Source organism: Castor canadensis, chromosome 12, assembly GCF_047511655.1.
Source record: "Castor canadensis chromosome 12, mCasCan1.hap1v2, whole genome shotgun sequence".
Lineage (NCBI taxonomy): Eukaryota > Metazoa > Chordata > Mammalia > Rodentia > Castoridae > Castor > Castor canadensis.
In genome coordinates, this window is record NC_133397.1 from 16788533 (window position 1) to 16932711 (window position 144179).

A 144179-nucleotide genomic window follows, 5' to 3' on the forward strand; every position below is an offset into this window, starting at 1 on the left:
ATGCTCGAGGGATTATTGATTAGGTGTGCTTTCAGGTCATTCCTATTAAGTGGTATCAGAACACTGTCAGCCCCACAAAATCTCCACTCTCAGGTGGCTGCCTCTGGCAGAAGGGGGAGCCAAACAGGAGGGGGAAGAACAAGGATGCCAGTTGCTGAAACCAGACCCAACACTTACTCTATAAGATCTTTTATTTAAATGTTATTTTTACACCTTTAACCCTATTTCTCAAAAATATATCTAATACCTTCGTCAAAATATTAATTTTATTAAATGTTTAAGACTTTTTTAATTGAAAAATTTTTAATCTTATAATTTAAATAAATATTTATAAAAACACATTTGTTAGTTGACTCAAATTAAGAGTAGGATCTGAATTATAATTTTAATAGAATGGAGCACATTAAGATGACTGTGTGCATATATTTAAGTAGTTTTATATAGCTCCCTTTAAACTTTAATTCTAAATACTTAAAAGTTACCTCTTGAATCCCTGTATTTGTTAACTTTGGATATCACATTAATCTTATAACAGCAATTAAGAACTATTTTGAAGATGTTTACATACATATACATACATACATGCACTCATGGACAAGTTTTACTAATTAGGTTTGTCAAAGAAACTGTCATTTTAAGCACACATAGATGAACTGGAATTTCAGAGGCAAATTAAGTTGTGCCCAAGGCTGTTTTCCATTTATTTTGTTAGAAGCTTAGCTTGGTGGCTGAAGCAAAAGAAAGTCTCTAACGAGACTGTGTTGCAGCCTTTAGAGTCTTTGTCTTCATTAAATCAATCCTTTAGCGGGACTTGGGCAGAAATGTGGTCCCAAGCCCTATGGGCACACAGCCAAACTTGTTGAAATATAACAGGATTGCACAAAATCTGTTGGTTGACATTTATGTAAGTTTTTAAACCCTGTAACCTGGTGGCATTGAGAGGTACTCCAGCCTGTTCATTTTCTTGAGCTTGTTCAAGACAAAGGTCATCAAATTCAGCTCTCCACATGAGATATTGTGGGGCCTCAAGACAAGTGTAAGCAGATGCTGCCGATGCCACGGGGGTCATGTGGTAATTTTTAGATAAGGAGTTGATCGTTTCTTTTGTGAATGGGCCATTAGCCCCACTTTTTGTGCACTCTTTTTACTTTCCTTAAAGATGTTGTAATCAAGAGGCTCATGATGTCCCTGTGCATTTTGCATCACAGGGAAGCCGTCTACTTCCCTCTGAGGGCTGCCAGTCTTGGGCATTTTCCAAGCCTTGAAGCGTGGGGCTTTTCTTCACTCCAATCAAAAACTGAGGGTGAAGGTGGAAGGGTGCCCAGAGGCAGCATGTCCTCTTCCACTGGCGCAGAGGGTTGAAATGACGCCTCCAAAGGTGCAGCGGGTGGGGGCTCCCCTGTATATCGGGGAGCTAAGCAGCCTACTAGAGCCCAAGTGGTTAGAGAAGACAGAGGACCTTTTCCCCCTGAGCTTGTTTCTTTTTTATATTACTATCTGCTCTTTCTCAATCATCCAAATCGATGGTTCCCTATTCTGGGAACCAAGGATTGCATAGAAATACTGCTAATAACATATTACTAATTTGGTCTTCACTTACAGTAGCCCCATTTGGCTTTAAGTAGCTGTTGAAGAGTTCTTACACAGCATTTTCGTTCGACAGACAGTTGCTGCCCCATAGTTACCCTCAGTTTCAAGTTCCCAAGAACTTGGCAGTGTGTCTGTGCACGCCAATGACTTACAATGCCATTACTCTCATTTTCTTGGTCTCCTTGCAAGGGCCATGACGTCCTCACACTGGGCATCACTTGCCGGGTTGTGAGCAGCACACCTGAAGCTGCGGATGAAGGATTACTCGAACACAGGAACCAGTATAAGAGAAGCCTAGGCAGAGACTAGCTCAGGACTAGCTAGCTCTCCAAATCTGTTTGTCTTCTGGCTTTTATTGAGTACAGCAAATGGCCAAAAAATATTTTTGCAAAGCAATCATGCATCACTGGGATCAGCAGAAAAGGCACGTAGCATAGCAGATGGAGATCAGAGTGATAGGGACAGGAATTATAATTGCCCTTAAGTAAAGGTTTAGAGGTCAGGGAACAGGCATGTCTTATTAAGATCAAACATTGAATGGATGCCTTCATCCATTCTGGAGGAGGTGACTTCATCTTTGTCCTCCTTGTTTACAATCTCTTTAACCATGCCTGAACTCCAACAGTCAAGGCTAAGAATAAATTATGGCTAGCTTTTCTATTTAAAAAAATCACCTTAATATTGCTATATTGCTTATACAGTTCTAAAAGACTATCTCTTTATCAGCACTGGCTCTGTTAGGCAGTGATGATCAAAAACCTCCAATCTCAGGATCTCCACACACAGGCATTTATTTCTTGCTCTGTTGTGAGTTTTTCCATGAAAGCAACTCATCTCCACTTCTTCATTCTCCATGCAGACATAAGGAGCGTCCCCAATTTGGGACATGCTGGACTTGTGGCAAAGTAAAGAAAAGAGAGATGGCCGAACCGGAAGATGAATGTGTAAGAAAGTAGCGAATCACTTCTGTTTCCGTTATTGGCCAATGCAAGTCAGCCAAACCTGATGTCCCTGGATCAGGAATATAAACTTTTTACTAGAGGGAAAACAAACCTTTAAGAAACCATAATATGACCTGGCACAGATCATCCTTTACACATCGTTTATGATGGAAATAGTTGGTGACCTTCTGAGGTCCCCTCTTCTAGATTTATTTGGACCCTTTGAATCCAGATTAACTTCTCATCAAAAGGTCCCCTTGCTTGGGGTAATCTGATCCTAACTACTGTCTAACAGCTTTTCGGCTTCATGGGTAAGTAGCCTTATTTTCTCTGTTCTTGTTGCCTGGTGTTCTGGGAGTGGGGTAGCTACAGGAGCTATCAGCTCATGCCTAGTGGGAAGCCACACTGAAATCCTCTTCCAAGTTGTCACTCTGAGAGTCACACTCTTTCTTACCTCCAGATTTTGTACTGATACCCAACTCCAAAACTCCCAAGACCCGTGCAAGGTCATATCCTTAGTTGAATTCCAAGATACATTTTCTCCATATCCTGAACTTACTAATTTGTTACAAAGACAACCAGTTATGCTATTTATAGAAACTTCCAATAAAAGCCTGCCCTCACCCACTCTGTGTGAAAAGAAAACCTAAGGGGAAGGAGGACTTTTGTGCACATGTCCTAAGGCTGTGGTCCTGAAACTGGCTGTAAGTCTCACTCAAGAGGCCCTTTCTAAAGGGCAGACTCCTGGGCCACCACCCCAAATATTCTGATTTAGGTTTTGGAATCTTGGCCCAGGAATCTGTATTTAACAGTCTCTGGGAGTGGCTGCCACATTGAGGGAATTTTGTGTCCTGACAACTGTGATACCTGGTTCTAAGGATTTTGGCAACAGGCCTGGATGTGTAATAAAAAAAGGTGAGAGACATGCAGGAAGAGTGTGCAATGGTGCCTACAAGCAAGCTTTGCTAAAGGGCTGGATCTGTGATCCTGAGACATTTGGGGTCAGGCAAGGACTATCGTCTCCCTCCTTTTCTCCACACCACACAGCTCCAGAGCCCTTACTCCCCCACCCCAGCCTCTGCTCCTAAGTACATTAGTGACTCAGATCACCAAATCCAAAGACCTCTGGGAGAGTTTGGAGCACTCTACTTTTGGCCCCTTCCTGCTCAGATGTTGGCTATTCCTGATTCTAAAGTAAGTGTTCTCCTCCTGTGCCCCCTCCTTTTCTTCCTTCCACACTCCACACAGTGTGAAAGTCCACACAGTTTTTTTCTAACTTTTGAAAAATTAGGTTTTTTCCTTAGTGTAAAAATATTTTCTTACTATACAGAATATAGAAAATGCAGATTCACAAAAATAAGAAAGTCCATCCATAAAATAATCCATGTGGTGATAGCTCTGCTTATATGTTCACATCTTTATTAAACATGAGATCATGGTATTTATTGTGGTCTTTTCACTCACTTTCAGTACTTAATGTATAATGAATATTTTTCTATTTTGAATATTCTTCCAGTTCTATATATGATTATGTGGTATTCTAGTGCATATTCCTTTATTTAACCAATTATCCATTGTGGGATATTTGGTTTCTACTTGTTTTTAATTGCTAGCAGTGCTTCAATGACTTTAATTTTGTGAATCTTCACGAGTTATTTCCCTAGAAGAAATTGCCAGAGGTGGAATGTCTAAGACTACATCATCTCTACCAACTATGCTAGAAATTTCATCTATTAGTGTAGCTTCAGCTACACTAATTAATTAATTTCTAAATCTGTGCTCCTGGGCAACAGAACTACATTTGTAACTCTGCCTTAGGGACTGTCTATTTGAAGGTCACAAAGGCACTTCCAGTTCAATCATAACCAAGAATGAACTCAGCATCTTGCTCTTTATTAACAAGCCTCTCTCCTCTATTTCCTCCTTCCTCTTTTGTTCCCCTAACATTGAATAAGTTGCCAGATCTTCTATCCACATCTCCAACTCTCCATCCAACACTCAAGGCTTATCTCTCAAACCACTTCTTTTGGAAGCTTATCGTTACCTTTCCAGTCAGACAACCTCCCCAAAAGAGAAAAAAGGGAGAGCAAAGACATATGAAGAAATAATAGCTAAACAATTTCCACACATGATGAAATCTATAAACCTATAGACCCAAGAATCTCAATGAACTCTAAACGCAAGAAAAATGAAAGAACAAAAATCAGACCTCAAGGAACATTATAAACAAACACTCAAAATCAATGCCATGATTTTTTTTTAATTGCCTAAAGAAAAAAAGTCTTAAAGCCAGTGTGGTGGTACACACCTTTAATTCCTACACTGGGGAGGCTGACGCAGGAGGGTCTCAAGTTCAAAGGTAGCCTGGGATACAGAGCAAGCAAGACTGTGTCTCAAAAAACCAAAACCAACAAAACAACAACCACAACAACAAAAATGTCATACAGAGGAACAAAAATTGACAGCAAATTCCTAATTAGAAATAAGGTGTGTGAGAAGATAGGCAGCACCTTTAAAGTACTAAAAGAAAAACAAACAAAAACATTTATTTACCTATAATCCTATACCCTGACAAATATCTCTTGAAAACAAAGGTAAAATGAAGATATATTCAGACATACAAAAGCCAAAAGAATTCATCATCAGCAGAATCACCTGTAAGAAAAAATGTTACTAGAAGTCTCTTTGACAGCAGAAAAATGCTACCAGATGGAATTGCAGGTCTACACAAAGAAATGAACAGCTGGAAATGGTAATTAAATAAGTACTTATGTCCTTCTAAAAAGGACTTTGCTCTTTAAAAGACAATTAACCGTTCAGCCAAAAATAAGAGTCACAGAAGGTCAGAGGAAGAAGAAATCTGCAAACATGTTTGCAATCTAAGTTACTTACTAAAGTCATAGAAGAGGGACAGAAATATAAATGAGGTTTCTGGGGCCACCCAACTGAATGATGGCAGCTACAAAGTTCCTTCCCAACAGATGGGAAACAAACTTACTCTTTCTTTGGTTTCCAGGTCAAATACTTTTCTTCTCCAGCTCAGCCCTTCCTGGAGCCATGGCCTGCCCTCACACACTTCATGATATTATTTGCACAGAGATTTACAGTTTGCAAACCCTCTACATCTGTTACCTCATTTGATCTCAAGAACAACGAAAAGAGGTCCATAGGTTAAAGATTTGCATCTTCCTTATTTGACAAATTCAGATGCTGAAGCTCACATCCTAGATAAATTTCACAAGATCAGAGCATTCTACCTGGTGAAGATGGGAACTGAATTTCACTCTTTGGACCCCAAACCTGTGTTCACTGCACCCTCCCTGTGCTGCCTCTCCCGGGTGAACTCCCTCATTATTTGGCAACACTCATCTAAATTCAAAAATATTTTTTCATAACCAAAATCATGACTTTTCCAGGAAACAAAGCAACCTCAGAAAAGCAAAGATACAGCTTTTTTCTTTCAGTCATTTCTTAGTCTGATTTATAACTGGTTCCTTCTTTTGAAAGCTAAAGGAGTCCTGAAAATGGCACATCTATCCTTTGTATACAAGACACATTGGAAAAATTAGACTCAGAATTAAGTTGTCTGATGGTTGTGAACAGATTAGGCACACACAGGGATTGTTCCATAAACAAACAGAGGGAAGAAAATGTCCACTTTGTCAATAGAGAGTTTCCGGTTTTTTTTTGTTTTGGGCAGTACTGGAGTTTGAACTCAGGGCCTTGTTCTTGCTAGGCATGCATTCTACCATTTGAGCCACAACCCTAGCCCTTTTTGCTTTGGTTATTTTTGAGATAGAGTCTAATGTTTAGTCCCACTCAGCCCGGAACACAATCCTATTTATGCTTCCTGCATAGCTGGGATGACAGGTGCTAACACCATGCCCAACTTCTTATTGCTTGAGTTGGGGGTCTCTCAAACTTTTTGACCAGGCTGGCCTTGAACCATGATCCTACCGATCTATGCCTCCCAAATTGATAGGATTAAGATGTGAGCCACTACACCTGGCTGGTTTCTGGTTTTATAGCATAAGAACTTCAAATGTTAGTGTAGTGTGTTGCTGGTATAATCCCAATTTATATTGAAAATTATGAGAGGGCCAGGAGCATAAATAGGAGCATAAGTAGGAGGATCATGGTCCAAGGCTGGTGCCAGGCAAATACTCAAGAACCTATCCAAGAAATAACTAAAGCCAAAAAGTCCTAAGGGTGTGGCTCAAGTGGTAGAGCACTTGCCTAGCAAGCACCAAGCCTTGAGCTCAAGCCCAGTACAGCCAAAAGAAATGATCTACCAGAGCCGGGTGTGATAACACACACACCATGTAATTCCAGTACTTGAGAAGTGAAGGCAGGAGGATTTCATGTTCAAGGACAGCCTCGGCTACAAAATGAGACTCTGTCTCAAAAAACAAAAGAAAAAAGTCTATCAGCAGTGTAAATGGAGGCAAACTCTTTCCTTCAGTAGCCATCACTCCCTTCCACATTTGGTTTGGTTTTGTGTGTTCAGTGTTGTAGATGGAAAAGAGTAAGAAGTCTGCATCTCCAAGTTTGGTACAGGGACCCAGGGATCCAGTACAGCACAAGCTGCAATGGAGTTGCATCCTAGGTGCTGGATATCTGAGAGAAAGCAGGACCGTTAACAAAAAACCATTCTCCAAAAGCTATCTGACTGAAAGCCTATTAGCAAAATGATCAACATTGAGAATGCCCAATTTACAGATTTACCGATTTACTAAAACCTGTTGTTAAGCAATATTTTTTCCTCAAACATTTAAATGTAAACACAAATGCATTCATTTGAAAATGTACTCTGTCTACCATTTTGCTAAGCACTTCACACGTTTCTTCATCTCATGGAGTTATTGTGCAAATTAAAGGTCACAGAGAGGTAATATGACCATGCTTTTATGGTAATTTGGTAGCAGAACTGAGACTTAAGACCAAGTTGACTGAGCCCAGTATCAGATATCTCAGGAGCTCTGTACAACCTGCTTAGAGTATGTACTGGTTTGTTGTTGTTGTGTGCTAGGCACTGCACATGAGTTACTTCATTTATTATTTACAACTCAGTGCGGTTTGAGTAGATAATAGATTCAGAGATGTTCCATAAATCATTTCAGGATTCCCATCCGTTCAGAACCCTCCAGGAATGCCCCATTCCACTAAAAGACAGTGACAACCATATGCAAACTATTTCCCACCCTCCCCACTCATGTCCCTCAGGCTCGTTATTTTCTGAACACACCACACATGTTCCTGCAGGCCACCTGCCTGGGATGGTCTTCTCTCACCCCCTTCAAGTCTTACAGGTCACTTTCCAAAAGAGGCCTTTCTTGACACCATTTGAAATTGCACCTCTATATCCCTCTCCTTTGTTTTAAATTTTCTCTATAGCTCTACCACTTCCATTGTTTATTTTTTTTACAAAAATTTTTTTATTATTGGTACAGTGAGGTTTTATTTCATTTTTTTTATTATTCATATGTGCATACAAGGCTTGGGTCATTTCTCCCCTCTGCCCCCACCCCCTCCCTTACCAACCACTCCGCCCCCTCCCTCTCCCCCTTACCCCCTCAATACCCAGCAGAAACTATTTTGCCCTTATTTCTAATTTTGTTGAAGAGAGAGTATAAGCCATAATAGGAAGGAACAAGGGTTTTTGCTGGTTGAGATAAGGAGAGCTACACAGGGAGTTGACTCACATTCATTTCCTGTGCATGTGTGTTACCTTCTAGGTTAATTCTTTTTGATCTAACCTTTCTCTAGTTCCTGGTCCCCTTTTCCTATTGGCCTCAGTTGCTTTTAAGGTATCTGCTTTAGTTTCTCTGCGTTGAGGGCAACAAATGCTAGCTAATTTTTTAGGTGTCTTACCTATCTTCACCCCTCCCTTGTGTGCTAAAGCTTTTATCATGTGCTCAAAGTCCAATCCCATTGTTGTGTTTGCCCTTGATCTAATATCCACATATGAGGGAGAACATACGATTTTTGGTCTTTTGGGCCAGGCTAACCTCACTCAGAATGATGTTCTCCAATTCCATCCATTTACCTGCGAATGATAACATTTCGTTCTTCTTCATGGCTGCATAAAATTCCATTGTGTATAGATACCACATTTTCTTAATCCATTCGTCAGTGGTGAGGCATCTTGGCTGTTTCCATAACTTGGCTATTGTGAATAGTGCTGCAATAAACATGGGTGTGCAGGTGCCTCTGGAGTAACCTGTGTCACAGTCTTTTGGGTATATCCCCAAGAGTGGTATTGCTGGATCATATGGTAGATCAATGTTTAGCTTTTTAAGTAGCCTCCAAATTTTTCTCCAGAGTGGTGGTTGTACTAGTTTACATTCCCACCAACAGTGTAAGATGGTTCCTTTTTCCCCGCATCCTCGCCAACACCTGTTGTTGGTGGTGTTGCTAATGATGCCTATTCTAACAGGGGTGAGGTGGAATCTTAGTGTGGTTTTAATTTGCATTGCCTTTATTGCTAGAGATGGTGAGCATTTTTTCATGTTTTTTGGTCATTTGAATTTCTTCTTTTGAGAAAGTTCTGTTCAGTTCACTTGCCCATTTCTTTATTGGTTCATTAGTTTTGGGAGAATTTAGATTTTTAAGTTCCCTATATATTCTGGTTATCAGTCCTTTGTCTGATGTGTAGCTGGCAAATATTTTCTCCCACTCTGTGGGTGTTCTCTTCAGTTTAGAGACCATTTCTTTTGATGAACAGAAGCTTTTTAGTTTTATGAGGTCCCATTTATCTATGCTATCTCTTAGTTGCTGTGCTGCTGGGGTTCCGTTGAGAAAGTTCTTACCTATACCTACTAACTCCAGAGTATTTCCTACTCTTTCCTGTATCAACTTTAGAGTTTGGGGTCTGATATTAAGATCCTTGATCCATTTTGAGTTAATCTTGGTATAGGGTGATATACATGGATCTAGTTTGTTTTTTGCAGACTGCTAACCAGTTTTCCCAGCAGTTTTTGTTGAAGAGGCTGCTTTTTCTCCATCGTATATTTTTAGTGCTTTTCTCAAAGACAAGTTGGTTATAGTTGTGTGGCTTCATATCTGGGTCCTCTATTCTGTTCCACTGGTCTTCATGTCTGTTTTTGTGCCAGTACCATGCTGTTTTTATTGTTATTGCTTTGTAATATAGTTTGAAATCAGGTATTGTGATACCTCCTGCATTGTTCTTTTGACTGAGTATTGCCTTAGCTATTCGTGGCTTCCTGTGTTTCCATATAAATTTCATGGTAGATTTTTCGATATCTTTAATGAATGTCATTGGAATTTTGATGGGAATTGCATTAAACATGTAGATTACTTTTGGGAGTATCGACATTTTTACTATGTTGATTCTACCAATCCATGACCATGGGAGATCTCTCCACTTTCTATAGTCTTCTTCAATCTCTTTCTTCAGAAGTGTATAGTTTTCCATGTAGAGGTCTTTCACATCTTTTGTTAGGTTTACACCTAGGTATTTGATTTTTTTGAGGCTATTGTAAATGGAATTGTTTTCCTACATTCTTTTTCAGTTTGCTCATTGTTAGTGTATAGAAATGCTAATGATTTTTCCATGTTGATTTTATATCCTGCTACCTTACTTAGCTATTGATGATGCCTAGAAGCTTCTGAGTAGAGTTTTTTGGGTCTTTAAGGTATAAGATCATGTCATCTGCAAATAGGGTATTTTGACAGTTTCTTTACCTATTTGTATTCCTTTTATTCCTTCTTCTTGCCTAATTGCTCTGGCTAGGAATTCCAGTACTATGTTGAATAGGAGTGGGGATAGTGGGCATCCTTGTCTCGTTCCTGATTTTAGTGGGAATGGTTTCAGTTTTTCTCCATTAAGTATAATGCTGGCTGTAGATTTGTCATATATAGCTTTTATAATGTTGAGGTACTTTCCTTCTATTCCTAGTTTTCTTAGAGCTTTTATCATGAAATGGTGTTGGATCTTACTAAAGTCTTTTTCTGCATCTATTGAGATGATCAAGTGGTTTTTGTCTTTGCTTCTGTTAATGTGGCTTATTACATTAATTGATTTTCATATGTTGAACCACCCCTGCATCCCTGGGATGAAGCCTACTTGGTCGTGGTGAATAATCTTTTTGATGTGTTGTTGAATTCGGTTTGCCATTATTTTGTTGAGGATTTTTGCATCAATGTTCATTAAGGAGATTGGCCTATAGTTCTCCTTTTGAGGTGTTTTTGCCTGGTTTTGGGATAAGTGTAATACTGGCTTCATAAAATGTGTTTGGCAGTTTTCCTTCCCTTTCTATTTCGTGGAACAGTTTAAGGAGGGTTGGTATCAGTTCTTCTTTAAAGGTCTGATAGAATTCAGCAGAGAATCCATCAGGTCCTGGACTTTTCTTTTTGGGGAGACTATTGATTGCTGCTTCAATTTCATTTTGTGTTATAGATCTATTCAGGTGATTAATTTCCTCTTGGTTCAGTTTTGGATGATCATATGTATCTAGAAATCTGTCCATTTCTTTAAGATTTTCAAATTTATTTGAATATAGGTTCTCAAAGTAGTCTCTGATGATTTCCTGGACTTCCATGGTGTTTGTTGTTATCTCCCCTTTTGCATTCCTGATTCTACTAATTTGGGTTTTTTCTCTCCTCATTTTAGTCAGGTTTGCCAGGGGTCTATCGATCTTGTTTATTTTTTCAAAGAACCAACTTTTTGTTTCATTTTTTGTATGGTTTTTTTGGTTTCTATTTCATTGATTTCAGCTCTTATTTTTATTATTTCTCTCCTTCTATTTGTTTTGGGATTTGCTTATTCTTGTTTTTCTAGGAGTTTGAGATGTATCATTAGGTCATTGATTTGGGATCTTTCAGTCTTTTTAACATATGCACTCATGGCTATAAACTTTCCTCTCAGGACTGCCTTAGCTGTGTCCCGTAGGATCCGGTAGGTTGTGTTTTCATTTTCATTGACTTCCAGGAACTTTTTAATTTCCTCTTTTATTTCATCGATGATCCATTCTTCATTAAGTAATGAGTTATTTAGTTTCCAGCTGTTTGCATGTTTTTTGTCTTTACTTTTGTTGTTGAGTTCTACACTTCGGTTGTTTATAGTCTTTTCTCCCTACTAAAATAAGACCAGGAACTTTTTTTCTTTTTGCTCTTTTGTCCATGCCTACATCTCCTGCACTTGGAACAAAGTGCATGCTCAAAATAGAATGTGCCAGCGATGCCAATGACAGCACATGTGCTGCCGGCTCAATTTTGGGAATAAAAGTTTCAGAGTTTGAAGTCACATTTATAGTAGTAAGTGAAAGCTGAGAAAGTGAAAACCAGAGCAAAGGATGGTGTGGACAAGAGGATGTGAGTGAAGGGTTATAAAGGTGAATAGATGGGAATGATAGGCAAATGTCAATAAAAGATTTTCAGAGCTGAGAGTGGTATTTTATGGTTTTTATTTATTTTATTGCATTGACCATTTCACGAGATCTATTGTCTTAACTTTTTAAGTGGACATTCACACTATGTACTTCTTCATTTTGTCTTACTCATCTTGTTCAATTGAAACTTCATGCTCACTGACCAGTAATTACCCATTGCCCTCTTCCTCAGGCCCCTCGCTACTACACTAATTTTACAAATTTTGGCCGTTACGGGTTTCCCCATGCAGTATGTCTTCCTGTAACTTTTTTTCATTTAATCATACCATCCTCAAAGTTCACCCATGTTGCTGCATATTACAAAATTTCTTTTTACAGGCTGAATGTTCCCTTGTATTTTTTTCCAATCATCTATCAGTGGACAGTTTTCCCCTCTTACAATGAATGGTACTGCAATGAACATGGGAGTACTAACATCTCTTTAGGATTTCAGTTGTTTTGGACTAATACCTAGAAGTAGGATTGCTGGAGCATGGAGTAATTCTATTTTTAACTTTTTTTCCCCCCAGTACTGGGGTTTGAACTGAGGGCTTCACACTTGCTCGGCAGGCACTCTTTATCACTTGAGCCACTCTTCCAGTCTTTTTTTTTTTTTTTTAATAACTTCCATACTGTTCTACATAGCTGCAGCTCCACTTGCATTTCCACCAACAACCTAACATATTCAAATGTTTGATGCAACCTTACCACTAGCAAAGGGCAAGTGAAGAGTTTGGCTAGTATCTAAAAATGACTGGCATGGTCTTCAGTGGAGATTAGATTTTAATCAGCAGTCACTACAACAAAGAGAACTTGGCAAGTCTCCTATGAGGCTTCCACTTTAGTTTTTATGCAGAAACAAAGTGGGACCCAGCCCAGCAAAGTCTGAAAGTATAAGGAAAGACATCTTCCAGTACTGAAAACTGGGTATATTCCTAGACACAATTATATTTGTTTTCTAAATGTAAAGGTCACTGGTTTTGTTTTGGTTTTGTTGGTGGCAATAGGTGTTTACAAGTGAATTTACACAGTTCTGCCCTTTCTTTGGCAGATGTGTAAAATACATACATGGGTCTACAAAAGGAGTATTTCCAGGAAGAAACTCAAATTGTGGTTCCCCTTCCTTAAAAGATACACAACATGCTGTTTTCAAATGAAATGATTACTATAGCAAATTAACCCACCCATCACGTTCCATAGTTAGCTTTGTGTGCATGTTAAGAGCACTTAGAATCCATCAGAATCTTCCAGCACACAGTATCAACTACACTCCTCATGCATCCATCAAGTCTCTACACTTACTCATTATTTATCAGATTGCTAGAGTTAATTGGCTCCTCTCTTAAGGTCAATTATAATGTTCTTTATGAATTCATTATCTAAGAAATCACAACATAAAAACTTAGCTTGCTACACTAGCCATACTATGAATTTTTTTGGTACCAACCACCTTAAGAGAAATCTCTGGCCTATGACTGAAGAAATATCTTCACCTTAACTTGAATAGTTCTGAGTTAACTAGATTTAAGAAACACTTCCTAATTAAGTCTTGCATTGGATTCTCAAATGTAGTCCCAGCAGCCTTGAGTAGTTAGTTATGTACCACCTAACATTTCAGTCAAGGACAGACCATGTACGTGACAGGGAACCTATTACATTCTAATGGAAGCTGGGTGTGATGGCACCTACTGGCAATCGTACAACCAGGAAGGTGAGGTAGAATTCCCACTTTGAGGCCACCCTGGGCTTCACAGTGAGACCCTGTTTAAAAAAAAAAAGGAAAGGAAAGCAAAGCAAAGATTCTAAAGGAGCTAAAAAGCTCCTGCCCACCTAGTGACAAACTGTAGTTGGTAATGTCCTAGAGCAATGCATTACTCAGGTCTCTGTGGTGCTCCTGGTGTAAAAGAACCCAATGAGCTGCTCATCATGTAGAAATATAGCACTTATGATTATACATAATCCTAAGTACATAATACTTGTAATAAGCAACTATGCTACTGGTTTATGTATGTACTAAATTTTGTTAAATTTCAGCTGGCAGCAGCTGCATGTCTTGACTTAAGAGGACACTTTGAGTGACTGACCTGCCCCATGTAGGTTTTGTACTTAAGTGTACTCTAACTAATGTTCACAGGAGGAAGTCCCCTAGGGACTTACATCTTAGAACATATCCTATCATATGTACATATGACTACATATTGTAACAGAAAACATTAGGCTTTATTACAAAAAAGGTACAAGTGTTTGGGGGTTTTTGGTTTTTTTTCTTTTTTGAGTTTCTGGGATTTGAACTCAGGGCTTTGTACTTTGCAGGAAGGTACTCTACTGCTTGAGCCATGCCTTATCCAGCCCCCCAAAAAGGTTAAGAGTTTTTGTTTGGCTGATTTTTCAGTACTGGGAAAAGTTATGAGTTTTAAAGAATGACAGCAGTAAATTTTTAAGAGATTTATTAAAGCATCTTATCACAAAAATGGAAACATACAAATTAGAAACATGCAACCATTATCTTCCAGGTCAAGTGTTTTTTCCCTGTTTCTATAGCTGAAAACTTCAGATCTTATACCCAACTCACTCATCCCAAATACTGAATTCATTCTTCCTGAAATTATCCAGGGCAGCAAATAACCAAAACACAAACCATTATATAAAGAAAGTGCAAAGTTAAAAAAGAAAATATGTGGAGAATACCCTCTTTCCCTCCCCCCCCCAATTAAAGGCTTACAATGGTACTCTTTGCTCTTGCTTAACCTAGATTGTCTTCAAAAAGTATTAAAATGTAATAGATTTAACAAAAAGACTTTTAATAAATGTCCAAAAGCTCCTTAGTGTTTGAAAATAAATGCTTACACAAAAAACAACATAGTTTATATCAAACAAGTTTGAAGAGCCCTGTATTGCAGCATTCTGTAACATAAACAAGAGAAGAAGCTGGTGTAGTGTTTACTGACAGGCAGAACGTCCTCAGGCAGCTAAGTAAGGAGGTGGTGGTTCTTTCTCAGGCATCTTCACAGCCATTTCATAAGTTGGCAAAACGTACTAAAGAGAAAAAAATTACATCAGACTTAATTCTCGTTAAAATCCTTTGTTATAACTCAGTTTTCAGAGTCTATGTCCTAACTAGATGTACACAAACCTACAACACTGAGCTGAAAGAGGCTTAAATAGTCTAGAACTTTACATGCAAGTGAGATGTCTGACCTGATTGCTAGAGAAGAATGGCAGGCAGGCAGAATTCTTCCTCTAGACTACCCCCTTGAGGCTACAAAGGATCCCTTGAAAGAAGAGTACCTGCTCCTGCTCTCCCTTGTTTCACTGGGACTGATAAAGTGTGCACACCAAGTACAGCTCAGGGGCTGAAGATATGAGTGCAGGAGACCCTCTGAACCACTCTCTAGGAAACCACAAGTGAGATGCTGCATCCTGACTTTCATTATAATCTGGATGTAGTCAGAGGACTATGAACTACTGTCACGTCCTCTAGGGTAATGAGCACGCCTTTGTAAGCTGGTGGTATTCTAACCTAAGAGAGTCCAAATGTGACAGGCCGGCCCTGTATGAGGCACATATATCCCATGTGTTGAAACGTGGGGAGATAATAGTACAGCAGTTAGAGGGCTCTGAGAGACAGGCCTCCTCAACGGACACCTGGAACCTACTGCATGCATCTTCCCACAGACAGATAATCTCCCTTTTTGGATCACGCTTTTTTTTTTTTTAAACACCACAAATTTCAGACAATGGTACCACACCATCCTTAGGCTCCCCAAAGGCTACATAAACATTAGAACACTATTTCCTAGCTTACTTCCCCGATAAGCACAACACTCATGAGTAAACCTAACAGCCTCACTGGGTGCACTAGTTCAGGGATTCTGCAGCCCTGGATCCCCAAGATCTTCACTGGGAAATGCAGAATCCTTTGGATTTCAGCTATTCATGCCCCCAAACTATATTTATGGCCCAGAACTGAAAGTCAAACTTCACATTCTTTTTTTGGATCAATAATGGCTAGCAATATTCCATGTATTAAATGCAAGTTAACCTGCGGCGGTGCTTCAAAGGCAGGGTACACAGCAATCTCTGGCACATTTCTGTTATTGATATATTTATAGCAGTTCCAAACACAATTGATCAGGTAAGCCTGAAAGTATAAAGACAAAATTTAAATATGTAAAAACTCAAGAGACTACCTGCTCTAAAATGCAAGTGACTTTGTAAACTTCCCCACGTTACCTACTGTCTCTCATTTAAATGTCACAAATTTTCCAGAGAAACTAAAGTTGGGATTTCAAATTCAAGATTGGCAACCACTGTGCTGCAGAGGAAATTAGGGAGTTCTGGATGTTGGGAATTATAACAAATTTCCAATAAAAACCATGAGCCAATCTTGAAAATAGAAAGATGTTCCTTACACCTGGAGAAGAATCCCGACACCTTCTACTCCCTGGAAACAACAGGTTCCCAGGAGCTCTTGCTACTACTGTGCAGAAAAAGCATGGTCACCACAAACCCTCCACTGCTGCTCATGGGGAGATAAGGTAGTGAAGAGATGTCAATGAACAACAGTGTTAGTCTCACCAGTCCCCCAAAGATTTAGTCAGCAACTTACCTTGAAAATGATGAATACCACAAAGAATACAAGAACAATGAACAGAAGGCAGCTGGAGTCCAATGCCAGGAGGTCATCTTTGTAGGGAAAATCAGGCTATTTAAAACACAAGCACACATATGTTTATAATACAGCTATGGCACGTGCACTCTGTGAGAACCTGGAGAGTATTTAAAGAATACAAACAACAGGTACCAAATTTTCTAATAATAGCTTATAAACAGGATTTAACTCAAAAGTACTTCAAGCCTCATTATCATTAATGTACTTCATTAATCAGTTAAAATACACTATACTACTCCTTTAAAAGTCTAAATTGAGCTAATTTTCTCTTTACTTTCCATTATTTTCTTTCTTGCCTTTGGCAAAACACAGTATCTCCTGTATTGTATCCCAGATTTGTCCCTAGCTCAGTGAATCAGGAGGTACTGAGATGTATCAATGGGCCATAGAGTCCTATAAGGAGAAAATAATTTTCTGAAAAGTTAACTGTTGATCTCAACTCTTCATCAAATGGACGAAAAAAGGCATTGTGCCCCTGGTTAAAAATCCAGGCAAGATTGTATGATTTACTGCAGACATACTATGTTCTACTGGAAAGGTCTGGCTGTATTCATCTAAATACTTATCCAGCCCTGACTCTGGACAAGACAAGCTAAACTGGGGAGAAATATATTAGGAATAAGAATTTAGGATTTAGTACACCCTCCAATTGGAGGGATTAAGTGAATCAAATAGAGGGGAAAAAACAGGGTCTGTAAAAGCCTTCACTTTGATACCCTTTACTCTAAGTTCGTGCTTAAATTTTTACCTGTCTTTAGTGGAAATGTCAATACAAATGTTAATACAAAGACCCCATCTTCATACCAGAACACGGCCAGTACGTGAGGAAGTCTATGCTAAGGAATTTGGACTTTATTCAGAGGGTGCTTGTGGTATTTCAGCCACAGATGATATGCTTAGAGAACAGTACTTACTACGCTTGTGACCACAGCTGACCAGGCCACAGGCTCTGCCCAAGCTGCGTCTTTCCTGCCTCAGCACATGCCACTTCCTCACCTCCCTCCACATGCCAGCCAGCACGGCCAGCTTTCAGTTCCTCGACTATCCATTCTCCTTCTTGCCTGAAGGACTCTACGTTTCCCTAGACCATTTCTTCTGTACTTTCCTGTCTTAATTCTTACTTGAGCCCTGCGTGTAATTTAAATCTCACTTCCCAGCTCAGGTCTAGAAGCCAAGCAATATCGATTCACATGGTTACCTCCAATCCTATTTAAGTAATCATCAGTTTTCTGACTTCATCCCTGGAATGAAGTATCATTCAGTGAAGTATCCCTAGGATTTAGCAGGATACCTTGCACATAAGAAGCAACCCACAAATGTGTTTTGAGAGTATAAAAGATACATTTGGTAGTGTGGAAAATGGACTAGATAGGAAGTCTGGAAGTAGGGAGAAGAAAATTCTAAAAGACAGCATTTTTGGAAACCAAGTATACTCCTTCCAGCTTTCATCTACCTGGACTCTGTAACACCCTCCAAAACTCTTCCATTCCATGAAGCCATGCTTGGCCATTTCAGCCCAGTGCCCCTTACCCTCTCCACTACACAGCATTAATCTAAAGTCCCCTATTACTGCTGCCATGTGACAGCTCCAGTTTGTTATCCCAGACATGTATCCTGACTTCCCAAACATAATGGTTTGCTCCCTAGAGAAAAGGGACGTTCTCTTTATGTCCAACAGTGTCCAGTACAACGCTAAGAATATGGTGGGCACTAATTTATTTGCTATGGTCACCATAAAGACAAAACACCCAGCATTTAATAGGTGCCAAAATAGAGTCAAATTATTTTACTCTTAGTACACTGAAAAACAAAAACTGAACTACTACTCCATGCTATCCATCTTTAGGAACTTTTAATACTGCATTGTCCAAACAGTATGGAAAGAAGAAATTCTATTCTTATCTTACATGGTAATTATCTTTGACCTTAAAAAGAAAATGGGGTAGTTAAAAATAGTACCTAAAGTTGAGCCAAGATTTCAATAAAAATATTTAGCTTAAAAAAAAAGTCTAAGTAGCATATACACTTACTAACTGGTCCAGATATTCTTTGATTCTTGGCAAATAAGTGAGAGAACTGATAGCAACCAGGCAACTGAGAACGAAGTCAAAAAGCCGGTAACAGAAGAACGGAATCAGCCAACCCACTTGATACTGCAGAAGAAAATAATAGCCACATTTTAGCTTCTGTATGAAATCATGTAACTACCACTCAGTAAGGGTCTAACTCTAAAAGGTGAAAATATGGCATACTTACAGAAATTGCCCCATATACCAGCATTGAACTGATTATAAACATAAGAACAGAGACGGCAAAAAGAACACAGGCATTATCTAAAAAAAAGCAAAACAAAAATCTAATTAAGCTGCTTATACAATGACAGAACAAGATTCTTCATAACAAAGCAATGTTTTAAATGTAAATGTTTTCAAAATTGGCTATGTAAAGTTCTAAAGCCAAGAAGGAAAAGGAATCAAAGTCTCAGCATCAAGAAATGTCTTGAGAAATTGATATAAAGCTGCTATTTCTTAAATTGCTGCGACAATTCACTACATTTGTTTAGGATGGCACATGAACTATCCTAGAGACAGGTCCCTGTACCCTTATGAGACCAAGAATATAAAGATGTGCAAACAGGTGTTTATAATCCAACATGTAAGTGCTACAAAAACAATTAGCTTGACATGGAGAATCACAAAAAAATATTAAAGAAATAACACAGGTTGGTTCCTAAGAGATGAGTAGGGTTTAACTGGAAGGAAAAGTTGGTGTTTGCTTAAAAAAGACAGATAAATAACACACATAAAACTATCGATGCTATCTTGTGCCACTGGTAAAATACAACCTGAAAGTCAAAGTTCTCTATTAGTTCCCTCCTCTTCATCCCAATCATCTCAAACATGTAAACTCATTGCTTCCTTCACTTTGCCTTGTCTTCTAAACATAAGTCTATTTTCTTCATTGCTTCTGAATTCTTTCTCAGGTCGTTTCAACTCTCATTAACCCATGTTCACTAATATTTTTCACCAAATATTCAAATAATCTCAAGCATTACCAAACTACACTTGACTTACTGGCTTTCTTGGGACAACGTATAGTTGATTCTGTGATTTTGGACAGGTACTAAGAAACTAAATGGCACTAATGATGAATAATTATAGCTACTAAATATTTACACTACTGGATACATATTTACACTGAGCAGTACAATCAACAGTACTTGGCACTAATTAAATAATAGCTCTATTTATTCTTGGTGAACACAGAGTAGCTAAATGCTAAATATTCAAAGGACGTCCCTGCTGTCAGATGCAAAATGCCACTTAGAAAGTCAGATATAAACAAAATATGAACTTTTACAGAACAGTACTATCAAACTTAAAAGCAAAATTTATAATTCAAATAATCAGCTTTTCAGAATTCATTATGTGAAAACTATGCTTATTTTGAGTTCTGAAATTTTGAAACAGTAAGTGAAGTTCAAGATACTCTTCTGGATCAACAAATAGCAAAATGGAAGTGGGGGTGGCATGTGCAAAATGCATGATGCCTGGAACAACAGACACTCCAGTATCTGTGATGCCCAGATATAAACCCCAGGTTCTCATGAACCACGATATTCAGGAACCTCCTCTAGGGGTCTCTCTGGAGTTTATGCAGCATTCCCAAAAGGAACACAAATGAGGTTTAAAGCACATCTGAAAAACAGCTAGCATATATTGCAGAAGTGTTTCCAGTATACTGACCACCATATACTATTTATGTAAGTAAAAATAATTAATAACAAACATTTTACTTAAAATGATCGAAGTTAACTAGGTCTGTGGGAAAGTTAAAGTCCAAATTCAAAGAAACAAACTACCACATGACCAAGAACTACCTATTTTAATATTCCCTTAAGAGTTTTTTATACCTATATTTGAAAGAAAGATAAATAGTAATTAAACATTACTGCTAACAGGGAGAAAGTACGTTTAAAAGGGTAGTTATCTGAGTGTTCTAGGGGCTATTCAATTTTCAATCCTAGTGTTAAGTCTCTCTCCATATAAACAGAACTATATATAGAACTATGACCCTGAACAAAAGGTTTCACCAAATATTCAAATATTTTATATTTTAATGTAATATTTTATTTGCAATCTTCCATCCCAACTACGCTTGTTAACAGGTCCTCAATTCTTTCCCTCTGTTATGGTAAGAGTCAACACACACAATTACACACTTTTCAAAAACCTAGTAGCCCATTAAATTTTCTAGAAATTCTGTATTGTAATTCTCACTGAATATCCTGAAAAACTCATCAAAATACTTGCATGCCTCAACAAGTAGCTTAAAAAGCACTTATGTTAGCCTCATTATGGAACATATTTAACCTTCTGAAGTATCATTTAGGCACAATTTAATCAGCTGTCCTCTAAATAACATAAGTAAGTTATAAATTAGCTTTATATTTATGAAATTAGTATGGGATATTTCCTTTTCAACAACAACAAACCTACCAGCCATTCTCTCAGATGAATAGTAATTACCAATGACTTCATACTGAATGTTGACGGCTGGCATTGAGTTTGGATGAGTCACTTCCACAGTCAACAAAATTGCCATCAATAGGTTTACCACCTGTGAAAGACAACATTTTATCAATTATATTAATTATTGTCAGGAAACATAGCCTTTAGCAAAAATCACTATATGTTTCATATTTAAAACTGTTTTACTTGAAGTAACAAAGATATAAAATAGATCTGTGACATACACAATTATCACTGTAAGAATAGTTCAAAAATAAATATCAAGTATAAACTTAGTATTAACCATATCAAAGATAAGATGCTTAACCTGTGTAGATACCAATAAACCATTTTATTCTAAATGGCACAAAAATTAAAACTAAGGAATATGACAAACTTTTCACATTTATTTATATACCAATTTCAGAATTTGTACATTCACCCATAAACTTATCAGATGCCTGAAGCCTCTCCACAGTATCCCTATGTACTGACAGAGAACTCCCATCCCCTCTGGGCTAGACCCAATGCTTGAAAGACTTTCTAAAGTTTTGATTATGTCACTTAACTTTCAGCTACTGGTCTTAATTCTACCTCCTGTGTTAATGTGCCCCGGCCCAAGTGCTCCTCTAAGAAGCTTTCAAATACTATCTTATCTAAAATAAACGTCCAAGTTCTTCAGCCATTTCTCTTATCTACCTGCCACGTTTTCCAGCTAACTCATCACTTCCCTTTTGTACTCTTCTTTACATAAGCTCCAGCTTGATACACACACTATTTATGTTCAGCATGGTCAGAACACAATAGAATCTCTGTTTTCTCATTCTAGCTAACAAATTTCAATTAATGCAACCCAAAATTGTACTGGCTTTATCCATTTTTTTCAATGCCACAAGAAAGTGACTCCCTAAAATACCTAATTCTTTTTCACACTTGATCCTGCTAAGCTACCACTTGTAACTATACAGTTGGATTCAGAGCCCAAGCATAGTTCTCCATGTACTCATGACTGAGTTTCATCTTCTACAGACTTTTCTGGATCTGGATTCTGGCATTCTACAGATTGACTCTTTCAGATTTCTACATTTGAAAATATGATCAGCATATAATAATTAGTCTTCATCTAAGCCACTAAGAAAGGAAAGATGAGGACAAAGCTGCCAGAGGCTGCTCCCTCTCATTAGTCAGCAACTTTTGAATAAAACACCGTCATATTTAGAAGCTCTGCAAGTACAGAAAAAAATATTCTTATGTCAGAAAAAACATGCTAACCTGATTACTAAGTGAAGAAAATGATGCCAAAAATATTTAGGAGCTTCAAATACCACACTTTTTAAAAATCTCTTTTTTCCCTCCATGGATAAGACACAGGGTCTTCCACTATTATTTTCTCCTAACAATATTAGCAACACTTCAAATTTCATTTCACTATGGGCAGACCTTGCAATATTAAAACGGTAATAAGTTTGGAAATCCCATCCTTGTGATCTTTTAAAAGACTCACTGCTGAGCACCTACCATATACAGGCCCTGGCAACTTACTTTTTGATTCCAAGCTGACATTCCTACTACATTTAGTTGAATTTTTCATTTAAAAAATATAAAAATGTAACTATAGTCTTATAATAAAATTCTCTGAAATATGCTACTAATTTGTACAAACTATTCCAACACATTTATTCTTGATACATTTTTTCTACTATCTTCAGGAAAGAAAGATAAAAATGAAATTAATCCAGGCTTATTAACTTCTAAACCTAGTAATATGGAGAGGTGTAGCATTAGGCACATAAGCTAAAGACACAGGCAATTGTCCCATCAATCATATGGGAACAGATTTTAAATTCAGTGGTCCAAGTCTTCTTTGATGTTTTTGAAAGCCTTCTGCAAACATTATTTAAGTAAACAAGAAGAAACAGACAGATTAGATTATATTTGTTACAAAGGAAAGGTATCAAATTCATGGAAACACTCAGCCTAAGGAGAGTTAATTCCTCTTTACTTTTACATTTCATTCTCTCACCCAACCCAAAAGATCAAGATTCCTTGGGGAACTGGGGGAGGATGGGAAGCTGGGTATTTAAATTTTTTTTTCTTTAATGGTAGTTAATAATTGTATATCTTTATTGGATACAGGGTGATATTTTGATACACTTATACAATGTTTACTGATCACCTCAAACTATTTGGGTTATCCATTATGTCAAACAGTGGCCATTTCTTTGTGATGAGAACATTCAAAATCCTCTTTAGCTATTTTGGCTTACACAGTATTGACAGCTATAATCACCCTCTGTGCAGCAGAACTCCAGTGCTTATTCCTCCTATCTGGCTATGTTTCCTCATCCTTCCTCTCCCCTCCACAGCCCCTGGTAATCACCATTTTGCTTACTAGTTCTATAAGCCCAGCCTTTAATTTGTCTTTCTATGCCTGGTTTATTTCACTCAACACTATGTTTTCAGTTCTATGCACGTTGCTGCAAATTATAAGACTTCGTCCATTTCTGTGATTGAATAGTATTCCATTTTAAATATATACCACATTTTCTGTACTCATTCATCTGTCAATGGACACCTTAGTTAATTTCATATCCTGGCTTGTGAATAGTACTGCACCAAATATTGACATGCACATTTCATTTTCTTGGATAAACATCCATTAGCAGGATTCCTGCCTGGATCATATGATAGTTCTATTTTTAACTTTCTTCCCCACTTAATATTAGCTTAAAAATTTTGTCAGCAAGTAACAGTTGTACAAGGGAATATACTGTGACATTTACATACGTGCAAACAATGTATCTTAGATTCACCACCTCCATCATACTCTTTTCTCCCCCTTCTTAGAACTATTTAGAGTTCATTGTTCTATTTTCATACATGAATACAAAATACATCTGCCATGTTTGCCCTCCTTCATCCTTTCCTTATGCCTTCCCACTGGTACCCACTCCTGATTTTATCTCCCTGCCCTTCCCTTTTTTAAGGTTCAGGGGGGTTTGCCTTGGTATTTCAGGCATGTGTATATCATACTTTAATCAGATCAACCCCCCTATTACTTTTTCTCTATCATCCAGTTCCCATTACAGTGCACTGCTTTATATTACCTTCATACACAAATGCAGCAATGTTTCAGTATTTTTCACTCTCAAACATTCTCTTTCCCTCTCCTGCCTCACCATAGTCCTCTCACTCAGGCCCACTAACACAATCATGTCTGTGTGCGTGTATGATCATGTATGTATTTATGTGTACATTTATCATAGGTATAGCTTCCATATGAGGGAAAACATGTGACCCCCGACTTTTTGAGCCTGGCGTACTTCACTTAACATGATGTTCTCTAGTTCCATCCATTTACCTGCAAACAAAATGTCACTCTTGTTTATGGCTGAATAAATACTTCATTGTGTATATGTGTGTGTGCATTTTATATATACATATTCATACGCATATGACATTTTAATCCTTTGGAGGGAAGGGGGTGTCTGGGCTGTTTCCAAGCTTGGTTAATGCGAATGGTGCTGCAATAAGCATGGGTGTGATGCAAGTGGTTCTACTGTATCCTGGCTTACATTACTTTGGGTACATGCCCAGGAGAGGTATGGCTGAATTGTATGTAGTTCTATTTAGTTCTATTTGTAGGGGGTCCTTTTTTTGTTTTTTTGCTTTCCATAGCTGATGCGCTGATTTACATTACTACCAGCAGTGTATAAGAGTTCCTTTTCCCCCTGCATCCTAGCCACCATTTGCCGTGTGTGGTAGCCATCTGACTACAATGAAATCTCAGTGTCATTCTGACTTGCATTTCTTTTTGCCAGGATGCTGAGCATTTCTTCTTTCATTTATTGGCCATCTGTACTTCTTCTTTTGAGAATTATCTGCTAATGTTCATTTGTCCATTTATTCAGTGGGTTACTGATTCTTTGCGGCATTAGTTTTTTGAGCTCCCTATAAATTCTGGTTCTGAATCCCTTGTCAGATATATAGCTGGCAAAGAATTTCCTATTGTGTAGGCTGTCTCTTCCTGAGGAGCTTCCATACTGTCTTCCCACAGCAGCGGTACTAATATATAGTCCCACAAACGCATGTGTTCCTCTTTCTCCACACCCTCACCAGCACTTGTTGTTTTTTCTTTTCTTTTTAAAATTTTTTTTCCTTTGGTGGAACTGGGATTTGAACGTAGGGCTTCACATTTGCAAAGCAAGTGCTCTGTTCTCCATTCCATTTTCCTTTGGTTATTTTGAAGACAGGGTCTTGCAAACTATTTGCCTGGGCTGGCCACGAGCTCCATTTAAAAACTGGAACATCTGTTTTTGCTGCTGAGTTCCTTACATATTCTGCTTATTAATTCTTTGTTGAGTAAGTAGTTTGCAAATGGGAGAAATCCCATTCTGTAAGTTGTACCTTTGCAGAACAATATTTTTTTTCTTTTACTTGACCAAAAAAAATCCTTGCCCAAACCAATGTCACATTGTTTCCCCTTTGTTTGCTTCTAATAGTGTATAGTTTCCAGTTTTCCTCTTAAGTCTTGAATCTATTTAAGTTGTTTTTTTAATGTGGTGTAAGAGAGGGATCTATTCTCATTCTTTTACATGCAATCATCCAGGTTCTTGTTTACCACTATTTATTAAAGAGAGTATAGTATACTTGCCTAGAAGTAGATTCTTGGCACTTGTCAAAAATTACTGGCAGAGTGTGTGTTCATTTCCGAGTTCTCTACTCTGCTCCATTGTTTTGTATATCTATTTTTCTACCAGTGCTGTGCTGTGAAATTTTCATCACTACAGCTTTGCAGTATGCTTTAAGGTGAGTAGCATGATGCCTCTGCTTTCGTCTGTTTTTTTGTTTCGGTTTGGCAGTCTTGGGATTTGAACTTAAGGTTTTGCTAAGCAGGCCCTCTACCACTTGAGTTACGTCTCTAGCCCTTTTTACTTGTTATTTTTCAGATAGGGTCTCACTTTATGCCCAGGTTGGGCTGGCCCATGATCCTCCTATTTACCCTTCCCACATAGCGGGGATGACAGGTGCTGCCACCACGGCTAGCTTTTTATTGAGTTGGGGTCTCGAGAACTATTTGCCAGGCTGGCATCAAACCCTGTGTCTAGGATTACAGATGTCAGCCACTGCTCCTGACTTGCTTTGTTCTTTTTGCTCAAGATTGCTTTGGTATTTGGAGTTTTTTGTGGTCCCATTCAAACCTTAGGATTTTTTTTTTTTATTTCAGTGAAGAGTGACAATGGTATAATAGGAATTATACTACATCTTCAGATCACTTTGGGTAGCCCAGCCACTTTAACAATACTAATTCTTTTAATACATGAGCACAAGATATCTATTTACTTGTGTCCTCTTCAATTTCCTTCATCAGTGTTTTCATTTTATAGGTCTTTTACCTCCTCATTAGTTTTACTTCCAGACTTTATTTTAAAGCTAAATGGAATTTCTTTCCTAATTTCTTTTTTTCAACTAGTTCATTAATGGAATATAGAAATGCCATTAGTGCAGCTTTACTAAATTTGTTTATTAATTCTAAGTTTTCTCATAAAGTCTTTAGTTTCTCTGTATTTGACTGTATCATCTGCAAATAGGGATAATTTGACTTCCTCCTTTCCAACTTGGGTGCCCTTCATCTCTTTTTCTTGCCTATCTGCTCTGGCCAGGATTTCCAAAATACTATTTTGAGTGAGCAGTGAAAGTAAGCGCCCTTACCTGGTTCCTGACCTTAGAGGAAAAGCTCATTTAGTATGGGGTTCACTGTGGGTTTGTCATTTATGGCCTTTATTGTATTGAGGTACTTTCCTCCATTATCTAATTTGTTAAGAGTTCTTATTGTGACAGAATGTTGAATTTTATCAGATTTGTTTTCTGAATCTACTGAAATGGTCATTTGGGCTTTGTTCTTCATTCTGTTGATGTATCTATCACATTTACCAATCTGTGTATGTTAAACCATCCTTGCATCCCTGGAATGAGTCTCACTTGATCATAGTGAATTATCTTTTTAATATACTGTTACATTCAGTTTGCCAGTTGTTTCATTGAGAATTTTTACCATCTATGTTCAGCAATATTGGCTTGTAATTTTTTGGTGTGTTTCTGTCTGGTTTTGAAATCAGAGTGAGAATGGCCTAGTAGAATGAATTTGGAAATTCCTTCTTCAGTTTTTTTGAATAATCTGAAAATACTTGGTATTAGCACTTCTTTAAAGGTTTTATAGAATTCAGTAGTGAAACCATCAGGTCCTGGACTTTTCTTTGTTGGGAATCTTTTTATTAGTAATTCCATCTTGTTGCTTGTTGATCTGCTCAAGTAGGTTACATATATTTGAACTTTATTTATTATGGGTTTTAATTATTATGGGTAATATTTATTATGGGTTTTATTTAATTTATTGGCTGACAGTTGTTCATAATAGTCTCTATGACCCCTTGTATTTCTGTGCTGTTATACTGTTTCCTTTTTACCTGTAATTTTGAATCTTTTCTCTTTTTTCTTAGTCCAGCTAAGAGTTTCTCAATTTTCTTCCCAAAAAAACCAATACTTCATTTTGTTGATCTTTTACTTTTTTTTTTTTTTTTTTGTCTCTCATTTATTTCTGCTCTGATCTTCACTGTTTCTCTGCCTCCTGAGTACCTAGGATTACAGGCATGAGCCACCAATGCCCGACACTTTCTACATTTTTATGTAGGCATTTACTGTTACAAGCTTGTCTCTTAGTACCCTTTTGTGCGTTTGTGGGTTTTGGTACACTGTGTTTCCGTTTTCATTTGTTTTAAGAAATTTTTACTTCCCCTTTTAATGTCTTCTTGGACCCACTGGCTGCTCAGGAAAATGCCATTTAACTTCCACATATTTACATGACTTCCAGTGTTCCTTCTGAAACTGATTTTTAGTTCATTGCAATATGATCAGAAGTTACTTGGTAATATTTCAAGTCTTAAAAATTTGTTGAGACTTGATTTGTGGCCCAACATATTACTTTTCATGAAGAATAGGGGACTTTATTTTTAAATAAAAAAATTGGTAGTATTCAGTTTTTACAGCATATTTTGCTGCAACTCAGTATCAGCAGGGATTATAATAACAGTATGTTTGCTTCCAGGTATAATGGTAAGGGTTTCACAGGCAGAGAGCCCCTCCCTGGGGAAATCAACCTATGAAACTAAGCAAAGAACTAGCATGATAGAGACCAAAACTGAGCCAGGCACCAATAGCTCACACCTATAACCCTAGTTACTCAGGAGGCAGAGATCAGGAGGATGGCAGTTTGAAGTCAGTCCATGCAAATAGTTCCAGAGATCCTATCTCAGAAAAAACCCATCTCAAAAAAGGGCTGGTACAGCAGCTCAAGGTGTAGGCCCTGAGTTCGAACCCCAGTACTGAAGAAAAAAAATCAAAACTGATTATTACCTTTAGAAGAATTTTAAAAATGTATATAGAAAAGTTTTTGTTGTTTTTACTTTGTGCATTAACGACCAAGTTGTTCCTGTTATTTTGGGGGGAACAATTCCTTCCATTAATGTTCAATGAACACCTCACATGTTCTAACCAATAAGTCAGCTACCATACACATTTTATAGAATAAGACATCACCCTTCCCCTTTCTCTATTTGTGGTGCTTGGGGTTGAACACTGGGACTTGTGCACGCTAGGCAAGTGCTCTACCACACAGCTATACTCCTTGTCCTGGAGGACACCTCATCTGAAGAGAAAACAATCATGCTAAAACATAATACAACAGGTACGTTGAAACGTTTCCAAGAACAGTGAGGAAACAAGATTCCCATGGCTAGGAAGTAAGGAAAGCTTTACCATGAAAATATTTGAGCTAACCATTAAAAAATGACCTGGAATTGGCAAAATACTGTTAACGGTTAAAACTTAGAGATGAGTAAATAGATTTTTACACAATTTCATTACTTCTGTATGTCTGAAAAGCTCCTCGCATGTTTCAATCAAATAGTTTTAAAAAAGTGAATGGGGAGAAGAGTATGTCAGGAGAAGAAATGGTGTATGCAAAGGCACTGAAGCATGAAACAATGTGTGTCTGAAGAAAGATACTAACTTTAAGCTATATGTATTTAAAGAAACAGGGGTGAGGGCTAGAAAGGCATACAGCCTAAAGAAATCTGTCTTCACTTCTTTCCCACCTACCTAATACTAGATTATTTAAAGTCGAGACACTCATGAAATATTAGCTATAAATTCTTTCTGCAACCTAAAATTATTACAAATATTTAACATATATTCCTGAAGTACACAACTGACTATAAAGGAGGAAACCTCTGGCAGTGGACTTCTAAGCCTATCTTTAAATCACTCAAGAAACATTTGAGCCTACACCTCATAAGATGTGGCTCAAGTGGTAGAGCGCCTGCTTTGCAAACATGAAGCCCTGGGTTCAAATCCTAGACCTACCCCCCAAAAAAAAAATCCAGCTTCAGATTCTTTAATAAATGACAGAGAAAACAATTTTAGGAATGCAAGAATCAAAACTTAAGGTTATTTAACCAGGTATGAAGGAAGACATGCTTCTCTCAAATCTAAAATCCCAAATACGCTAGCTTTTCAGCGCTTGGACCGCTAGTGCATAATTGGTTCTGGCTTTCTCTGTCCTGCAGAACTGTTCAATGCCACATAATTAATACTTCAGTATACTGTGTCATAACTGCTTTAACAGTTCAGTGTTACACTGTTAAGACAATCACTGATACAGTGTCTGAGCCCAGCAGGAGGGAGGGCTGTACTTCCAAGTTCCAAACAGAACCTACAGTTATCCAGGCCCAGTGAACCTGAAGAGAATCATAAATATTCTCCCACCCAGCCGGAGAAGTATTGCCTCATCCCGGATCAAGGAACGGACGAGGAACCGGCAACTGGGACAAGGAAGTTAGGAGGGTACCATGACAAGGCAGGTTAAGGAGGAAAAGACTTTCTACCTCATTCATTCACCCTCACCATCTTATTTCTCCACCTTAGTAAAGCCAGAGCAAAAAAAAAGCACTGTATAGTACACATTCTGGTCTCTAAGTGCCATGTGTTTCCCCAAACTAGCAAAAATTGTCTTTATACTGAAGTACTGAAGCTTGAACACTTTTGAAAGTCAGCAGCAATACTGTAGTAAGAACCAATGGCCCCTTCCCAGGCTTTAATCTGGTAAGACTCTGGTGTTACTGATCACTTTCTCTTCTCCCTTACTGTACCATAAATTTCCTTTTCTTGTCTGTGCTCCAAAGTTCTTTGTAGCACCATAAACATCTTAGGAGCAGATGTCATGTTCCAGAAATATCTGAGTCTACCATGTAGCAGGTTACAGTATAAAAGTTAAATGACCCCTGTGATTTGTTCCTTTTGTATGTCCACTGAAGCCTTTTTACATTGAAAATGGTTACTAAGTCTCTTAACTGATTTAAGACAGATCAATTGACTTAAGCAGTTTTCAATGTTCTACTAACCCAAAAGGCCCAAGCAAAGTAAGAACAACTATGGCATCTTTTAGATTGTAAAACCAACAAACATGGAAGAAGAGAAACTTTTTTCACACGTTTTTCCAATTGGGTAACAGATTTAAAATTCCTCACTCCTTATTTTATTAAGAGTAAGTGCCCTTACTAAAGTTTTTCTCTCTGCACTTGGAGTTTCCTGTTTACAACTTCCACTTTATCCTGTTACTCATTTCATTTTTTTATAAGCTAAGCCCATAGCATTAAAAAAAATCTGCCTGGAAAGTTCTTCAATTGCATTTGACTGGTTGAAATAGGAGTGGTGGTTATTTTTTTTCTTGGGGAATTAGAAACCCTTTAGCTGTGAGTGGAAGGAAAGATTTGAGAAAAAAAACAGGAAAATGAAGTTTGCAGGCAAGAGTTCCTGGTTGCTAGTCTCTTCTTAAACAGAAAAGGAGGTCATTTTCTAGAGGGAAGGGGGAAGTTGAGTAAGTCTTGAGGATCCTAAAGATATGAATTAACCATTTAGGGGAATGGAAGACAGAGCTAAGGACAAACGAAAGAAATTAAAGACCCAGAAAAATAGAGAAGAAATAAAAGTTAGATATACAATACATCAGTCATTCCATATCCAATACTATGAAAATACAGAGCAAGTGAGGGTTTTGGAAGGAAAATGAGATGTATTTATACAGGACAAATAACCAGATTTTCTCAATACAACAGTATAGGAAACATGAAAATAACCTCAGCACAAGCAAATCAACCTGCACATCAAGTTCTGTTGTTGCTCTTTTCTACTGTACATTAATGAAGCAAGACTGAAAAACAATGGGGCGGGCAGTCAGGAATAATATGGAGGTCGGATGGTCCCTGTTTGAGGGCCATGAAACACTATCTGCCCGACGGAAGGAGCTTTCATCTGGGCTTTGACCAAATAGTTACTAATGATTTCAACATATTTGGGTGGGGAAGTAAAAGTAAAAAGAAAGACCAAAAAAAGGGGAGGAGGTCTGGGATAAATCTCCCCCCTCCTGTTGTGTTCACTAATTATCCGAAACTGCGCAGTACCACTATTGTATTTCTCTCCCAGCCCGCCCCCCACAAAAATCACAACGGCATTAGCCAAAATGCCCAAGTCGACAACACACAAAGTTTGTCAAAGCTTCATTAAAGTCCTAATAACCTAAACCTACTCGTTAAAGAGAATCACATTTTGAGAAGTCACGGGCAAATTAACGGATTCTAGGAATTGTGGTTAAAAATATCACAAAAGTATTAACATTGCACCATCAATTAACAAGCACCTGGTTATGTCAGAATCACACAGATCCTGAAATCCAGAAAACATATGTAGCCAGAACACAGTAGGCTCTCGATACACATCTTTTCAAACAAGAAGTGGGTCTGATATGAAAAGCAGCCAACGGAAGGAGAGGGGGCTGCAGCGGGGAAAAGGTGATCAAGTGTAAAATCCTGGCAAACCTATCACCAAGAGAATCTCTGTTCTCCCAACACAGGCCTATCTACCTACATCACAAACACGTCTTAACAAAACAAGGTCCAGGAAACACACACACACACAAACTGAGCTATGGCGGGGGCTTTCATTTCAGGCAAGACAATGCTGGAACCAATCTGCATACACTGAGGTCCACTCTGAATTGTTTCATTAGGGAAAAGTGCCAGGAAGCACTGGGGAGTGGGGGGAGGGGGTTAGGAGGGAGGGCTATCGTTCCCAATGGCAGAAGTACAAAAGCATCCCAAACCGCGAGGTACCCACAACTCCCCACCAAAACTCTCTGTCCCTCCGCCCGCAACTCCTCTCCTCTCCCGAACTCGCTTTTCTCCTCGAATTCTTGGCACAGAACCACCCCATCCCCGCTCCTCTTCCGATTCCTGGACAAGTCTCCTTTTTCTAACTCCCCGCACTTTGTTCCGAGTGAAAGCATCCTAAAAAGAAGCACCCCAAACCTCCACGTCCCCGCCCCACCCAACACCCTACTTTCAGCCCCACCCCCTCCCCATCAGCCCGGACTCCCCGGACACCCGCACATGCGCACTCCCCCGCACAGGGAGCAGTCACCCCTGCCAGCCCTCCCGCTCGGCCCCTCTTACCATGTACCAGGTCCCCAGGATGATCGTCCCGGTGCGGACATGGCAACAGCCGCAGCACCGGGTGCTGTAGAACCGGTCGCTGCGGCTCCACTTGAAAGTCATGGACACCATCGGGAAGTTCTCGGGCCTCGTTCTTAGCCAAGCCCTTGACAAAAGCTTTCCGCCCAACAGTTGAAACCCGACAGCTCAGTCTCCAAAGCCAAACAACGACTCTCCAAGCCCGCGCCCACACCACCTCCTTCGCGCCTGCGCACTGAGCTCTCGCGCGACCTCGATTTATCAACTCTTCCTCCACCTTCCGCCACACACAGACCAATGGAGAGCGAGAGGTAGGATGAACCCGGCCTCTGATTGGGACAAATGAGAGATTGACAATACATCACGCCCAATCCAAAGTGCGATTAGCCACAGTGCTGTTCTGTTCTTGAAGGCAAGGGTCAGTATGTCCAGGATAGTTTGAGTTGAAGACAACCTGGTAGTTCACCGCCCCGAGATGAGACAGGCAAGAGTCATTTAATAGGGAAGGGAGAAACGAGATGGAGTGGACGGCAGAAAACGGGCACGAAGGGCTTTTCTGAGCGTTCACTTTGCCACGTTGTCTTTGTCATGAGACTGGGCTGCTCACGTGACCCGTGCGCGCAATTCCATTGTTGGGTTGGCTGGGGGCGGTACCTGTGGGAAGGGGGCGTGGCCACGCCTTTCTGGAGCGGTCTTCGGGTTCTGGCGGAAATTGAAGGTTCCCTGGAGGCTAAAAGGGATTAGATTTCTGCCCGTCCCCTTCGTTCTGAAGCCTACTTGGGGGGAGCAAAGAAATACCGTTCAACCTTGCCAAAGGCGAAAAGATTAAGAAAAATGAAAGCAAGATAAAGTGGAAGAACTGCTTAGCTATTGTGTTTTTACAATTTTTTTTGTAGGGAAAAATTGTGAGCATGTTGAAATGGATCAAAAGATTTTTGGGTGTCTTCACTGAAAAACCAGCCATAGTCTTATACACTCTTCTGCTTATTCTGATTCTCGGGGGCTCCCTACGTTTAACTGGGTGCTCTGTACTTTTCTGTAAGACTTGTTCACTGGGCTCCATATTGCATCTTACCCCTCCTTGGATAAAGCTATTTGGCATCGATTTGTAAATTGAGTTTTCATTCCTACTTCAACATCATAGGTGAGTGTTTTAAATTCTCCTTAGAATCATTTCTAAAATCTTACTGGACCCCTCAGTTAATGAGTAAATAAAATCTTTTGACACCTGTCCATTTCGTATGAGACTTGTGACTACCTTGGGAAAAGGTATTGTCAGAGTACATCACAATGTCAGTTGTGGGTAAAAAAATAGACATAAACAAATACTGAATATTGACTATCTCAGAGAACATTGAAGTATGTGTATTTGCAGAAGGTAGGGAAGGAGGAACAGAAGACAGTTCAAGGCTGATACAGATATGTCTTGTTGGGGATTTAGAGTGCTGTAGAAGAATTTACCAACAAAAAGCAAATAGAAGAAAAGTTAATTAGGACACTGAGATAAGTAGTGGGCAGCTGAACACAAAGGAGTATAGTCCTGATATGAGGGTTGGGGCAGGTTTATTAATGCAGAGCAAAACAAAGGGTGCACCCTCTGGCAGGAGTGTGGGCAGACTCAAGGAGAACTGCACTGGAGGTCCCAAGACCTCAAGCTTTTATTGGGGTCAGTCCTGGAAAACTGGGTTATGTGTCATTGACTGAGCTCTGTGTCATCAACTCCCAAAGTTGGGCAGGCAGAGCTTATAGCTTTGGATGGTCAGACTAGGGCTGTTATTTTATTTTATTTTATTTTATTTATTTATTTTGTGTGGACTTCAAGGGCTGCAGGTCAGTCAAGACCTTGCCCTCTGTCACAAACCATTCTGTTAACATCAGCAATCTAGGATGTGATTCCTTATCAACATCCAAGCCATGGTTTTCAGCCAAGTTTCCTAACACCCTGCCTATCCCCCATCATGTCTATTGTTTTAAAATACCGAACTGTGCATATACTAGGATGGAAAGAAAGCTGAAAGCACTGTATTGATCATCTTTTGCTGGGTAGTAAACCACTACAAAACTTAATGACTTCAAATAAACTTTGTTTTTTGTTTTTTAATTTCTCACAAGTCTGTGTATAAATGGTGTTTCCTCTGGTTTGAGTGAGTTCAGTTGAACTCTGTGGTCAGCTGGCAAACTGAGCTGAGGCTTGAATGGTCTAGAATGTTCACACATGCCTGATAGTTGATCCCATGTCCCCTGGGGTGATGGCCATGATTTGTCCATTTGTTCCTCATCATCAAGCCAGCTGGCACAGGCTCCTCCATGAAGTTTTTGTAGGGTTTGCAAATAACAGTGAAAGGGCATGCCCAAGGCACTAGTGTCTTTCAGGTGTTGGTTTTCTTTTTGAGTGCTTGTTCCATTGGTGGAAATGAGTCACATGGCTAAGCCCAGATTAAAGGGATGAAAAACTAGATTCTTACTTCTTGATGTGGGAGATGCAATGTCACATTACAAAGAGAGGTGACCACAGAGATGGGAAGAATAGTGGCCATAGCAACAAAATAACAAAAAAAGGAAGTAGGGAAGTAGGGTAGAGGAGTGAGGGAAGTGAAGAGAGTAGCAAAGGGAACTACTGGATTTTTACTATAAGCCTTTAAAATAATTTCATTCTGAAAACTATGTGCATGTATTAATTTGATTAATTTAGAATGAAAGGGAAGAGGTCACCAACAGTGTCACATTCCTAGAAGTATCTAGTAAAAACATAAGTGAATAAATATTGTATTGGCAACTCTTGACCTTGGGGGGCTGTTAGTGAGGGTTATAAGACTAGGTTCAATGCAACAGTGATGATGGGGGGTAAAGGGTAGGCACTAAGGGTAAATATTTTTACAAGAAATAAGATCATAAAATGAAGGAGAGATAAATAGTACTAACTAGAAGGGGATGCAGGTTTGACACACAGCATGTCAAAAAACCCCAAATATAGACTGAGATTGGTCTGTGTGTCCATCTGATACAGGAGTTAGGGAGTTAGGAACCCTAATGGCTGTGAGCAATGTCTTGAATATTGATAAGGAATCATGTCTTTGCTGCTGACATTAATGGAACAATTTGTGACAGACCACTGGGTCTTGCTGACCTGAAGCCCCCACAGCCTAGTCTCACCATCCAAAGTCAAGAACTCTCTGCCTGACATATGGAAGGAGTCCATGACACATAGACTATGCTCCAGAAGTTAATGGCACCATTAACCGAGGTGTCTAAGACTGATCACCTCCATGTTGGCAGAACCCAATAAAAACTGAGGTCTTGGGACCTCTAGCCTGTGTTCCTTCTTGAGCCTGCCCATTCTCCCATCTACAGAATGTACTTTTCCTTTGCTTTGCATCAACAAACCTGCTTAAGTTTCCTCTGTGTCCTTGAATTACTCCTCTGGGGAGACCAAGAACTTTCTGGCACCTGGAAACACATCTATCTACTCTTCCTTTCATTCATCCATCCATCCATCCCTCCCTCCCTCCATCCATCCATCCATCTACCTTTGCAACTGTCTTTCACTTTGTTTTTCTGATGTTCATCTCAGGAATTGGTTTAAAAATAGCAATTTCTTAGAGACTGCACTCAGTGTTCATCTGGCTAAATTATCTAATTAAATTATTAAGTTATCTAAGTCAATGGTTCCCAAAGTGTGGCCCACTAAACTCTAGAATCCCCAAGACTCTTTTAGAGGGTCTGCAAGTTCAAAATTGTTTTCATAATTATATATTATTTGCCCATATCACAGTGTTGATATTTGCACTGATAAAACTGAGGCAAACAAGGTCAAACTGAGGCACCTTCTTATGAATCAAGACAGTGGCACCAAATTGTACTGTATTGATCACTGCCCTCCTTACTACTGCATGTAAGCAATGAGAAATGCTAGTTTAGGTGAAGCATGTTCTTCATGAACCAAAAAAATGACTTCCTTTGTGATGTTAGCCACTGAGAACACATCTTTCTAAATGTTCTGGGTAACAAAGTGGGAAGTACACAGAAATAGGAGAGGCTGATCTGGCTCTGGCTTGCTTTTTTCATGGAGTACCATTTTGTCTTGAAACAATGCCATAGGAAAATATTAATAGCTCAGGCATGAGCACTCAGCAGTCATCACCTTGGAAATGAATGAAATGAGCCTATCCCTTCAAGGAAAGCAATGAGAGTACTTGTTGCTAGAGATACAATCACAGCTTTCAAGAGGAAAATTTGAATCTTAGAAGAACTTGTATATACCACCATGAGCTTGACAGTAATAATTCAACATTGTTGGGATGAGATAAGAGGCAAAATAATGTGATTTTTTTATATTGTGTAATGTTTTCAACATTTTCCTCTCTGCATAACTCAGTGAACCAACACTTACCAAATAGCCAATGCAAAAGGTTATAAAATCACATAAGTATGAGTCAATCAAAGACAAGAAAGATTCTGGTGCTGGAAACTGAACTCAGAGCCTTGCATATGCTAGGCAAGCATTCTACCACTGAGCTATATCCCCAAACCTAGACCAGTGACTTTTCATATAGCAATATGAAAAGTTTATTTATTCCACATTTCTACTGACCTTTAAGGAATTACCACTTAGTAAGTGGTGTAGAATTAAAGAATAGCCATGAACATATATGGGCACTTAAATTACTTTTAAAAAATATTTTTAAAAATTGAAAAGGCATTTTTCTAACTACTATATCTGAGCCTGAATTTCCTCATATATTTCAACCAAAAGACCATGTCACAACAGACTGAATGCAGAAGCAGATGTGAGAATCTAGTTATCTTTTATCAAGTCAAACATTAAATGGATTTGCAAAATACAAAACAATGCCACTCTTCTCACAACTTTATTCTAATTAACTCATAAACAACATCAAAACAGCTGGCTTAAGGAGGCCACATAAACATTCACCCATCCCGAGTTCCATACCTTCTCAATTAACTTCCATACAACCAGAACACCCTCTTCCACTGCTATTCTAAAGCAAGGAACCTGTTACTAACTCAGTGATTTACCTGATGGCTTTACGCTTTGTGTGTGTGTGTGTGTGTGGTACTTGGGGGTTGAACTCAGGACTTCACGCCAGCTAGGCAGACACTATTGCTTGAGCCATACCCCTAACCCTTCTTGGTTTAGTTATTTTGGGATTAGGGTCTTACATTTATGACTGGGATGGCCTGGCCCACAATCCTCCTATTTATGCTTCCTGTGCAGCTGGGATGAAAGCCATACCCTACCACACCCAGCTTTTGGTTGAGATGGGGCACTCAAAATGCCAATTGTTTGCTCATGCTGACCTTGAACCACTATCCTCTCAATCTCTTCTTCCTGAGTAGCTGGGATTATAAGCATGTGCCACCACACCCAGCTACACTTTATACTTTTGCTATTAATTATATTTTTATGCTAAAGTAACTTGATAGTAAGAGCCAATTTTCCATTTCTTTAGTTCGAACTTTTTTGTTTGTTTGTTCTGGATGCAGAGAATTGAACCAAGGCCTTGCACTCTACCACTGAGCTACTTTCCCAATCCCAATTAGAATGTCTTGATTAGACTAGTCCATTTGTAAGTCTACCTTGTTTCAACACCTCATTGAATGCCTTAGAGCTTAATGTCACCCTCCAAAAATGATCTTATCTCAAAGAAGCAAGGGACACTAAAATGGAGTTGCTGCTGTTGCTACTGTTGCACTGGTTGGGCTCCTTGAGGCTCCTGGAAAGTGATGTCAGGCCCTGAGGGCTCAATATCACCTTTTCCACCAAACCCCACAATGGTAACATGACCCCTGGTTGTGCCTCTTAGCAAGCCCACAGCTGTGCCAGCTGCAGTGGTTGGCATCTGAGCCATCTGACCTGGCTGTCAGGGTGCAGCAACAGATGAGCTATCTGTGGATTGGTGGAGCTGATGCTGGCTAATGGTGGCATGGGCATGGCTGTCACATACGTGGCTGATTGTATGGAGGGACCACTTGGGAGGTGTAACTTCACTTCTATATCAGTTACTTTTCCCATCATTGACATAACAATTGATATAACTGACAGAAACAGTTTAAGAGAGGGAAGATTTATTTTGGCTCATGGTTTTAGTCCATGATGGTGGAAAGAGCGTGGCAGAGCAGAGCAGTTCACATCATGGTAGCTAGGAAGCAGAGAAAGGGAGCGAGAAGAGTATAAGAAGGAACCAGGGCAAGACATAACCCCAACAGCATGCCAGTAACCTACTTCCTCCAACTAGGCCTCATTTCCTATGTTTTATCAATAATGCTGCCCAATAATGCTATCAGATGATGACTCCATCCCTCAGAATCCAGTCACTTCCAAACGCCCATCAGTGGCAACCAAGGCCCCAATACATTTCGTATTCAACCCATGACAGTTTCTCTGTGTCATCACATTATCTTTAAATTTTGGAAAACACAGTTTTCTATGTTGTCTATGTTAACATATAATGGATTTAGTAGTAGTAGTAGTAGTACTGGGGATTGAACTCAGGGCCCTGCACTTGCTAGGCAAGTACTCTACCACTTGAGCCACACCTCTAGTTCTTTTGGTTTTAGTTTGTTTTTCAGATGGGGTCTGGAGAAAGCTTTGCCTGGGCTGGGCTGGAACCACAATCCTCCTGTTTCTGCCTCTTCAGAAATTGTTTTAAAACAATTTATAACTATTTTAACCTTTTCTCAGTTTTACTTCCACTAAGTATATACATCAATAACTAACTCAAATAAACAAAAGTTTGTGTCCTCTACAGTTTTCATGAATATAAAGAAGTTCTACACCAAAGCATTTGAGAACCACTAACTTAAATCTTCTCACTTCCCTGTGGATGATGGCTGCAGGTATTCAGAGTAGTGATGCCAGGATATTAAGAGCGGCCATCAGAAAAAAGTTTTAACAGAGAAGGAAAGAGAATTTAGGATTTAAAAATTCTTACTACTGTTTTACTTGATTTGGACTGCTGTAATAAAATACCATATACGGCATGTATTATAAACAACAGAAAATCATTTCTCACAGTTCTGGAGTCGGAAGTCCAAGATCAAGGTGCTATTAGATTTGGTGTCTGGTGAAGGCCTCCTTTTTGTTGTGTCCTCACATGATGAAAAGGGTGAAGGACCCCTTTAAAAGGTCACAAATTCTGTTTATAAGGCCCCATACTCATGACCTAATTGCCTCCCAGTACTGTTATCTTGGGGAATAGGCTTTCAACATGATTTAAGGAGATACACGAACATTCCAATCATGGCACTGGATTTAAACAGTTCTACATTAATTTCAACGTAGATCATCAATTTGTCACTGTTTGCTTGGAAGCCCCTTGTCAGAATCTCAGTTTCTTTACCTGTAAAATAGACATAAACTTTTCTTCCTAATGAAGTTTTAATTTCTTTACTCTGGTGAAAGGAGAAAGTAACCATGACATAAAATATTTCTGTAAGCTAATTATTCACCTCCAGTCTCTCAAGGTATTTTTTGTCTGTTGATATTGGTGATTATTTCATCTAATCAAATTAAATATGTAGTTTCTGATTTCATTTGCTCCAGAATATTAGAAGAATTAATTGGTAAGTGTTGGCCAGTTACCTTGAAGATAAAAGTGGTATATAATTATCACCATAGGAAAAATACTTTCTGTATACTTGGCTGAAATTACCATTGAAATAGTGAAATTAAATCTTACCCTTAATGACTTCTGGTATGAATGTGATAGCATAGCTTCAGCACCATTTTCCTTTAAGTGATATAAAAGCAACAAAATGAATGAACAAAACAGTGAGCTCAATCTCCAGCAAGTTTAGAAGCAGATATAATCCATAACCTTCAAAATACAAATTGGGGCTACTAAGAGCAGCTGAAATTTGACAGAAGCCAATAGGAGAAGAAGGCAAAGACATGTCAAGTACAGGCAGCAGCAGAGACCAAAAAGCATAAGAAACGTGCTTCCCAAGGTGGGGGACTCACCACGTTGTGCAGGTGTGTGTCTTATTGTCAGTGAATCTGGTCCCCATGTCATCCTGAAAGCAAGTTTACTTCAGAGTAGCAAAAGAAATTGGCTACACACAAAAAATTAAACAGAGAAGCCATATGCCTTTGCCTTGCTAGGGCTGCCATAATAAAATGCCATAAACTAAGTGGTATTGTTTAACAACAAAGGTACTGCCCATTGTTCTGGTGGCTCAAAGTCCTAGATCAAAGTGTTGGCAAAGTTGGCTTCTTCTGAGAGCTATAAGGGAGAATCTATTTCATGCCTCTTTCTTAGATCCTGGTGGTTTCCTGGTAATTTTTGGCATTCATCTTCACATATTATTCTCCCTGTGTGCATATCTCTGTGTCCAAATTTCCCAGTTTCATAAGGATACCACTTTTATTGGAATAGGGTACATTCTAATGACTTCATCTTAATTTGGATGATTACATTAGCAGTGATCCTATTTCCAAATAAGATCACATTCTGGGGCCAGGCCTGGCAGGAGGATCACTAATTCCAGGCCACCTTGGAACTAAATAGTGTGACCCTGTTTCAAAAACCAAAAAGAAAAGAAAAAAATCACATTCTGAGGTATTGGGGGTAGGACTTCAATATATGAATGTTTGGGGAGGGGACACCATGCAAACCAAGATACCATATATCCAGAAAGCACTCTGCTTATATTGGAGCAGCTTCATTATGCCTACAATAGTAAAAGAGAGTGCCTTTGGGCAGTACATCTGAAGGAATACTTTTAGTCTCTTCCCACAAAATCAAATTAGTGTGTTTTAAAGTAACTCTATGAGGTCATGTCATCAATTGGATCCACAGATACATTGGTTTGACTTTGTTAAGAGCAGACTCTTAAAGACTGTTGATTTCATTTTTGATGTTTTTATATGCTGGCATGTTTCCAAGACCATATCTCAAAACAAAGTATATTCAGAAATATTCAATTTTTGTCCCTGTCTCTTCTACACTGTTTCCTCTCTGTCTCATAGATATTGTTAAAATTAAAAAGAATTTAATGAGTATATATGTTCGTATGTTCATATCACTATTATTCTTAAATAGTTCTATACCAAACTTTTAACCACCTTGCTTTTTTCCAGTTAACAATGTAGCGATTACACCATCATAATAAACAGAGATATTGCTTGTTCCTTTTTATAGTCACATTGTAGTCCATTTTGTGGGTGCACCATAGTTGACACAACCAGTGTCTTATTGATGGAATTTTGGGGTTATTCCCAGAATTTTACTGTTACAAATAGTGCTACAGTGAATATTCTTTCATATTTGTTTTGGCATACTGGGGTTTGAACTCAGGGCCTCACACTTACTAGGTAGGTAGATGCTCTACCACTTGAACCATACCTCCAACCCCAAATAGTCTTACATATATTTTTTGTAATTTTGTCAGTATATCTTTGGGCTCCTAGTTCTCTCGTCACCAAGTGTTGAAAAATAATGTCTTCATCCCTTCCACTGGCTCTATTTCCCTCCTCCTTTGGACTTTCTATTTCTTTCAGCCCTAATGTCCCTGTTCTGCTTAATTTGGATCCTCTTCCTATCTGTCCTCTTTAGTGTAGAGCTTTGTCTTGGCAGGGATCTCACGTTGGTTAGTTTTGAGAGGTTGTCCAAGGTCTCAAGGTTGTCCAGCACTGTCCAACCTTACTGCACTCACCTCCACTTACAAACTAGAGTCTACAGTGTGCCTCCCCAGTTTGGGCTGCCATCCTTACGTGGCTACAGATCTTTGGTGAGTATCTGTTGGGAGTATTGGGTTCTCTAGTTGACCAGGCTAGCCTCCCCTCTACTTCACACACACACAAAGTAACTAATACCAGGCAGGTATTGTGATCTAAATGATTGTCCCTCTTGCTCATATTTTGGGGTCCATAGGAACCCTTCACTTAGTTTTGCTGATGATGTCATCAGTCAGTTCTTTGGCTTTGCTCAGAGCTGCATTCTTAATTTGGAAAATACCAGTTCAAACCCAATCAAGGATATCTAGGAATTCTTCATAGATTCCTACATGGTTGTCAGTTTTAAATTGTATCAGGATTAAAACTTACCAAAAAATGAAATTTAGATTATTTTTTTACTTCACAGATTGGCAAAACTGCAAAAATTTGGTAATACAGGCTCTTGTCATGAATATGAAAAAAGAACCCCTCTGACACATTGCTAGGGGAATGTAGACTGACACAATCTCTGTGGAAGGCAATTTGGCAAAATTTAAATGTATTCAGGAATCCAGCTTCCAGGAACTATCCTACAAATGTACTTGCGTCTGTGTGAGGTCCTGTATGAATATTGTTATTCATTGCAACATTAATAATTGCAAACATTTGGACTCAATCCAAATTTCCATCAGTAGGACAATCTTAATAAATTATGCCACATCATTTTAATAGAAAGATTAAACCACCCTCAATATACTCAGAAACAAAAAGTCTGTAAAATATTTTTACAAGGGTGATATATGTATGTACATCATTTTGCAAAAAATGAATAGTAGGTAAGAAACACTTATATTCACATGTATGTACATTTGCATAAATATATTCTAGAAAAATGTACAAAACTAATAACCAGTTACTGGTTGGGTTTGAAGCATGGGTTGTGGATGTCTGGATGCCAAGTGTGGAAGGGAAAGTTTTCACCAAGTGCCTTTTATAGTGTTTTGATTGTTGAGCCATGGAATATATTACCTAGTCAAAAGTGTAAAAATGTTTTTTAAAAATTGAAAGCTTAGAAGGAATTTAATCAGTGTATTTGTTAGCATCAGATACTAGACTTTCATTTAAAAATGAGGACAAACTAAAACAAGACATAGACTCCAAGCAATGAGATTAATGTGGCTGTGTCTAAGTCCATCTGAGAAGTAAATATAACCTTATAAAAGTGCAGCCTTCCAGAACTTAAATAGTGAAAGTGGAGTCAGATTCCTGTGAGCTGTGATAGGTGACACCAGTGTGTAAGGGTGGAGGCAGATTGAGGGAGACCAACTAAAGAGGCTGCTGTCGTTTTTTAGTCCATTTGGTTTTCTACAGCAGAATACATAACTGGGTAGCTTTTCACAGCTCTGCTCAGGAAAGGCAGTAGGGGCGGTACCTGGAAAGGCTGGCATCTTCCTTTTGCTCCTTATATCACATGACTGGCTAGTGAAATGGGAAATGACAGGTGACATCATATAGAGCTAGCTAGTCATTGGCTATAAGACTCCACCAGTACCTGTCAATGAGAGAGGAAAAGAAGAGAGGTGGGCACAGAGCAGCTATCTGCCCTTCCTTCCTTTGAGCTCAGCAGTGTTGGCCATAGTGTCCAGGACCTCACAGTGCCCAACTGCAGAAGGAACCATTCATGTGGTACTCCATTGTGTGCACATTGAGTCCCTGGCCAAGGCTGGGCATAAGTACACCCAGGCTGATTTTATTAGGTATCTGTGTATCATTTGTCTTACTTACCTTGGCTTGAGTGAACTCCTGGAGGGATAGGGCATGTTTACAAATGTTTATGTATACCAGATCACCTAGCACTAAGTTGAGCTTCGTAAATATTTACTGATGCATGGGCAATCCAGAAATGGGGTCACCGGTCCTGAATTGCAGAAAAATGGGCCATTCAGCCTCATAAAAGCCTCTATTTTAGAGTTCGGAAAACCTGGTCCTGCCTGGCTTTGGCATCAGTGTCAGATTCAGTTATTTAGAAATGTGACCTTTGGTGACACAGGGCGTCTCCAACTACTGTGTGACATGACTGGGGGCAGTTTTCTGCCTTTGCAACCAGCATCAGTTTCCTATTCTCTAGAGGTGTTCGGTTATGAGCAAGGAGTTCACGAGCCACAGGCACAACTGACGCAGTCTGCAAAGCCCTGAGTGGGACTTGGATTAGTCATAGTCATAACCACTGTTTATGCAACCTTGGAGCCAACTAGGCTCACATGTCTCCCAGAGGCCCGTGGTATTTCTCTGTACAATGTTTTTTTTTTTAAGCATAAGCCCTCAAACCCATACTTGAAGACTTCCCCTTTAATGTAAGGGTTTGAGTAGCAAAATTATACTTTATTGAGCCCTCCCAAGACTGCCCACTTTCCATTAGGTCACTAAGAGGCGGTAAGAACCCTTTCAGGCATTCTCAAGGCATTGTCTATGTGCTCAGCTGCCCTGCTGGAATCAATTGGAAATGAGTGCAAAGAAAACACACACAAACAAACAACAACAAATACCCCAAAACCAATGAGTTGAAAAATAGAGAACTGAACATGTAGTCAGTAGCTTGTGGGAAGCAGATTGTTTGCCTGGGCTCCATTTTCTCATTTGTAAAATGCAGGAGACGAACAAGAGGGTGTCCCTGCCCCACCATCCATAGGACACCTGTCTTCATCCAGGCCTTCTTCTGGCTTGAGACTCAAGGACAGCAGCATAAGGGAGGCCTCTGCCAGGTCTCCCAGCTTTCCCTAGTGCCCTCGGCATGAACAGCAGAGGTTGGGATATGACTGGATATGGTTTGTGTGTCCCCCAAAGTTTCATGAGCTGGGTGTTTGGCTCCCAGTGTGGTGATGTCAAGAGGTGGTGGTAACTAGTGAGAGTCACTGGGGTCTCTGCCTTCCAAAGGGATTAAGGTGATTAAGGCAGTTCTCATGGTTAGAAAAGAGCAAGACTGGCACCTCCCTGCTCTCTGGCTTCCCGTCTCACCATGTGTTTGCTCTCACTCCCTCCACTGTGGCACCATCCGCACGGCACTCACCAGTGCCAAGCAGAGATCTGTGGCCTGAATAAAGCTCTCTTCTCTACAAGTTACCCAGCCTCATGTATTTTGCTATGACAATGGAAAACAGAGTAACACTGTCACCTGTAGACACATGACAGATATAGTGTCACTTTTCAGAATAGAGACTGAGTTTGAAAATGCTCTGTGGTCACAGTCCCCAAGCCCTCTGGTTTCTAAACTAATGATCTAGAATTGATTCTCCTGTTCCAAGAGAATTATGGAGTAAAGACACAGACTCCAAATGCCCAGGGGTAAGAGGCAACTTTCAAACGTCTCCAGCTCCTGAAAAGATCAGGAGGGCTTGCCTGCAGTGGTGACCAAGCACTGTTGCAAGAGTGTCGCACCAGTGCAGGCCCAGCTCTACCCTCAACTCTCAAAATGGCTTTGAGCTAGTCCCTCCCGCTCCTAGAGCCTCGCTTTCCCCATGTGTGCAGTAAGGGATGGACTAGGAAAGCCTTGAGTTCCTTCTAGCTCTGAGGTTCGAAGTTCTCCAGCAGGCCTTTCCTTCCTATATTCTCAGCCTTCTGATTCCTTTCCCCATTCTTGCAGATGGGAGACAGTGCTTCTTTCTCAGGCTGGTCTTGGATATTTCATTGATTCTGAGCCACAGTTTCCTCAATAGAACCTGATCAATTTGACAGAGTAGCTAAGGGTTTTCCAGCTCTGATGCTCTGGTCTTCCTGGATCGTGTGGTGTAAAGTCCCATAGACAGGACAGCTGGGAGGTGCTAGATGATCTGGGTTTTATCCCCTCCCTTCACCCATCTCAAGAGATTCATCCCTCAGGTGTCCCAGCTGTGGCCTCACCTACAGAACCAACAGAATTCTCAGGGGCCACAGGTAGAATCTTTTGTGATGATTTTTTATGTGTCAGCTACACTGAGCAGCAGTCCCCAGTTATTCAAACAGTAATTTAGATATTGCTGTGAGGTGTTTTGTAGATGAGGCTAAAGCTCATAAACAGTTGACTTTAAGATAGGTTATTCTAGATAATCTGGTTGCACCTGATTGCATAAGATGAAAGTTCTTAGAAGCAGAGGCTACTCTATGGAATTAAACAAAAAAAAAAAAACCTCCTATTGTTCCACCCTGCCCTTCCTAAGAACTGCCCTATTATGGATTTCAGACTCTCCTGGTCAGACCTTACCACTGTATAAACCAGTTCCTTGCAGTCATCTCTTAACACACAATGGTTTTGTCTCTCTAAAGAACCTGGACTGTTAGACATAGTAGACAAGTAGCAGCCCTGATATGATCTGTACTCCTTAGGTTATTTCTGGGAAATATGAAACATGTCTCTCTAGTCCAGGTCTTCATTGACCTTGACAATGACAGTCAAACATTTCCTAATTGAGTAGATTAAATTTGCCTCTATTCTCATCCATATTCTGGCCAGTGAAACATCAGGCCCCTGAACTTTTGCCTTTAGTGTTTTTAAAAATACTTCGCAAAGGCTTAATCTTGGGATTCTTTGTAATTTACTTTATCCCATGCTACTTTTAATAGTACAATCTTCTAAACACATCTTGATGAGAATGGAGTATTCCACCAAACTCACTATTCAATTTTATAGCTATTGCTGAACATCAAAAATCCAGACAAACAGCAAAGCTTAACCAAGTGCGTGAGTTTTCAGGTCTTCAGGGATATGAGGCTCCTATATTATGAGAGTGGAGGGAGTGAAATCAAAGCACACTGAATCCTTTGCCATTTTGCTTTCAAGATCTTAGCTTTTGAGTACTTCTATTCACCCTGCAAACATGGACTTGACAAACACCTGGACTATATAATTTTTAAAAACAATAGACACTGCAGATTGCATTAAGCTTTGCCCCTGCTGGGTGAGCAGGGAATGGGCAGAATGTGTTAACTTTTTTGGTCTAGGTCACAAAAATGGAGATTATTGTTCTCTGAAACCTAAGAAAATTGTGATGAGCTCCACAAATCCTTCTGCCAGGATTGGGGAGGTAGAGGAGTTATAGAAGTGGGCTGAGATAAGGGGGAAGGGTTCCATGCACCCAGAAAAATGAATGTCAGTGAAAACTACAAAGAAGACCTCAACAGTTACCTGAGTCTTCTGCTTCTGGACAGCTCCAGGCCATGAGGGTGAACTTTAGTGAGCATGAGACTGTGAAAAAATTTCTCTGCCGCTTCTTGTGTGTGGCTAAGCACAGGGCTGGACCCACTCATGTTGGGGTCTTCCTTTAGCCCTACTCTGCTGGTGCAGCTCTCCTCTACTTAGGACACCCATCTTCTTCTGGCCTCTGACCTGTGCTGAGAGGAGGGACCAGCCACTTCATAAAGGAGCTTCCTACAGTGAATCCCAGAATTCCAGCCCCATGCCTGGGGCAGCTGCCAAGAACCTGTCTGGTCCTGGCAGGTGGACATCTGCTCAGGCTGCCAAGTGATGAGGTGTGCCTGGCCCCTCGGCTGGCATCTCACTGGGCACTCTGATACTGACTCATCTTTCTCCCCACAGTTTGGAGCCAGGAAAGGCAAGTTCAGTTCTGGGTTGGGAGGAGCACTGGCCCTGGGGCATCCTCAGGTTTCTGCCCTCAAAGGCTGGCAGGGAGCCTCTGCTCCGGAGATTTTGTGGCTGGCTTCATGGTAACACCAAGCTGGTGTGTCTGCCAAACTGTTCAGTTTGGTGAGGCTTAACTGGCCTTTTGAGGGTGCTGGAAGATGAGGCTGAAGGGAAAAGTGAAGGTCAGGGCATAAACACAGTATGTCTGCAAACCGGGGTGAAAATATTAATATGCTTTTCTCTTTTGCCTTTCTGAATATGTAACAGACTCTTTGTCATCCATTGGATACATTCATTTACATGGAGGAGAATAAGATTGTTCTAAAAGGACTTTTTGACATTCAATGTAAGAGTTTTATAGCTTTTTCAATACAAAGTCGGAATGTACATAATACAAAATTGAAACGGCACATGTTGAAAATGTACAATTTGATGAGTTTTGACATAAGTATACCATCCATGTATGGCCATCACAATCCAGACAGTGAACACATCCATCATTCACACCTTGCTCTCCCACCTGATTTTCTTTCTGATACTATAGATTAATTTGCATATATGTAGCCTTATAACATTTACATATTTTGTTTCTTTCACTCTGCTTAATTACTTTGGGAATTGTCTTGGTGTTACATGTATCAATAAGCCATTTCTTTTTATTGCTGAATAATATTCCATTGTGTAGATATAGCACAATTTGCTTATCTAATTACCAGTTAATAAACACTTGATTGTTTCCAGTTTTTGACTATTACAAATAAAGCTACTTTGAACACTTGTATAAAAGTTTTGTGTGGGCATATGCTTTCATTTCTCTTGGGATGATTAGAAATGGCAGAATTATATCATAAATGTATTTTTATCTTTTTAAAAAACTGCCAAACTGTTTTACAACGTAGTTGTATCATTTTATACTTTTACCAACAGGGTAGGTGAGATCCAGTTGCTTCACATCCTCGCCAACACTGAGTTTGGTCAGTTTATAATTTTACCTCTGTTAGTAGGTAAAATTACGATTGCAGTTTGTACTTCCATAATGCCCAGTGGCATTCAAAATAAGATCCATAGTAAGACATACCCAAGCTAGCCTGGATATTCCTTTATACTGAAGCAAAGTACCATAGTGGTTAGAACATGGGTGTGGCTTGTGCGTGATAACATATATGCAAGGTTATTCATGGAACCATTATTTGTTGTAGCAAAAAGATGAAAAACTTAAGTGTCCATCAATGGAGTCCTGATCAAATAGCTTACGTGCACGTGTTATACATGTACAATTGTATATGTCTGCATGTATTATAAAGATTTGTCTCATGTGATGTGGTGGCTTGGCAAGCCCAAAATTGGATGGGGAAACAATAGACTAGAGCCTAAGGAAAGGTTGCAGTTCAAAGCCAAAGATATTCAGACTGTGACCCATGAAGCAGCTCATCTGGCATTGAGATCTGAAGGCTATCTGCTGGCAGAATTCCCTCTTGCTTCAGGGAGCTCAATGTTTTGTTCTATTCAAATTATCAAATGAGGTATCTCTACATACAGAAGACTATCTGCTTACTCAAAGTTCACTGATTTAATGTAAATCTCATCCCAAAGCACCTCCCATAGAAATATATTTGACCAAATATAGTATCTGTGCATTTTATGGCCCAGCCAAATTGGTGCAAAATTAACCAGCACACATATGAATACTATGTGTGCTTTTCTTTTAAAAAGAAAAGCAGTTTTGTACATACTGAGGTGACTACAGCTCCCAGATAAATAATAAAGTGAAAGAAAGCCAGATTTAGAACAGCATGTAAAATACACTATTACAGGAAAAAACTTGGGTGCACTGAAGTTTGAACTCAAAGCTCTATTCTTGGTAGGCAGGTGCCCTACCACTTTAGTCACCTCCAACCCTTTTGGCTCTGGTTATTTTGGGGAGAGGGTCTTGCTTTTTGCCCAGACTGACCTGGTCCTTGATCCTCTTATCTTAATCTTCCCACCTTAGCTGGGATCACAGGCACATGCCACTATGCCCAGCTATTGGGTGAGATGGAGTCTCGCTAACATTTTCCCCAGGCTGGCCTTAAACGAGATCCTCCTGATCTCAGCCTTCCCAGTAGCTAGGATTAAAGGCTTGAGCCACTGACGCCAGATCTACCATTAAAATTTAAAAAAATACAAGTGATTATTATGATTATAAAAAATTGCTGTAGGGAAGAAGGAGGTTTCCTCTGGAAAGGGGACCTGAGAGGGCAGGGAATAAGGAAGAAAGGAGGTTTACTTTTTATTTCACTCTGTGCCTTGTTGTTTAAATTTTTTATAGCATGTACACAAGTAGACTTGGCTTAACATCCCAGCTCTACCTCTTAGAGATGTGTCCCAGCCTTCACACTCAATGGCTGCAGTATTTGAGCAGCCATTTGGCCCAGTGTCACTGGTGACAAGGAAATGGGCAAGGACAGTGGCCAGAATACTGTGGACAGGATCCAACAATGCAGCCTGCCTCTGTGTTGGGGGGATGGGCAGCTTATGGCAGGGACCTGGGAAGACATGGCTGGAACTCAGAGGAGGGAGAAGGGACTGCAAGAGCTGAGGATGTGGCTGAGGCAGCCAAGGACCCTGCAGGCTCCCTGTGCCTTTTGCTTTGTTGTCATATCATAGCTGCTCACCTCTTGGCCTGAGAATGGAGACTGACATAGATCCCCAGGACTTGAACCTCACCCAGTCAAACTTCTTTGGCTACAGACAACTTCCTGGTCTGATCTGAGTTTGTAGGTCTGTTTAAAGAGACGTCCCCCCTTCCAAGGAGCCCAAATTGCTAACAATGATTGGGGGGTATATGTGGAAATAGGTGAATCTCTGCTTTTCCACTTCTTTAAGATTCTGACTCCACAATAATAAGGCTTTGCTTTAAAAAAAAAAAAAAGCCAGCATGTGTTGTAAAGTCAGGCTCCACATATGGTAGTAGTTAGCTGCGCACGCTGACATCCTCTATGTAATTCTAAATTCCTCCAGCCCTCCGTCCTCTTTCCCAGGCTCTGCCACCCTCCCTCCCTCCTTCTCCCACTTCTCCTGACTTTCCCCCAAGCTTTAGTCTGACTCCAGCTCCTGCTTCCCTCCCACCCTTTGATGGTCATTCTTGGAGCAGTCAGCAGGAAGCCCAAGGCCAGCTATCGCTCACTCTCTTGACACAGAGTTTGCTTTGAAGGAGGTTTCTGTTTTGTTGGACTATCTTGTTTGGGGGTGGAGATTTAATAGATTTTTTTCTTCTTCTTTTCCCTTCCCTTCCTTCCAGAAAACTAGCTAGAAAACTAGCATTCCATGGTTCAGGACCACTTTAGTAAAGAACCAACTGCTCACTCCCATTGATAACAAAGACAAAAATTAAGAAAAGAGTTTGTACCATTGGTCTAGCTATCTTTAAAAATGAGACAACCTTTTTTCTTCTTTCCAATGTAACCTAAAGCTTAATTCTTATTTATTTCCTGTACTCTTTTTAAGAAGCTTAAGCACATTTTTGGGTGCTTTTGGGAAGAGTGTGGCTTGTATCTTCCTCATTTACGTCATGTTGTTAGGAACCATATTGTAAAAAACAAATACCATCAAGCCCTCTTTGAACTTCCAAGATATGAAACTTCCAGTAGTGGCTTGTATGCCTGCCCCCCTATGTGGCAGAGTATAGGATGCTCCCCAGTTACCCCCTGCTTTCTTTCTGTGTCCTAATTGAAAAATCACAGAGTGCCCTGACATCTCAATGACCAAGCCAACTATAAGCTTGTATTATTATTATTATTATTATTATTATTATTATTATTATTAGGATATAGTTGTTGTATGGGAGGATTCATTGTGACAGTTCCAAATAGGCTTACATTGTACATTGGTTACATCACCCCTACCTACTCTCCCCCTTGACCCCATGCCTACCCCACTTAAAACAATCACAAGAGGTTTCATTGTTCTATTTTGTGTAAGTGTATGAAGTCCATCAAACATATTCCCTCACCTTAATCTCCTTCGTTCACCCTCTCCCCTCTCACTAGTACCCTCCCTCACACTGTACCTACTTTACAGTCCTGTCTTGTTATTGATTTCTAAGTCGGTGTTCAGAGGGCTTTCTCTATGCACCCCACTGTCAGTATATTTCACTTTGGTTCCTTCAACTCCCAAGCAGCCTTGAGTCCAAACTAGGCCCTTGAACATTTCCAGGCCCTGATAAAGATGTTTAGGTTGTTGTCCAAAACAATGAAAGACAGTAACCTTGGCCCTGAGCCAAATTCTTTAAACCTTCATATGAACCCTGTACTCTGGCTTAGGTGGCAGACACGCCTAGGGACAGCATTGCTTTCCTCCCACTGTGTGTCGTGATGATAAGCTATAGCACCTGGAAATCACTTCCCTTAATAAATGCTTTGGCCTGATCACCCTGGTGGTTAGTGCTTCTTTCTTTGGAATCCCATCTAGCCCCATCTTGGGACAATTTGGGACATTACCTGTGGGTAGTCCCCTGCTGTAGCTTTTAGAGTGACTCCAGCCATCCAGACTCCCCAGATGAATGACCCAATTCCATGTCCTTTCAGGGCTTCCGCACTTGAGACAAAAATAAGGTGTTTGTTGTGCACCCTCTCTGGTGTGCAGGCACATACCCCAGTCTTCAGAAGACTTGGAGACTTTTTTCAAATGTTCTTTATACACATACTCAAGCCAAAGAACCCTTCAGTGCTACATCTCCACCACTACCCACTGCCTCCAGAGGATGTTTCTCAAGTGTCCTCTTCTCTCCATCTCCACGGCCATCTCTCTAATCTAAGACAGTCCCCTGCCATCTGAAGTATGCAATTTCTTCCTGACTTATTTCTCTGATTTTGCTTATAAGCAGAAAAACTCATTGAAAAAAATTCCCTTCTTTGGCTAATTTCCCCACCCTGCCCCCATATCATTTTCCAAGCAGGTAGACAAGCTTAATAATCCAACATTCCTGGAGTTATAGAGAGCCTATAAAGCAGTTATTGCAATTCTGCTGCATTTACAGATGCTTGAGTCAGATGTGACTTTTTGCTATGGGACTTTAGAGCGTGTAAGGAGAGAGTGTGTGACTAGATGCAGCAGCAGGGCCAAAGATGACATTTTCCCAGTCTGGGAAGTGAGAATTTTCCTGCTCCTGAGAGCAATAAGGACCCCAGCCAAAGCCCAGGTAAGAGGCCTTAGAGGTGCCCAGATCAGAGAGCATGGCAGCCTGGGGAGCAAAGGAAAAGGGCTTCATTTGCAAGCAAGGCAGAGAGTTATGAAGGGCCTACTAGTCTGGATCAGTCAGGGCAACTGTTGTAACCATGCCAACTAGCGATGCCTGTCCCGTTTTCTGAGTGCCAAATAAGGATACCTCTGTGCTCTCTGTTATGGTTCGAATATGAAATGTCTCCCACAGGCTCATGTGTTGAATGAATGCTGGTCCCTCGCAGGGGTTGGAGAGGTGGTAGAGGTCTAAGAGGTGGAGCCTATCTGGAGGAAGTAGGTCACTGAGGGGAGTGACTTTGAAAATTATATCTGGTCCCCAGTCCCTCCCTCTCCTTGTGCTTGCTGTTCACGTAGGAGCTCTTCCCTATGCTCCTACTGCCATGATATTCTGTCTCACTATGGACCCAAAATGAATGGAGACAAGGCCTATGGCCTGAAACCTCTGAAACTGTAAGCCAAAATAAATAATTCCTTCCTCTAAGTTGTTTATGTCAGATATTTTGTCCACAGTGATGAAAATATCACCAACAGTCTGAATAATGACCTTCTAGTTAGGAACGGGCTTAAGGCAGAATTAGGTTGGGCTACTGGGAATAAAGTGATGCTTCCTAAAAATCTGAAGGTGGACTAAGGTTCATACCTATTCCACACTTAGGGTAACCAGTTGTCTCACCTGTTCCACGTGACATAGGACTTTCAGTACTAAAATTGAGAAAGCTAGGCAATCTGGGATGAGTGTTCTCTTACAGAATGGTAAAGGGTTTTTTTGGGGTTTTTTTGTTTTTTTTTTTTTTTTTTTTGGTTGTATTGGGGTTTGAACTCAGGGTCTCACACCTGCTAGGCAGCTTAAGCCACTACACCAGCCCCTGAAATGGTAACGTTTTTTAAAGAAAGACCATGATACAGCCCTTATTCAAATGCAAACTCCTTACCATGGCCTCTAAACCTTTATGTTTAGATCCTGCCTCCTTCCTCGTCTCATTTTGCTCTTACAGCCCTCTGCCTCGCTCCTTCCCATCCAGCCTCCATTCTGCCTCAACAGGTTGAGTTTACTACAACTCTCAACCTGTCACCTGTGTGTCCTTCTGGCTGGACCACCTTCATGTCTTTCTCTTGATTTTTCCCAAGGTTGTCTCTTTCCCCTGCAAGAGGAACTGTCTCTCATCATCCTCCCTAAAATAGCTTCTGCATCTTGGCCCAGCTCACTTCGATCACCCTCTTTAATTAACTTAATTACACACAGAAATCATTATTTCTGTGTACTTATCTGTCTCCCCCTTAGCATGGACACACCAAGTACGCAGGAACCCAACCTGGGACTGCAGCTTACAGCATTCTTTGTACAAAATTGGTGCTCATTAAGCACTTTTTTAAATAGCATATATTAATTATATAGAGGTTTCATTGTGATATTTCCATCATGCGTATAATGTACTTTGAGCATATTCACCCCATTAAGAACACTTGAGGCTGGCTAATTGCAAAAAAAAAAAAAAAAAGTCTTTAATTTTCTCTTTTCTTTTTCTTATTTTACTCAAGAAGAGCAATGAATAAGCAGGTTAAGTTTGTTGTTGTTGTTGAGATCACCCCTTATTATGGTGAATCAAAGGAAAACCAGTCCATCTGTCTGCTTAGCACTGGCATTTATTAAAGTAACTATTGCTTTCTTCTTGGTAAACATCATAGCCAAATTCACTTTCCTCCAATCCTGCTTTGGAATTTTCTTTCTCATTTCTATAATAAATGTAAAGAACCCATCACGGAAAAGTCAGGAAAGAACAAGAAAAACAGAACAATAGGGCAGATAGCACAAAGAAAGATAGTTGAACTTATTATTTAAAAAAGGAAAAAACAAGTCCAAATCTATCAAAAAATCATAACAAAGTTAATTTTTCTTAATTTTCCAATTAAAAGATCAAGATTATCCACTTAGATTTTTAAAAACTCAGCTCTAAGCTGTTTGCATGAATATACCTATACTACATATGTATGAAAAAAATCAAAAAAGGGAGATTGTCGATTAGGCAAATAGTAATCAAACAGAAGTTGACCTCAGACAAAATAGATTTTTAAAGACAAAAACACAACTGGGATAAAGAGGATCACAACATAATGACAAACAGTTCAATCCACTGGGAAGATATACAAATTTTACAACTGGATAGAACCTATTCAAATCTTCCTAAAATGTATATGCCAAGAAGAGAGAATAATAGGGAGAAATTAAAATTAACAAATTCACCATGATAATGAGAGATTGAGACACACCTCCATCATATATATCAAGCATAAAAAAGTAAGAAAGACTTGAAAAACATAATTAACAAGTGTGAGTTAACATAGTTAACATAGCTAGGAAGTACTACTGGGAGGGTACTCTCCATTGGTCTTTCATGCTTCTGCATGTCCTGCGATTGCAGTGCTTTGCCCTGACTCTGTTCAGGAATCTTACATAGAGAAAGCCTTGGAATATAAGATCAGCAATAACCTGGCTTTCTAAACCACCATGAAAACCTCTATGAACGCATGTTTCCAGGACCCTTTGAGAATGTGACATTTCTTCATCTCCTGTTCCCAGACCTATGGAAGCTTAATAAATCTTGTATTAGTTCTTCTTTCTGTAGCAACTTTTCCCACACCACCCATACACTCAGGAAGGAAATGCAGGATTTTTTAGGATGCAATCTGACTCCTGAAAGTTCATCTTTTTTTTTTTTTTTTTTTTTTTTTGGTGGTGGTGGTTCTGGGTTTGAACTCAGGGCCTTGATTTTAAAAGGCAGTCACTGAGTCACACCTCTAGCCCTTTTTGTTTTAGGTAATTTTTCAGGTAGAGTCTCTAGCTTTTTTTTCCCCAGGCTGGCCTAGGACTATAATCCTCCTCCCTAAGCCTCCCACATAGCTAGAATTATAGTCACGCACCAACATCCAGCGTGTTTGTTGAGGTGGAGGGTCTCACTAACTTTTTGCCTTGGCTGGCCTCAACTGCCATCCTCCTTATCTCTGCCTTCTTAGTAGGTGAACCCTCTGCCCAAATAGACACTTCCAAATCAGCGCAATCCTACCATGATGGTTCATGTTACATGTCAACTTAACCAGGCTATAGGATGCCCAGATAGCTGGCTATTATTTCTGGATAAGGTAAAAGTTTTTCCAGAAGAAATTAGCACTGGAATTGGTGGACTGAGTAAAGCACATGTCCCCTCCCCAGTGTGGGTGGACATCATACAATATGTTGAAGACTGGCATTTCAATCTGTCTTCCACTGCTATATTACGATACCACAGACTGGATAAGTTATAAAGAAAAAATATTTCTAATGGTTCTGGAGGCTAAGACATCCAAGAGCATGGTGCCAGACTGTAGAGAGGGCTAGTGCTGTGTTATAACCTGGCAGAAGGGCAACAGGGATTAATAGCACTGTGACTTACTTAGCTGGACTCCTGCCCTTACCAGAATTTCTCCACCTTCAGAGATTTTTCTAATAACTACTATACTATTCAGTTCCTTTTGCAAATGAGGAGACTGGGGGCAGAGAAATGAGGTCAATTACAGAGGGCTATCCAGCTGTAAGCAGGAGAGCTTGGGTTTCAGCCAAGATCTCCTGACTTGAAGCCAAGTACTTCTTTCACTTTTTTAAGTCACTCAGCAAAGGAGATGCCTAGGAAACAAGCAAGTTCTCCAACCACTGATGGTCTGAGGATGCTTCTGATTCCCACGGGTTTTTTTCAGGAAGGGCAGATGAAAGCAATTTTTGGCCTTGATCTTGACAGATTCATTTGGAGGCATGTTTTATAATACAGGCTCAGTGAACACCTAGAAAATGTTGACTTGTCTGATTCAGTTTATGCATGGTTTAGTTTTTCCATCTAGAAAGTGTAAATTATTCTTTCACTCACTCATCCATTCACTCATTCTTTCATATGACTTGAATTGAGCAGTGAATGAGACGTAGTCTCTGTCTTTAAAGAGCTCTTTTCTTGTTGGGTCTGCTGGTGGGTTGGGAGAATGGGGTTTGACAGGTAAACCACTAACTAACATAATATGGCATGTCCTCAAACACTGAGGGAGCATGGTCTTTAATTAATTCTGCACAGGGAAGGAGAGGACCCAGAGGAGGTGACATGTGAGAACTAACAGGGGCTAGAATAACTTTGTCAGGTGGAAAGTGAGCAAGCTCTCAGCTTCTAGCTTTCAGGTGCCCTAGGTGTAAAGTTCCTCTGGTTGTTCAGCATCTCAGGACAGATGAGGGCAAAGACGGCATGAGAGATGGGATCTAATCAGGACCCCCAGTGTGAGAGGGCAGGGAGGGCTGGGAGGAGAGGTCACTGTTGAATGAGAGAACTCACACACCACTGGGGTGAGAGAGTCCAGTTGATCTCCAAGAGTCCTTTCTAAAACAAGCCGAGGATGATGGATAAGCATCCTTGTCACCCTCTGAGAAAGAATGAGACATGCCACTCCATAATACAATAGACACCTAAGTGGGGCCAGGAGACCTCTGAGGCACAGCGGGGTAAGTGCTGGCCATGGGGTTTCTGCTTCAGTGGTGATCAGTGGAACCCTCTCCTGCTCGCCATACACTGGCCCACCTAAAGTCACACCCTGAGCCCAAAAAAAAAAAACCACCCAATGGGAAGAAACTAGAAGATTTTATGTCACTGCTCTTGTCCACTTTGTAATAGACATTAGTCTGTTGTTCTGTATGTCAGCCTCAAGAATGTCTTCAAATCATCCTGGTTCTTCCTGTGGCCCATAGAACCCTACAATTCTAGACTTTATTGAAATGTTTTCCCAATTTGCCAGAGTCTCACATTAACATACACAAGTCAGACTTGCAGAGAAAAGGGCTTTGAAACTTTTGCACAGGGTCGATCTGCTCTTCCTAATAAGCTACCTATCCATTAAGCACAGAGAAAGGCAAAACACCACTAGACCATTCAGGAGGTCAGCCCTGTGCACTAGTTCCCATTATTCCTCCAGATGATGCTCTGCCTTTTATGCTTGGCATTTAAAATAATTGGCCCGTTACTTGGCCAACTTTGTCTAGGCATTCCATCCCCTCCTCCTGCCTCTGTGCAGAACAACATCTGGAAAGTGGGGCTGTAGTTTGTGTCCCCATGGCAAAGGGATGAGCCCTTGGATCTGTAAGGGTTCATGGAGACCAAGATTCCTGGTCTCCATGGTTTACTGCTGGCCTGGCCTGGCTGCAAGCCTCTGACTTCAGTGAGGTGAGAACATAGGATGTCCCAGAGGTCTGAGCCAGGAGGGACTCTGGCCTTTGTGTGGCCAGGTGCTGCTGTTTATTTTTCAAAACCTAGATGAGGCCTGCCTGTGTGGCCTGTGTCAGAGACCACATTCAGCTATAAACTAGGAGCTGGCTAACCTCAACAGCAAGGTTCTCAGAGGCCCCTTGTCTCCTGGGAGTAGTATTGTCTGAGCTGTACTTAGGAGCTTCCTAAATGGATCCTTTCACTTCTCCTCCTTCTACAACCTACCTCAAAGCCCAGGGACTGCTGGATTTGAGGTCCCAGAGCTGATGAAGGGGCTGTGGACCAGAAGCAACCAGCCAGGATCAGGCTGGGGCAGAGGAGCAATTCTAGTGTTTCTAAGAAGCAGAAGATGTGGAGGGCTGTGTAGGCCTGATTGCCATCTGGAGGGAGGACCCAGCCCACAAGACACCCTGCCCCAGTCTATCTCTTGTGCTAAATGCAAGAAAGCTGGACTCCTGCACATAAAAGGGAGGGACTTGCTAGTGGGAAAAAATCACTAAAATGATCATACTGACTCTCAGCTGTGCATGCTTCAGGGTCCCATGGAGGGCTTTTGAAGGTCTGCCTCTGTCTTCCCACAACAAGCTCAACTCACAGTGACAGCACCCACTCTGCACCTTCTGTGACCTTTGTCAGGTGGCCGACTCAGTTCAGGACATGTGCCGTTGACATTTATGAGCACTGCCCTAGGCCAACCATGGGCCGGTCATAGGAAGACAGAAGGGGAAAAGACTCTGTCTTCTTGTCCTCAATTACTAACTGTAATTACAGTTAGGGAAATGCCTTCTGTGTGCCAACATTTTTTAACAGATTATCTCTGTTCCTCCCAAGGACCCAGGGGTGGAGTAAGCACAGCTTCAAGTTATTGACAGAGAAACGTACCCTTGGAGCAGTCAAGGCCACTAGCCAGAGCCCAGATTCCCTGGTGACCAAGCCTGGGAGCCTCCACTGGCTTGTACTGCCTCCAGCCCTAGTGCTTTGTGTGTCTATTATGAGTCAAGGCCCATTGGGGAAGCGAGGCAGGTTCAGCTGGTTCTCAGGCATGATCCAACATGTACTCCACCCTGTGCAGAAAATCAGTGCCTTATCTATTGAAGAGGGGGTGTGTGCTGGAAAACACAGGCACCTGGAGACAGGAGTCTGATAGACAAAGGCCCACCCTCAGAGGGGCAGGACAGACTGCTGTAGCAATGAGTACCTTAATGGGAATAAAAAAATCTCATTATGTATGAGTCAAGAATGGCATGAGAGAGAGCTGTCAGAAGGCTCAATGAAAACGTTTAATGAATGACTATGATCCATTATGGGCAGAACTAAAGGATTAGGGCAGAGTTACCAGATTTGGCAAATAAAAACAAGGGCTGTCAAGTGAAATTTGTATTTCATGTAACAAAGAGTAATTTTTTTAGGATGTATACTTAAAGTTATAATATTTGGAACATATTTATACTAAAATCTTATTTGTTATTTATCTGACATGCAAACTTAATGGGCCACCTTATATTTTTTTCCTGGCAACACTAGATGAAGGACATCCAAGGACTAACTACAGGATGAAGCTAGGCTGGGTCAGGTGATGGCAGGGAACTGCCTACAGGAACCTGGGGGGCTCTGGGGCTTCCCCATCCAGCACCCCAAGCTCCACAAGGCTGGGGTCCACAAGGCTGGGGGGTGGGCAGGGAAGGCATACACATTCCAGCTCATTCTCTTCCCACTCTTGACCGTCTGCTGGGCCTCCCTCTAGGAAGGGATTCCCTGGTGTAAGCCTCAGGGGGCCCTTGGCTCAGAGCAGCAGAAAATAGCCCTGGGCATAGAGACAAACATTAAATATTGAACAGCTTACAGATATTTCAGCAGTTTGGATTAATCATATTTAACCTTTCCTCTAAGATCTACAGTGGCTCCCAGTGCCGGCCACAGCAAGTCTAATCTTTTCAACATTTCAGAAGGCTTAGTCTTTTGGCTCTAATCCCTGGAACACATGCACTGCTCTGAACAGACAGGACTCCTGGAGAAAGTATTCATCCTGGCTCAATGTGGCCTCAGGGCCTTTGCTATGGTATTCTTCAGGACAGCGAAGGCACTGAAGCTGGAAGGGTTTTTAAGGGAATCTGTTCTCACCCCCTCATGGCCTGGACCAGAAACCTCAGATGTGGGAAGAGGAAAGAGTACACTTAAAGTGACTTGTCCAGCCAATCAACCTTCCCTGCTCTTTAAGGCCCAGCTGCCATTTCTGCAGGAAGCCACCAAGGGCCACTGAGTGCTTAGACTTGAAGCTGTGCTTCTCTCCTTTCATCACTGATGCTGCCTGACTGGGAGTCCCTTTCTCTGACCAGAATACAAGGTTCTTTTTCTTCGTTTTCCCTTCAGTGCAGCACTGGGAATGTGAATGCAATAATTTTGTTTTTAAATTACATCCTTTGATTATAGTTCAACAATTTAATCATAGTTATTAAATCAGATCTTCCTAGCTTGGTACTTGTGGTATAATGGAAGGAAAAAACCACGGGCTTTGGAGTTAGATACCCTGTGTTTATTTATATTTTTTTTAAATAAATCTTTGTTGAACTTAGTCTGGTGAAAGAAATTCTTACTGAAGCTGGAAGTGTCACATAGATCAAATGTCCTGTCCTGATAGAGCAAGGACTTTTCTGATGAATGTTGAAACTACTTCATTGTGTACCACTTCCCCTATGACACAATAGCATTCAAACAAGATTGACTTCCTTATAAAATTTAATTTTAAAATTAAAATCAGGATTCCAAACATCTTTTCCTCCAACTTTGCTGATCTCTGCCTGGGGTACCTGGATGAGTTTGAGAAGCCAGTAAACTCTTTTAAATGCTGTACAACATATTCTGTCTTTGTGCTCTTTTGTAGCTTTGGGGGAAGGGTGAAGCATTAGTAGCGATTATCAAGTTTTTAAAGGATCTAATGATGCCATAAAAATGAAGAACCACAAGTCTAGAATGTCATTTTCTTAGCTCAAAGCCCTAAACAAGGTGCTGCCTCAAAACTATCTGAAGAGCACTTTAAAACAGAAGGGGCAGCCCCAATGTGAAGGGGACACTGGCCTTGAATGTTGAGGAAGCTCAAGAATCTATACCATAAAAGAGCTTGCCAGAGACCCATGTGTTAAAGGCTTGCTCTCCAGCTCATGGTGCTACTGGGAGGTGGTGGAACCTTTAAGAGGTGGGGCCCAGTAGGAGGAAGTTAAATCATTGGGGGATATACTTAAAGGGGGTATTAGAGCCTAGCCCCTTCCCATCTCTCTCTTTGCCTCCCAGTTGCTGTGAGGTAAGCAGCATCCTCTGTCATCCTCTCACCATGATGTGCTGCCTCTCCATAGGGCCAAGTGACTGTGGAACTAAGACTGAAATTGTCAGCCAAAGAAACCTTTTCTTTTTAAAGTTAATTTACCTCAGGTATTTTGTTTCAGTAACATAAAGTGACTAACACAGAGCTCTCTAGGTGACTTGAAAGTCAGCCAGTGGTGGAAAATATTGGTTTGGGACAGTTAGTTGCATCAGCTTATCCTGAAACTGGCTACAAAGGAGAGTTCCCAAAGTCCACTCTTGATCTCCTAAATCAGAAACTCTATGATGGGGCCCAGCAGTCTGGATTTAAACTAGCCCTCAAAATGATGCAAGTGTCTTCTGACCTTAATGGATTCTTGTCTTAGCAATTAGACCAAAGCCAGTAGATCTGCGTGTGTGTTGGGTTCCACTACGCATGTCTCTTCTGTGCCTCATCCTTGTAGTAGACTGTGTCTCTTCTGAAGTCTTTTTTATTATGAAGATTTCAGACTAAGACATCTGTCCTTGCTCCTTGAAGGTGGCAGGCCCTTGACTCTCAAGCTGATGCAAGGCATCTTAGATGCACCTGTGGTGTCTCCTACATCCTTCAGCTCATGCGGACTGGTTCTATGAGCTGAGACAGACCGTAACTCCACAGAGCTGGGAACAGAGGCAGGAGTCCTGAGGAACCAGCATGGTGTTCTACCTGCCTTCTACCCATCCTCTTTAGCCCAGATCGTTCCCCAGTGCAAGTGCTGGGCCTCCCTGATTTGGTTCTGGTGGTTCAAGTGGTGCTATTTTTACTCACAGGGGCCCTGGAATGAAAGTCAGCTGCGGAATCTGAGGGCGGCCCATGTCCTGAGCAGTAAAGAAAGCAGTGTGGTGCTTCTTTGTGGTGACTTGTTCCAACTTGTTGAAAGAAAGTACATGAATACTACAGAATACAAAAGCAGAGACCTTCTAATCAATTTAAGGGATATAATGTAAACTCAAGCTTGTCTCCCTCCTCTTTGACATGGAACCATCCCCTACAGCCATGGATGATGGACATCATTTGCCTGCTGACAGACCTGTGGAACTCACTGTCTGATATGGCAGACACTCAGCAGGTCGGAGCAGAGGACAACGTCCATACAGTTTCAGGCTTCATGGTTCATCATGTAATCACATTTAGTTCCATTTGCATTGAAAGAAACAGAGCCAATAGGATGAGTATAAATAAAGAGAATTCTTTTAAAGAACTTTCTCTTGCAATTATGAAGGCTGGCAAGTACAAAATCTGCAGGATGGATTGATCTGGTTGTTTAGAGACCAAAGAAACAAGTGTTGCAGTCTCTATCTGAAGGCCATCTGCTGGCAGAATTCCCTGTACTCAGAGCAGGTCAGTCTTTGTTCTACTCATTGTGGAGGACATTCTTCTTCATTCAAGTCCACCAGTGTTAACACAAATCTCATCCAAAACACAATCACAGAAGTATTCAGATAATATTTGACCAAATATCCTGGCACCCTGTTGACACATAAAAATAACTGTCACACTGTTGTACAGGTGAGTAAATCTAGGCCAGGAGTACAAAGGTAGTGCTGCCCATGTCATCACATACAGAAAAATAATACCTGAACAATTTGGCTGATTAAGATTCAGACTAAGCCAGGTGCTGGTGGCTCACACCTGTAATCCTAGCTACTCAGACAGAGATCAGGAGGGTCAGGGTTCAAAGCCAGCACTGGGCAAATAGTCTGGGAGACTGTATCTTAAAAATACCTTACACAAAAACAGGCTGCTGGAGTGGCTTAAGTTGTTGAGTGCTTGACTAGCAAGTGTGACCCCTGAGTTCAAACCCTAATACCTGCCCCCCCAAAAAAGAAAAAAAAACTACCAGAATGCCCAGTTACCTACCTGGCCTGGAGTTCAGCCACCCCAAGGACTCCTCCACTGGCTTAAGGGTTGTGGGGACCCACAACTCTGTGTAAAGATGTGTCCTGGCTAGTCCATGGAGTACTAGCAGAACTGGAAAACAATCTCTCCCCATAGCTCTTCCCCACAGCAGGCACCCTCTCTCTGCTGGTACCTGGAGCTGTAGGGCCAAAATGGGACCTCAGGCTTCCCTGGATGACCTTCAAACCCAGAGAGGTCTCTCCTCCCTCAGAGTTGAGTGAACCACGTCCTGTGTGCCCGGAGTGTAGGTATGTGAATATACATGTGTGTACGTGGTGTGTGTGTATATGTGTGCATGTGTGCTATATTTCCTGTTTTTATCAGCACATAGCATATACAAGATTTCTTTGGACTAACACCCAAAAAATCATTGACTCTGAGCCCCTGCCAGTGCAAGGCAGACCCCTGGCCCCCCGAACTCTGGGTTTGATATCTTGGTTATTTTTCTGACAGTGTCCAATGGGGACTCGATGAGGGCCTGAGCCAGTTAGTCCACTAAGATGTCCTAGCACTCCTGGGTTCTTCTACTCTAGTGTCCCCAGCAAGTGCCTTCTGATCTCCAAGTTGCTTGAAGGAATTTCAGCAGTGTGGCCCCCTGAAGACCACCAAGGCTCACTCCCATGGCTGGGCAGTGATGGTGTGAGCTCAGAGGTATGAATGAGGGAGAAAAGGACTGTCCCCAACCTGCCTCCCACAAAGTCCCTCATGAAAGTAGTACTCTCAGCTTCTTCCCCTGGCTCAGCCTGCACCCTCCTCTCACAGAATCCTTCTCCACCTGGAGCTGCCATCCCAACATGTCAGAGCATCAGTTTGCAGGGGGTGACATGTATGTAGCTTATTGATAATATTGTTATTCTTTGAAATCATCCTTTTACTTCAAAATAATGTTCTGCAGTTACCTGTTAGCATGGATGTGATATTTTAGGCATTACAGCATTTTAGGAATTGTCATATTCCTGAAAAAAAAAGCTATAGGAAAAAACCCCACAGAATATCCAGTACAATGTGTCTGCCCAGTAATTATCTGTCACCCAAGGGACAAGCAACAGTTAAGGCACAGTATTGTCACTTATCCTATAGAAGCTTCTTTTTTCCCCTCCTCTTTTCCCCACTCCCTGCAACCTCCCACCCCCAACAAATCCCGGCAGCTTTGGCAAAATAATTATGACACATCTGGACATAATTCTTTATCTGGACATAATTCTTTGCAGTTTTCTCCAAGAACAATGGTTACATTGTATTTGTGGGACTCAAAGGCTCTTTCTGGTGGTGAAGGAAAAGAGGAGGGAGGGAAAGAAGGAAGGAAGAAGAAAGGGAGGAAAGGAAGGAAGAAGAAAGGGAAGAAAAGAAGGGAGGGAGGAAAGCAGGGGAGGAGGAAATGTCATAAAGGATAATTGAAGCCTTCACATCCAGGGTCAGAAACTGTTTGCACCCCCTTCACCACTTAGGAAAGTGATAAAGTTCCTAGGGTTCAGCTTGAGGTCAAACCTCTGTACAAAAGTGTGAGCATGCAGGCATGTGGTATTTGCATGCTAGCAACATTTTTATGTGTTGCAAAATTGGGCAGAGCAACATTGGCATGCCGTCAGAGCCTGAAATGTCCATCTTCTCCACCCCTTCCACTTCTTGTGACCTTATGGTCTCTTCAGACCCTTGAAGCATTAGTTGACCCAACCCCTACTGCGATCACTTTGTGTCATTTGTTGGGACATGTACAGTAAGAACGGAGCTAATGTAAAAGGGCACTGCAAAAGGCGTAAAGAAATGGAGAAGTGTGAAGGAGCTTCCACTGAGAATGACTGACTGCTAGAAAGACACCACCTAGGACAGACCTCAAACAGGCAGTGGCAACAGAGGTCAGGCTTTGAGCAGGAGGGACAGCTGCAGGGGATGAGAGGACCTGGCCAAGAATAAAGGGGGAGGAGTCAGTGGCTTGTTTTGTCTTTTCATATACCAATTTGATTTTTCCCTGAGGCTAAGGATGGGGCAGAGAAAGTGAGGGTGACTCTCTGAATGGTTCTCCAGAGCCTGAGGGATTTCCAGGAGCCATGAACCCTGGAAATGTCACTTGCTGAATCTTAGGGAGAGAAATGGAACTCCTGAATCTCAGCTGCAGCTGCAGCAGAAGCAGGAAGCAGTAACTTGGGCAGCAGTCCAGTGAGGGAACAGCTGATTCCAGTGACTGGGAAAGGCCCGGATTTGGCCATCGAGACTCAACAGCAACATCCAAAGTTCTTTTAAATGACAAGAGACTGGATGCTAAGAAGTGCTGAGACATCCTGGGCAGGGGGGAAGCAATGACCGTGAGTGATTTAGGCTAGTTCAGAGCCATCTCTTGAAGCTTGGCAGGCTCCTTGGCTTCATGGCCATCTGGTACCTGGAGAAGAACTGAGGTAGACAGAGAAGGCTGGGAGTGAGAGTTCAGGTGCCTGCCTCACATCTGGCTCAGTGTCCACCTTCAGGATTCTGGAGGTGTGCCTTGTGTATGCTGAATTCAACCTAAGAGGAGGGAGTGGGCAGAGAGGGCTAACCTGTTCTTTCTGATGACAAAAATAGTTCTTGGAGGAGAGAGAATCACAGCTGTCCCTGAGCCTAGAGTGACATAGGTGGGCCTGGCTTGGTCAGTGGGGGGTGCCCACAGAAATTGTAACTCTAAGGGAGCCCCTGGGAAAGCAGTGTACTCTCAAGAAGGGACCCAGGAGTGACCAGTTGAATCAACAAAACTCCCCAGCCCTCATTGAGGAAGAGCTGAAAATCTACAGTGGCCGTCACTCAGATTTATTCCCTACAGTTCATCCTACAATGAGGTTAAAGTAGAATGGGTGCTTCCCTAAAGCTGGAGGCACATGGCAAAATGTAGCACTTTCTCTTGGACAGTGTGGCTTTGAGGATCCCAGACGACACAGCACCCCCGTAGCACATTGTGAGGTGCCCGGTCACCAAGATGGTAGGGTTCTTCAGTGACAGCCATGGTCCCAGTGATAGCCTGGCCATCCCCTGGGCACAGCCATTCCAGGAACAAAAGCCTTTTCCACATGCAACTGAGGGTTGGGCCATGCAGTCCACTGACTCAGAGCCTCTATTCTTCCCTCTTCAGTCACTGCTCCTTATCACTTTGCATTTGCATGCCCACTGATTGAAGCAGCCTGGTACAGATCCTTGTGGTCAGGTGGGTCTGTACTTTTGTGTAACATTCCCTGTGCAGCAGTATCAGGTAAGGATGGAGTCCTGGGCTAGGGTCCAGGTGTCTGAGCCTTTTGTTCACAGGCTTCCTGACGGTCTCCCTCCAGGCTGGGGGTGCAGGGTGGGGGTAAGGGGGAGCGATCTCTCTTTTGTACTCCTCTCAAAGACAGTCCCCTGCAGGACATAGGCACCATCTCTTCCAGGAGTTTGGGCTTTTATAGACTATCAGGCAGGAACAAGCCTAGGGGCTGGCAACCTGCCCATAATGAGAAGGAGAAAACACCAGAACACATAGAAATATCTGAATTAATTGTCCCTTCATCTTTCCCAGGAACTCTGACTCCTATGCCAAGCTTGCCTTCTAAAGAGGATCTGGATACCAGGGATGGAGCTGGGCACCACAGTATTCCAGCCAATCAATGATGTGAGCATCTTGGAGAGACCATGTTCATGAGTCCAGCAGAAGAAGCAAGGCGTTTGTGGTCTTAAGAGGCAGCAGGAAGTCAGATAGGAACCCTCACAGCTCAGGCCTTGAGTTTCCATAGCCACCAATACTAGTGCTTCAGTATCAATGTGAGTATTTAACCTCCACAGCTCTAAGTAGCATGTTTGTGTTACTAGTTGATCTTCTACACCCACCCCACCCCTTTATTTTGAGACAGTGTCTCACTATGTAGCACAGGCTGGGCTCAAGCTCTCTGTGTAACCCAGACTGGCCTCAAACTCACGATTCTCCTGCCTCAGCCTCCTGAGTGCTGGGATCACAGACATGCACTGCCATTCCTGGTGATCTTCCAGTTTTAATGTCATTCATTGAATTGACACTATAAATGAGAATTTCATTCTCTCTCACTATTCATAACATGCATCTTAGCACTTCAAATATTTTAGTTGGAGCAATAGTTTGCATTTACATTATTATTGTCTCAATAGCATTCACAGGAGAATTAGTTAATATACTACGTAAATTTTTCTTGCTTGTGTTTATTTTTATGCCTTCTTACAATTAACCATTGCCTTGCTTTATTGTTTTGCTTAGGTTTCTATGTACTTATTGCTAATTAAAGCCCAAAGTTTTTGTTCAAGAGCATAAGTCTCCTTTCAAGATGGTCAAAGCCTCTAGTGTTCTACTAAGTTCATCATCTTGGGAAGTCCCTCCAGAGCCCTGGAAGCCTGCCTAATCGTGGGGAGATGCCCTTTATCTCTTTCTGGGATGAAGCTCCCTGACTTCCCTTTTCTTGTTTCACCCATGTTTTGATGGAACATTTACTCTGGTAGCTTCCTAAGAAATGTGCATTAGAAATCAATCTTTTGACAATTGAATCATCTGGAGAGAAAGAGAGAGAGAGAGAGAGAGAGAAGAAAGAAAGAAAGAAAGGAAGGAAGGAAGGAAGGAAGGAAGGAAGGAAGAAAGAAAGAAAAAGAAAGAAAGAAAAAGAAGCTACCCTGCAGTTGGTTGGTTGGATACAGAATTCTAAGTTGGAAGTAATTTTCTTTCAGAATTTTGAAAATATAGTTCTGTTGCCTTAAAAAAATGTTACTATCGAGTAAACTGAAGCCCATTTGATATGTGCTGCCTTTGTATGTAACAGGATTTTTTTTTTCCTCTCTCTCTCTGGAAGCTTTAAAATCTCATTCCCAGGGTTGTAAAATATCCCAGTGGCTACTTTGCTGTGACCTCTTTCTCCATTGTGCTGGAATGGACCTTTTCATTGTGGAAATTTGTCCCTTGGGGCTGGCAAATTTTTTTGAAATATGTCTTTGATGATTTTCTCTGACAGCAGATAGTTTTTCCACCTTCCATATATACATGGAAATAGCATTTCTCCAAGAATATACTCAGATGCTATGATTCTAGAATGTAACCAGGGAAGCAAGGTATGAAGAAAAAAAATGAGTAAAGATATGCAGTTAGGTCTGCCTGAAGTAGGAGTCAAAGAATAATCTTCCTCTGGAAAGATAGTTCTGTGGTCTGCTCTGAGCTTATGCTGAGATCCTTCATGTCAACAAGATGCCTGGGATGCAGAAGTCTCTTCTTATCAAAGGACCTGAATAGGCAAAGATATTGGAATCTTACTCTGCTTGATTTTAATTGCCACATTCTCAATGCAGTTACTCAATGCATGTTGAATTGGATTATCTGGTTTCTCAACCTGTTTTCTGCTGCTATACTAGAACACCAGAGACTGGGTAATTTATAAGAAAAGGAATTTATGTATCACGATTCTATGGTGGAGGCTGGGAAGTCCAAAGCCATGTGTCTGGCATCTGGCAGTGGCCTTTGTGCTATGTTATAACATGGCAGAAGGGCAAGTGAGCACAAGAGACAGAAAACCAGTCTGTCTTCATCCTTTTTATCAGGAATCTACTCTGTGATAACTCACTACCACGATGACTGTGTCCATCCCTTCGTGAGGGTCTGGTTACTTGCTGTGAGTCAGACTCAGTCTTAGGGAACCCAACAATGGGACAGAAATGAAAACCAAGAAAAAAAAAAATCCTTGGGCATCACAAAGCAAACTGCCAGATGTTGGCCTCCTAGACTATTGCTCTAAGAAGGTCCCACTTTGTGAAAGAATCCTCACTGCCATGACTCTATGGGAGACACAGTGTCAGGTGCCTTTCTGCAACACCCACCCAAGGGACCAGAGGAATGTAATCAAGGAGTGTTTAACTTCAGGCCAGGAGAGTACACCACCTCAATAAACAGGCAGCACATGTTTATTGGAACATACTGGACAGAAAAATGCTGGAAGGTAAAAATTACATCGTCACAGAGAAGAGACTAATTTTTTTTCTTTTTTACTGTAGTGAATAAAACTAACATTTGTATCAGTAATTTTGTGTCTATCTCTCCAAGAAGTCTGATGGTTGGTAAGGGCGCCCTCATGTGTCACGGTGGTATAATGTCAACTCGTCTTGGCATCCACTTTCCTCCTGGGTTTTTCTCCTTCCCAGCCTGCCAGATTCCTTGGTGAGCTCCGACCACGGACTTTACTTGTGGGAACAGCAGTCCCACAGGAGATCTTTCGAATACAGGAGCTCCTCTACACAGACCAAATGTTTTGTCCCTTCATATTTTTTACACATTTACATTCTCAAAAATGATTAAGTACCCAGATTTTTTTATGTGGCTTATAGCTATTGATTTACACTATGTTAGAAACTAACACAGTTTTAAAAATATTTGTTAATTCATTGAAAAGTAGCACTTTATAGCAACCAGACATTTTTATGAAAAAAGCTAGACTTTCTAAAGCAAAACCAATTCATAACAAAGGTGGCATTATTTTACACTTTTGCAAATCTCTCTTTAATCTCTAGGTTAGTAGAGGACAGCTGGATTCTTGTGTTTGCTTCTGCTGAGTGTGGTGGCCTGCACCTGTCATCCCAGCTATGTGGAAGGCATCCATAGGAGAATCAAGGTCCAGACCCACCTAGGGAAAAACTTGAGACTGTACCTGAAAATAACTAAAGTAAAAGGACTACAGCCACAGCTCAGGTGGTAGAACACCTGCCTGGCTAGCTTGAGGCCCTGAGTTCAAACCTCAGTACCATCAAAAAAAAAAAAAAAAGTCTTATGTTTCCTTTTGCATCCGATCTCTTGCCATGTCAGGTTACAAAGCCTCTAGGATACTTGCACACTAGTGAGAGGGTGAGAATATTATATATTGTTATGGACATCTTTGATCTTGGGATCCCCTCAAAGGGGCTTGGGAAGCCCCAGGGGACCCCAGACCACTCAGAGCTACTGGATTAAGGGATGTGGTTGTGCTGGGCGCCGATGGCCCATGCCTATAAACCTAGCTACATGGGAAACTGAGATCAGGAGGATCGTGTTTCAAGGCTAGCCCAGGAAATAGTTCATAAGACCCATCTTCAAAATAACCAGAGCAAATGGACTGAAGGTGTGGTTCAAGCTCCTGCTTTGCAAGTGTGAAACCCTGAGTTCAAACCCCAGTCCCACCAAAAAGAAGAAGGAGGAGGAGGAGAAAGAACAGGAGGAGGAGGAGGAAGAGGAGGCAGAGGAGGAAGAGGAGGAACAGGAAGAGGAGGAAGAGAAAGAGGAAGACCTGTCCCGAATCCAGCCCTCACCATCCACAAACACTGTTGCAAGGGGTTGGACGGCGACTCCCTAACCCTCTGAGCACCCCTGGCCAACTCCTCACAGCTCTAAGCTTCATTGGGATTTAAGGAATTGGTCCTACTAACTCCAATGTCCCATAACTCCACTTCTGTTCTGGTGTTGGAAAGCAGCATAAACAAGAACACAATTGTTTCTGTAAATATGTTTGTCTTCCTGCATTTCATGAAGGATTTGATATAATGAGGGAGAGTCCAATTGCAATGCCAGTCTCCTGATTCAGCATCCAGAGCCTCCCAGGAGCAGGAACCTTGCAAGTCAGGGTTTTTGGATAAGTAAAGGGAACCTGAACACCAAGGCGAACCATTTTTTTCATTTTAATTTTTATTGTTTTATTATTCATATGTGCATACAATGCTTGGGTCATTTCTCCCCCCTGCCCCTACCCCCTCCTTTACCACCCGCTCCACCCCCTCCCTCTCCTCCTTACCCCCTCAATACCCAGCAGAAACTATTTTGCCCTTATTTCTAATTTTGTTGTAGAGAGAGTATAAGCAATAATAGGAAAGGAGCAAGGGTTTTTGCTGGTTGAGATAAGGATAGCTATACAGGGGGTTGACTCACATTCATTTCCTGTGCATGTGTGTTACCTTCTAGGTTAATTCTTCTTGATCTAACCTTTTCTCTAGTTCCTGGTCCCCTTCTCCTATTGGCCCCAGTTGCTTTAAAGTATCTTCTTTAGTTGCTCTGCGTTGAGGGCAACAAATGCTAGCTAAATTTTAGGTGTCTTACCTATCCTCACCCCTCCCTTGTGTGCTCTTGCTTTATCATGTGATCAAAGTCCAATCCCCTTGTTGTGTTTGCCCTTGATCTAATGTCCGCATATGAGGGAGAACATATGATTTTTGGTCTTTTGGGCCAGGCTAACCTCATTCAGAATGATGTTCTCCAATTCCACCCATTTACCAGCAAATGATAACATTTCGTTCTTCTTCATGGCTGCATAAAATTCAATTGTGTATAGATACCACGTTTTCTTGATCCATTCATCAGTAGTGGGGCATCTTGGCTGTTTCCATAACTTGGCTATTGTGAATAGTGCTGCAATAAACATGGGTGTGCAGGTGCCTCTGGAGTAACCTGTGTCACAGTCTTTTGGATATATCCCCAAGAGTGGTATTGCTGGATCAAATGGTAGATCAATGTTTAGCTTTTTAAGTAGCCTCCATATTTTTTTCCAGAGTGGTTTACTAGTTTACATTCCCACCAGCAGTGTAAGAGGGTTCCTTTTTCCCCGCATCCTCACCAACACCTGTTGGTGGAAGGAGAACCATTTTTTAAAAAAGCTCTAGCTCTGTACCCAGACCTATGGCTCACATGCCACATTAGCAGTTCTCAAAGTAGTCTGTGGCCCCTTGGGAGTTCCCAAAACCCTTCCAAGAGGTCCCAAAGTCACAGCAGAGGCCTTACATTGGCTCATCTCTTCCTGGACCCTGGCAGCAGCCCCAACCTCTTTCTTTCACTCTTGGTCCTTTGCCTCTATCAGAGCAGCCAAAGTGATCTTTACAAATGCCACCTGACCTCCACGTGCTCCACCTCAAAGCACTTCATTTACTTCCCAGGGCTTACATTCCACAGTTGCCCCTCAAGGCATGCAGGGAGAGTGGAATCCCCATGAGTGAGGCACAGTCTGAAGACACCTGCCCAGCTCCAACGATGCAGAAGTCTCCTGTTTCAGCTTTAAAATGCAGGAAGATTTTGCATTCTAAATTCCATAATATATTCATTTACATACTTAATTATGTACTACTCTTAAGCACTTTGGAGAATGGCAAGGAGCCGTGTTTATCTTGTGATTTCTGCATTGCATTGCATATTCCAAATACCTCTAGAAGCAAGGTTGGTGCTCCCCTTTTGTTTGAGAAACTGTAACCTCCAGAGAAGTCCCAGCTCCCCAGTGGGGCACTGCAGGACGTCCCTGACCGGCCAGTCCCATGGGGGTTTCTCTGCACCTCAGGGCTCATCCTACAAATGTCTGGTCACATTCTTGTTCTTCTCTCCTATGGCAGGCTTCAGTCCCATTGCCACATCTTTATGGGTATCTGGTGTCTTCCTTCCTGAATATCCCTCTTCTATTCCTGCCCCCATTTGGCATCTGTCACTTGGCTGCTCCTTTGTTCTCTGAACTCCTGGTCTGTGTTCTTGATGGAGAGAGCATCACAGGGAAGGAAACTGAACTCTTTGCACCTGAGTCATGCTCTATGAAGACCAGGCTGTAGGAATTTTCTGACCCCCGTGGTCTAGAGGCATTGTAGGGCAGGCAGCCCACAGTCCTGCTCAGGCCACATAGTGGGGTGTATAAGGTCAGATACTTCTCTAGCTTTGAGATGCATGGAGCCCAGTCCTTGCCCACCCACTTCTCAACATATTCCTGCCTAGAGCTACTGCAAGCCAGTTTGGATAAGAAGGATGCAGGGACGAGGTAGAGCCCCTGGGATAGGGGGTTCTTAGTGTGGGGCCCACTTAGAGGTAAAATCTGTAGGACCAGTGATGACAAAAGGCCCTCTCATCTTGATGGTTTCTGGAAGGCATCAATCTCTGTGCATGTTGAAGCTGTGAGAATCACTCTTGGCATCCACCCCCACCCCCAGCCCAGCAGCCTTTCCATGTCGTCCTGGGCCTGAAAACTGCAATGAGTCTGTGCTTTGCCACCATCAGCTATGTGACCCAGGACAGCAAAGTGGCCATACAAAGCGGAGATGCCAGTGTCTACCAAGAATGAGGCAGATGTAACATGGTCATAGTCACCCCTGCCCGTCAACTTCTGGAGTCTCTGGATCATGGATGAGAAATCAACACTGACCATGCTCTTGTCAGAATTTCTCTTAGGACCTAACCCTGCCAGGCAGTGTGTTGTCTTGTAGGTCCTCAGAGCACAGGTGGCCAGGTGTGTTGGGCAAGGCAAAGCCTCATCATAGGCATGAATCCTGCCATGATTCTCTGAGTTCCACAACGTCAGGGTTAGGAGGAACCTCCTGAAGCTCACCCACGGACATATTTCCTGCAACGTCTCTATATTCAAATCAACTTGCTTTTTTGGGGATGGGGTATGAAAACCCATTCTCTGCCTGCAAATTTGCAAAGAAAACTTCCTTTTGTTGCAAAGTGTGTGCATGAGGCCTGTGAGAGAGTGTGTGTTCTCAGTTAATACTATTTAAAAACAACTTTAAGGCAATGGAGTGTTTACATTTCACTTTGTTAATTGGCCCTTACAATGGACTCCAGGTCCCCACAGCCAGAGCCCTGAGGAGCCTGGGTGTCTGCTGGAAGACTGAACAGATCCTGTGTGGGCTCAGTCTGGGCAGATCCCTAGGGATGCTGGGGAGCTCAACTGCCCTGTCCACCACTCACAGATGATATGTCAGCCCCATCTTCACTCCCCATCCCCCACCCCACTCTGCTGCCTGTGCCAGGCTATGTGAAGCATCCAGTCCAGCCTCATCCTCTTGCAGCAGAATGCCTCTGCTCACGGCCTGTTTCTTCTCCCTAGCCCCAGGCCTATCCCTAGGTCTCCTGGAGGGGCCACACTTTCTCCAGCAGCCAATCCTGAGGGCCTCCAGCCACATTCCTCAACCTATTCCCTCATCATGGCTCTCATGGGATCCTGTGCTGGCTTTGCCCACATCTCACACCTGCCAGTCATGTCTGGAAGTGGAGCATTGCTAAAGATGACCTGTTCCTCCAGTCTGAGTCACTTCAGGCCTCCTCCTTAAGGCCTTCCTTCTAATGGCCACTGAACTCACATACTGCCCCTTCCTGCCATCCTGTCTGTACCCTAACTGCTTTAATGCATCAGCCTCACTTCCTCAGCCAGACCATGAGCTCCAGGCTTGGCCTGCCCCAGCTGTCCCCACTGAGAGTGTAGCCACGTGCTGGGGACATGGGACACTGGGAAAATGCTGGCCAGGTATAACCTCAGTAGCTGGGGCAGGGGTTCCACAGAGAGGGGAACATGGATGGGGGCTGTGGGACTGCAGGGGCAGGGGTAGCAGTGTCCTGAAAAGGACCTGAGTTTGTCCCAAGGTTACTGGATGTGACAATAAATACCACTGACAGGAAAGGAGAAATAGGTCTGTATAACAAACAAGCAAAGAAAAAAGGTCCCTTGCAGTAACACCTCCCACATCTGGAGCTATTAAAACCCCAAAAGGGAGCAGATCAGGGTGATATCACAAACTCCATGCACTTCACCTTGGGCTAAGCCTCTCAGTTCCCTGTACTTGGGAATTCCTGCTTTTACAAACCTTTCTAAGAAATGTTGACATCTTGTTTGTAAATCAGCAATGGATTAGAAGTGACAAATCAAGGTGTCATTCAACTGAGTTAGGCCAACATTCTGACAGAGCTGAGAAGGGACAGTTGACAGCTTTGGTGAGGGACCAGACTGCTGATCTCTGAAATGCTAGCATAAGGAATCAAAAGGCCCAGCAGCCTGGGCTGTCCAGCACGGGGCAAAGAGCCACACTTCCACAGAGTGTGCAACCTCTAAGCCTGTCATCATTTTGCAGCTCAGTGTGGAGTTAGATGCTCATAATTAACCCAGAATCACAAAGAAAAACTAAATGACGGTCAGGAGTTGCATTAAAATAAGGAAGCACTTTATTATTATAAGTAATTTTTCCTCCAAAACAGCAAAACATTATTTAAAGAAGATTAAAAGAATATATCCTATGCCAGCTAGGAAAAAGTGTTATCCTAAGCACTGCGTGTGTGTGCGTGCGTGCGTGCGTGCGTGCGTGCGTGTGTGCGTGTGTGTGTGTGTGTGTGTTTATGTGTGTTCATTTGGGAGGTCACACAGGTCATTAGAATTTTAACTTTAAGGACAGGTGACTCACCAAGGGTCCCATGGCCAGTAAAAGGGCAAGTGTCAATGTCAAGTGTCCTACTACCAGCCATATTTCCCACTGCCAACTCTCTCCAAGATGACTCAGCCCCCTGAGAACTCCAGACGGGTATATGTCAGTATGTATTGCTGATATAAAATGTTCTCTGTCACAGATATCTCCTTCCCTCTGCTTCCCTTTTAGCAGCTTGGGGCCACTGGGTGTGACTTTCATCCGGCTCTATCTTCCTCATAGCACACCTCAGGTGAGGAAGCTGGACATTGACCTCACTTTAAGTACTGGATCTCCAGATTGGTTCTTCAGAAAAGGGCTGGGCCAGGCATCCTGCAGCCAACACCCACAACTCAGAGTTAAACATTTACCCAGAGGTAATGTGACACAATGGGCTACAGGATATACTTCCTAGGTTCAAATTCTATTTGTCATTTACTAATTGTGTAGCCTCAGGAAAGTGACTTAATATCTTTGTGCCTAGGTTTCCCCATCTGCAAAGTACAGAAGACAGTAATATCTAAATTACACAATTGTTGTGACCATGAAATAAGTTACTGGGTGCAAAGTGCTGAAAATAGTGCCTGGAATTTAGTAGCAGGTGTTTATCACTTATCAGTTATTGTTGACACAAAACAGTCTGTAGATGTCATCTTTTTTTCTTTTTTCTTTTTGGCAGTATTGGGTATAGATGTCATCTTTGTAAGCCATTGCAAACCTCTTTTCTTTTTCCCCACAAGGACATTGATTATAAGGACTCTCTAATTGTTACACCTGTCACAAGGCAGGCACAGCTGTCCAGTGTCATAGCTGAGGCTCCTGAAGCACAGAGGAAAACAGTGGCCAATCCAAGGACACAGTGCCAGGAGATGGCAGAATGGGGACTTGTGCCTGGTCTATCTGACACTGAGACATGAGCCTTCCACTACATCACAATGGCCTCCCTTGGCAGAAATGTTAGGGAGAATAACTTCCTTGGGAATTTGATAAAGAGAGCAGCTGATAGCTTCTGGAATTCCCATTTTCAAATCTGCTTTGAGAGATTGAATCATCCAGATCTTACAAAGCTTCAGAGCCTGAGAGGGAATGCTTGAGAAGAAGGGGTGGATTCCCACTTTTCAATAACAGATGGCTGAGAGCAAGGGTTGTCAACTATTGCTGATAGTGGGCTCTCTGGGGATTCATTGCTATGTCACCAAGCACCAAAATCTCAGTGGCTTAAAACAACTACCATTATTTTATCATTTCTTACAACTCTGCCATTGGCTGGGCTCAGCTGGGTGCTTCTTACTCCAGCTGGTTGCATCTAGAAAGTGTCTTCAGTCACATGTCTGGTGGCTGATGCTAGTGTTTAGCTGAGACCTACTGGAAAGCCATCAGCCAGAAAACCCACACATGATCTCTTCTTGTGACCTGGACTTTCTTACAACATGGCAGTTGATTCCAAGAACAAGAGGTAGACGTGCATGGCAGTTTTCTGACCAAGCTTTGAAAGTCACCTTGTGTCACTTCTCCAGTGACTTTTTCTTTCTTTCTTTCTTTCTTTCTTTTTTTCTCTTTCTTTTTTTTTTTTTTTTTTTTTTTTGAGATGGGCTTGAACTCTCAAGGCAAAGCAGGTGCTCTACCACTTGAGCCATACCTACAGTCCATTTTTTGCTCTGGTTATTTTGGAGATGGAGTCTTATGAACTGTTTGCTTGGGCTGGCCTCAAACCACAATCCTCTTGATCTCAGACTTCCAAGTAGCTAGGAATACAGGTGTGAGCCACTGGTGTCCAGCTCTCCAGTGACTTCTACTCATCAAGGCACTCACAACATTTCTCCAACATACAAGATGAGGTGACACAGACCACTACTTAACAAGAGGCATGTCAAGAAGAGTATGTGAGACAGGATACACAGTGGAGGCCATCTTTGAAGAATGCAATCTGCCACATAGGCAAGCTTTCATGGAAGAACTTTCCATCTAAAGATAACAAATGGCGAACTGAAGCTCTAACAAGGACCCCTCCCTGTAGTCATGTCTGACTCAGGGAGCCGGCCACAAGAGACATAGCTGGGAGCAGGATTTGCTGCTCTGCCAAACTGTCATTGGAATAAAGAGGATTAGGCCTGCAGTGACTTCATCATCCCAACTGTCCTAATAATGTGTCATTTGTCACCATGCTATGACAAGCAAAGCCCCAGAGGTATGTACTGGGAATGCCAGTCACCTATGGAAAGGTCTATTTGCTAGAAACCTTGTAGGCTCTTGACCCTGCTTACCAGCAGACAGATCTGAAATCCTCCCCTTCCCAGGCTTTCTTATGGAGACAAAAGCTGAAAGTAATTTTGCTCTTGAAGTTCTTGAGTCAGCCAGAAATCCCGGAGATGTCTTCCTCCCCCCAGCCTCTCTTCTGAGGTGGCTGTCCCAATCCTGGCCACTCTGGGAATCCAGCTAAACCAGTTGTAAGTTTTCCTGCTGGAGAGCACAAGTGCGCAGGCCTGGCTCTCCTCAGGCTCTGTCCAGCTTCCAGGCAGGCAGATGCTCCCTTGTGACTTAGGACCATCCACAACCCAGTCCAGCAGATCATACCAGATGTCAAACACAATCCTGGGACAGTGCCAGGATCCGGTCTCTTTCATTTGACCACAGCTCCCTGAGCCAGCCAACCACTAGATTTCTTCTGAACTCCCTGGCCTCCAGCGACCTGTTTCTAAGCACAGCCCCCTCCCCCATGCTCAAGGCCTCCTGGACATCGTGAGAGGCTGGGCAGCCCTTCTACAAATGCCACAGGCAGGGCTTTCCTTCCACATCCTTGAGGCTGACACTCTTAGGAGCTCTTCCTGCTCACAGAGGCTGTAGAGAGAGGCTGTAAGTGAGAGAGGGTCTGGAGGGAGAAGGGAGTAGGGCCCTTGAGTGAGGGCTGCGGCACCTGTCCTGGGATGTATGTCCACTCCCTGTGGGCTGCCTCTCTTTACCTCTGCAGTCATCCACCCTGAGGTGGTGCTGCCTGACCCACAGGGGCTCCTCTACCTTGTGAACCGTCCCTGGCTCTAGCTCCCTACCAGTAAACTCTCATTACAGTGAAGATGAAGTTCAGACTCTTCCTAAACTCCTGAGGAGGTGATTCCAACCCAGAATATCCAGACGTAGAGAAATTGAAATAAGAACAGCCAATACCATTTATTGAGCATTGACCATATGCTAAGCATAATACCAAAGCTTTATTTTCTGTACCTGTATTTCATTCTTACAGTAAGCTATTTTACAGGTAAGAAAACTGAGCTCAGAGAAGTTTGAATGAGTTTCTCACCTTGTCGCACTAGTAAATGCTGGAATGTGAATCCAAATGGTGTGTTTGCACACTCCAGTTTAGAAGTGGTGAAATGCTTCGAGTGTATCCTGGCAGGCAGCCAGTGAGTCCATGAAGTGACCTAACCGGGGGGCCTCCTGTCCCAACCTCAGACCCCTTGGCCTAGGGTACAGGAGAGGAGAGAAGACAGGCAGTCAGGCTTGGGCTCTCCGAGAAGAGGGACTCTTGCCAAGCGGCCTAGCTTTGGCTACAGGGTTCCTTGAAGCCAGCTGTAGTGCGTATGCAATATTTGTAGACCCCAAACATTGAAAACTCACTGTCCAACAATGACTCCACGAGGCTAGTGCTGCTGCTGGCTGTTTTGACAGCCCAGCCAGACTCAGGGAAAGGCTCCACCCTGTGACTGTTCCTAAGGTTGCTCCTCACTCCCTACCTCCTCCCTTGGGGAGGCCCTCTTTGTACAGTAGAAAGTACATGGATCCTAGCATCAAGTCCCTGGTCTGCCACTTAGCAGCTGTGTGACCTCAGGAAAGTCACTTAACCTCTGTGAGCCTCAATTTCCTCCTCTGTGAGTGGGCTAATACTCTCCACCTGACATGATGGCATGTGATCACCTATTGTGATTGTTGTGGGCACTGAGACCTGGGGTATGAAGTCCTCAGCACTCAGCACATGGAAGGCCCAATGATGATGGTGTCACTGTCCTGGCCCCCTCAGAGTGCAGAACACTGAGGTAGTGTTGGCCAGATCCAGGTCAGAGTGTGGAGAAGCTGCTCCATAAGGATCATGTGTGGTCAGCCAGATCTCCCAGTAGGGCTCACTGATAGGAACCGACTGGATGGTGGGCAGGATCAACACTCCACAGTCAGCTTACAGCTGCCACTGTCTTCAGGGAAGGGACAGACAGGATCAGGGGGAGGAAGGTGGAAGGTCAACCCAACCCTGCAGGACCGCACACCACACAAAGCTCCAAGAACAGCCAGATAGCTTGCTGTGAGAGCAGGAGACACAAGAGACCTTGGAAGCCAGAACTGGCTCTAGGCAGCTAGGGTCTGGCAGGTCAGGCCAGTGGCACAACCTAGCGTTAAGGCCTCATGGAGGTAGGATAAGGGTGAGACTAACTATCTGGGTATGCCTCCCATACACAAGGATTTATGCCTGCATCTTCTTGGGAGAGTCTCACAACTACCCCACCAGAGCGGGCATTGATTGTGATCCCTGGGTTACAGAACAGGGAATCAGGATCAGGGTAATAGGTGTCTTTGCCTCCATCCATAGGAAAGGACAGGTTCAGGATTTGAATGCAAAACTATCTGCCACTCAGTGCACCAGAGAGAGGGCAAGAAGAAACAGGGGGTGGGCCAGTTGGGGCAAGGGCGTGTTTTTCTGGAATCCAACCCCAGGGCGCTTTGTATGAGAGCTGGTGAGAGTGCCCTGCCCTCACCCTGTGTGATAGGGCCAGGAGTGCTGAGCAGGAAAGGCAGGTTTCCTGTCCCCTCAGGCTCTGCAGGGCTAGGCCAGACCAGGAATTTCCGGCAGAGCAGAACTGCCACTCACAGGACAGCGTATCTGCCTTGTACAGGAACACTCACCCAACCCCTGGTCCCCCACATTCACACATGTCAAAACCTAAGAAGTTGGGACTAGAGGTGTGGCTCAAGAAGGAGAGAACCTACTTTGCAAGCACAAAGCCCTGAGTTCAAACCCCAGTCCCACCAAAAAAATAAATAAATAAAAAAGCCTAGGAAATTCCCAAAAGATGCAGTGGAAAGAAATGCTGAGATTGTTGGGTGCAGTGTCATCAGGGGCATCCCTCTCTGACCTGGCTGCTCTCTAACAGTCACCTTTCTCCAGCTTGGGCAGGTGTGGTCCTTGGGAAGGGGGTGGTGGCATAGGGGCAGGAGCTTGCCCTCCCAGTTCATGTCCATAATGTAAATGTGGAAATCCCAAGAGCTTCCTCAACCAATGAAAGATGTGAATTGGAAACCCATGTGGAGAAGGAAGGAGGATGCAGGAGAAGTGGTTGTTCTGGGGCCTGGTGTGCCCAGAAGTGTCCATCGGAGGCCACCCTGGGGTTTGGCCATTGGCAGCCACCCTGCCTGCTCTCCCATGCAGCTGGTAGGGGCAAAGTCCAGGTTCTCACACCCTTTTGCTAGAGGGCAGCCAGTCGCAGTCAGCATCTCTCATTTCCTTGCCAGCTCAGAGCCCAGAGCATCAGGGGGTTCAGTCTGAAGGGGATCAGTTAGTTTCATTACCTGCCAAGAGGGTTCCATGATCAGCGTTTCCTCTTTACTTCCCGACAGGCCCTATGTTCACAGCAGTGGTCTGGGTTGACCTCCAGCCTCTTCCCATTGCAACAGCCCCCTATAGCTACTGGTAAACAGAGAGGGGAGTCCCCCACCAATAAACTGAGTTGCAAGTTCTTGACCATAACCTCACAGGGGTGATAGAGAAAGGGAGGTGAACTGGGAACCCAATCTGTTTATTCCTTCAACAAACACAGGTATGTTTGAGTGTCTGCCACCTCCCGGATGCTGTGGTTGACTTGGGGTATGGAGATGATGACACACAGCTGGGGACTTACAGGAGGAGCAAGCGAGTCATCAGTCCTGTTGTGAACAATGAGAGGTACTAGGGGAACTCTTGAGAGGATGGTCCAGCTCTGGCAGCACATGTCCTTGGTCACCCTTTCCTGACCTCTGTGGGAGGCTGGACTAGGATGGGCCCAAATGCTGAGGCTGCAGAGATAAAGAGATCTCAAATAGCACAAGCCATCCAGCTGTCACAGGGGCTGAGACAACATGGTCACCCAACCACTCACAGGCCACTGTGGTCAGGGAGGAGAGGGGCCGCCCATGATTAGATAAAGATACTCCAGGGTCCTGCTTTAGTGTCTTTAAGTGGTTGCTTGGCTGAAGGGACCCAGCAGTCAAGATGAGCTCTTTTTCAGACCACAGTTCTGCCCTGGGGACCCCCAAGTGTCCTCACCTGCCACAGCCAGATTCAGGAAGGACTTGCCTTCTAGTCACTAACCTGCCGTATCATGGCATCGGCTCTAGAGGGCTTAACCACCTTGGGAGTATTTGGATGTGGTTTTCCCACTAGAAACTCAAGCAAGGCCCATTCAGCGAGGCAGCTTCAAGACCCTCCTCGTGGGACCAGGCAGGGTGGATTCAAGGAGAGCTTCCATAGACATTGTGAGAGCCTTCTGGTTTCCTGAGATTGGGAGCTTGGCCTCCTGGCTGCCATTCATGCCCGCCCAGCCTGCAATGCCTCTCATTGCTCCCCAGGGGGGAGCAGAACTCTTCACAAGTCAAGTGAGAAGCTAGGCACAGGTTCCTCGGGCATAAGGGTGCAAAAGCCCCCAGAGACTGTCATAAGGGAGCAAAGGGTGGGTGTGACCTGCCTGGAGGGGCCTGCTCAAGGCAGTTCTGGGGAGGTCCCCAGATGCCTGCACCAGGCCTCCAGGGGATTAGGCTCTATAGGGACCAAGCCCTGGCCTCCAGGGTTCTGGGACCTGTCAGATCTTAGACAAATCCTTCAGCTTGTCAGAGCGTGATAAGCAAGTGAGTCAGGGCAGATAAGACTTGAGGTAAGCTACAAACTGAGGGCCTCATGAATCACGTCACCTCTAGGGAGCAGGGAGACACCTCAGTTTCCTCCTGCATGATGCAGGGAGAGATAAGGGTAGCTCCTGGGAGCTCTTTCAGCTAGGGCATGAGACCCCTCAGTGTGACCTTGCTGGAAAGTTCTGGGCAAAGATCAGGGGAGTCCAGAACATTGAGGCCACGAGGCCAGGGTTCCAGGGCTGCTCTTTGCTCCCTGTGGACCTGGGTAGGTTCCTTCTGGTCAACCATAAGAATGTGCTCATCCTGCCCTGTTCTTCTCCTGGGCTCTTGGGAAAATCGGACAAGGAAATCAAGAGGGTGAACAGCAGGCTGCTGCGCACATGTGCATGTATCATGCACACACAGGCACTTTCACACATGCACACACAGAGAAATTAATACAGATGTACACATGATAAATGCACATGTGAATGCACAACTGTACACACACGGTGTGCATTCGATGGTGTTACTATTATTTGGGCTGAGCAGTTGACTGTTCTAGAAAACCCATACTCACTATTATGCTCCCATAGTCACTGTTATTTACTGAATTATGTTGAGCCCTCCTCCTCTGGTGCTTTGGAATGTGATTGTCTTTAGAGAGGTGATTAAGTAAAACAAGCCCATTACGGTAGGACCCTAACCCCATCTGACTTCTCTTCTTGTAAGAGAACACAGCAAGAATACGGCTACCTATGAGCCAAGGAGCGAGGCCTCAGAAGAAACCATCCTGCTGGGGCCTTGATCCTAGTTTTCCAGCCTCCAGAACTGTGAGGAGGCAAATTTCTGTGGTTCAAGCTGCCCTGGCTGTTGTTATGGAAGTCAGAAAAGACAAATGTCATTACCAAGTCACCATACTCACTCACGTGGCCTCTTTGCTTGTTCTTGTTTGTTCTCAGGCCTCCTCATGGGTGACACTTCCTTGGATCTAAATTCTGCTGACCAGGGCATGCTCCTCTTCCAACCCTCACTTTTGAAGTGGGGTCGTCCTACTCTGTTACAGGTGGCTCCTTCCTAGCCAGCCCCAGCCTTCTCAAGGTGGACCCCTCTCTAGTAAGCAGCTTGGCAGCATGACCGACCAAAACCTAGTGGGACTAGAGCCAGCTGTGAACCCCCTTTTCCACCTTCTGAGCCCTTGGCTCACTTAGCCTCAGTCCTATTCTTGATTGAGAGCAAGTTCAGGGGGATTCTGCAAGTGTTTCCTGAAACTGGCTTCTCAGACTTCTTCCAGAAATCTGACTGGAGTTTCCTTCCTTCATCTAGCTGACCAGGGCAATGAGGAATTGTCAAAGACAGGAGAGGCAGGACCAAAGCAAGGATCAGGAAGATGGTGGGATGGTCCATCTCTCCTCTGGCTGCCCAAAGGGATGATGGCCCAACTATGAAGAAGGCAAGGGCTTTTTTCCTGGGATGAATGGTTGCTTTGATGTATCCATTTGTTCATTTATTCAATGAGAATTTATGAAGCATCTGTTTGTGCCAGGCTTTGACCTGAGATCTGTAAGCAAGCTGTGGAAAGGTCCAATGTTATTCACGGATGGATGACTAACATGAGGGATAAACAAGCTCTTTCTCTAGAGGCAAGTGGGTGCCTGATGATGAGGGAGATAGACCCATATGTGCACCCCAATAAAACGCCTTCTGAGAAGCTCTTTGTGACTGGGATGGGCCACAGGACAGTCTGCTTTTCTTCCAAGCACATTTGGGGCCAGGGCCCCAACCCTACACTGTGTTATCTTTGTGCTCCTAGGTCAGCCATGTGGGAGAGCTCACTCTATGTCATGCTGGTGGGAACCAGGTTGGTGAGCTGGAGTGGGCATCCCAAGCAGTGACCTCATTCCCTCCCCGACCCCGAAGTGTTTCCTCTAGATACTGAAAGGGCTGCTGTGGCTTGAGTGCTGGACACAACAAAGGCTGCCAACACTGGAACAGACTTCTCGGTTGGTGATTCAAAGACCAGCAGGGACCGCAAAAGTGCTGATGCTCTGGGCCCAGAAAGTAGGGAAGCCATCTGCCTCCTCTGTGCCCTCACCCATGTGGCTGACAGTGGGAGAAACACACAGCATGCTGACTCAACTCTGAATTTTCAACACCATTCTCCTTGGGACTATGGTATTTGGGGCAACCTTCACTTACTCCTCAGTTGATTGTGCCATCTCATATTACATTGAGAAAACAAACAGATTGCAAGGAATCTCCTCATTTTTCCACCCCTGGAACTATGAGTCAATCTACATCTATACCATTGACCTGCCCATGGCTCCCAGTTCCCACCTGAAGTCCTTCCTATCTTTGTGCTGGACCCCAGCCCTCCTTCCTGACTAAGATCTTTCTCATGAAGTTGTCTTTCATCTTTCCTTCTGTGTCATACCTCACTCCTCCCCAGGAAATTTCCTATGATCATATATACATACTCTAGGAACCCCAACTCTTTAGAAACAAGAATCAAAACTTCCCTCTGGGGCTCCTTTCTCTCCAGAAAAGCTACTACTTCTCCAGTTGTTGTTCTCCACCATGGCAGTTTCTTTCCCAAGCTCTTTGTGTAGTCATATGTCACTAAACAATAGGGATATACACTGGGAAATGAATTGTTAGCTGATTTTGTCATTGTGTGAGCATCCTAGAGTGTATTTAAACAATCTAGATGGCATATCCTACTACCCACCTAGGCTATATGGGATAGTCTATTGCTCCTAGACTATGAACCTACATAACATGTTACTGTGTCAAATACTGTAGGCACCTGTAACACACTGGTATCTGTGTTTCTGATTATATCTAAATATAGAAAAGGTACAGCAAACATACTAGGCAACAGGAATTTCTCAGTTCCACTACTATTGTATGGGTCCACTGTCATCTGCATGGCCCAGTGTTGACTAAACACTGTGGCTATACTTGCTGTTCTCACAGTCTTACTTCCGTTCTTTCAGTACTGACCCTAGCTGGCCTTCCATTCCCACCACTCCACTCAAAGGTCTCTAACAATCACGTTGTTGAAGCCAGTGATGTCTTCCTCCCTGGTCAACTTGATCCTACAGCAGCATTTGAATGGTTGGCTTAGTCTCTTCATTGGAATGTTCTTTTAGTTTCAGAGAGAATAACCTCCCTGCTTTTCTTCTCTCCTTCCCTCCCTCTTTGCTGCCTTCCCCTCCATCTTTCCTTCTCTCCCATCTCAAGCTCCTCTGTGTGTTCAGTCCACCACTAAGGGTTGTAGTATATGTCAGGGCTTGATCACAGGCTTTCTCCTTAGACTCCCCTACCTAGACGATCTCATTGGCTTTCAAAACCATCCCATACTGATGCCTCCTCCACTTAACTCTTCAACTCTGACCTCGCCACCAAGCTACAGGCTCACATGGACTTGTCACCTCCCTTTGGGTATCTATCAGGCACTCAGAATTTACACAGATAAGGCAAACTTACAACTTCTGTCCCCACCCCAACCTGGTCTTTCCGGTCTTGATAACTGATAATCACATGCACTGTGTCTCAAGACTAGAGGGCCAGAAGGCCTCCCAAAGTCTCACAAACTCATAAGTCCCTGACTTATCACAGTTTGACATGATTCTCCAGCTTTCAGATTGTGCAGAAGCAGTGAGAATTCAGTGGTAACCTTACTTTGAGTTTTTGAATCTTGATACTTCCTCTGGCTAGTGTATGTAGCCTGGTCCTTCCACCCTTGTGATATTGGGCAGAAGCAGTGAGATGCAGCTCCCAGTCAGCTGCATGACCATGAGGGGAAACCACTGTACCATGACATACAGTGTCTGTGTTGCTAAGCTCCGTGCTCCCATGTTTGTCAGGTTAGGTGTGCTAAATGCATTTTTGGCTTACAATATTTTCTACTTACAATGGATTTTTGGCCTTTAATCTCCTTATAAGTTGAGATGCATCTATATACCCTTAACCCCTCCTTTCTTCTCTGTTTGTTACTGTCACCTTAATCTGAGCCATTGCCCATCTTTCCTAACTGGCTGTTAGAGCCTAGACATTTTCCTCCTCCTGTCCCCTACAATCCACTTTACCCATAAAGCCAGAAAATTTTTAAAATATTTTTAAATAAGGGGGTGTGGCTCAAGTGGTAGAGCACCTGCCTAAACAAGTGTGAGGCCCTGAGTTCAAATCCCAGTACCACCAAGTTAAATAAATAAATAAACAAGCAAACATTTAAAATAATATCAGATCCCTTCCCACTGGCTGTTTGAATAAACTCTGAGTTCCTTGCCATGACCTTCAATTCCTTCAATAATTCTGCCTCTTCAGACTCATTTCCAACCCTTGTCCTTCATCAGCCTTCACCCTCCTGTTCAGACTTGAGAAGTGGGTGAAGGTTCCTCCTTCCAGGGAGCTCTTCAGCTCTTCCTTCTGCTTAGAATATCTGCACTCAGACTTCTGTGCATCTCAGCTCGAATACAACCTTTTAAAAAGGAGTGTTCTCCGACTTCACAGCTCTCGGTTGCGTCAGCCTGATTTATCTTACTAGCCATGCTTTTCTTGAAGATGCTCTGTTCTGAGGACTGTGTCAGTCTCCTTGCTTGTTGTCTCTCTTACACTAAGGTGGAAGGTCCAGGAGAGGAGGGGACTTCCCCATCACTTTTCCTGCCGTATCGCTCACATGGAGACAGTGCCTGGCACCTTCACAGGTGTTCAATAGACTGTCATTGAGCAAATGAGCCGACAGGGACCAGGCAATGAGGATAAAGCCAAACCAGAACCTGAGGTGGTTCCTGCGCCAGAGATCCAATGCAGAGGAGCCATGGAGCACCCTGACATTTATAAAAGAACCAGATGAACTGTGGGCATCTTGACAAGGAACTTGACCACAGCATATTCATGGGAAGGCTTCTTGGGGGCATTGTGTCCAGGGTGGACCTGGAGAGCAAGAAGGAAGGCAATGGGGAGGTGCAGAGGAGCATGTTCTTGGCAGAGGCACCCAAATGTGCAAAGAACCTCAAGGGAGAAAGAGGACTGAGAAAACCACACTTGCAAACCACCTCGCCTGCCCAGCTGCAGAAGGTCTGCCCCACTGGGCTCCTTGGAGGAGGAGAGGAGACTGACCATACTGTCACCTAGATTTACATCATTCTTTATTCCTTCAGCACTAACCACGGGCTCTGACAATGTGCCAAAGCCTGTGCCAGGGGATGAGGAGGCAGAAATGAAAAGACCCACAAAGAGACAGTACTGGACAATGAAGGTAAAAGAGACCACAGCCCAAGACCACACAATGAGACCTCTCCACTCTGTGCACAGAGCACTGCTGAGTCCTGCCACCACACAAACACCTAGGCTCCAGGGCTCCTGCTGGCCATGTAAGGACTTGTCACTGAACTGGTCTAGTCACCTGAAGAGCCTGTCTTTCTGCTCACGCCTACTTTACTTATTAGCCACACACACAGATGCTCACATTGTCTCTACTCTGATCACATGCACATATCCACATCTACCCTTATGACCTCACACACTCAGCCACTCCACCCCAGTTGGTGACTCTAGTACACAGATTCCCACAGCCAGTATCACACGTTACCCCAGAAGCTTCTCTGCTACTGGAGAGGACAGCATAGATTCCAGAAACCACTACTCTCACCACCATCAAATTATAATCTTACAGACAAACTCAGTATAAGAGAATATAATCGTAACAGAATATATTCCATGTGACGGGGTCATTTTAGCAAGTTTCTTAGAAGAGAATTTGAGCTAGTTATTAAAGAGACATAGAGTGGTGAAAATGAGGAAGGATTTTGTCGATTTGTTTGTTTAAAGACACTGAATTAATTAGGCTCTTCAGGCTACAAGAAAAAATAATGCATTGTCTTGTGGAATTGAAGGCTAGCCTGGCTTCAAACAACATTGGCTCCTGAGGCTAGAATAGTGTCAACAGGGCTCTGTCTTTCTGTCTGGATTTCCCATCTGTATTTCCATCTCCAGATGGAAGGTCAAAGTGATGTTAGCAATTCAAGTGAACACATTTGTCTTTCCTCAGAGCTCCTGCAGAAAAGTCTTGGAAGACTCTGATTGGCTGAGTTTGAAGTCACATGCCTATTTATGAGCCAATACTCATGTTCAGAGATACAGAGTTCTTTGATTGGTAGGTCAGAGGTGTGTACCTAGCTCTCTAGTAGGCTAGCCCCATCTATGCTTCAGATAATGGGTGTCCTAAGGGAAAGGGATCTGATACCTGAACAAGTGAGGAATGGATATTAGACAGGGAAATCAACAGAGGTCAAAGACCCTTGCCATACAAACAGTCCTTTCCTTTGGTAAAGAGCTCCACATTTTTCCATGCTCACATAATTTATCCAATTTGCATATGAGGAGATAATTGTAAGCCAGGCATAGCTTTCACCATAGGGCAAGAGTACTTCCAGACATTAAACTTAATTTTTCTGCTTTCCCGTAATAGAGGCCAGAGAATCTCTTTAGGGTCCCTTGAGTCATTTCTTCAAGAAGGACAAACAACCATGGAGCTTCTGAGTAAAACCTTCCTCAGAAGAGGGAGAGGAAGCAAGGGGATTCCGTCTTGCCAGAGTAAGTTTGAGGTGTTTGGGGGATGCACATGTGGAGTGGTCCAGAAGGTGTGTAGTTAGATGAGACTGGAATTCCCAGGCCCAGAATTCCTTTTGCCCTGTGTTAAAGTGGCCAGTTATGGGGCATCTATTTGGAGGACAGTAAGTACAAAGTCAAAGTGTGGGGTTGGGGGTGAGAGAGAGTGCTGTAAATAAAGAGATCTGCCTGGCCTTGGCTCCTGCTGTGTAGGGAAAGTGATCAACCTAGAAACCTCCTTAGCCCAGCTAGAAAGACATTGAGACCTGGATCTCTTACTGACCAGGGGTCACTTCTCTCCTTGGTGTCTCAGCTGTCACCACTAACACTGTGCTGCTTGCTGTTGATTTCTGAAGATGGCCCTAATGAAGCACACCTCTGGTTTTCATGCCATGAAGTAGACTCCTCCCACATCATGATTCAACTGGCCTGTGACACACACCATCCAACAGAATATGACAGAAGTAATACCATGCTGGTTTCAAAGGTAGCTTTTAAGAACAATGGCAGGTTCTACTTCCTCTTTTACTTTTGAGAGCCCTGAGTCACCATGTAAGATGTCTGGCTACCCTGCTGAAGAGACTACATGAAAGAGGCTACATGCTGAAGGGACCATATAGAGAAGAAGCAATCACATGGTGAAGCCATATGAAGGAGCCCCATGGAGAGGAGACCAGGCTCTGCTGATATAGCATCTTGGTTGAATCTCCAGTTGACTCCAGCCCCAGGCTTTATCTGAAAACAGCTGCAAATAAGGCCAGAAGAAGAACCACCCAGCAGATTCTAGTCAACTCACAGAACTATAAAAGTTCCTAAAATAGCAGTCACTTTAAAACCACTGACTTTGGGACTAGTTTATTATGAGTGATAGATAACAAAAGCAGTCTCCCAGTTGGTAAGACTGGCTGGTATTCTTTTTATGCTGCCTTCCTCCTAGCACCCAATATCTTGACATGGTTATGTCAGGTCTTTGTTTATGACTGAGAATCAAGTTCATAACCATATTGAGCAGTCAGGCCAGTTTTCAAGACACGTACAGGAAGGGATACACTTCTCCTGTTAGATCCCAGGCCAGAGCTCCAGACAACATAAAACCCTAGTTCCCAAGGGCCTGGAGGAACTAACTGCCAACCTCCATCTCCACCTGCTAGGCTCAGGTATCATTCAGATGTGTCAGCAGCACTCTGAGATTGAAGCTTGTGGTACTGCAAAAAGCTGAAATCTCCTTCTGCCTGTCTTATGGGAGAAGTGGGTTAATTGAGCACAGCTCTGCCATCTTGGCCAATTCTAGGTTCTTCCTACTTTCCCCATCACACCAGAGTGGGACCTTCTCCTGTACCCTTCATGCTTTATTTGTCCCGGCTCCCACCTTTGGGCAAGCCTGAACATCACCCTCTGATTGTAATCACTTCTCTACTCTGGGGATCCTTTCCTTCTCCTTCCTGCAGATCCCCAGGGTCACAGGGTCATTGTCACATGCAGCCTATGGAACTGGAATGTTCCATATATGAAGCTTCCCCCACTAGCAAGCCATGAGCTTTTAGAGAGAAGGAACTGACACTTCACTCTTCCCCTAATGCATTCATCAGGAACTCATCCCATCATTCATTCACTCAGACCTTTTGCATGCCAGAGTCTGTGTCAGGGGAAGAAGACATACAGCTGAAAACTATTGTCCCCATCCTGGAGTTGCTCCTGGTCCAGTTGGATAGACAGGCATGGAAATAGAGAGTTCTGACACAATATTATAATTACTAGAGTGGGGGATGTGCACCAATGTTCTGAGGACACAGGCCAGCGCCCATTCAGCCTTGGGCCATAAGTATATCTGGGGATAGGGGAAATAACAGATAAAAATTCATTAGTATCATTCCAAGCCAGACTTGGAATATTATTTATTTGTTTGCTTTTAATATTTTGAAGTGCTTTAAAAGAGTAAATGATTATTTTAGGATAGGTAAATCTAGACAGTTTGTACAAAATTTCCCAGAGACATGTAACTTTCCCCATATTTTGTGCCTTCAGAAATATTATATATTTATGCATGATATGATTTTATACACACATGTACATCCAAGTGTGTACACATGTTTGCACACTATTTTGCATTCTTGTTGTTGTTTAACTTGTCTTGGCACTTGTTCCACGTCACTATAGACACTGTCCCAGCCTAGGACTGTCCTATAATTTGTTTAACCAATTGCTTACTGCTGAATATTGATGTTATTTTCTAATTGTTCACTATTATGTTATTAGGAATAATCTTGCACATACAGTATTTTGGACAAGCACCACAAATGTATAGAATAAATGCATAGAACTGGAATTATTGGGTCGAGGATAAGTTTCTTTTAAATTTTAACTGCCTTTCACATACCATTTAAGTCTTAACACATCACTAAGTTTTTAAAAGCTTTCCCTCTAATCAACACCTAGCATAGCCTCTGTCATGTCCAGAAGAGCCCGGGAAGGAAGAGGAGGAGAAAATAACACTTCATTTTAAAATAATTAATTTTTCTCCTTTTATCTTTTAAATATAAATTTAATATACTAATGCATTTAATATTGCATAAATCAAATTTATTTAATAACATTTATTTTATTTTTATATAAAATGTGTCTATAAATATATTTTATACAATTCATAATTTATTCAAATTTGTATTTAAGTTTTGCATAGATTTTAATTTGAGTATAAAACTGAACATGGGAACACATTGCCTGGGAAGTGTTGCAGCTGTCTTGGTACCACGGGATAGATCTCACGCCAGGGAAATGAAGCCGAAAAATGGGAAACCTGGCCCAGATTCCGTTATTTGAGCTCTGGATAAAGTCTTGCCTGAGGTCCAGCCTGGGGTGGCTAGGTTCATAAGCTATTTTTGCTTGAACTGGTGTGGGCTGGGGTTTCCTGTCCCTTGTGTCCAGAAGAGCCCCAACAGCTTACACAGCTGGTGAGACACAGAGTGGAGACTCCCTGCAGATCTGACCAGCTCCAGGGCCTTGCACTTTACTCTGCATGTCACAGAGAACTGGTATTTATTGATGTGGAGCGTGGAGGCTCAGGAGGAGATAACCAGGCAGAGCAAAAGGCACAGTGATCACAGGTGTGATTGAAGAATCACTTGAGTGCTCATTGCCGCCCTGGATTCAGACTTTTGACACCCACCACTGGCTTCTCAACCTCAGTTACCCAAAGTGAGTCACAGTTGGAGGCCTGACATTAGATGTCCTCCCAGGGCCACACCTGGGGTCCTGTGAGTACTAGGGGTGAACTGCTGTCACAGGTCCTGTGAGAGAGGAAGCTGGTGAAGAGAAAAACTACAGGCCTGCTAGAACCCCTCCAGGTGTGTGTTTGTGTGTGTGTGTGTTTTTGCGTGGGTGCATGCATGGGTGCATGCGTGGGTGCATGCCTGGGTGCATGCCTGGGTGCATGTGTGTGCACTGGGCACACACAAGAAATCAATTAGCCTTTCCCAGCTGAGCTCTTGGGAACCTTCCCAGAACTTGCTTTCTCCCAAGTCATTATCTTATCTTGGGTAGCCGTTGGGAGCCTTTGACCCATGGTTGGGTGAGGGAGGAAAGAAGGGGGTGGGGATCTTGCCCTCTGCTGTGTCTCAGATCTCCAGGTTCTGCTTCCCAGCACTGCCCCTAGCTGGGTCCTCTGCCCCTGCAGTGTCCCCCTTCTTGTCACTATGCCTCCAGTCCCTTGCCCCAATCCATCTTCCAACAGGGACCCTCCTGAAATGCTGCTCCCTGTTCTTTGCTCAGCTGGGTGGCCTTCAGACCAAGGCCATTGTGTTCCATGACGTAAAAAGCCTCTGTGATCAATCTCTGCCTACCTGTGTGGCTTCCTCTTGCCCTGTCTCACCCACTTTGCCCTCAGCTCCAGATACTTCAGCCCGACCCTGGAATTACCTATTATTGCTACCGCCAACTCCCACAGACTCAGTGGCTCAAATTCACACTTCCCTAGAGGAAGGGATCTTGCAGATGGGCTGTGAGATGGACAGATCATTCTGGATTGTCTGGGTGGATTCTTTGTAATTACAAGTCCCTAATAAGAGAGAGGCAGGAGGGTCATAGAGAGAGAAGTGATCATAGACACAGAGATCAGACTGTGGCTTTGAAGATGGAGGAGGGTTCCAGGGATTAGAATGAGGACATCCTGCCTCATCTTCTGCCTGCCACAGATCACGCTGCACCTTGGCCTGTGAAGTCCATCTGTCTACAGTTGTGCTGACTGAGAGGCTGCAGGAAACGTCAGATCTAGCTGTACTCTGCTCACCCAGCTATGTGCACAGGCTACATCTACCCAAAGGGGGCACCTTTGTCTACTTAGCACAAGGCAGAATGTGGGCAGGCAAAGATCTTATCTGAAACACCCTTCCCTTTCCTCCACTAGCCAAGAGCTACTCATTCAAGACTCAGCCACCTCCAGGACAGTTCTCTAAGTTGTCTCTACTCTCCCCTGATACTCCCAGCCAAATGATCACTCCTTTTCTGGATTCCCAATTCATTTTGTGCTTTCTATGTCATCACACTGGCCTCAGGACATTGGGAGTGTCTGTGCTTGGGGTAAGATACAAGTCAGGCATAGAAGGCTTTACCTGGGGTCCCTTTCTTCCCAGCAAGAAGATACCTTGACATCTCCACTCACAGGGAAGATGCCCCTCTGGAGTCTTCTAGTTCATATCATTTGTCCCTCCCATGTGCAGGCTTTAAATGGGCCATGGAGTCATTGGGAGGAAGACAGAAATGAAGTGGATGGAGGTGTTAAGTTGAAGTCATCTGAGCAACAATGGAAGGAAAGTAGTGTTTGAAAAAAGAGGACTGGAGAGAATTCCCCTCTCTGTAAGTGCTGGGACTTGAAGAGGAGGACTAGTTCAGGTTTCCAATTAAAGTGGCAACTTAGACACACATCTAATTACACCTCAAATCTCACTCAATAACAACAGAGAGCTTAAAAAGGACTGAGCTGCAAGAATGAGGAAAACAAAAGAGATAAGAGTTAGAGAACCTGGAAAGTTGACAGATAAGCATCAAGTGCCTGGAGACATGGAGAAAGTCAGATCTTGGGAGAATGAGCACAGTTCACAGCAGGATTTCAAAGGCTCAGGAAGACCATGGTATGGCAGGAAATCTCTGCAGCAGGGTAAAGGAGGTAGTTAAACAGAGGGACTCACTGCAAGCTGTTAAAGAAGCAGTTAGGGCCTGGGCACGGAGCTCAGTGGTAGAGAACTTGCCTCCATCCCATTAGGAGGAGGAGAGGAGAAAAGGGAGAAGAAACATCCCTGGATCCTTTTCGCCTCCCCACACTGCTGGGCTGTTAGGCACAGCTGAGGGGTGCCTACTGGAAGACTGCAGACCCTACCCCCGGCTCTCTGGCGCTAAGCACCCTAAACAATATAACCCTACCATCAAGGCAGGATGAGAAGAATCTCTGAAAAAAACCTGGCCAGTTTAGGAGGAAAACCTAAATCCTGGTACTGGAGATTCACCAACTAGTGGCACACCCAGATCTCTCCCCAAACAGTCATTGTTCCACAAGCTCTACCCTAAAGTGACATAAAAAATCAATATGCTGGGCTGGAGGCATGGCTCAAGTGGTAGAGCACCTGACTAGTAAGTGCAAGGCTGTGAGTTCAAACTCCAGGACCAAAAAAAAAATCAATATGCTAAAATGAACAAGGCAGCAATAGAAGGCTTGGAAGAAAAACTTGAAAAAATCTAGAAATCAGAAAAATAAAAAGCCAAAAGATGCAAAGTGGGAGATAAAAATACTTAAAATATTGGAAGATTAATCTAGGAGATCCAATATTCACATATTAGAAATTACAAAATAAGGGATGGAAATAGTTGCATGCCAGGATATCTTTGGGAAACTTCAGACCACCAGGGACAAAGAATTCCGCAAACTTTAGGAAGGAGCAGAACACTGGTCACACGGGGACTAGATAGGGCAAAAAACCCCAAAATAATGGAGGGAAATGTGGTTGGACCCAGGCTGTTCCATCCTGTTACTGAGGAGAATAAAGAGCCTTAGGAATGTGGTACTACAAGAAAGCGCCCTCCCATGCAATCTTTCTCAAGAAACTGCTGTGGAATGTGCTCTTCCTAACAGAAAGGAAGATGCAAGAACATAGGAACTTGGGAGCCCACACACAGGAGGGACAAAGAGCGGTGTGGGGGTGGTCAGGAGGACATGGTCACATCAGGGAAGAGGTCAACTCAAACAAGAGGCACGTGCACGCTGTCCTGCTAGGATGGCCACAGCCACTGGACATTCATTCCACACCAGGACAGAAGGCCAGGGTGAGCATGGTTCAGCTTGTACCTGCCCTTGCCTGGTCTTGACTGCGTGCCCTCCCTTCCTTGCCCATGGCCACCCCACAGGAGTTTCTGATTTTCCCTATTCCTGAGAACTGAATGTAGCCGTTGCAAGCTTAGAAGTCACTGTCTGGCCCACCATAACCCTGCCAGGTGCCCCAGTTCTGGACAGATTCAGCTTCCCTAAGCTCCCTCAAGGCTTGTCCAGTGAGCTCCAAAAAGGGCGTTAGGAAATAGTTGAGGAGGCGAAAGGCAGACTTTTGGCCAGGGACTCTGTTCAGCTTATCTTCTCTCAGACTTTTAACAGTAAGAGCCTTTTCTTTTGATATAAGTGTTGCATCTCAGTTTTTCACTATTGGCTCTGTCTGCCCCTAGCCTAATCCAAAGGCAAACCCATCCTCTACCCTTCTCCACCCTCCCCTAAGCCCAGGAGACTGACCTTGTCAGGCAACCTCAGTGGGTACAAGGGTACTGGGTTCTCTGGTGGTCTATGGAGTTCAGCCAGTCAGAAGCACCAGCAGGAAGTATATGGGAAGGGGAGACAGTAAGGCCAAGTGTCTACTGGCCCCTGCTTGTCCCATTGCACCTTATTTAAAGCCAGCACAGTGCCCTGTCCTGGGGCTACAGCTTCCCTTAAGGTTCTGATCACTGCTGTGTTCTCTTGACCCTTCAGGTCTAAGGACGGCAATGGTTTCCCTGCTCCCAGCCCTACGGGCTTCCCCTGCCTTCCTTTGGTTTCCCTGAACTCCGCTCACAGCCTTATAAACAATCCTGTCGTCAATGCTCCTCTGTCTTCCTATTTGTGTGTGTTTCCTGCCCAGGTGCTGACAGACACTAACACTACAGAGTACATTATTTGTGTTTCATGTACAGGTAAAAATCTAAGGAAGAGGAGGAAGCTGGGACAGAGGGAGATGAGATGGGAGCACACAAAAGGCTTCTAGGTATTAGTAGTACTGGGTTTAAAAGTTCCCAGTGTTCACAGGATTCTTTTTTCAACTGTATCTATCTGTTTATAAGAATGAAATATTTTGCCATGAAGATTGTTTATAAGGGGGTCCTATTTCTTATCTAGGCCATTGTTACAGAGGTATACACTTTATAATAATTTGTGAAAGTGTATATTTATAGCTGGCTGTAGAGGTACATGCCCGTAATCCCAGCATTTGGGAAGTGGAAGCAGGCAGATGGTGAGTTCAAGTCTGAACTACATAGCAAGTTCCAGGCCAGCCTGAAATAGCAATATTCTGTCTCAAAAAATTTTTTAGAAGTTTAAATTTATGTTTTATGCACTTTTCTGTATGTGTGATATATTTTACAATAAAAAATTTAAAAGAAAAATATTGTCTGCTGTGGGTTTTTTTCCATGATGGGAAATTTACTTTAAAAAAAAAATTCAAATGCTGGCATTGTCCAGAAAAAAAGTAATAGGTTTATATATAATTATAAAGTTGAACTGCTAAAACTTGTTTGCTGAAACATTTTGACTTGTATTAATGCTTTACATCCCTGCATTTATATTAAAAATTCACACACAAATGAAAATGGAAAAACTGACAACACCTGATTTCGGTCCTCTATTTTTTCATTTGTAATCATATTCTTGGATAGCCTTTGACCCTTGAGAAAAATACCTAACATTCAGAACTAGCAATAACAGGAAGAAAAAAAATCTTTTTTGAGAATGAAATGTTTCCCATCATAGTGAATTCCTAAATTCCATCTACACGTATGCAGCCTGCTAGATCGGTATCTTTTGTAGTAGTTGTGAAATGTTTGACCTGGATGGCAAAAAGGCCAACCAGATAGGCCTCACTGGCCTCCTGCAAGGCACCTCCTGCTCTGGTGGTTCAGATCAGGTTTGAAGTCCTGAGCAATTTCTCACACCAGGAACTGGAAGGGGAGTTTGCGAATCTGAAGTTCAGTCGATTTTACCCACACTAACCAGGCCTGCAATGTTGAGCTTTCTTCACCCCTCCAGTAGAGGGCGCTGTTATTTCCCTTGTTCTTTACCACTGGTCAATTGCAGGCAGTCTGTTTTGGTCTAAAGACTTCTTAACTTCTTCTTTGGCTTTAGCTCAGGGAGCTAGAGGTATTCCTGGCACCAGGGAGCCACAATAGTGTCTGTGCTGTTTGTGTGTGTGCGTGTGTGTGTGTATGTGTGTGTTTGTTTTACTTTGCTTTGTTTTGTTTGCAGTACTGGGCTACACTTACCAGGCAGGCCCTCTCCCTCTACCACTTGAGCCACTCCATCAGCCTTTTGTGTGTGTGTGTGTGTGTGTGTGTGTGTGTGTGTGTGTGTTGGGTATTTTTGAGATAGGGTCTTGCTTTATGTTCAGGCTGGCCTTGAATCCTGATCTTTCTGATCTCTGCCTCCTGAGAAGCTAGGATTAAGGCCCTCCCCTTACCTTGTTCCCAAATTTCAGTACACAATCTTGTGGCATCAGCCTTGTGTTGGTGTCCTTTGGAGAATAAAGTACCACTAGGGTGTCTGGTAGAGGTGATGCAGTACAAGAAGGAAGGGTAGGAGAAGAGTAGAAACTTGGAGCAGAAGCAGTACATTTGGAGACAGAGGAGACCTGAATAAACCTAATTGTCCCAAGACCTCCTGAAGACACTGGGAAGGAGGAACATCTTGGAATCTTCACATTGTATGTGATTGAGACTCAAGCCAATTCATTCTTGGGGAGTGGGGCAGTACTGGGGTTTGAACTCAGGCCTTGTGCTTGCCAGGCAGGTGTTCTACCCTGAGAGCACACTCCCATCCCTTTTTGATTTAGCTGGTTTTTCAAATAGGGTTGGTCTCGCATTTACACTAACTGAGTAGTTGGGATGACAGGTGTGCACCACCACACCCAACTTTTGTTGATTGAGATGGGATCTTGTGAACGTTTTACTAAGGCTGGCCTCAAAACTTGATCCTCCAGATCTCTGGCTCTGGAGTGAGTAGGATTATAGGGATAAGCCATCACACCTGGCCAATTCATTTATGTTACAGTATGATCTCATAATTTAAAGTTACCCTAACAACTCAAATGTGGGTACTAATGGAGCAAATCAGATGCTGGGTGGACGTGTTTTACACATGCAGAGGAGTCGAAGGGCTAACTGTTACTGTGCTTGAATTCCTTTCCCATCCCCCTCTGCTCCGTGAGTTTTCTAAGCAATGCCCAAGCCACACCGCAGGAACCGCCCAAGAGGACAAAATGGCACTGCCCCACCACAAACAGCTCCAGTGTAGCAAAACTGTACCACTGCTGCCCCAAAGGGCCAGAGGCCTCCACACCCCACTCAAAAGAGGATTCCCATGCAGGGACTTTGGGAGAGCAGAGCCTGGTCATATGATGCCTTCCTAAGGAGGCTGGGGACCCAGTTCTGGCTTCCACTTTGACTAGGAGGGACTCAAAATGAGGGAAATTCTCCAGCATAGAGATTGTGTGCAGAAGATACAGACAGCCAGACATGTACATGAAGAGGGTAGAGGGGGCGGGGGGAGCTGATTTTCAAATACAAGGCAGTAGCCAGGAAGGCAGGACCGAAGGAGCCAGTCTATTCAGAGGTTGGGGCCAGACACTGCTCCCCAGCCACAGTCCTGTCTAAACCAAGCTCCTATTCTGCGACCAGGGCTCTGAGAGTGTCCCACTGGTGCCTGTGCTGTTGGCCCTGCCCACCCTTCACCCCGGCCGGTCACCCCTCACTCCAGGTGACCCTATCCTACTCCTTCTCACCCTATTGCCTCCATTCCACTACCTAAGTCCTTGGGGCTCAGAAAGCCTCTCCCAAGGTCTGGCTGAGGGACCAAATGCTGAGGACAGTAATGTCTGAGCAGCTAGCTGATGGAGGCTGTGGGGCAGCTCAGAAAAAGCCTTCTTCCATGCCTCAAGGTCTGAGGACAAGTCTGTGAGACATCTGTCACAGTGGGTCCCTGCTGGTTGGGGGTCTTCAGCCAGAATCATGGAAGCAGCGTGGTCTGATGCAGCAGGGACAACTCAACAACTGAAGGGCTTTCTGTGTTGGGATGTGCACAAAGCCCTTAGGAACTGGGCACCGCTTCCCCAAAGTCTGGCTGTCCTTGCAGCATCCCATCTACCAGGCTGGGGGCTCTGGTACAGCAAAGGAGAATCAGGTTCCAGAGGAAGCAGAAATGTTCTAGAACTTTCAAAGGAACATCCAGAAAACCTTATGACCTATTCTAAGTCATGTGCCTTTGTGTTCCAGTTCCAAGACAGGTCCTTGGAGAGGTGGGAATGAAGACAAGCAGCACTTTTATTTTTTCACAGTCAAACATACTTTTCCCTGTTTCTTTCTTTTTTCCTTTTTTTTTTTAACTGTTAAGCTGGGGGTACATAAGAGCATTTACAGTGTTCTTATAATATATCAAATAGATCATACTTGAATTTACCCCCTCCATCATTCTCCTTTTAACCGCCCCCCCATTCCTAGAATAGTTTCAACAGGTCTCATTTTTCCATTTATATACATGCGTACACAGTATTTGCACCATATTCACCCTCCCATGCCCTTTTCCCACCTCCTCCCCCCTCTACACTGATCCAGCCCCACCCCCCCAATCGATTCCACCCTCCTGTTTTGTAAATGAAAAATAAATGACACTTTTGTTTGTTTAAGATAGCTACAAAGGGAGTTTCCTTGTGACAAACATAATATAACCTGAATTGGTTCATCTCCTCCATTTTACTTCTTTCTACTTAATCCCCTTTTTATGGTGCCTTCAACAGGTTTAAAATTCTTCACTCATTCTTTACATCAACCGTATTCACCTCCTTAACTTCCTTCTTTTGCACTCCCCCTCTCGTATGTGACCTCCCCTTAGTGTGACCTGTTTTTTGTAATATTGCTGCATTTGTATTTGGCCTATATTCCACATATGAATATATGCAGCTATTGGCCTTCTGAGCCTGGCTAACTTTGCTTAAGCTGATGTTCTCCAGTTCTATCCATTTACCTGCAAACGACAAAATTTCATTCTTCTTTGTGGCTGAGTAAAATTCCATTGTGTATAGATACCACATTTTCTTGATCCATTTATCAGCAGTGGGGCATCTTGGCTGTTTCCATGGCTTAGCTTTTGTGAATAGTGCATGCAGAAATAAACATAGGTGTGCAGGTGCCTTTATTGTAATCTTACATTCCTTTGGGTATTTCCTTAGGACTGGTATTGCTGGATCAAATGGCAGTTCTATTTTTAGTTTTCTGAGGAGCCTCCATATTGTTTTCCATAATGGGACAACCAGCACTTGCCTTCTGTCTGCCTCAACTTCCCCAGGTCTCCCCAGCCCACCTGACCAGGACAGGGTGCTGGCAGCCTCCCCCCATTAACCACACCCAGAGGCTGAGGCAGACAGGCTGAGGGTTGAGGAGACACCTCTTCCCAGCATTCCATGGATCTGGTGCCTAGGGCCAAACCATGGAGGCCTCAGGGCCTGGCATGGGCCCCCAGAGGAGCTGGCACAGAGAGGCGGGGGCAGTGGGGATGAACTCATCCTTTCCTCTCAGTCTGCTCTGATCATAAAACCGTGGACGCTGAGCAAATGGCCCCAGGTGTGTGCTCTCCCAGTTTCACTGGGATAATAGTCAGGAACTGCAAGAGGCTGACCTGGTTTCGATAGAGCAGCCCTGCTTTGGCACTACCAGGCTCTGCTGCCTATTCTTTCCCCTCCCTCCCCACTCCCTTCTGCAGGGGCTGGGCCTTCACTAAGGCCTGGAAGATCAAAGAAGGTCTCAGAGATGCCTTTCCCAAAGAGAGGCCCTGTCAAGAGAGGCCCAGGATACCCGAGAGGGGCCTCCTCCCTGTTGACTCCACAGTGATCCACAATCAGACCTGGCAGAACTCTCAGCATCTTCTCTAAACCTGCTTCATGTTACAGGTGGGGAAACTGAGACCAGAAAAGGAAGGGAGCAGTTACAAAGCTAGCAACAGAACTGGGATCTCACTCTGATTTCTGGACCCCCAGTTCCATCATTGCCCTTCTGCCTGTGCTGGAATAGCACAGAAGAAAACTGAGGCAGAGAGCTCCAGGAGGCTCTGGGCAGAGCAGGTATTTCCCCCCCTGGGAAGCCACAGGCTAAGGTATTGCTCCCCTAGGAGAGTTGAGAGATGGAAGAGTTTGGCCTTAAATAGACTGTAGATTAGTGACCGCAAGTCTTGGTGGAGTCATATCAACCTTCTACCTGAATTACCCTTCCCTTATCTGATATCTTCTCTCTACCTGGAAAAAGCTCATCCCTCCTTTATGAAAAACAAAAAGCTATCCTTTAATGAGATACTATTTTTCCCTGGACCCAGTGTGGGAGATCCAGCTGGCCACACTTGGGTCACTGGCCTGGTATGCTCATGTCCCTTTCCTCTGCTTGCTTCCAGAACCTTCTGCAGGCTACCAAGGCAGGGCTATCCTGCTTTCCTGTGGGCCTGGTCTTTCTGCCCTCTGCCAGCTCTATTCCTGTCCCTTCTCTGCCTTTTCTGCCTCCGGAATGCCTGCACCTTCTGGCAGCCATTAGTTGTCATATTGGCTCCTCCATATTGAGAGCCACTCAAGAGTTGTCCTGGCAGCTGTGTTTTCTCCCCTTTCTTCTGTCCTCTCCCTGGAAAGCCTAGGATACAGGTGTGGGACACTCTCTTAGTGTTTTAAAATAAATATACCTATTCATGGCAGCCATTTGTGCGTGTCATTAACTTACACTGAGCAGAGGAGAGGCCAGTTCAATCCAGATGAAGCCCAAAGGGAACTTACTGGGTCACTCACCTGAAAGGCCTGGACTGGTTCAGCTAGGTTTAGACCCTGCTGGATTCAGAATTGAGACATAGACTTTCTAGATCTCTTTTCTCTCTCCCACACTCGCTCCCTGCCTTTTCTCTCTCTGTTCCTGTGCCTCAGTGTTCCTCTCTCCCTCTCCCTCCCTCTCCTGCCTTCCCTTTCTCCCTACTGTCTCTTTTGAGAGTACATCCTCATATGTTTATTTCCTCCCTTCTCCTTCAGCCAGAAAACAAAACAACTTATGCAAATGAATACCCTCCAATCCCCATCCCCTGCTGTCTGAGCAAGTCCAAGACTTTAAAACCACAATCTATCCTTTTTCCTATTATATTCAGTTATACATATTTTACCTTTCTGCTACACTTGCCTCATGTCCTCACAATGCTAAGCCCAGGGACAAGCATAGGGTGACCTGAAAACCCAGCCCAGGAAGAATCATGAGAGGCAGGAATGGGGGAAGAGGGTCTGGAGAGGTCAAGTCTGGGAAGGGGCAGCAGGGAGGGTCCTTTGAGACTGTTAATTCTCCCTCCTGAAGGCCCTATCTTCTTCCACCCCAATGAGCATTCATCTAGGGGGCTGGGGCTGGGGCCAGGGGCTGCGACAGGGTCCTGGTCAGCATCAGCTAGTTGATGCCAATTAAGACCCAGGAATCCCTTGCCCCTAGCCCTAGGCTGGGATCAAAAGACCGTGGCTCTCAGAGGAGGGGTGTCCAGATCGTAAATCTGAAGGACTGGGCCTTACAGCTAATGAGCTGTCCTAGCTGGGACCAGAGCTGGGAACCAGGATCCTGTTTCATTGCGGGGGAGAGGGGGAAGCTAGCCTAAGATTGAGGGGCCCAAAGAGGGCCTAGACCCCAGAGTGCTCATCCCCCCACCATACCCCACCTGGTAAGCCTGAGCCCCTCTGTCCTCTAAATCCTCAGGTCACTGTCTCAGAGAGATATGAGGAGTCACTCTCTGTCCCCTGTGTTCCTGCCCTGAGGGGCCCAAAGAGCTGTTCCTGTGCCCATCATTGGCCTCTCAGGAATTTTAAACGCTAACATCTGGGTTCTGGAGGCTCCGGAAGAGCAAATGTCTTCACCTCCTTTGATTCCCGTCACACAGGGGGCTTTTTCAATTTTAATTTGAGGTGACCTCTGACCTGAGTTCCCATTCCCATAGATTCCAGGTATTTCCTGTGCCCTCCAATAACCTCCCAAACCAGGCCCCACCTGACCAGAGCCCTTGCTGGGCACTGCCTTCTCCATCCCCCAACCACAGGCAAGCTGAGCTGGGAGCCCCCGGCCTCCCCCAGGAGCCAAAGATGCCTGCACACCCACCAAATTACACCCTGGGGCTCAGGCCAGCTCGGTGCACCCTCCAGACCAGGAACCACAGACACCTCCTCTGCTGAGATGATTTATTTATTTTTATTTTTGTCTGTACTGGAGTTTGAACTCAGGGCCTTGCACTTCCTAGGAAGGTTTTCTACCACTTGATCTACGCCCTCAGCACTTTTAAGCTTCAGTTACTTTCAGATGGAGGCTTGCATTTTGCCCAGACTATGATCCTCCTACCTACTGCCTCCTTCACAGGCATATGCCACCACACCTGGTTTATTATTGGCTAGATGGGATCTAGCTAACTGGCCTCAAACAGAGATCCTCCTATTTTCTGCCTCCTGAGCAGCTGGGATTATAGATGTGAACCACTACACCCAGCCCACAGAAGATTTTTTTTTACTTTATCATTTTTACATTTACTCACATGTGTATACATTGTTTTGGTCACCTCCCCTCCACCCCCACCCCCGCCCTCCCAACTTCCAGGCAGAACCTCTTCCGTCCTCTTATTCTCCAATTTTGTTGAAGAGAAAACATAAGAGGTAATAAGAAAGACAGTGTTTTTGCTAGTTTGAGATGAAGATAGCTATACACAGAGATTCCTAGCCTTGCTTCCATGCACATGTGTATTACACCCACATTGGTTCATCTCTGCCAGACCTCTTCACTAGTTCCTGGTCCCCTTCCCATTGTGGCCTCTACCAACTTAAGATTACTATATTTGGTCCTCTTTAGTGAGCACATCAACCACATTCGTTTTAGGTTTCCTTCCCTTTCCCTATTCCTCCCGTGCACATTCTACCCTCAGTGTGTGACCCATGTCCAATAATATTACTGCATTTGTTTTAAGACTATAATCCGCATATGAGGGAGAACATGCAGTTTTTGGTCTTCTGAGCCTGGCTAACTTCGCTTAAGATGATGTTCTCCAGTTCCAACATTTACTTGCATATGATAAAATTTCATTTTTCTTTGTGGCTGAGTAAAATTCCATTGTGTATAAATACCACATTTTCTTGATCCATTCATCAGTAGTGGGGCATCTTGGCTGTTTCCATAACTTGGCTACTGTGAATAGTGCCGCAATAAACATGGGTGTGCAGGTGCCTCTGGAGTAACCTGAGTCGCATTCCTTCGGGTATATCCCTATGAGTGGGATTGCTGGATCATATGCCAGATCTATGTTTAGATTTTTAAGAAGCCTCCATGTTGTTTTCCAGAGTGGTCATATTAGCTTACATTCCCACCAGCAGTGTGTGAGGGTTCCTTTATCCCTGCATCCTTGCTAGCATTTGTTGTTGATGATGTTCTCGATGGTAGCTTTTTCTAACAGGAGTGAGGTGGGATCTTAGTGTGGTTTTGATTTGCATTTCCTTTATGGCCAGGGATGGTGAGCATTTTTTCATGTGTTTTTTGGCCATTTGGATTTCTTCTTTTGAAAAAGTTCTGTTTAGTTTGGTTGCCCACTTCTTTTTTGGTTCATTGATTTTGGGAGAGTTTAGTTTTTTGAGCTTCCTGTATATTCTGATTATCAGTCCCTTGTCTGATGTGTAGCTAGCAAATATTTTCTCCCACTCTGTGGGTGGTCTCTTCAATTTAGAGACCATTTCTTTTGTTGCACAGAAGCTTCTTAATTTCATGTAGTCCCATTTGTCTGTCCTTTCTCTTAGTTGCTGGGCTGCTGGAATTCTGCTGAGGAAGTCCTTGCCTATGCCAATTGTTTCCAGAGTACTCCCTGCTCTTTCCTGTACTAACTGCAAGGTTTTGGGTCTGATATTAAGGTCCTTAATCCACTTTGAGTTGATACTAGTACAGGTGACAGGCTTGGATCTAGTTTCAGCTTTCAGCAGGCAGATCCACTTTTCCCAGAAACGTTTGTTCAAGAGGCTATGTTTTCTCCAGCATATGTTTTTAGTACCTTATCAAAAATAAGGTGGGTGTAGTGTAGCTGTGATCCATATCCAGGTCCGCTATTCTGTTCCACTGGTCTTCACATCTGTTTTTTTTTTGCCAGTACCATGCTGTTTTTATTGCTATGGCTCTGTAGTATAGTTTGAAGTCAGGTATTGTGATACCTTCAGCATTGCTCTTTTAAGACAATAGTAATAGACCTTTGGATGGAGCACCACTTTGTATCACAGAATCTGATGATTCAAGAACAATAGCTGCCAATGTACAGATGAGGAAGCTGACCCTGGAGAAGAAGAGGTATATCAAGGGCAGGCAGCTAGTAGTGCCTGAGCCAGAACCATAAACAAAGCTTGTCAGCATGAGCCTGGTGACCTCCAGAGAAACACAAGCCAATGACATTTGGTGCTGGGGTCGCTGGTGTGTGGATAACTTTGCACCTGGATCGTGAGCCTCAGTTTGGCCTGCCCATCTCAGTATAGAGATAAGCACTACAAAGGCACCAAGAGTATTAGCAAAAGCCACAGAAGACAGAGAAGTAACAAGTAGTGGGGGGATGAGAAGAGTCCATCAGACCCTCAGCTTCATCCATCTTCCTTTCCAAAGTAGCTTTGGGATAACATTGACTGGGTCCCTCACTGGGTGTCCAGCACTGTGCTAAGCTGGGCTGTCCAGGGGTTACAGAAGCAAGCATGTTCTGGTCCCTGTCTCTGAGGCACTTAGAGGCAAGCAGAAGAGCAGGGATGCATGTGACAGGCCACCCCAGGACTGAGACCCAAAGCCAAGGAGTCGGGGTGGGATAAGGCTGGGCAGGCTTTGTGTACTGGGGCCCTCCCAGCAAAGTCTGGATGTATAAAGGCCTCGCATAAGTCATATACCCACATGGCACTGGGCCAGAGCATGGCAGCCATCACTTCAGAGTGACCACTCCCAGTGAGTGCCCATGGTTCTCCAGAGACCAGATCTCAAGATCCAGGCAAGAAACACAGGGTGGTCCATCAGCGCCTTCTCCTGGCCCTAGGCACCACTGGATAGCCTCCCTGGTCCAGACCCCCAGACCTACCAGCTCCACCCTTCTGGCCAATGGCCCAACCACATGACTTCACAGTAAAGCTTTCCCCCTCCACCTATCATGTGTGACTCACACTGAACTCCCAGCCCAGCTCACCACAGTGACATCAACTTCACCTCCTTCTCTTCCCCCAGAAAACTACTCTTTCTTCTGATCCATCATGATCTTGGGGGAAGGTAGAGGACATCTAGGCCACCTACATAAGGGGAAACTGAAACCCCAAGAGAGGCAAGAGTTTCTTCTAGGTCAGAGGCTGGGATTCCTTTAGAACTTGGCCCTTTGACTTAAAGAGGCTAATGGGGGCTCAACTGGGGCTGATCACTGTTCTGCCAGTCACTAAGCTCTTCCTCCTTACACCTGCCCTTCAGGGCCCCTGAAATTAAGGTCCAAACTCCTGGGGGTCCATGGCTACACCTAAGCAACTCAAGCACCAGGAGTCACAGGAGGTCTAAGGATTGCCCCAGCCCCTCCCACTGCCCAAAGTGGTAAGGGACCAGTTCTTCCTTGAAGAGATCTGTTGATTTGAAGAAAGTCAAGAACAGAAAAGAAGGAGCAGGTGTAAAATCCAGCCAGGGCTACAGCTTTGCAGAGGCCTGGAGAGGTCATCAGTAAGGGAAGGCCTGTGGTACCTCGTTGCTGACAAGTATCTGAGTGCTTGCTGGTTCTCATGGAATGCCTTGGGTTTCAGGAATAAGAATACACCACAGCAGGGGGTCTCAAAGTGTGACTGCACCTGGGAACTTGTCAGAGGTACAAAATGCAAATGCTCAGCTCCACCCCAGTCCTGCTGAATCAGACACTTTGGGTGGAGCCCTGAGAACCCTACCAATGATTCTAATGCACACACAAATTTGAAGGATGCGGCCATAAAGGACAGCCAAGGTGATTAGGAAGTCTTCTTCCTGGTTAGCCTCTGCCAGTCCTGGCCCCTAGGGGTGTTCTGATGCTGCCACAGGCCTAACCTGCTTGCCCAGGTTGGGATCCTCTCCAGGAGGATGTTGCAGAGACACCAAGAACAAATCTCATGGCCAGAGAGGAGCTTTGAAGGCATGGGCAGCCCCAAAGTCTCACACACACACACGCACACGCACACACGCACACACGCATGCGTGTGCATTTGCCTGCAACATTTCCTCACCCTACACAAGTGGGATTCTGCCTCAGTTTCCCTGCCTCACACTCCAGGTCACCCTTAGTCTTAGACCTCAGCCCACTTATCTGAGCCCTATTATCATACCATGGTATCAGACCTCTGACCTCCTCACAGGGGTCCCATATCCTCCTTCTGAACCTTAGCTGCTAGCTGAGGTCATTTGTGGGAAACCATCCAAAACTGTGCTGCCACTGCCCCAGTCTCCCATGTACATGTATTCAGGCTGTCTACCAAACAAGGGCAGCCGGCTGAAGGAAAAAATGGAGGAATGAAATCCAGCTCACATTCCACTCACCACATCCCCAGTGCCAAAAGGCATTCATTCAGCATGGCACCTTTTTCAAATTTGCACATATACGTTCTATGAGCTAGTACTCTATAATTTGGACCTCTCCCTACCTCCCTGAGTCTACACTGACTGGACCTTTCCTATCCCCTTGTGTCTATACAGAGTGAGACCTACCCTCATAGAAGACCTAACTGTCTTCTCTCCTTGGAGCCTCTTGGATGAGTCAGGTGTCCCACCTTTTCTCTCCTTATTCTTTATCTGCATGGACATTCCTGCCCTCCTTCTGATGACATCAGTAAGCAAAACCATCTTTGTTGGCTGAAGTTTGAATTCATTTCATTACAGCATCTCCTCATACATCTATTTAGGGATATCCCTTCCATGCTGCTGGAAAGGCCTCCCTTATATGATCTGCCTGATGCTTGATCACTTGAGACCTGTGCATTTTAGAGGCCTGGAGCTCCTCTGCCCCAGAGCAGGTCCTCAGGGACTTGGAGACCTCACCCCCACCTGGATCTTCTCAGCTCCTTTAACTTTTAGTCCATTTGTGGCTCTGTCTCTTCCATCCTGCAGCTTAAGCTGGCTTTGTAGTTGATTTTTTCCAGACAACTGAATGCACCTCAGAAGGCACCTAGTTTTTCTATTTTAATTATTTGAGATTTTAAAAAAAATCTTTCCAAAACATAATATATTCCTCTTCCCTTCCTGGAGTAAGTGAAAACAGACATGGCCTTTTCTTGGGGCCTCTAGAACCCAATTATTTTTTGAGCCACAGTAAAGTGGTTTTAATAACTCAAGTAATTACATAATTGCTGTAGGAAAAAATAGAAAATACAGATAAATAAAAAGAAAAGAATAGCATCACCAAGATCTTATAGCCAGAGGTGATGACTAATAACTTTTTTGTTGTATAACCTTCAGGACTTTTTTCTAAACAAAAAGGTGTCCCCAGTTTAGGCCATAAATTCAACCTTATTTATTTAATGATTGCTTGGGCTACCATATGCCCATATTAGCAGACAGTCTCATTCCTTTTACTCATTATTCCCTGCCCACCCCCAGGAAATTGGGGGCACATTTGGCTCTAACAATAATTTTGATTGCAAGTGGCAATCAGAGGGAAACTGGAAAACTCAGAGGTCCCCCTTCTCCTTGCCCTGGTACAGCCCTGATGTCTATAGAAAATGGTCTTACGTAGTCTGCTGAGCCCCAGCTTTGCTGGTCCTGACCCTCACCTGCTCCACACAGGTGTTCTAGCCCTAGGCTTCAAGGTCACTATTCTTGAAGTTTACATTTCCAAGTTTGCCACATCCCCAGAAAGAGAGTGGCCATGGTTGAATAAGCCAAATTCAAGAGGGCTTTGATCCTGAGCCGCACTCCATGTCCCAGGCACATGGAGATGTCACCAGGTCACTGATTCTGACCTCTTTTCTTTCTAGTGGCAACCAGTTGAGGCTCTTCATCTCCACCTTCATGGGAGGAATTCCAACTTTAATATGGCAGGTGCTTTTGTCTCCATCCTACCTCCCCAGGTATTCCTTGGTCCCAAGCAAACCATCTCCCTGCTCCTCCATGATGAGACCTAGATGCCACCCAGGCCCTGCCCCACCAGCCTAACTTGTAAATAGCCAAGAGGGCAATCAAGTGACACATCCCTGAACAAAGAAGGTCTATTCTTAGCAGTTACCTGAAGATGGAATTGATGGCAACTTTCATTAAAAAGAAAGGAAAGTTCTGACTTTCCCATCTACCTGGGAACAGTGACTGGTAGTTTGTCCATTCTTCAGATGAAGACATTGAACTCGTCTGCTTACTTCTTGAGAGACAGAAGCACCAGCCTCCAGCACTGAAAATTTCATCATAAAGCAGTGTTCTGGCTGCACTGGGAGTGCCCCTCTTGCTAGGAGGACCTGGGCTTCCCCCAGTCCTCATTCTCAGTCCCTATTCCCATGTAGACTAGAGGTGACCTGGCTGAGTACTACCTCCTGGGTGCCATGCACAACCATGACTCAGGCAGCAGGAGCTGGGCCAGAACAGTCCGTGAGGTTAGGGCCTTCCTTGGCCACCAAGAACACAAGGGGTGGGTAGTTTGGTATGCATTTAGGTGTTGGTGTTATGAAATTGTGCGAGACAATTAAATATAGTCTCCTAGATGGACAGGAAAGGGAGTGAAGGGGTCACTGGGATTAGGAGCTGGCTGTTTTTACCTCCAGCGTCTTTCTTTTCCTAATCCTATCCCACTCCAAAAATGGGGAACAAGAGTTTTTACCTTGGAGTGTGCCTCTGTGACCAATGCATTCTGCTAGTTGGGGGTGAGAGGAGCATCTGCATCTTCCCTTCTACCACTCCAGCCCCAAGGCCAACACTTTCAGTGCAGAGGGTCAGAGAAAATGAGAGGCAAGTGCCATCAACTCTGTGGGCAGACCTACTTGGTGACACCAGCAAGGTCCCAGCCCCTGGAGAAAGGAGCACCCATGCCTGGAAGCTGGCCCATGTGCTCATAACTGTACAGTACACACCCAGTTAGGAGACACCATCTCACCTGACAAACTCTGAGAGGCGAGAGATAAAGGAAAGAAAACTCCAGGACAGCAGAAGCTCTCAACCACTCAAAACCTGGAGGAAAAGCAAGAGGTCTGGGTCTCCTCAAAAGGTTGAAACTCTCAGGGAGGTGGCCTAGATTTAGGCCAGGGGAGTCATGGTCTAGGGTAATGGTAGCAAGGCTCAAGAGATGTTCTCCCTTGGAGTCTCTGGCCACCTGTAGTTTCCACGATTTACAGATAAGCAGGGGACACTTTCCATGCAGTCACTGTCAGGGACCTCCCAAAGTGAGCAGCCTAGACCACTGGGGAAGTCCCTGGTGCCCCACTTCTTACCTTGGGATATTCTAGAATTTTCATGTCAGAGAAGGCAACAGTGACAGGAGCAATAGACTTGTCTTGAAGCAGTCACTGTCTAGCAGGCACACCTCTTTACTTAAGCTGAAGTTATATTCAGAGTAGCCTTTGGAGAGTCCTTCTCGTTCTCACACTTTCTCTGCCTTCTCATTTCCCCAGCTCAGCCCTGCCCCCACTCCTGTTCTTTCCCACCTCTAATTGTGTTAGATGTCTGTGGTCTGTTCCAGAACCTTCAGGCGCTCCTACTCATGATGAGGCAAAGTGCCAATCCTATACTTAGGTTTTCCGTAGGTAGGTTGATCATACAGCCACTTTTCTGGAGCTACCTGGTTTATACCTGGGATCCTAGCATAGTAATTAATAGCACCAGCTCCATGCAAAAGCCATCCCAATTTGGCCAACCTGTATGCAGTCCCCTCCCAGCCTGATGCTCCAGGCTGATGTCCGCCTGTCCCTCCCATCCTCTGAGTCAGTGGATCTGATGTTTCGCTCATCATGAGAATCACTTGGGGAGCTTTGAATAAACACTGCCATCTAGGCTTCCCCCCAAACAAGCAAGTTAAAAAACAGAACCTTTAGGGGTGGGGCTCCAACTTTGGTATTTTTTTCAGTCCCCGGGTGACTCTGATGATTAACCAGGGCTGAGAAGATTCACCTAAGTATAACAGGTGTCCTGGAACTCTGTTCCTAAGCTCATGTCACGTATTTCGATCCCTGAGTCTCCTGGTAACTTGTTCCCTGTTGTCTATCACTCATTGGAGCCCACTCAAGCTGCCAAGTTCAGTTCCAATGTGGCCCCTCCTTCCCCTTTGTAGACCCCTGAACTGGAAGGGGTCTCTCTCCCCTCCACTCACCACTGCCCTCTCCCCCCACTGCCTCCCTATGTCATCTGCTACCTGGAGCCACGATTGCTTCCTCATAGTCAGTGAATGCTGTGAGGAGGAGCATATCGGATTCATCCCTAGCAACCCCAGGGCCCAGGCTCAACTTGCACTAAAGGCCACACCTGGGTGACTGTCACTGTTGATCCTGAATTGGGCAGCACTACCCACCACCACACTGGGCACCAACACATGCTGCCCCTCCTGTGTGTGTGCAGCCATTCATTGATTCGCCCACCCATTCATTCAGCTTTCTACTACATTCTGTGTTCTCCATTCCCTGCTGGTCCCTTGTACTGCTGGGGAGCTATCTTTGACTGGCTCATCCCTGGAAAGTCCATCTTTCATATAAATCATGCCCAGTAAGTACTGATTGATAACCAGCTGTTGAATGGATAAACAAAAAGTAGTCATCCCTGGAATGGAATATTAGTCAGCCACAAAAAGGAAATGAAGTACTGATACCTTGAAAATATTATGCCAAGTGAAAGAAGCCAGACATAAAAGGCCATAATTGTATGATATTTGTATGGAATATCCAGCATAGGCAAATCAATAGAGACAGAAATTAGAATAGTGGCTACCAACAGCTAGGTGAGAGGGGGAAGGCAAGTAACTGCTAGTAGGTAGGAGGTTTCTTTTGGGGAGGATAGCAATGTTGCAGAATTGGATAGTGGTGATGATGGTTGCACAACCTTGTGACAATACTAAAACCATTTAGTTGAACACTTTGAAAGGGTGAATTTTATGACATTTGAATTATATCATAATTAAAAAGAAATATTGGTTGATGGAATTTTTTCCCTTCCATACTGTGTTCTCAAATGTTAAGCTTTACTTTCTTATTCACAGTAAAAAAAAAGAAACCTGGAACACTTGTTGAAAGGGCAGGTTCCTGGGCCTCTCTTTGTCCCTTCAGATTCAGCAGACTGGTGTGGAACCCAGGAATCTGCATTTGGTTGAAGTACAGCTTCCTTATTGCCCCAAGGCTTGGGTCAAAGAATTTCTGAGCAAACCTCAGAACCTCAGAAGACAAATAAAATTCCTTAACCTATTATTTCAGGAAAAAAGCTGAAGATTTCAAACACAACCAAAACTTTGTTTTTAGTCTGCTTCTTATTAAAAACAGACTGGGTCCTAAAGAAGCCCCATCAGGAGTAGGTAATGAAGTAATCATGACCATAATAACAGAACAGAATGGAAAAAAACTGCCTGGCCTGCAGCAAACCACAAAAAAATGTCTTCTGCCTCCAGTGCTCAACTGAGCCATTCAGATGAAAATACCCCACCAGCCACAAGGAGAGCTTAATTTGGGGAAGGGGCTACACATTAGGAAACCGCAGCTCATTGCCCCCTGCGTAAATACATACTTGCAGAGATGGACTCCTACACACCCCAAACTCTAAGCTTTGGTATGCACTCCATGATTAGGGCTTTCTTTGGGGTTACAAGGAAGCAGAGTTGTAAATTGGTATTAGAATGTGATCAAAAGGAATGTCTGCATGCAATTATTTTGTCTTGAGACCAGCACTCAAAGGCACCAGCTTTAAAGTGCTGATGTGGTGGGCACACACACACACACACACACACACACACACACACACACATGACTTTGGTCCCCGCCAAAGAGCGAAGACAAAGACCTGGGTTTTCTCATTGTTGCTTCTTTGTTCCAGTAAGGGGTCTCATCCCAGCTGCTCAAAGGACCCTCTCCCCCTCTTCCCTGGCTGGTCTTTACCCATTGCAAGAGGAAGTCTTGCTAATAACCTCTTGCCCCCGAAAGTAGCAGTTACTGTAATTTGAGAGCACACATCTTGCTTAACAGAAATTCACTTACCAAAACTCCAAATTGAATAAGGGCTAAATGAAAGGAAATAACATTTGTGAGGCATGTCTACAGAGTTCTGGGCACTGTGCTGGGTGAGTTCACATCCATTTTCCTATTTCACCTGACAAGCTATCCCAAAAGCCCCCAATGGAGGCATTATTACCCCCCAGATTATACTGAAAAATAACGTGAGACCCCCAGTAGTTACATAGCTTTCCATGGCCACGAGGTTAATACGTGGCATTGTCAAGTCAAGCAAAAGGATCCTTCAAGGGAACATGACAGAAACACAGAATCAATCGATGGAACATGGCTCTCCCATGAGTCCATCTTGTGTCTACTGCCTTGCTAAGGCTGCCACCATCTGTTACGCATGCACGTGGGAGAGCAAGACCCCACCCGTCAGATGATGTCTGACAGAAATCAGTGTTTCCTCAGGCCCGGCAAGCCATCGTACATCAATGGCATACAATCAAAGTGTTGAGTTTGGGAATGGAGCCGTCAACACAGGCATGTTCTAGTGATTGCATTATTGGCATCCTAAATCCCAAGGGGCCCCTGTCTACCAGGCCAGCTTCAGTGCAGCCACCTTCCCCCTGTTCTCTGGACTCTATCCAAACAATGCCTGTCTGTCCTTTGAGAGTCACATATTTCTTCCTGCCGCAGGACTTTTTCAGGACAACCCTCCCTTTCTGGCCTCACCCATTAACTTCCATGAGAGGGATGCTTCCCAGGGATAGGGTTTTTGCCAGACTGGTCACCAAATGATCCCCACACCCAAGGACAGTGCCTGGAACATGTCAACACTTCACAGATATCTGCCAAGAGAACAAATGGGTGCACATGGCAGAGTGAGTTCGTACCTTGCCTTTTCAGTTCTTCCTTTCTTCCTGGAAGCCATGCCCCCCTCATTACATGTTCCTCTTATAGACTTACTGTTTTCTTCAGAGTGTGTATGTAGTGCATAGTTGTACCTCGCTTTGGTGTGCATCATTTTATTGCACTCCCAATGAGCTTTTTACAAACGGAAGGTTGGTGGTGGTGCTGACTGTGTCAAGCCGATCAGAGCCATTTTTCTAACACCTTGAGCTCACTTCCTATCTGTGTCATGTTTTGGCAACTCTTGCAATATTTAAACCTTTTCATTATTATTATATCTGCCATCACCATCACATCACTGTGATCAGTGATCTTTGCTGTTAATATTATAATCATTTTGAGGTGCCATGAGCCACTTTCCTGTGAGACAGCAAACGTCATCAGTAAATGTTGTGTGTGCTCTGATGGATGTTTAATACCTCACCCCTCTTCCTCTCCTCTGTTCATGTCTCAGTGTTCTCTGAGACACAACAGTATTGAAATTAAGCCAATTGACAACCCCACATTAATCTTTAAGTGTTCAAGTAAAAAGGAGACTGACACCTCTCTCATTTTAAATCAAAATCTAGAAATGATTTAGCATAATGGGAGGCCCAATTGAAAACTAGGCCAGTCAGCCAGGTTCTTACTGCATAAAAGTGCTTTCTAGTGAACACACCAATGATAAGAAAGCAAAACCGCCTAATCGTTGATGTGGAGAAAGTTTGAATTCCCTTAAGCCAAAGCCTAATCCACAGCAAGACCCTAATCTCTTCAATGCTATGAAAGTGAGTTTGAAGCTCGCAGAAATTGGTTCATGAGGCATAGGAAAGAAACTATTTCCCTAAAACTCAAATGCAAGGCCAAGCAGCAAGTGCCCAGTAGAGAAGTTGTGGCCAGTCGTCCAGAACACCTAGCTAAGAGAACTGATGGAGATTGGCCTTACTAAACAACAGACTTTCAATGTAGACAAAGAAGACATCATTTAGGGCCTTCATAGCTAGAGAAGAGAAGTCAATGCCTGGCTCCAAAGCTTCCAAGGAGTAGCTGACTCTCTTGTTAAGGCAGCTGGTGACTTTAAGTTGAAGCCGATGCTCATTTACCATTCTGAAAATCCCAGAGCCCCTAATAATTACACTAAATCTACTCTGTCTGGGCTCAATAAATGGAACAAAAAGCCTGGATGACAGCACATCTGCTTACAACATAGTTAATTGAATATATTAAGTCCACCAACTGCTCAGACAAAAAAACAAAACAAAACCTTCTTTTCAAACTATTGCTACTCATTAACAATGCACAGATGGGCACGATAGCATATGACTCCAGGCCAGCTCGGACAAAAAGTTCACTAGGCCCCAACTCAACAGAAAAAGCTGATGGCATGCTCCTGTCATCCCAGCCACTGGAGGGAAGTGTAAATTGAAGGATCATGGTCCAACCCACCCCACCCCAGACACAAATGTGAAACCTTATAAGCAGAGCAAAAACGCTGGGGGCACAACTTGAGTGATAGAGTGCCTACCTAGCAAGCACAAAGCCCTGAGTTCAAACCCCAGTACCACACACACACACACACACACACACAAATCATTTTGAGGGATGAGGGCATGGCTTAAGTGGCAGGGCATCTGCCTAGCAAGTGCAAGGACCTGAGTTGAAAAGAAGAGAAGAGCTGAGGTAGAAAGAGAAGGAGAGGGAGAAGGAGAGGGAAAGGGAGAGGGAGAGGAAGAGGGAGAGGAAGAGGGAGAAGGAGAGAGGAGGGGAGGAGAGGGGAGAGAAAAAAGAAGAGAGGGGAGAGAGGAGAGGAGAGGAGAGGAGAGGAGAGGAGAGGAGAGGAGAGGAGAGGAGAGGAGAGGAGGAGAGAGGAGAGGAGAGGAGAGGAGAGGAGAGGAGAGGAGAGGAGAGGAGAGGAGAGGAGAGGAGAGGAGAGAAAAATACATTTTGTAAGGTTAAATCTGCCATAAACAGTAATTCCTCTAATGGATTGGAGAAAAGTAAGTTGAAAACCTCTGGAAAGGACTCCCATTGCAGATGTCATAAAGAACAGTACATTTTGTGGGAGGAGGTCAAAATATAACATGAACTGAGTTTGGAAGACGATGGCTTTGAGGAGGTCAAGACTTCAGTAGAGGAAGTCACTGCAGCTCCCGTGGAAACAAGAGAACTAGACTTGGAAGTGGAGCCTGAAGCTGTGAGTGAGGAGCAAAAGACATGGTTTCTTGATAGAGAATCAGTAACTCATGAAGATGCTGTGAACATTGTTGAAATGCTAACAAAGGATTTAGAATATCACAGAAACTCAGTGATACAGCAGCAGCAGGATTTGAGAGGACTGACTCCAGTTTTGAAAGAAGTTCTACAGTGGATAAAATGCTACCAAGCAGCATTGCAGGCTATGAGGAAGAGTCAATCCATGCAGAAAACTTCATTATTGTCTCATTTTAAGAAATTGTCACAGCCACTAGAACCTTCAGCAGCTGTCGACATCAAGGCAAGACCCTCCACCAACGATAAGATTATGACTCACTGAAGGCTCAGAAGATTGTTAGTGTTTTAACAGTAGTTTTTAATTAAGGCGTGTACATTTTTTTAGACATAGTGCCATTGCTCACTTAATAGCAAATAATACTACTATACTACATATAAGCATAGCTTTTATAAGCACTGGGAAGTCAAACGATTCATGTGACTCATTTTACTGCCATACTCGCTCTATTGCAACAGTCTGGAACCAAACTCACAATATCTTGGAGGTATGCCTGTAGATACCTAAGAAATGTATAATGGCACACATTTGTCTAGTAATTCATCTGAGGTCTGACACAAGGTTATAAGCTCTCTGAAGGCAAGGAAGACATCTGTCTGTTTACCCCGATATTCTTTTTTTTTTTTTTTTGACAGTACTGGGGTTTGAACTCAGGGCCTGAACACTTGCTAAACAGGCAGCCTACCACTTGAGCCAGTCCACCAGCACTCACCTTGATATTCTTAGTGATGGCCTTATTATGGTGGTCAGTAAATATGTGTTGAATGAATAAATAGCTGAAGTCTTACACAGGACAAGTCTTTCTGAGCTATTTTTATTACAAAGTGCTCAGGGGAATTGAGGGCAAAAAGGAGATCAGTAATCAACCTATAAGAAGGGCACTTAAAAACAGTAGATACTGCTGGGTGTTGGTGGCTCACACCTGTAATTCTAGCTACTTGGGAAGCTAAAATGGGGAGGATTGTGGTTTGAGGCCAGTCTAGGCAAAAAAAAGTTCACAAGACTATCTCCAAAATAACTAGAACAAAATGAACTGGAAGTGTGGCTCAAGTGGTGGAGTGCATGTTTTGTAAGCATGAATACAGCCCTGAGTTCAAACCCCAGTCCCATCAAAAACAAAAACAAAACAGTAGACACTTATCTTAGTCTGTTTTGTGTTGCTATAACAAAATACCTGGGGCTGGATAACATAAATTAAAGGGATTTATTTGGCTCATGCCGCTGGAGGGTCCAAACACCATGGCACCAGGGCCCTGTGAGATGTGAATGGCTTCACCACATTGTAGAGAAGCAGAAAGGGAGTCAGTTGCATGCAGAAGAGGCACATGGACAAGGGAGTCATGGAGACAGTCAAATTGATTCCTAACAACTCATTCTCATGAGAACTAATCCAGGCCCGTGAGACTCAGCCCACCCCCTCAGGACAGCACTAATGCATTCATGAGGGCGGAGCCCACATGACCTGCTAGGCCCCACCTCTTACAGGTTTCGCCACCTCAACACTGACATACTGGGGACTAAGCTTCCAGCGCTTGGTCAGACCTTTAGAGGACAGACCATAGCAGCCACTTTAGCCACATCCCTGATGCTTCAGGACCACTGGAACTCACACTAGGGACAAAGGGGACACAATGATGTTGCACAGGGCTCCTGTGCTGTGCTGCATGAGTGAGACTTAAATACAAAGCAGTTTATGATTCAGCTTCTGCCTTATAGTAACATGGTTAATATGAAAGTCTTACTGAGGTTTCATCCAGGGTTTACATTTTTATCTATATACACGATGTTAAGGTTTTGTATATCCTCAAGGATGAGTTTCAAAAGTCACGTCTAGATTGTCAATTGTTTTTTACTCCCCTCCCTCAGGAAAAAAATCCACCTCTAATTTTAGACTGAAGATCAGTGAGGAAATGAGACTCACTTAAAAGTCCATTGCCTTGTAGCCATTTTTGATGGAAGACACATGCTCTGCTAAGTGAGGGTTCACTTGATTTATTGCTCATGTATTTCCTGAAGCATATGGTGACAGGCAGAAGACGTGGGCTGCAAAAGTCTGGAGGGAAGTGTGAAATCTTCTCAAGAGCCAAAGATGGTTTAGTTTTCATAGCTTGGTTTGCAGGGGCTGCCTGACAGATCCTGACACAGACCTCAAATGCATCGGGCACGCTTTAACCCTGGACTTGTGGAGGCCAGGGAACTAGACCAGGCCAAGCCACTAACTGGTAGATGAATTACCCCACGGACCACCCTGCTACCCCCTCTTGCTGACAAAGTTCTGCCATCTGGGCCCAATAGGGCCTATCTGGATCATGGGTGTGCTGATGAGCAAGGGAGTAAGTCCAGTCCTTTGGGGCTCTAAATCCCACCAAGCTTCCGGAAATGGGCAAAGTTCACTAGAGAACAGAGCACGGAGGCAGGAACAGGCAGCTGTCTCCTCCAGGAACCAGTCATTTTCTTCTCTCTTTTGGTGCCAACTGGAGGAAAGTTTGCCTTTGAAAACAAGATAGGTTTATTTCATACCTATCCTCATAAGCTGGGTGTAGTCTGTTGTATGACGGGGAGAAAGACTACTAACAAATCCCCTCAGTCTTTGAACATATGGAGGATGTGTTCTGCTGTTATAACAAAACACCTGAGGCTTGTTCTTTATAAAAAAGAGGTTTATTTAGCTCGTTGACTGAGGCAGAAAGTCAAAGATTGTGTGACCCCATTGGTTTGGCTTCCGATGAGGACCTCTTTGGCTGGGTTACCACATGGTGGAGAGCAGAACTGTGTGCAAGAGGGGGAGATCACATGGTGAGACAGGAAGCCAGAGAGAGGGGGAGAGGCCAGACTGACTCTTTTATAACAAGTCTCTCTCAAAATAACTAACAAGTGTCCCTGAGAACTACATTAATTCCTTCTGAGAACAGTGCCCCCGGTGACATCATTACCTTGTACTAGGCCCTACTTCTTAAAGTTCCCACTGCTTCCTAACATTGCCAGTGGGCACCAAACTTCCAACACATGACCCTTTGAGGACACACTCTTCAAACCATAGCAGGGGATAAGTTATACATAACTTAAAATTTACCATTTCAATCCTTTTAAAATGTGCAGTTCAGTAGGCATCAATACATTCACAAATTGTATAGACATCACTGCTATTTAGAACTTTTTTTTGTGGTACTGGGGTCTGAACTCAGGGCCTACAACTTGAGCCACTCCACCAGCCCTTTTCTTTTTTAATTTTTTTTATTTTGTATTCATATCTGCGTACAATGTTTGGGTCATTTCTCCCCCTTCCTCCCACCCCCTCCCTCAGCCCCCCAATACCCAGCAGAAACTATTTTGCCCTTATTTCTAATTTTGTTGTAGAGAGAGTATAAGCAATAATAGGAAGGAACAAGGGTTTTTGCTGGTTGAGATAAGGATAGCTATACAGGGGGTTGACTCACATTGATTTCCTGTGCATGGGTGTTACCTTCTAGGTTACTTGTTTTTGATCTAACCTTTTCTCTAGTTCCTGGTCCCCTTCTCCTATTGGCCTCAGTTGCTTTTAAGGTATCTGCTTTAGTTTCTCTGCATTAAGGGCAACAAATGCTAGCTAGTTTTTTAAGTGTCTTACCTATCCTCATCCCTCCCTTGTGTGCTCTCGCTTTTATCATGTGCTCATAGTCCAATCCCCTTGTTGTGTTTGCCCTTGATCTAATGTCCACATATAAGGGAGAACATACGATTTTTGGTCTTTTGGGCCAGGCTAACCTCATTCAGAATGATGTTCTCCAATTCCATCCATTTACCAGCGAATGATAACATTTTGTTCTTCTTCATGGCTGCATAAAATTCCATTGTGTATAGATACCACATTTTCTTAATCCATTCGTCAGTGGTGGGGCATCTTGGCTGTTTCCATAACTTGCTATTGTGAATAGTGCCGCAATAAACATGGGTGCGCAGGTGCCTCTGGAGTAACCTGTGTCACAGTCTTTTGTATATACCCCCAAGAATGGTATTGCTGGATCATATGGTAGATCAATGTTTAGCTTTTTAAGTAGCCTCCAAATTTTTTTCCAGAGCGGTTGTACTAGTTTACATTCCCACCAACAGTGTAAGAGGGTTCCTTTTTCCCCGCATCCTCGCCAATACCTGTTGTTGGTGGTGTTGCTAATGATGGCTATTCTAACAGGGGTGAAGTGGAATCTTAGTGTGGTTTTAATTTGCATTGCCTTTATTGCTAGAGATGGTGAGCATTTTTTCATGTGTTTTTTGGCCATTTGAATTTCTTCTTTTGAGAAAGTTCTGTTTAGTTCACTTGCCCGTTTCTTTATTGGTTCATTAGTTTTGGGAGAATTTAGTTTTTTAAGTTCCCTACATATTCTGGTTATCAGTCCTTTGTCTGATGTGTAGCTGGCAAATATTTTCTCCCACACTGTGGGTGTTCTCTTCAGTTTAGAGACCATTTCTTTTGATGAGCAGAAGCTTTTTAGTTTTATGTAGTCCCATTTATCTATGCTATCTCTTAGTTGCTGTGCTGCTGGGGTTTCGTTGAGAAGGTTCTTACCTATACCTACTAACTCCAGAGTATTTCCTACTCTTTCCTGTATCAACTTTAGAGTTTGGGGTCTGATATTAAGATCCTTGATCCATTTTGAGTTAATCTTGGTATAGGGTGACATACATGGCTCTAGTTTCAGTTTTTTGCAGACTGCTAACCAGTTTTCCCAGCAGTTTTTGTTGAAGAGGCTGTCTTTTCTCCATAGTATATTTTTAACACCTTTGTCAAAGACAAGTTGGTTATAGTTGTGTGGCTTCATATCTGGGTCCTCTATTCTGTTCCACTGGTCTTCATGTCTGTTTTTGTGCCAGTACCATGCTGTTTTTATTGTTATTGCTTTGTAATATAGTTTGAAGTCAGGTATTGTGATACCTCCTGCATTGTTCTTTTGACTGAGTATTGCCTTGGCTATTCATGGCCTCTTGTGTTTCCATATAAATTTCACAGTAGATTTTTTAATTTCTTTAATGAATGTCATTGGAATTTTGATGGGAATTACATTAAACATGTAGATTACTTTTGGGAGTATAGACATTTTTACTATGTTGATTCTACCAATCCATGAGCATGGGAGATCTCTCCACTTTCTATAGTCTTCCTCAATCTCTTTCTTCGGAAGTGTATAGTTTTCCTTGTAGAGGTTGTTCACATCTTTTGTTAGGTTTACACCTAGGTATTTGATTTTTTTTGAGGCTATTGTAAATGGAATTGTTTTCATACATTCTTTCTCAGTTTGTTCATTATTAGTGTATAGAAATGCTAATGATTTTTCTATGTTGATTTTATATCCTGCTACCTTGCTGTAGCTGTTGATGGTGTCTAGGAGCTTTTGAGTAGAGTTTTTTTGGTCTTTAAGGTACAGGATCATTTCGTCTGCAAATAGGGATATTTTGACAGTTTCTTTACCTATTTGTATTCCTTTTATTTCTTCTTCTTGCCTAATTGCTCTGGCTAGGAATTCCAGTACTATGTTGAATAGGAGTGGAGATAGTGGGCATCCTTGTCTGGTTCCTGATTTTAGAGGGAATGGTTTCACTTTTTCTCCGTTAAGTATAATGCACCAGCCCATTTTTGTGATGGATTTTTTCTAGATAGGGTCTCGCAAACTATTTGCACAGGCTGACTTCAAACCCAGTTCTTCCTTATCTAAGTCTCCCAAGTACCTAGGATTACAAGCATGAGCCACCAGCTCCTGGCTCAGAACTTTTTTTATTATCCCAAACAGAAACCCTTCACCCATCAAACAATAACCACAGTAACCTCTATTCTGTTTTCTGATCCTATTAATTTGACTATTCTAGGTAGCTCATATAACTGGAATCATTCAATATCTGTCCTTTTATGTCTGCTTTATTTCATTTAGTGTATTTTTTCAAAGTTCATCCACGTTGTACCATGTGTGTGGGGGGGGGAGTGTGGATATGTGCATATATCCACTCATCTATGATGGACGTTTGGGTGGTTTCCACCTTTTGGCTACTGTGAATAGTGCTACAATAAACATTGTACAAGTATCTGTTTGAATCACTGTGTTCAACTCTTTGGAGCATACACCCAGGGGTGGAATTACTGAACCACGTGGCAACTCTACGTTTAGCTTTTGTGTACCTGCCATACTGCACCAAGAATGCATAAGGGTTCCAACTTTGCCAAACCCTCACCAATACTTGTGGTTGGCACAAATACTTCCCCTTTTTTGTCCATCCTAATGAATGAAATGATACCCCATTGTCGGCTTGATTCACATTTCTAGAGTGTCTTACAATGTTGAGCATCTTTCTGTGTGTTTACTGCCATCTTTAAGTCTTCTCTGGAGAAATATTTATTGAAGCCCTCTGACGATTTTTAATTGGAGTGTCTGTTTTCTGATGTTGAGCTACATCGGTGTTATACAAATTCTGAATATTATTCCTTATCAGATGTATGATTTGCAAACATCTTCTCCCATTCCATGGGTTGTCTTTGTACTCTCTCAGTGGTCTCCTTTGATGTAATTCCCTAGCTCTTGTTCATAGAACTTCCCAGCGTACAAACACAAGCATTTGCTTCATTGTTAGTTTTACCAGCAACATACAAATATAGGCCCCTGGTTTAAGAGGGCTTTTCTCAAATGATATGGTAAAGCTAAGGTCAACTTTCATCTCCATCCCCAAATCCTGCTTGCTCTCAAGAGTCAAAACCTTACTGGCTTGGTATGTATTCACCCAGATCTCTCCCCATACATCTGCATGTAGTTTCATTCACGCATTCATTCAGTGAATAATTATTGAATGTCTACTATACGCCAGGTACTGTCCTAAGTCCTGAGGACACAGTGATTGAACACAGGCAAGGTCCTTAACCTGATGGATTTTGCATTCAATGGGGAAGAAGGGAAATAAACAAGAAAATCTAGATTTTTGAAAAGTATTGCAAAGGAAATAAACAGAATGATATTGTTGAGTGAACCATAGGAGAAGAGAGAGAAGACCATGCTGGGGAGAAAACATGTGAGCTGAGACCCAAAGTCTTCCATCCATGTGATAACCAGGAGATGGGTAGAGGACAGGAACCCTCTTGTCCTGTATGTGGGGATAAAGGACTGACCCCAGAGTGCCTGGCATGTGGTAGTCACAGAGGGAGAGTAAGGAGGAGACCAGAGATACTAGCAGGGCCAATTCATGGAGAAGGCTGGAGAGCAGGGAAGGCACTGGGTTCCATCTTAAGTACAATCAAAAGTTATTAGAGGATTTGAAGCAAGAAGCAAACGCTTTGTGTTTTACACTATCACTCAGATTGCTGTGCAGAGACAAGCTAGGAGAACACTGAAGATATCCACAGCAGGAGTCAGGAAGGCTTGGGAAAGGGCAGCTAGAGTAAAGAAGGGGAGAAGTGAACAGTTTCAAAACATATGTTGGAGCCTAGTGGTGGTTGGAATGGGAGAGAGGAGGAAATAAAGGAATCAGGAATGATTCTTGGAGTTTTGACCAGAGCAACTGAGTGGAGCAGTACCGTTCTTCCATTTATAGAAAACATGGGTGGGTAAGGAAAGGCAGGGCTGAAGCCACAGGTCTTTTTTGCACTTGTGAAGTTTTAGATGTCTGCTAAAGATGTCAGACATGTCCAATATATGACTTTGGAGTCTCAGAGAAAGGTAGGGTGTAAAAGAGAATGGTAGGAGTCCTCGGGGTAGAGATAATACTTAATAATCACCAGGGGAGGAAATACAGCAGGGAGGAAAAGCAAAGACAAAGCCAGGAGTAACCAGCATTAAGGAGAGGAGGAGCCAGCAAAGGATGCTGAGCACAGATGGCCCAAGAGGTGGGGGATGAGAATGAAGAGATAGAAGAATCATGAAATTCAAGAAAACTATTTCAAGAAGGAAGTACATTTGTGTGTGTCTGCAATCTTGCATGCTAAAGAATTTTTTTAAATAAGGCAGTGGATACACCTATGTCAGGAACACCTGCATCAGTTGCTGCTGAGAGTTAAGTGAGGCAAGAAAACCGTACATTTGGATTTTGCAACACAGAGTTCATCTTGACACTCGTAGTTTCTTGGGATGGTAGGAATGGAAGGGAGAATGGGGTGAGTGCTGGAAGTGGTTAGCAACAGCGAGGATTCACTTAAGCCTCCAATGTACCAGACATTGATCTAAGTTCTTTTCATGTATTAATCCATACAACAGTCCATTGAGGTCGGGATGATTATCACCCCATTTTACAGACAAGGAACAGAACTTTTAAGTACTTGCCCAAGGTCACACAACTAGAAAGTCACAACACTGGTATTTGATCCCAGACAAAAAAGAGTAGAGACACTTCTTTTGAGAAGGCTTATAAACAGAAAGTAGACTAAGTAAGATAAAGTCAGATACTATAATAGATAAGCCACCAAAATCAAAGTCGCTTAATAGAGATAGCAGTTTATTTCTTTTTCTTTTAAATTTCAAGTGACAGGAGGGGTTGGGAGGAGTGAGGCTTTGCTCTATACAGTCATTTAGGGATCCAAGCACTTAGCTTCTTCAACACATGGCACCCACAGTTATCCTCCATGTCAACAGCAAACTGGCAGAAGAGGGGAGAATGCGGAGGATCACAGAGAAGAATTTTATGGGCCAGACTTGGAAGTTGCAAATGTCACCTGTGCCACAGTCTATTATCTAGGCCTCCATCATATGTTCCCATGAAAATGCAAAAGGAGCTGGGAAGAGGCCAGCAACAGCACCATGCTGGGCAGAGGAGCTATGAATTTGGGGTGGACAACTGGCTGGCTGGCCAGCATGAGCAAAAACAGGGTAATAGCCTGAAAAAGGTGTGTGTGTGTCTCAAAGGAGATTTGTTTTGTAATATGGAAATACTGGACCATGTTTGTGTGCTGATGAGAACTTCAGTAGAGAGGGCAGAATGGCAGGAACGAGATCCTCAGCAGGGTGACAGGAGATAAAGGAACTGTCCTTTGAGAGGAACAGGGAGGAGGTAGGCAGAGTGAGGGGGAATTAATGTTGCACAGACACAAGGAAGATTGTAGATTGCATAGTGGGAGGCAGAGCTGTCCCTGATTGAAGCCTTGAATTTTTTTTTGTTTTGAAGTGCTAAGCAAAGTCATGAGTTGAATGTGACTCAGGGAAGGGACATGAGATACACAAAATAATCATTTTAGAAAGAAAAATAAACTTACCAGGGAAATATCTTAGGATTACCAGGTTGTGTTGCATGATCATTTGAGGTTTGTGGTCGTGAAGTTAAAATGAAAATTACCTCCAGAAATTGTGTGTGTGTTTACATTCCCGATGCCTGTCATTCTCAGTGTGTAATTTAGCAACATGTTTTGTCTCCTTGCAATGTGCTGTGTATACAGTATTGCACAGAATTGATGCACCACGGTTTATTTAGCCATCCCCAGTGAGGACAGCCAGGTCGCTTCCAACTCTTTACCTTGATGAAGAAAGTTTGCAGGAAGGATCCATTCCCAGCTGCCTCTTACATACCTGAGTGTTTCAGCTGCATCAAGAAGTAGATTCGCTGAGCTGAGGTAAGTGTGTTTTAATTTTAATAGCCTCTGTGTCCAAAGAGACCTTACCAATTTATGCTCCGCTACCCACATCTTCATCAGCATTAGACTCCAACAACCTTTCTATTTTGCTTCTGTGATAGACCAGAAATTAGCCTCTCATTGTTTCAATTTGCATTTCTTTTATTCTTTGGGATGTTACAACTTTTCATAGATTTGTGGCCATTTGAATTTCACGTTTTGTGAATGCACTTTTATAATCTTTGCCCTGTTTTCTTGTGTTTATTTTCTTTTTCATATTGATTTATAACGGATCTTTACATATTTTGAATATGAATCATTTAGATATTAAAATGACTGCAAATATGCTTCTTAGTTAATTACCAGTTTTCAGGGGGTTTGTTTTGTTTTGTTTTGTGTGTGTGTGTGTGTATGTGTGTGTCTTCTGGTGTAGGTAAATTTGTTATTCTCTTTAATGGCTTTTATATTGACTTACTTTACAACATTTCCCTATTACTAATTCATGATAATAATATCATGTAATCTCTTCTAATTTGGGGGTTATGTTTAAATTAAGCTTTTAATTTTTGACATAATTGTAGATTCACATGTATTTGTAAGAAATAACACAGAGAGGTCCTCTTACCTTTTACCCTGTTTTCCCCAATGATAAATGTCTTGCAATATCACAAGCAGGGTGCTGACACTGATGTGGTCAAGGTACAGAACAATTCTCTACACCACCAAGAGCCTTGGCATGGCCACTCTAGGGCCACACACACTCTTCCTTCCCTACTCCCCACCCCAACTGCCACCCCATCCTTAACTCTAGCAATCGCTAGTCCATTGTCCATTTCTATAATTTTGGAATCTCAAAAATGTTACATAAATAGAATCAAGAAAGACAAGACTGTAAAAAAGAAAAAGAAAAGGTACCATGTGTGAGTGGGGGGGTGCTTGTGAGATGGGGGAGGGTGAACGAAGAAGATTAAGATGAGGGAACACAGCTGATGGACTTCATATATTATATGAAATAGAAAAAAGAAAACCTCTTGCAATAGCTTTAAGTGGGGTGGGGAGGGAGTTGAGGGGGAGAGAAAGTAGGGGTGATTTAACCAATGTACAATATAAGCCTATTTGGAATTGTCACAATGAATCCCCCTGTACAACAAATAGATGGTAATAAAAAATTTACATAAATAGAATCAACTGTGTGTGAACTTCAGGGATTGGCTATTTTTTCACTCAGCGTAATTTCCTGGAAGTTCATTCGAGTTGTTTTGACGATCAATAGTTTGTCCCTTTTTATTGCTAAGAAGTAATCTGTGGTATTGCTGTACCCCAGTTTAATTATTTACCCACCAAAGAACATCTGAGTTGCTCCCAGCTTGGGAATGTTACAAAGTTACCTTGCACATCCATGCCCAGGTTTTGAGTTGGTCATAAGCTTTCCTTTCTCTGGGATGAATGTTCAAAAGCATAATTGCTGGATACCGTGGTCACTGCATATTTACTTTTCAAAGAAACTGCCACACTGTTCTCCACTGTCTGTGCCATTTATATTCCTGTCTGCAGAATATAAATGACCCAATTTCTTTACACCTTGCTCAGAATTTGACACTGTCACTATTTTTACTTCAGCCATTTTGATAGATATGTGGTGATATCTCATGTGGTTTTAATTGTCACTTCCCTCATTCATAAGCCTTACCATTTCTTTGGTGAAAAGTACATTCATGACTTTTACCCAATTATAATTTGACTGTTTTTGTTGAGCAGTTTTAAAGCCTTTAAATATTCTAGGCATTAGTCATTTGTGAGATTTATGTTCTGCAAGTATCTTTTCTCTGTCTGTAGCTTATCTTTTCATTCTCGTTCCAGGCTCTTTCACAAAGCAAAAGTTTTCATTTTGATGAAGTCAATTAATCAATGTCTCCTTTTATAGCTAACGCTCTCTCTGCTTAGCCCGAGCTCACAGAAATCTTCCTCTCATGCTTCCTTCACTAAAAGTCTTTCCAGCTTTATCACTCACATTGAAGTTTGTGGTTCAGTTTGTACTGATACTGATATGGGCAAGGTATAGAAATTCCCACTGCAGAGAGCCTTTGCATCACCAAAGGTCAAGGATTTTTTTTTTTTTTTTTGGCCTACGAATGTGCACTGGTTTCAGCACTGTTTGTTTCAAAGGCTGTTCTGCTTCCGTCGGACCTTTGTCAAAAATCATTTGGACATTTATGTGTGGATCTCTTCTCTTTCTGGGTTTTCCTTCTGTCCTGTAGATTTAGGCTTCCATTCCTCTTCCAGTGTCACACAGCCCTAATTATCATAGCTATGGAATGTCTTCAGCTTGGGTAAATGCATTCACTTAATGCCAGGCACAGGAGGGTGGGAGGGTCATTTAAGCCCAGGAATTTGTGACCAGCCTATACAACATAACAAGACCCTCTCTCAAAAAGAGAAAACAAACAATTATTACTCCTCATTTAATTCTTCTTTTTTAATATTCTTTTGGCTATTCTAGTTTCTTTTTTGTTTCCATACAAATTTTAGAATAATTTGCCTGTTTCTATATTTTGTATTTTATGAAACTTCTATATAACCAAACCAAAAACAATCTTCTATATTTTCTCCTAATTCTTTTGTGTTTTAAAACAAGTGTTTAAATAACCTGGGCTTTATTATTATAAGTGATGTGGATCATGGATTAAACTTGATTTTCAATTTCTGTAGTTATTTCTCCTAACATTTTTGGGGGGGACTGGGATTTGAACTCAGGGCTTAAGCACTTGAAAAGCAGGTCTCTGCTTGAGCCACAGTTTCAGCCCATTTTGCTTTGGGTTACTTTGGAGATGGGGTCTCATAAACTATTTGCCCAGGCTGTTCTCAAAACAGGATCCTCTGATCTCAGCCTCACAGGTAGCTAGAGTCACAGGCATGAGCCACCAGCACCTGGCTCTCCCAGCATTTGTAATTGAATACTTTGTCACTCATTTGAAATACCAACGTCATCATACACTGAATTTCCACGTTCAGAAGTCTCTGTCTGTATTCATTATTCTATTCTCTTGGTCTGCTTTCTTATTTATTTCTATATTGCTTTTAATTCTATAACTTCATACTCTGTTTTATTAAAGTTAATTAAAATGGAAACCAGGCCTGAAGAATCCCTGAGCAGACAAAGCCAGTTAGGTTTATAATTGACCTTAACCTTGCTTGATTTGCAGACATAGAAAGACTTGAACTATTTCTTATAAATGCCTATGTTAAAGAAAAACAGAACTTAAGGGCAACCAATCAGAAACAGCCAATAAACTTATAGAACAGAGACTTTCCAATGGGATAGGCCACGGAGGCCACAGTGTGAGTGCAACCAATGGAACACTGTCTTTGCTTTACTTCCAGGCTCACACTATAAAAGTCTCCCTCTGCATTCCTTAGGTGGAACTATCCAGCCATTTCTGGTTTGCAGTGGCCCAGTTCATAAATCACTTTGCTGAAATAAACTCTTTAAAGTTTTATTGTGCCTCAGTTTTCCTTTTTAACCATTTTGAGATCTGCCTGGGTAAGTTCCTCTTCTCTGTTCTGCCTTTTCTAAATAGTCTGTGCATTTTTTCTTCTGTGTTGATATGAATAATCACCTGACAATCTTAGTTACAAATCCTGGTGCCATGGTGATTGATATCACACGGAATAAATAATCTTTTTGAGAACGGATCTCATTATGTAACCAAAGCTGGCCTCAAACTTGGGATCCTCCTGCCTCTACTTGCTGAGTGCTAGGATTACTGGCATACACCACCATAAAGATAATTTTCAAATGGATATCTTTGCAAAATTGGCATTTCTCAATATAACATATAACTTTAGTTTTCCTTTATGTCCATTGTTAAATTTTATGGTTTTTCCTGTCCATTGCATTTCTTTTTAGGACTGGCCCGAAATATTTTGTGAGTTTTAGTTGGATTATAAAGATCTTTTTTCTACATATATTTTTAATTTGTCACTATTGAACAGGAATGAAGCTTTTTCACACGGATGTTCCCATAATATACTCATGAGAACCCTCTGTGGAGAGTGACATTTGAAGAGACTGAAGCTCAAAGAGGAAAGCCTGGGCCAAACCCAGGCCCTTAGGTCCCAAATGCCAGGCATTGCCCATTACATCCTAGGTCACACGCACTCCATAGAAGGTTCTGGAAGGTGTGTGGTACAGCAGATGACAGGGCTGCAGGGGGCCTCCCTTTGACTTACTTCCCTCTGCCTTGTAGCTGGTCTTACAGGCTAAGTCTGCACCACCCCTCAGGAACCTCCACCTGGCTCTGTGGCCCAAGGATCCAATCTGATAAAAGAATGCCAGGAGTCATTAAAAGATAAAGGACCAGTAGACCATGGGGTTGTGATAGGCGCCAGGACACAGAGGACAAGGTGAGAGATGAATATGGAGGACCCTGGTGAATAGGGTTAGAGCCAAATTCCTCATTTGGGCAGCTATGGGATTCAGGAAGGAAGGTGTCCAAGGTACCAGAGTGAATGATGGCACACTCTATGGGGAGGTTGGCCAGACAGTGGGAACTGAGTGGCCTGGCCAGTGGTTGATGAAGTAATCACCATATGGGATGGGGTGTGGGATGTGTGGCCTGGGAGCCTGAGGAACAAGAGGGCTATAGTTGGCTTGGAAGTGAACATAAACCTGGGCCTGATTCTTGGCTACTCTGATTACTTATTTCCTCACCCAAGAATCATCATGGTGCCCGTAAGAGTTCTAGCCTAACTCAGCCATGACAGGAGCCCAATAGAAGGCATGCCATAAAGGATGCAAGCTCAGTATCCTAGGGCCAGTATGTCCTGGAGAAATGTCAGTGAGAAGCAGAACACACAGTCTCTCAGAGGGAAGGGACACTCCAGGATAGAATCCCACCTTCTCTTCCCCACCCGAAGTATCTAGTTCAGTTGCACTGTGTAAATTCAGAGCGTGGAACCAAGGAAGTTTATTCAGATTCTTAGCTTTGTGACCATAGCTAAATAGGGATAATAATTCTGCAAAGTTGCCCAAAGTATAGGGTGCTTGTCACTGGATTTGGGGTGATAGAATAGATTTTGTGTACTACGTGCACATACCTTTCAATAAAGATAATAATAAAATAATAATGGTGAAATATGTATTCTTTTTTCATCTTGTTCCAGCTCTTCTGATTCTACAAGGAGAAAGTCTCTGGCGTTTGTAGAGGTGGCGTTCTTTTAGTACAAGTAACAAAACACACAAATTAAAAGTGAACAAGACAATGAGGAAATTGTGCTATTTCACATGACCAATTCAAGGAAAAGCAACTCCAAGAAAAGTCAGAAGTGCAGTGACATCATTAGAACCTGGGCTCTTCCCACCTCTCCATGGCATCTTTATCCTACTGGCTAGGGTCCTTCCCCGTGGCTACATAAGGGCTGCCGAGTGCCAGAACGCACATAAATATGTAATCTAGGCATTAAGAGTAGCTTTATGTTTGTTTAACACCAAAATTTTTATCTGAAATTCACATACAATAACTATTTCAAAGTGAGTCACTCAGTGATTCAAATATTGTGCAACCATCACCACTACCCAGTTCTTAAACATTTTTAAAATTATAGTAAATAATATAAAATCGGCCATCCTAATCATTTTAGGTGCACAGGGCTAGAGCTCAAGAACCTTTCATCTACAGAACAAATTCTACCCATGGAAGGACTCCTCCCCTTCCTTCCCCTCCCCTGCCAGCCACCCCTCTACTTCCTCTTTCCATGAATTTGACTATTCTAGATGCCTCAGGTGAGTGAAATTGTGCTGGGTTTGTGTTTGTGCGACTTGCTAATCATGCTTAGCATAACGTCCCTACATCTCTTCCGTGTGTACCATGCGATGGGATTTCCTTCATTTTCAATGCTAAATAATATTCTTCTGATGTATCTGCCACATTTCTTTATCTACTAGTCCCTGGGTGGACATTTAGGTTGTTTCTAGGATTTGTTTATTAATGAGGAAAAATAATCTTCCCAGAAACTTCTACAAGACTTCACTCAAACCTCAGAGGCCATAGTTGGGCCATAAGCCCACATCCTAGTGAAGAGAGGCCAGGAATAGGAATGGCAGCATTTTTAGCTTCTGGAGGAGGAGGGTTCCTCCATCAGGAAGAAGGCGTAAGATGGTTGTTGGGTAGACAACTGTCAGCCACAATGTCTTGGGCACCCCTCTGACAGTAGATAAAATGTCTCGGGATACCTCAGCCGCAAAATAGCATTCCATGGGCAGTACAATGACACCATTGCCATGGAGACCAAGCTGGCCTCAAGCTCACAATCCTGCTGCCTCAGCCTCCCAAGCTCTGGGATTACAGGCACATGCCACCATGTCTGGCACACACCATCGTATTTCATGTTGCAGCTGCTTATGACAAGTGAGTGAACATAAAAGTTCCTTTAAAAATTAGACGGGGTTAGAATTCAGTGGTAGAGTGTATATGGAGCATAGGCAAGTGCCAGTAATAAGTAATAATGATGACGACAATAATACGTGGATTTGAGTTCTTCTTTAAAAGAAGGAAATTGATTTGAAGAGAAGAATTGAAGAAAAAGCTGAAGGGTGGTGTGTGAAAGATGAGGCAGGAATCATAAAGGTACCCAGCACTACTCAGGAAGCAAGATAGGACGATTATGGCTAAGACTAGCCCAGGCAAAGAGTTAGCAAGACCAAACTTCTAAAGACCAGCTGGGTTCAAACTGGCCACAGCAAAAGCATGAGACCCTGTGTAAAAAACAAGCTTAAAAGCAAAGGACTGAAGTGTGCCTTAAGTGGTAGAGTTCTTGCTTAGTAAGCAGGAGGCCTTGAGTTCAGTTCCTGCACTTAAAAAAAAAAAAGGTGGTAAGCAAATCATTCACATTTACCACGCAGGGTGGTGGAGTGACTGAGGCTTAAGTGGGAAGAGCACCCTGGAAGGCTCAGCCCCGTGCCTGGAACATAGAAAGGGTTTTCCCAATGACTCAGGATGATCCCTGTCGTTCCCTTCAAGTTAAGATTGCCTGATACAGCAGATAGAATCACAGCACTCCCAGTTCAACTTGAATTTCAGATAAATGATGAATAATCCTTTTAGTATAAGTACATCCCATGCAATATTTGGAACATACTGGCACTAAAAAACTTGTCATTGTTTAACTGAAATTCAAATCGAACTGAGTGACATGTGCTTTATCTGACATCCCTACTTGAATGGTTTGCCCAGAATGAGAGAGCCTGGGAACCGGGGATGTGACCAGGACTGCCGGCTCTCTACCCCAGAGCTGAGCAGAAGACCACCAGGGATGGCAGAAGTTCCCAAGAGGCCAGGACCTCATGCCAGGATCCCCAGATGGCCTGGATGGCCACTGAGGATCCTCCAGCTTCCTGCTCCCTGCCTTCTACCAGCTGTGATGTGGGAGGCACCACAGTGGCCTGGGAGGTGAGTGTACTGCAGACAGAAAAGAGCATGGGGACCTGAGGAGTCTGCTCAGCAATGCCAAATGCTTCCTGCAGGGATCTGGGCCCAAAAACACTCAGTGCAAGAGGTTTCTGAGTGTCAATCTGACCCTGCTCTTCCCTCTTCTTCTCCCTTGGTACAGACACACACCAGGAGAACTGAGGCCACATGTAAGAAGTCTGGCTACCCTGAAGCTGCCATGTAGAAGGGCAGGAGGCACAGCTACAGGGAGCAAGATGTGTGCAAGGAGCCCAGCTATTCCAGATCCCAGCTATGGGGTCTTCCCAGCCCAGGATCCAGGTACACCTGCCTTCAGATGATTGCAGCAGATCCCTCATCCAAGGTTTTTCCACAGTTTCAACTACCTGCAGCCAACCACATTCCAATTACTAAATGAAAAATTCGAGAAATAAACAATCCATACGTTTTTAAATTGCATGCCAATTTCATTGCAATGTAATCCCCTGCTCTGTCTACCTGGGATGTGAATTGTACCTTTGTCCAGCGTTTCCATACTGTATATGTTACCTGCCCATTAGTCACTTAGTAGCCATCTTGGTTATCAGACTGACTGATGTTTCAAACGTGTTCCAGAAACCTTTATTTACCTGCTAATGGTCCCATAGCACAAACTTTTTACAGAATATCGTTAAAATGGTTCACTTTATTGTTCATTACTATTGTTAATCTCTTACTATGCCCAATATATAAGTTAAACTTCATCATAGAAATGCATGATTAGAAAAAAAAAAAAAGCATAGTACATAATAGGTTTGCCACTATCAACATCCCTTGAAACATATCCCCTCTGATGGGATGGGGGCTACCATATAGGCTCCAGCCTCTGAACTGCCCCAGACAATGCCCAGGGGAACAGAGACAAGCTGGCCCCTCCCAGCCCTGCCTGTTTTGCATTTTCATGAGCTAAATAAATGTTACAGCTCTTATTTTAAGCCACTAAGCTTTTTTGGGGGGGTGGTTTGTAGTGCAGTATTAGATACTAACCAAGCATCTGCCTGCCTTCAAGGAGATACATAACACGGGAAAACCGGGTCCTAGTGAGCAACTGTTGGTCCTGAGACAGCATAACCTGGTCACTACCAGATGGGTGTGTGTTAGCTATGCTGTCACTCTGGCCTTTTGGAGGTGAGGAGAGTTGGTTACCCCAGCACAGCCCTACCTGAAGAGGGGTGTGACCCCAGACCAGACCAGGCTGTGTGGGGCGTGCAGGGAGGGCCATCCGCTTTGGCCTGTGGGTGTCCCGGGAGAGATGGGTGGTGAGTAGGGCCTGGGAGCAGTGGGCCTAGCCGGGGCCGGGCAGTTGACAGATGGATAAATGCACTGTCTGTTTGCTTCTCTTGTTCCCTCTCGCACCAGGAGCTCCTCCAGGAAAGGGACTATGTCTTGTTATTTTGTAACCCAGAAGCTAACACACAGTCTGGCCAAGTTAGGTGTCTGATAAATGCTTGTGAGTCTGAGCATTTCCCTCTGTGTCAGAGTAGGGTGGCTCTGACATGGTTCCACCAAAGATAGCTAAGCTGTGACCCAAGGAACAGGAGTGGGAGCCCCCTTTTCACCTTCTCTGAGGGAGAGGGGCTTTGGGAGCAGCCGTCTCACCTCACTTCTAGGTTGGGCCCCATGGTAATACCTGCTCAGCACGGTCAGTCTTTTGGAATGGGGGTCCCATGTGTGGGGTCCTGCTCCTCGCTGCTGGCTGCCTGCACACTACTGGGACCTCTGCTGCCTGATTGGCCAGAGCCCTTGACCCTTTGCCATCACAGTTGCCTGGCAAGGTCCCTGTCTTCCTGCCTGGTGGATTGTAAAACCCACAGTCTGATATCAGCTCTGGCCACATGTTCTACCCACTTACCATCATTCCCAGAAAGAGGTTTGCCCAGACCTCAAACTCAGAAGCCACGTGGAGAGGCAACAGAAGAAAAGTCTGAGTTGTCTGAGGTCTTAGACCATAAAGGAAGCAGCCTGGCCGCCCGTGCCCTGCACACCAGCCTGGATTTCCTATTAGACACAGAGCTTTATGGCAGGAAGGCCTATCCGCCAGAGCCTGGGGCTGAGCCACTCCATCCACTGGCCCTGGGCCTGGACGTCTGCCTGAGCAGATGCAATTTAACTTGCTGCAGGAGAAATAGCTATAAAAAGTCAACTATCATCATGAAAGCAGCCTGTCAGACCTGGGCAGGACAGCTGGAAGGATGCCCAATGGCTGGGCCAGTCCTCACCTTAGAGGGCCCATGAATCTGACACCCAAATACCTCTCTTTGTCCCCCTGCCTCTCATCCCAAGAAGAGGTCTTGGCCTCTGGCATCACGGAGCTGCCTTGAGGGATGCAGGCTGTCTCTGGGCTGTATGTCACAGCCACTTCTCAGAGCTGTCCACACCCAGGCAGGGAGGGCCCTGAAGCCACAGGCCCTGAAGATAAGAACCCATTGTCAGGGAGCGGGGTGTGGTCCACAAACTGCAGGGCTGGGCAGCAGGCATAGTGGTCTAACAGGGTCACCCTGGCTTTTGGTTAGAGAGGTGGTGCAGGCCGGCAGACAGCCTGCCCAAAGCCTTCCCTCACATTGATGTGCCCAGAAATTCCAGAGCCAGGCCTTCCCACTCTCCCTGGAGTGACTTCATGGTAGGAAGGGAGAAGTGTTGGAAGGGAGTAGCTCTGGAAGAGGAGGCTCCATTGGTCCCTATAGGTCAAGTGTAGCTCCTCCCACCTGCTATGGTGGAAGTACCACAAATCACACAGGGAGGGGAGGCTCAGGGTGAGGAAGGAGTGATGGGTAAAAGTTTTACCTCTCCCTCAAATGCTATCTTTCCCGTGCAGAGCTCAGACCACCCTCCTCCAAGTTGGAAGAAGTCACCGGGGCTCAACAAGGTGAGCCGTGGAAAGCTGGTAGCCTACCCACATGCTTTAGGTTGTTTTTTTCCTTTCTCTGATGCAGCCCACACCCTCCTTTCTGGACCTGGCAAACACCTATGTCATTGGCACATTCCACTGCTGGGGAATGAATAGAGCACTGGGCTCCTGGTTAGGACAGGATTTGCAGAATTCCACATTGGCTCTGTGCAGAGAGGTGCTCAGCTTGGTGGTGTGAGGGACAGACTGTGGGGCTCTGAAGGCAGGCGCTCTCTCTTGGGCATGCTGAGTGCCAGGATGGATGACAGAGCAGCTAGGATATCAGAGGCAGAGTAGCAAAGGGGCTCAGTGACTATGAAAGCAGATACAGGTGGCCTGAGTGGGAGGCCTGGCACTGTGAGTGCCCTGGGAACAAGGGGAAGAGTTGAATGGAGGGGAGAAGCCACAGGCAACTTCCTTTTCACTGGTAGACATGGCTCTAATATCAAGGACTGTGTTTGCTTCAGGGCTGAAGCACCTGAAGGACCAGAGTAAGGTTTGCAGACATGGGGCTGAGACATCTGAGGATATGCATACATACATACACTGCTGATGACAGAAGCTCTAAGCTGGACAGCCAGTTATCATCATGCACCTTACACCTGTTGTATCTCCATGGAGCCACAAAGGAAGCCCCAGAGGCATTTCAGTCTCTCTGGGAAGGACACACACACACCACTCTCAAGACACATGGCAGTGCCTGAGTAAGTACTAGACAGCATCTATGTCATCCTGTTCTGTGGCTGTGAGTAAGCGGACTAAACAATTCCATGGGATAGACAGAAGACACCTTGGGCCCACAAATCTCTTTCTTCTTGGTTTGGTGTGAATCACAGCCACCAATTTCCAAACACGAGCCATGGACTGCAGAGGCCTGTCACCAGAGACAGATAGTCTCCTGCTGTCTGTTTGGAGTAAGTCCCATTTAAATTCCACTCTCTCCAATGACACCACTGGTAGGGCCATTCCAGAAGGTCTGGAGAGTTTGAATGGGACTTGTTGTAAAGTATGGGGGTGTAGCAGGCATACACAACAGTGTTTTTCTGCCTGCCTGGAACCTTGCTTGATTGCTTATTGGTTTGAAAGTTGTCCCGGCAAAGAGATGAATCAGCAGATGGATGGAATGGGTCACATTTTGCTGCAGCTGACACTGTGCATTGTGCCTATGTACACGTGTGTTGTGTATGTGTGTTGTGAGTGTGGATATATGTATGTGCATGTGTGTTGGGAGTTTGGATTTGTATGAATGTGTAGCATGTGTGTATAATTTTGTGAGTGTGTAGTATGTGTGGTGAGAGTGTGTGTGACATGAGTGTGGATATGTACACAATATGTGCTGTGTATTATGTGTGTGAGTGTGTGGAGTGTGGGAGTGGCATGAGTGTGGGTATGTGTGTGTGTGTTGTGAGTGTCACATCTGTGAGTGTGACATGAGCAGTTCTCTCTCTCTCTTCCTACTCCTGACACAGGCAGATGCCATGACCTGGAGGGAAAGAAGCAGAATCCAGACTCTCCTTGCAGTTGTCCCAGAGGCAGCTGGGACAAGGCCCAGAGTAGCCAGAGGACAGGACAAGTGGCCTCTTAGGGAGGTTTCATGTACTGCATCTGGCACAGCAAGGGGAGCCTGGTGGTTTAGTCCCTGCTTTCCTTCTGCTCACACCTGAGGAAGGAATGAGAGCATTTGAACTGCAGGCAGGAGGGCTTTGGAAGTCTTGGGTGACTGTACAAAATAGCCCCCACACCTTGCTTGCCATTGAGAATTGTACTTGTGGTACAAGTCACAGAAGCTTCATACATGGGGAACTGGGGTTCTATTCCCAACACTGAGCATGTGACCTTCAACAAACCCTACTCTGGGGACATTCCTCCTGTCTGTAAGTAGAGGTGGGGTGAAGAAGGATTACCATGTATAGGACAGGGAAGGAAGGGTCCCCACAAAAGACTTGCTGGAGGAGTGGGACATTGGGTTACTTTGGTAGTCCTATGGGCATTCTGTTACACAAGGGACTCACTCCTGGGCTCCTGGGTTTTCCTCTCCTCTTTAATTTATTTGGGGGTGTTGCTGGAAGAGAAGGGAAGCCTCAGCACAAAGGCACTTGGCTAATGGGTGGGGAAACACAAGACCCATGGGGGGTGTGTCCACATGTGCCACCAGCCCATGCAGTGGGCTAGTTTTTCGGTTCTGTGAAGAGTGGGGTCATAGACAAAACTAAAAATGGCTCTCATTTTTTTTTGAGATGCAAAGTGACAGAGTTTTATTAGGAAAGGAAATGAGGGGGAGGAGAGAGAAGAGGAGAGAAGAGAAGAGAGGAGAGGAGGTGAGGAAAAGAGAGGAGAGGAGAGGAGAGGAGAAGAGAGGAGAGGAGAGGAAAGGAGAAAGAACAGAGGCTCCTGTGTGGGAGAGGCTGCAGGAAAGCAGTCCAAGCCCTCTATCTCTTTTATTTTATTGAAATACAGAGCTTCATGGGAGCCTGGCTATCAGTAGCTTATGACAATAAGGCCCAGGAGACAAAATGTGAGACAGATTCAAAGAAAGGATCTTGATGCACAGTGCAATCTAGGACCTAAAGGGAAGGCTGCCTTGGTTTGGTGTCTGAGGATTTTGCTGCTTAGGAATTCAAGGGTAGAAGTTGACAATGGTACCAGCAGATAAGTCAAACGCCTACCAGGCTGCTGGTGAATGCAGCAGCAGCCACAGGTGTGGCTCACTCTTAAACATACCTGAGACACATGGGACAGAGCAGGGACAGTGTGGTATGCTGAAGTCCACAGTAGCAGTGGGACAGAGGAAGGTGGGTGCTGATGCCCATGTGACCTCATTTGTGTCCAGAGGGTGGAGGGAGCTGGGAACTTTTGTCTCAGTGGAGATGTGGATAAAAGTTTTAATAGAATGATTTACAGAAGGCAGTGAACTTGGAAAGACTGAGCAAGTGAAACGTCATGGTCACTTGGGAAGGTGACATTTCAGCTTGGCCTCAGAAGATTGGAGGACTGAGACACACAGAAATAGAAGCCAAGACATTGCAGGTGGAAGAAACACCTCAAGGCCCAGCAGCAGTGTCGTCTGCCCACATCGCTTATGGGGGACATGGAAAATGTCTCAGTGTGACCATTGCAAAGTTCCTACAGAAATATTACATATTTTGGGCTGAGAGTGGCTCAAGCCTGTAATCCCAGTATTCAGGAAGTGGAGATCAAGAGGATTGTGGTTCTCAATCAGCTTAGGCAAAAAATTTGTAAGACCCCTTCTGAACCAATAAAAAACTGAGCATGGTGGTACATGCCTGCTTCCCAACTATGTGGGAAGTGTAAATAGGAGGATGGTGGTCCAGTCTGGCCTGGGCACAAAGCAAGCCCCTATCTCAAAAATAAGGAAAGCAAAAAGGGCTGGAGGAGTAGCACAAGTGGTAGAGTGCCTGCCTAGGTGACAGGCTGTCCCAGATGTGCAGGAGGGGCTTCTGAACAGAAAGCACAGGCCAGGGGACTGCAGGGTCTTGCAACCCTCTGAAGTAGAATGTAGACTATATGTCAAGCAGGATGAGGCATGGGCCACATGACCCAAGAGCCCCCAGGAGAGTGCAGCAGCAGTGGGACCTTCCATGCTTTCCTGTATACCTGTCTTGGAATGTGTTCCTGGGCTTCTCCCTCACAGCTCAGAGAAGGCCCAGGAATTTTGGCCCAATGTTGTTGCTAAGAAGAGTCAGAGGATAGCTCACCAAACAAGAATACCCAAACCCTGCTCCCAGATGACCTCATCCACATCACGTTGCCCCAAAGTGTAGGACCACTTCTGCTTTCTAATTCTCTTGCATCTACTAACTCTAGCTGCAAGGGAGCCTATAAATGTAATTTCCATCTCTCTAGCCGCTAGGAAACAGCAGGCTAGGACAGTTGGGATGTTGGGAGGTAGAAATGGATGCTGACAATTTATCAAACATGTGGTATTTTAAATTTCCACTTTACAGAGGGCCAAGCTGGACATTTGGAAGAGAGTCACCTTGTCTGACAGCAACTAGCTGCCAGGTCTTAAGTTGGTGGGGGACAGTAAATGTTTAAAAACCGGTTCTCCATATGCAGTTCCAACACGAATGTCAGTTGATACTTTTTTATTAATGAGTGAAAGTAAAACAACAAAAACATGTTAGAACTTTATGCCATCAATGTCATGTGTGACTTCTTTGCTGAATCAGATAAGGATTCAAATATGTGAAGAGTTCCTCTAGTTTTTGTACTAACAATGTAGTAACTAAGACATGACATACTTAACTTTTACCTGCAATATTTACATTTTCTCCATAGCTTTCTTCCATCTAGACAGTCAACAAAGCAAAAAAGCAAGCCATGATTTGTAGTGTTTGTCAATTTCATTGGTGTAAATATTCCCACTGTAGCTAACTCCAGACTATCAATATGGGGCCAATGAGCCTAGAGATGGGGAGAGACCACTGTTTAAAACTTGTGTCTATTGTTCTAGGAACGTAACTCAGCTGGCAGAATGCTTGTCCAGCATGCACGAGGCCCTGGGTTTGATTCCCTACCCCACCCCCTGCCACACACACACAATATCTATCTACAGACACAGCTGTGAATAATCTCAATAGTAAAATATTTAAGAAGTGGTGAGTTTGGAGTACTTATTACCTTTCTTTTAATCTAACTTATTTAATTGCAATTTAGTTGTTAATAATGACATAACAACCAGCTCAAGAATCACTGAGAATTCGACAGCCCATTTTCACCAGTGTGTGGAATCAGAGGGCTTCTGCCCAGTACTGATTTTGACCCAGGACCTCTGGTGCCAGAGTCCATGCGCTCAGCTCCTACTCAATGCTGCCAAAGCACCAGAGATCCATAAGCTGTAAGTAGTGGCACTGAGGCTTGAAACTAGTCTGACCCCAAAGCCAAGTTCTTAACCACTATTACTTAGATAATTATCTCCGATATTTTTCTTGACCCATTTGCCTTTGGTAGGTCCAGCAGGGGATGAGAAGGAAATGCAAGGAAAAGAACACAGAACACCTTGCTGGGCTATCCTGCCTTGTTAAACCTCAAGCCCAGGCAAACATTGTTCCCTACTGCAGAGTGGCAGAGCTGCCCAAGACCACCCACGAAGTCAGACTAGAGCCAAGTCTCCTCAATCATCTTCAGGCCAAGGCATGTCCACAGCCCAGTGACCTGTGCCCAGTGGGCAAGAGGAGCCATTACTGCAAACAGGTATGAACTGGATGATATCCCATAAAACACATAGGTACAGCCTGAGACATGCTGTTTCCCAGTCTTGTGTGAGACTCTCTCATGGATGCTGTAGCTGTAAAAAAGAGAGAGGAAGGATAGGCCAAACAACACTATTACTCAGTAGGGTATTGTGCTACACAACTGTAATCCCAGCTATTAGAGAGGTAGATATCAGAAGGATCTGGGTTCAAGCCCACCCATGCAAAAGATCATGAGACCCAACCTCAACCAACAAGCCAGGAGTGATGGTACACACCTGTCATCCCAGATACTGGGAGGCATAGGTAGGAGGATCACAGTCTGAGGTCAGCCCCTGGGCAAAAACAAGAGACTGTACCTGAAAAATAACTACAGCAAAAAGGGATAGGGATGTGGTTCAAGTGGTAGAGTGCCTGACTAGGAAGCACAATGCCTTGAGTTCAAACCCCAGTACCACCAAAAAAAAAAAAAATTACTCTTCACAAGCCCACTGTCCAATGTAGCCAATATAGTTGCTGCTAGCCACATTTTACGATTCGTATTTAAATTCCCTAAAATTAATTGAAAGTTAAAATTCAGTTGCTCAGTGGCAATAGCCCCATTTTAAGTGCACCATAACCACATTTAGTTGGAGGCTACCAAGCCATACAGTAGAACATTTCCACCATCACAGAATATTCTACTGGATAGCACTGGGCCCAGACGGAAGTTGGATAAAATAGAAAACAATGACTCAACCAGCAGGAATTGCCAGATGCTGAGGAGTGGTTCTTGATGGGAGAAAATAACTGGAAGGCCCAACTCACATGGGCCCTGCCCACTCTCAGGCCCAGCTGCCCCCGCCTTCCACCGCAGCCCTGGCCCAGCAGGCCCTCTTGCTTTCTTCTTGTTTCTTTCCAGCTGCCTGACCGGAGGCCTGTCTGCAGCTGTCTTCTACCACCCAGGGGTGCAGAATGGGGCTTGTGGGGACCTGCCAAAGAGCTGACCAGGAGCCAGCAATCGTGGGAGCAACTGAGCCTTCTTTAGGCCACCAGTGACTGTGAACCACTGGGGGTGGGACCTAAAAAAGCAGCCCACCTGCCCATGTGCCAAATAGGAGCTCCTAAAGACAGCTTTGAGGACAGAAACCTCAGGAAAGAAGGGGACTGGGAGAGCAAGTGACTCCTGAGGCCTTTGGGAAACCGTAGGCCTTCATCATAGTAACTGGCTGAGGGAGAGGCAGGCACCTTGTGTCTGTCTCCAGGCACTTTCGATGCGCCTTGGAGTCTTTCATGTCGGATATGTCCTCTGCCAAACTACCCATGTGTTGTTTGCTCTGGGGTTTTCCTTTTGTTCATTTTTTATCATCTCATTAAACTGGTTCTACACAGGGTACCAGAAGAAGCCCAGCAGAAAAGTGATGAATTATAGTTTATAGGGAGAGGGGACAGCTGACAGCAAAGCACTTGCTCATCCTCCCACACTTTAAGGCTCAGCTCTTCGCACATTAAAACCTCCTAGTATCTTTATAGAACCTGTGGATACTTCTTGTGGATAAACATAAAATCTTTATGCGATCTTAATGGAATCCATGTAGAAGCTTCACAGAATCCTTTTGGAAGACACATAAAATCCTCATAGAATTCACCAGATTGCTCACAGAAACTTAAGTCCCTGCTGCCTCTCACACACGCATACACACATATCCACTCTGTCCCCTCTAGTGGAAATAGTAAGTCACCTTGAACTTAGCCTTCTCTCTTTGGAGAAAAGCCACTTGACAAATCTATTTCCTATGCAAATGTAGGCACTGAAGACATGGCCTAGGTAAGGCTTTTTGTGAGCAGACCTCTCTTAAGGCCCGCGGGTCTGTAAACTTGGTCTCTTGAGAAGGATGAATAATTTGCACAAGGACACCAGGGCCTCTAAAAAGAGAGGAAACTCCAATAAGTGTACGAATATTCATCATGGTGGCCTAGATGAACTGCCTGCTGGAGTGTATGCCCCACAAGATGGTGGCATGTTTGTTTGTATTGTTAATATATCCCAACCCCTATTCCTGTGCCTGATACATAATAGTTCCTAAATAAATATTTACTCAACAAATGAATGAATGTGTCCTCGCAGGAAAGGACTCTAAGGACCTAAAAAAGTAGCCATCGGGA

The 144179-nt window shown here is 43.4% G+C and overlaps 1 protein-coding gene and 2 long non-coding RNA genes across 5 annotated transcripts in view; 2 read left to right on the forward strand and 1 right to left on the reverse strand.

Annotated features, from left to right (window-relative positions):
* Positions 1 to 14350: 14350 nt before the first annotated feature.
* Positions 14351 to 32935, reverse strand: Laptm4a (lysosomal protein transmembrane 4 alpha). The gene is made up of 7 exons (XM_020156612.2): positions 32668 to 32935; positions 21092 to 21212; positions 18849 to 18925; positions 18623 to 18745; positions 16530 to 16625; positions 15963 to 16061; positions 14351 to 14956 (listed from the first exon to the last, which is right to left on the reverse strand). Exons 1-7 carry the CDS (start codon positions 32776 to 32778, stop codon positions 14882 to 14884), a joined length of 702 nt encoding a protein of 233 aa, XP_020012201.1. The 5' UTR covers positions 32779 to 32935; the 3' UTR covers positions 14351 to 14881.
* A 19-nt stretch (positions 32936 to 32954) lies between these two features.
* LOC141414767 (uncharacterized) lies at positions 32955 to 69699 on the forward strand. The gene is made up of 3 exons (XR_012439615.1): positions 32955 to 33829; positions 67216 to 67457; positions 67924 to 69699. It is a non-coding gene; the product is annotated as an uncharacterized lncRNA (long non-coding RNA).
* Positions 69700 to 136591: 66892 nt separating this feature from the next.
* The window catches only part of LOC141414768 (uncharacterized), a 7667-nt gene continuing 79 nt past the window's right edge, over positions 136592 to 144179 (forward strand). Inside the window, exons 1-4 of one of the 3 annotated variants that reach the window (XR_012439616.1) lie at positions 136592 to 136800; positions 141499 to 141679; positions 141793 to 142035; positions 142936 to 144179. The exon at positions 142936 to 144179 is cut by the window's right edge and continues 50 nt beyond it. This is a non-coding gene — a long non-coding RNA (uncharacterized lncRNA). The other 2 variants (XR_012439617.1, XR_012439618.1) reach the window with 2 other exon arrangements.

Coding starts and splice junctions, on each gene's coding strand:
- Laptm4a (XM_020156612.2), bottom strand. CDS start 32,778: ATGGTGTCCATGACTTTCAAGTGGAGCCGCAGCGACCGGTTCTACAGC. Junction 18,926..21,091: donor TTCATCTGAGAGAATGGCTG/GTAGGTTTGTTG, acceptor GCTTTTTTTTAG/ATAATGCCTGTGTTCTTTTT. Junction 18,746..18,848: donor TGGTATATGGGGCAATTTCT/GTAAGTATGCCA, acceptor TTTCTTCTGCAG/TATCAAGTGGGTTGGCTGAT.